The sequence below is a fragment of the Microtus pennsylvanicus genome, chromosome 9, assembly GCF_037038515.1.
Source record: "Microtus pennsylvanicus isolate mMicPen1 chromosome 9, mMicPen1.hap1, whole genome shotgun sequence".
NCBI classification, from domain to species: Eukaryota; Metazoa; Chordata; class Mammalia; order Rodentia; family Cricetidae; genus Microtus; species Microtus pennsylvanicus.
In genome coordinates, this window is record NC_134587.1 from 4,960,773 (window position 1) to 5,078,949 (window position 118,177).

General features: G+C 42.1%; 2 long non-coding RNA genes across 2 annotated transcripts; one reads left to right on the forward strand and one right to left on the reverse strand.

Annotated features, from left to right (window-relative positions):
- Positions 1–26,983: 26,983 nt before the first annotated feature.
- On the reverse strand, positions 26,984–81,965 carry LOC142857112 (uncharacterized). The gene is made up of 3 exons (XR_012911765.1): positions 81,877–81,965; positions 28,847–29,134; positions 26,984–27,447 (listed from the first exon to the last, which is right to left on the reverse strand). It is a non-coding gene; the product is annotated as an uncharacterized LOC142857112 (long non-coding RNA).
- LOC142857113 (uncharacterized) lies at positions 80,167–84,366 on the forward strand. Its single transcript, XR_012911766.1, has 3 exons — positions 80,167–80,354; positions 83,664–83,737; positions 84,242–84,366. It is a non-coding gene; the product is annotated as an uncharacterized LOC142857113 (long non-coding RNA).
- Positions 84,367–118,177: the final 33,811 nt, after the last annotated feature.

The following is a 118,177-nucleotide window of genomic DNA, read 5'->3' on the forward strand; positions in this document are numbered from 1 at the left end:
GGCAGGAGGAGACCCTAATCTCAGGCTTACACCCTGCACATCTATCTGCATTTTTCTCAACATTTTCTATAGACCTTTTTAATCCTTGCTTTGTAAACAGTAAAATAAAATCACTAGTGCTGTCTTTCAAGAATAATCCCAGAACACGCTGCTACCATCCATGCACTCAAAGACTGGATCCTGTCAGGTGTCTGTCATTGCCATTTCCCCCAAACGCCAGCTGGATTAGTGTCACCATAACCCTCCCCCGCCCCCAGTCAACACAGCAATATTAGCAAGACATTCCAGAAATGCCTAACTAGATTGATGTGAAAGGTATAAATGCCCCCATCCCAAAGTGAGTCTTATTTGTTCCCGTGACAGCAAACTACAGCAGCCAGGCCAATGCACTGGGCAGGGACTGCACATCCCAGGGGGAAGGGATGGCTATGCTGTATCCCCGTAATCACCTCTAAGGTCAGTATCTTATTATGCCATTTCAAAGACGTGAAAACTGAGACTGGGTGTGGACACACACCTCTTAGCCCCAGCACTCTGCCACACAGCAAGTCGGAGGCCAACCTGGGCAACATGAAACACTTGAAAATCTTGTCTCAGAAAATGAAAAGAGGAAGTGGGTGGGGAAGAATTGTTACACTCAAATTTAAATAATTTCCTCAAGCAGAGTCCTCAAATTTAAGTCATTTTTACCTTGTTAGGGACTGTTAGTCAGGTGGTCTTCTATTACTAATGTTTTAAGTGTAATTTTGAATTCATAACATGAAAATGCCATTAAAGAGCTGCTTATTACATTTGCTCGGGATAAACTCCTATTTACAAACATTTTTGTTTGTTTGTGAAGACACGGTATCAATCTGTAGCTCTCCCTCTGTCCACTGTGTGGCCAGGATGACCTTGAACTCATGGGAATCCTTTTGTCTTTGCTTCAGAATGCTGAGATTACAGGTGTGTGTCTCCACACTGGCTACAGATATTTTCAGAAAAAGAAAATACTATACACATCTTACCTCCGTTCTCATGAACAGATTACAAGACGTATTGGCCTCACCATTTTGCTGGAGAAGGACCAACATTTGGGAATATTCAATACCCTCATAAGTTAAGACATGGCCACCTCTCTGAGATGATACCCCGTACTGTGTTTATATCCTGCATTGCTTTCCCTCTGAAGACTGTCTGTGGCTCTGTCAGAGATTTTCTATGATCAGACCTGTCTGGAAACTACTATAAAACTGAAAACACACAGCTAAAAGCAAACGCTTGTCTCTTCAGATTAAACTGTTGATTATACAGGAATGCATGGGCACATGAAGAAACAGAATAATTGCGGCAAATCTCCCACAAGACTTCCTTGTACATCCTTCTATCTTTATTCACACCGTCTGTGTTTACTGAGCTGCGGTAAAGGATGCGTGGACTATTTTTATTCGAATCCAGGCAGAAACACCAGCCAAGCAGAAGGACCCATCCATGACCAGAATGCAATGGCCTTCATTATCCCACAGCTCACTCCTAAATGACTTGCAGAGGGCTGCCAGATGGTGTTTTCCCTCACCCCTTGCCTTACACTTATTTAATTATTTTAACATAGCTTTATTCTGCTGTCATGATACCTAATAGGCAGATAGATGTAAGAGCTGGTTTCTTCTGCTAACACTGACCAATGCGTCTGGAAAGTCTTTAGCTTTTAAGTTCTCCATCCAGCGAGGGCAGATCACAACGGTGACAAAAAACATCTGTCATTAATAACAACACATACCGGCTCCATACGATATTCCAGATAATGAGCAAATGAACTTACACAGATTCTTCATTTAATCATTCAACAAGTCACAAATGAGGGGGCAGATGATTGCAGCCATTAAGAGACCTACCCTGGGCTTTGAGAGATTTGAGAGGTGGAGGCAGAGAACCTGAGGGGAGTCACTACTGTCAATCACGATGCAGTGTTCATGTGGCAGAAGTTGTACGTTCAATAAGCAGAGGTAATAAAACACAGAGACACCTACAAACTGAAGGCCTAACCATTTGAAGAGGTAAATGTATAGGCATTAGGAGTGGTAAGACATCCGGTAGCTATGGGAAGCTCTGACTTCTCCCTCCGTCAGCCACAGGAAGCTCAGATACTTCCTGCAGCCTCTGGCTCAGCCACCTTGATCATGCCTCACCCTTCCTGGGGCAGTCTGCATCCCATACCTGGGTCGTGTGCAGGCATAAAGGCCAGCTCCATGTAGCGCAATGGTCTGATGGCCTATATTCTTGCTGGGTGGGCCAAGGCTTTTTAATTATTTAGCTCAATTTTATTCTTCCTCTGTCTGATACCGCTTCTGTCCTCTGTCTCCACCTGACATCCCACATCCAGAGACCTGAGGGCCCCTGGGCGGTAGCCACCCTTCCAGTTTCTTCAAACAGAAGAAACTCACCACTGACAGCTTAGGAACTTTTCGAGTGTTGAGAATCTGCACGCATAGATGCACCAAATAATACATTTTTGATACTAGTCTGGAGACAACCACCTACCAACTCTTCTTTGGATTAAACCAATCAAGTTATTTGGAAAAAATAATCTGCTTTCAGCATAAGACAGGGCAGTGATCAATAGGCCCACGGAGTCTCACAAACGAAGCCTTACAAGTCAGCACATAATGCGCTCTTCGCTCTCCAACTTGGTTTTACTTAAAACAGCAAAACCTAAATTGTGTTAAGATTATTTTCCTTGAACAATAGGATATTTGGAACCAAGCAAATTTTGCAGAGCGTAAGGGACAAAGTGGAATTAAAGAATGCATGTTCACATTTGGGGACATTAAAACGTATGGCCAGGCTTCTACAGGGAGCAAGCGTTAAGGGAGGAACAGAGCAGCCATGGCCCTTCCTCTCTCGGGGGACTCTTCTCTTCAGCAGAGGAAGGGGCATGCACTGTGAGTTCAACAGCTTTCGGGTGATCTTAATAAGTGATTGCAACCGAAAGAGACTACAAGTGTTCTTCATTTCTTATCAGTGGAAAACCCTTTACTCTGTATTAGAGCTTTAATCACTTTCAATCATAATATAAGCAAGGGATCCTGACTGATGGAGGTGAGAAAGATAGAGGAAGGCACAGAGAAAAGGAAGAAAATAAATGCTGTCTTAGAATCTCGATTACGTGGAATTGCGGAGACTGACCATCTATGAGTGATATAAGCAGTAGGGAATTTTAGAAAATGTGACCAAATATTAGCGCTAAGATGGAGAGATGGAGCAGTAGTTAGGGAGACTTACTGTTCTTGAAGAGAACCCTGGTTTGGTTTCCTGGACCCAGATGCATGCTCACCACCACCCATAGGCCTTGCATATGGTGTACATTCACATGTGCAGGCAAAGGGCACACATGCACACACACACACACATATATATATACACATGCACAGCAACACACATATAAATATATATATATGCACACACATATAATATAGTTAAACATTTTTTAATGTATTTAAATCATAGATGCACATAGTTTTTAAACAACCAGTCACAGTTGGGACTAGAGACATGGCTCAGGAGTTGAGAGCACTGGCTGCTCATGCAGAGGCCCTGGGTTCAGCTTTCAGCACCCACATCTAGCAGCTCACAACAGCCTGTAACTCCAGCTCCTAGATCTGATGTTTTCTTCTGGCCTCTGAGAGCCTGCAACTGTGTAGCATACATTCAAACGCATGCATATATATAAACACAGATAATAGAAAAAAATCTAAAAACTAGTTATAAATTGTAGATATCGATGCCCTTGAGGCATAGGGAGAGAATAAACACCTTTTTGAAACTGTCGTGATTTGTTTCCCTTTCAGCACAAATCTTACACACGTTTTAAAGTGTGCCAGTTCTCTTCCAGACACAGAGCTTCATTTGCCTTAGTCTTCCTCCCACTGCCAACTTCAGGTAATCTCAGAAAGCAACCCTTTAAGCGACTCCTACACAGCGCGGTTCCTTTAAAGGTGCGTACTATAACAAACTCATTACAAGCCGCCTGCTCAGAGTCAGTTGCTTTGTTCACAGGAATGTCGGCAAAGTCCTGTTTGGGATCTAGGCGCTCCGAGCAAAGAAGAGCTGAGTGGGGGCTTTCTGCCACGGGGCGGGTCGTGGTCAGAGTCGGGCACAGCTGTCAGGCTTCAGCCGCTCTCAACCCCTCCGTTTCTTCTGCCTCCCCTCTTCTGCAAGGGAGGGTGGCAGCCACTTTCCTGCTCTCTTCACGATGGGCCACCAAGACCAGCTTCAATAATGGGCGAGGACATAAGATAGGCTGCGTTGTCTCACTTCCTCTATTCTGAGGGCAGATAATGTTGCAAGTCTGAAACTCTCCAGACCCATACTTATTTTTCTAATTTTTTAAACATTTATTTGCTATTATGATCTTTAACTTTTATTTTATCATTTTAAGATTAGATCACAGTTCCCTTTATTCCCCTGAGTCTCCCCATATTTCATTTCTTATTCTATTAAGTTTGTGGCCTTTTTCATTATTACATATATATTTACATTATTATATTAACAATTAATGTATATATACATATTCCTAAACGCATAAATACAATTTGTTCAGTCTGTATAATGTTGCTTAAAAATATGCTTCCAGGACTGAGCATTTGGCACTGACCATTTGGCATTCTCCCTCTGAGGAAGACTCTCTCTCCTACCTGTGGCTCTTTGTGTAGCTGTATAGGGCTGAGCATTTCTGAACTCACGGGACTCCGCATCCACGTTAAAATGTCTATTGTTGTTGACCTTGTTCAGCTCATGTTTAGGCAACCATGCTGGTTAGAGACAGTCTCACAGTGAACTCCCTAGTCTTCTGACTCTTAAAACACATATAGGTTCTGTTTTGTTTTGTTTGAGACAGGGTTTCTCTGTGTAACAGCCCTGGCTGTCCTGGAACTCACTCTGTAGACTAGATTGTCCTGGATTTCATGGAGATCTCGCAGCCTCTGCCCCTTGAGTGGGTGCCGGGACTGAAGGCGTGTGGCACCTCTGCCCCCTGAGTGGGTGCTGGGACTGAAGGTGTGTGGCACCTCTGCCCCCTGAGTGGGTGCCGGGACTGAAGGTGTGTGGCACCTCTGCCCTCTGAGTGGGTGCGGGGACTGAAGCCGTGTGGCACCTCTGCCCCCTGAGTGGGTGCGGGGACTGAAGCCGTGTGGCACCTCTGCCCCCTGAGTGGGTGCCGGGACTGAAGGCGTGTGGCACCTCTGCCCCCTGAGTGGGTGCCGGGACTGAAGGCGTGTTCACCACTGCTCAGCTGGTTTCCTCATCTTGAATGGGTTTTCCGTCGAATTAGAGAGCTGTTGGTCACAGCCAGGGTATGCATGTCACTGCTGCTTAGATCTACTCTGTTAAGTATGAAAGCACTGACAGACACGGGTTCAATGTGCCCAGGAGAGAATGGGCAGCAGAACCTTTCATTTTCTACGCCATCCTGGTGCCATTCACCACTTCTGTCCTGAAACCATCAGAACCGCACACGGTCAGCTGCACTCGTAACCAGGTGGCTATGTAGCCTTGGTTGTACTTGGTTTGCATTCGCCGGAAAGCTTTCTTACTTTAATTTTTAAGTGAGAACTGATCTTGACACGAAACACAAAATTATGCCGACTTTCACTTACTCTCCCAAATGTTGACTTCAAAAAGCACAGTGAATGTCGCTCAGGATTAAAGGACAGCAATGTCAGGAATGAAACGCGGAGTGTTCTCCGTCTCACGGGTCACAGGGTGCTGGCTCTGGGCTCACACGAAAGAAGCCATCCAGACTGCTTGCCTAGCCATCCTGTTTTCTCTGCACAGTAAAGCAGCACCAAGAGGCACTTACTCCCCGTAGCAATAGGCATGTCCATCCTACAGAGGCAACTGGACTTTGGGGCACTTTTCCACTGAGCCATTCGAGTGATGTGATATCTTAATAGTTTCTCCGCACTTCGATTTTTCCTTAAGTGTGACCTGGAAGTGACACCTTCTTTTGGAGGGAGCAGTAGGAAGCAGTTAAAAAAAAAACTATATGTAAATTTCCAAGCTGGATGCCTTTGTTTTGATAGAGGAGGATGAACAAATAGCAGTTAGTAATAGTGGCTGCCAGTTATCTAAAGAATACCTTATCTGTGGCTATTCCGTGGAGAGGCCCCCTTGAAAAAACGCTATGATAACCAGTCTCCCTAGTGAGTTTTATCTCAAAGATCAGTGGCTGTGGGGCCCAGAGTGAAATGCCAGGTGTGAGAGAACACTTGCAAGGAAAGATGTTCTCTGCCCCACCTCACGTCGCAGATAAAAGCAGAAAATGAAGGCATTTCATTTAGAATTAAAGTTACCTATCGATCCCAACTTCCCTATCACTATTGACTCTAATCAGGGAAAATTAGAATTTGGTTCTTCAAATACGTGGCTTGCTTGCAATGTACTATGTTCTAGGTAGGGAGAGGAAAGCCAAGTGGTATTTAGTTTTCTCTTGAGAATCTAGAGTCTGATGGACAAACTGTTGGGAACAGGGGACAGACCAGGAAGAGAATACAGAGACAACAGCACTGAGCAACAAGGAGCATCCCAGTATAGGTGGATTGAGCCAAACAGTACTTCTACCATCTCACTACGTTTTTATTTATGCTTTACAAATCCTTGGTCACTCCTTTAAGTGTCTTCTAAAGCATCCTTTAAGAAGGGAAAAATATAGGACATTGGTTTACTGGTAATATAATGTATCACTAATATCATAATTTTAATAAATGGGCTATGCTGGCCATTGGGCGGGTGTCACATCTCATTCTTCACTTATGGGTAGGTTAGTAGTTGAGACATATCACAAATAACAGAGTAATAACAGGAAAGCACACAAAAGTGCTAATCTAAATCTTACATGGCATTCTGTGTCTTCTAAAGAAATTAAAGCCCAGAAAACACCTCTGTGTTCTAATGCTTTGCCTTACTGAAAAGTAAGTAGACAGTTGCTGAGAAGCATCATTGGGCAAATGGTGTGATCTGATGGTGATGGTGACAGTGACCTGGGAGGGCATTGCTTAGCATGTCCTCTGTGTTCAGGCTCTTCTTGGTGTCCATGTGTCTTCAGAGATAAGGACATCATTTCGTCTGAGCATAGGAATGGTTGGAACCCCCAAAGGTGGATACTCTCTTCTCAAATGCTTCAGTCTCGTATTGCAGGTATCATGTCCTGCACCCCATCATTACTGAAGTCCAATCTGAGAAGGTGACATCTCAATTTTCATTTCTCAGACTTTTTTTTTAGAACAGAGATAGAAATTTTAAGTGTTACCATCACACATTTTCTAAGTTTATTTGATGGTAATCACATTTATTAAATGACGCTATATATGCAAAACACAAGTTCTTTCTTAAGCACAAGTATGACGAGAAAGTTTGGGAAAGCCAATGGAGGGATGAGTAGAAATAAATCAAGTAAAAAAAAAAACCTCTTATCTAAATATCCTGACCATGCAGTAGCCATTACTATCCTTCTAGGGAACTTGTAGTCAGGAGGATGACCTCTTACAAGCGTCAACATGAACTGGTCTAACAGACCCTTCCACTACTCTTCTGTAGCCCTGGACTCCGTTAGTGTTACATATAACATATAAAGCCTCACCTCTGGTTATTCTGGGAGTTAGTACTACATTCATTCTCAAGCAATAAATTGACTCCACCACTGAGAATTAAACTGGTTTTAAAAAATATTTTTTCTCTGACATTGTATGATACAAAATTTAAAAAAAGGAGGAAAAAATCCCCTTTCATTCTACAGGCAGCGGATGATCTATCCAAAACCATATGTTTTAAGTATGTTAATAGTTTATGCCCATCTGTGATGACTTTATGTAATTTGGAGTTTGCCAGCTCACTGCTGAATCAGACGCTACCGTCCATCCATTTTAACTCCAAACAGCGTTGCCTCCCAACCAAACCTCTTAACTACTCGGGACATTAAAAACAGATAAAACATCCAGAGTTAGCATCTTCTTAACATTGTGCCTGTGACAAAATGCTCTGATGCTTGTAAGAGCTATGCCAGGGGACGAGGAGACCTTGGTCAAAGCAGATGACATCTGGATCACAGTGGGAAGGGTGTCAGGGGGACAAGACAATATGTTACTTTCACACACTCAGAACTGAAGAGTCCTACACCAGTCATGGTGGTCACCACACCCAGAACGGTGACATGTTCCCATGGTAACTGATCTGTTTCAAAGAAACAGGAATGTTAAGCGGGGGAAAAAATAAAATAGAAACTGGAAGTGATTACTCTGAAAATAGGCTGGCGGAGGGAAAAAAAAAAACCCTCAGGACACATCAAGAGGGAGTTTTGCCACACAGAAAATGAGATGTGGATCTTGTGTTTCCTTAGGATAGTTTTTAAAGTCTGAAACAAAACCAAGAATAGAGTATACAATAAAATAACTGAGGGAGAACAAGGGAGGAAGAAAAAGAGAAAGGGAAAGGCAGCAAGAAAGAGAGGAAGACATTGAAGAAGTAAAGGTCCCCTCCCCACAATCAGATCTACGTTTGGGGATGTAACAGAGAGAAGTATTAGTGATCCCTTTGTTGCCGGTTCTCAGATGCGATGACCAACTGTGAAAGCCAACGGGGAAATAAATCCCTGATGACAACTGTCCCCTGCAGGTGTTCACAAAGGTTCTCTAGAATCTAGCTGTTGTCTGTTTTAGGGTAAGGGTTCATCCTGAGGGTGAGTTATTGCAGCAGCTTGAGTTTAATTCATTCAGCCAGTTTTGAATTTTGAGAACAGAAACCATATGTCCCATTCCCCATTGATATTTTTCCCATTTGTTTATGTAAAAAGTAACTGCCCAGTAAACAAAAATCAAGGTTTTGAAGAGGAGCCCACATAAGCATCCATGAACATGGCTCTAGGCCTCTGTCTTATAGAACCTCTGATCTGTGTTTTAGCCATTGAAGTTCCCCATCTGAGTTATCCCCCCCGGGTTTACCATCGCACTTAAAATGTACTTTATCGTTTCATCAAAAGTGAGTTCATTACACATGACTGTTGTCAACCAGCCGTCAAGAAGAGAAGCCCAACTTACATTGCAGAATGGAATAAACTCATAATATGGGCTGTATCTGCAAAGCAGTTTGCCTCTGAACACATTAGTGCCTTGTAGACCATCCCCTAGTGACACATCTGGAATCACCATGCTGATCAAACAGTGAGGAGGCCCTACCCTGGGCTTCAAGCCCTCCCCTGGGCACACAGATTTTTGTTCAATGGTTCTAGAATATGGCCTAGCGGTCTGCATTTCAGAAGCCCATATTGAGGGTACTTTTGGTGGAATCACTGCATTTTAAGTAGAAACACTTTGAAGAATGACCATCTTTTGTTCAATGTTTTTCACTTTCTTTCTAATTTGTGAGCAATTCCTTTATACCGTTCACTTGGAGGCTAACAAAGGCCTCCAGCCCTTCATGCAACTTGATAGCTATAAAAGAGCTGCATAAATGGATTTTCCTTAGATATTTGTAAGAATTGCTTCTTCACAGAAACGTCTGTCTGCGTGCTTTCCCGTCTGCTTTTGGTAGAAGGACACAGTTTTCGTTATCTGGAGTTTAATTCTTATAACAAGATTTACTGCCATTATAAAACCACTGATATAAAAACATAAAAGTGTAGTCATAGATTCAAAACACAGACCTGGACAGCAGTGATGTTTTTGGCAACACATAGAGGAACAGGAAATTGTAATGAGTTTCTTTTAGTCCCCTACCAAAAAAAAACCCCACAAACTAGATTTCATATTCTTATTAGAACAACAGAATCAACATTGTCCATATGGGCCAGCTACACAGACACCGTTAAAATGTTATTAGAAGCCATGAATTACAAAACAGGGCAGGTGAATATCAGAATGATAGTAGCAGGACACAGCAGGAAGCCAGCAAACCTTCAGGGGATTGTCTATGATCACAAACACACACACGCAATGCAGAGATAGATGTGGTGGGAATTGTCTATGATCGCAAACACACACACACACAATGCAGAGATAGATGTGGTAGTGGTTTCTTCTGCTTTTAGTTCTAATTTTCCATTCATTACGTGCAAACCCGGGAAATCCTTATCAATGATTTCTGAAGCTCTCTCTGCAGTCCTTCGCTGTAATCTTGATGCATCAATGCATGCTTGTCCCTGCTGTGAGTTTGCTCCTGTGAAGAAAGTCAGAAAATGCTCCTATGTGTGGGGTTTGTTGGCTGTTTGCAAGAATCAGATAAACAGAAATGGAAATATCCAGGCTCTTTTCTCCTCCCTCTTCGTCCACAAGCTTTGAAGGCAATATAAATCCATTCTACTCACCCTGTTAATGTCTTATTTTTTCATGAGCTATAGATAATGAGCGGATAATTTTGTAGAGCAGAGAGTAGAATATCAGTGTGTTTTTTTTTTTTTCCCATACTAAACTATCATTTCTTTCGCTTACCTAGAGCTTGGGCGAGCATCCAGGTCTGACAGCAGGAGAAATTACAAGTAGCTTTTTATAATTAGATATTCATTCCCTTCCAGTGTAGACATGCTTGTATGAAAATCAATGAGGCCAAATTTTACCTTGCAAAACTAAAGAGAAGAAATAATGGCTACCAGGGGCTGAAGGAGTAGAGCAGAGATATTAGTCAGAAGTTAAGAAATTTCAGTTACACAGAACAATTTTTGGAGTTTATCTGTTTAAGAACAGTGACTATGTTAATACTAATATGCAATATGTATCAAAATTGTTTAGGAGGACCTTAGATATTTTCAATGTACACACAAATTAAATATGTAAGGTGATGTATTAGTCTATTTGATCTGATCACAAGGTATAAATAAATAAAAACATCACATTGTCAGCTGCACATATAGACAACCTAATAGTTAAGTTACAGAGATGTATTTAATCCTTCTCAAAATATCAGCTCAGGTACACTGAACCCAGCAAATGTTGCTACAAATTATTATAAACTGGAAGTGTAACTTGAATAATTTCAATACACTTCAAAATACTATGTACGTATCAATGAATAGATCACAGTTACTCAGAAACAGACTGGCGCTGTCCCATCCGAGCAGTGATTGTGTAGGTCTCAAGCATCACATCTCACCATGATGCTGAGAGGTAAATTAGTCTCTCTTATTTCCTCTGGAGCCAAAGATAAAACCGCATGTCTCTAATCTTCCATGTCACCCAACCTCTGCTTTAAAGAACCAACTCCACGGAAAACTGGGAGGGAGATGTTTGTTCTCTTCTATTCTCAGTGTTTTATGTGCTCATGCCCTTATGGGAAAATCACACCCTTGTTAGTAAGGCCTTCTGCAACATCCAGGATGGAACTGTAAACTTCAGCAGCTCAGAGAATAGCCCATGCAGCTTAATACTTTTGATTCTGTCTGACTCATTTGTGCTTACAGAATTCTGACAATATCAATGTACTGAATATATTCTCAACATTAACAGTGACCCACATTCCTTATCATGTAAATAACAATAAAATGTTTGCCAAGTGCATGAAATGAGTCCATATTTCAAAACTCACGAGACTTCACTACACTACACTATATATATATATATATAGAGAGAGAGAGAGAGAGAGAGAGAGCTATGAAATAGATACATATAGATATACATGGAGAGAGATTATATGTAATATTTATCAGCTATAAATATAGCAAGCCCAGTTCCTGATCTGCAGTGACATCTTGCTCTTCCCAGTCAGTGGGCACGATTGTTGCTTCACATCTCCATGGTTGCTTGACAGGTTCCTATTTCTCTAATCCAGAAGACTGCAGCCAAAGACCCCACTCAAAGGTGCACATGGCCTGAAGAGTGTGGTTTTGGTTTGGTTTTTTGGCTGTCAAGTGTTAGGAAGGCCGTTGTAATTTGGGTTTTTTTTTGGAATTTTGCAATTATTTTGTTATGTTCTAAGCTTGTCATTCACCCTACTGTTTATTTAGTCATTGTTTTACCATCGCAGCCCCTGTGCTCAATTCTCTTACCTATGTGTTCTTTGCTCTAAGCTCTACATGATGAGCAAACACACACACACACACACACACACACACACACACACACACGAGCATGCAAACATACAAACATCCAGTGTAGCATTCCCAAATGCCAGGAATCCTTCTCTTTCCCTTACACCTATATGTCTTTTCTACTTCACGGAGCAGTGAGCCACAATTCTCAGTCCTGGGGAATACTCAGCACAAACCAGTTTGGACAGCATCTCGGCAACTCTGGTGCCCCTGGGTATCCTGGACCACCGCCCCCTGATCTGTATGCTGTTCAGCTGTGGGTCTTAGCTGTTGGCAACATCATCTTATTCTGCTGCTCAGGAAGCTCAGGTCTTCTCATAGCCCTCTCCCATTCTCTGCAACTCTCAGACAATGGAATTCTATTAAACGAGTGAGCACAGCTCTTAGAGGGAGAAAATCGGGTATTTGTTCTCCTTCTTCTGTCCACTCTAATACAAAGCCGCGTGCCCCCTCTCGGGAGAACAGGAGGCTGGCTGGCAGTCAGTCTGACAGAAGGAGAGCAGTGCAGCGGAAAATTGAATAACAGGATAAAAATCTACGGGGCCACAGGAATCCCATCACAATTGGCTCCTCCTGTCAAAACCAAGACGGAAGACAAGGACGGACATAGAATGTTATTTCTATTTAAATATTTCTAATGATATCATAATTATTCCGCGGCCTCTGTTAGGCAGCCATTTTCCTGTGAGCCACAATTCTGCAAACCAAATGTTGTATGTTGAAGAAAATCTACATAAGAATCAGACAGCTTCAATCAGACATCTGGAAAACCCTATAAACTCCTTAAATAGCTATTTCTAATGGACAGGGCATAACGACTTTTTTTTTTCCAAAGACCTTTTCCTTAGAGCACAATAGTTAAGAAGTATAGGCCACTCCTGACTCCTCAGTATGAAAAGCCAACCTATCGAGCAGATAGCTAAAAGTTAATTTCACATATAATTAAATTTGGTATTTTGAAAAATACCCTTTTTTTCCTCAATACTGGGCTATACTGACTGATTGTTTATATGTATCAACTTTATACTTAATTCCTCAGACTGGCATTTTAATTGCCTGAAGATAGAAATTTTCTTATTTACAAGCTTGGACCAAAATTTTGATATAGATACTCTAAATCAATATGTGTTCTAATTAATTCTGCTATTAAAATCTGGCATTTCAGAGTTTGGGGTTTTTTGTTTTGTTTTGTTTTTTTGAGACTGGATTTTTCAGTGCAACAGCTCTGGCTGTCCAGGAACTATCTCCTGTAGTAAACCAGGCCTGACCTTGAACTCAGAGATCAGCCTGCCTCTGCCTCCCAAGTGCTGGGATTAAAGGCATGTGCTATCACAACCACCTGGCTATCAGAGCATTTTCTTTTTGTTTTTCGAGACAGAGTTTTTCTGGAGCCTGTCCTAGAACTAGCTCTGTAGACCAGGCTGGCCCACGAACTCACAGAGATCCACCTGCCTCTGCCTCCTGAATACTGGTATTAAAGGTATGCGCCACTACCACCTGGCTCAGAGCATTTTCTTAAGAGAACACATTGTAAGGGATGTCAGCATTTACAGTATAATGAAAGACAAAACTGGATGGACTTAGGATGTATAATGTTAATCAAAGTTATATCGGAGAGAAATAACAAGTCTTGTCAATAACTGATGTACATGTGTAAACAAACACATGTATAGATACTATATGATGTCAGAAAGATCAAGACAGACTGAATATTAGGGGCTGAGGGAGGACCAGAGGCAGGTGGTGGAGATGTGTCCTGAAAGAGGGCATTACAGCTAACTGTTCCTCCAGCTCTAAATCTTCTGGAAATCTGGGATCTGGGGGTGGATAACTGCATACTGATATTGGTGGTGGATAACTGCACACGATGTATTCAATAGCAAACCCCAGTGCAACCACACAACTTCCATTTCAAGGACCTATGCTAACTGTGTATGAGCTCATTGAGATTTATAGACTCTGGGTCTGGGTAATTTTGGTGTGTGACTTTTTTTTATTTGCAGGGATTTTGAAATAAAAAATTTATAATTTTTTAATTATAAAATGAAAAAAGATCTAATTCTAAAATATACTTCATGTTGCACTTCCATAGGGTTTTGATTCTAAAGTTCCTGGGGACTGACTGGATATTTTCTTTTCAGCAAATATTTGGTTTTTTTATAGAGGGGCAGCAATACACAAACATGTACAACAGAAAACAAGGTAGATCACTATCAGTAGAAGATTGATTTAAGATCATTAATTTCCAGGAGGGACATATAGCCATGGAGTATAGTATTCGAGACATAGTGACAGGTTCAGGTGAGATTCTAGCATAGATGGACCCTTTGCTCACCGCGATAGGGCACTCAGAACTTCTGGCTTCAGTGCAGACATAGGGAGCAAAGCAAATGAGGATTCTCCACTGTCAAAACACCTTTGGCTCACACGGCTTCCAGCCACCTGAACCTATTTTATGGGACAAATTTAATCTCCCCTTGATGCCAGCTTGCTCCTGCTACCGTGTTCAGAAGCCTCTGTTTGGCTCACACGGGCCTCTCTCATTTCTGCCTTCTCTCGCTCAAGCCCGTTTTTCTGCCTGAAATGCTTCTGGCCCCTCCCTCTTTTATCCAAAGTCTAGTCCTTGAATGCACAACTGATTCATAACCTCTTCTTGAAACTTTTGTTTTAATGTTTTATTTTCTTTAAAATAAAATCTGAGACGGGGTTTCATGTAGCCTCCTGTCTGTACCCCCCAGTGCTCAGAGTATAGGAGAGTGCCACCACCCCCAGCTCATGGAATTCATGGTTAATGAATAAAGAAACTGCCTTGGCCTAGTTGTAGGTGGGGAAGACAGAACTGAATGCAGGGAGGAAGAAAGGCCCAGCAGGAGAAGAATGCTATGGAGCGGCCAGAGACAAACAGGGTGAATCTTTCCAGTAAGCCACTGCCACGTGGTGATACTCAGATTAATAGAAATGGGTTAAATCAAGATGGCAGAGTTAGCCAGTAGGAGGCTAAAACTAATGGGCCAAGCAGTGATTTAATTAATACAATTTCTGTGTGGTTATTTCGGGGCTAAGCTAGCCAGGTGGCCGGGAAGAACAAGCAGGCCCTCTCTCTTTATAACAGTGGTGGAATAACAGACCCCTATGACCTCATCTGTCTTTTGATGGGTGCTGAAGATCTGAACTCAGGTCCTCATACTATGCAGAAAGCACATACAGCCTACTGAGCCATCTCCCCAGCTTGGCTTCCTTCCTTCCTTCCTTCCTTCCTTCCTTCCTTCCTTCCTTCCTTCCTTCCTTCCTTCCTTCTTCTCCTTTCTTTCCTTTTTTGTCCTACGGTGAGATCTTCTGAAAACTGGCAAATGGAAAAGTCTCTGGAGTGAGGTCACTGAGTTCACTGTCCTTTCTTTTGGAGGGAGCCAAAAGGATTTGAGTATAGTTAATTTAGATCAACTCTGAATGTCATTTTTATTTTGCCATTAATGTGAATATATAAATGCCCTCTCTTGTGTTTGTTTTCCTTACATGAATTTGGATACATTAGCCTCGGGTTAAGTAAATTAAATGAAAAATAGCTCCCATAGTTCTAGCATCAAAACAAAATGTGGTTCCTTGGTTCTGCGACTCATTTATTAGATCACAATCAGACATCAACTAAAGGCTTGTAATTTAAATTATGAGCAGAGGGGTTCAGAGCTGTAGCTAATTCATTACCCACACGGCTCTAGTTGAAGTGGCAATTTAGAGTCATGTGTGTCACATTAATTGTAATCTTGTTTCCAAATGACAAGATAAATATCTCAAGGAACATAATATATTATGGTCATAGGTCAGCTCGAATGGATGTCTAAAGCAGATTAGCACTAAGTATATGCAATATGTCATGTTTATAAAGTTATAGAGGGATAAATTGTATTAATGCTTAACAGATTATTCACTGTACATCATCAATGTTTAGCTTTAAGCAAATTAATACTCCAATTACTTATAGCATTCTCTGAAAATACCACACACAGAGAAATGCAAAATCTCTGACTCAAAACCTAATACATGAATTTAAGTCAATAATCATACATTTTATCTTTCCCCACAAAGAGTTTGCTGCTTTGATTCACACACATGTAAAATGCATATGTTTGGCTCCTAGTGACTCAACTAAAGGACCAACATACAATTAACAAAATATAATGGTCACAGTGCAGGCCCTACCAATGCATGGTAATAAGTCTCTGCTCATACATCTCTCCATCATCTGGGACTGTATCCAAACCTCATCTGTAGTCCTAGAACAGAAAACCAAGTTGTTCCCACACGGCAAAGTAAGTGCAAGATAAGAATGCAGGCTATCCTTATAACTGAAGCTGAGAATTACAGTTCAGATCTGAGCAAAAATTAAGCTAACATGGAATGTGCATGCATGCTGGTTCTGAGATTGTGGGGGAAGGATGTAACCACGTCTACCACGTCTCCATGTAATTGTGTGCTGCTTTTTCGTGAGCCCAGAATCCCTAATGGAAGAAGCTTCAGCAATTCTTTGCTTTTCCTGGATGAATTTTCTGTATTAGGTATGCATTAATATCTCTGACAAAAAGAAGTAAAAGTTTGTTCTGGCTCACAGTTAAGTGTAACCTTTTAGGGTGTGGCATTCATGGCCACAGAATCAGGAAACAGAATGTCAATTGCATCCACAGTCAGGAAGCAGAGAGCAATGCATGTCCCCTCTTTCTCCTTTTTATTTAGCCCAAGAATGCATCTCGTGATGGTTTCACTCACATTTAGGAAGAGTTTTCTCACCTTAATTAACCTAATCTATATCCCCCTTACAAAGATATCCAAAGGTTTATGTCCATGGTGATTGTAAATCGCATCAATTAGACGATCAAGACTAACCAACAATGTGTGGAGAAGTCTCTTTAGGCGCAGCGATGGACAGAGGAGGAAGATCAAGCCGTCCAATTCCAGCTTTCAGAAATGTGTGACTGAGCTCTCACAGGTGTCGCCCTTTGTGTTGCTGTTTACATTTTCATTGATTTTGCATGTCTTTAAAGCAAGGATAGCTACCTCTAGGTGATTAAGAGCTTGTTCTGTTCCACACTTAGTCACACCAGGTCCAATGTTTCACCAATAGTCCCTGTAGACACTGGGGTACCACCAGTGTTCTTGTAGACAGTGGAGAGTGTCATCGAGTACCACTTCTCCTCTGAAGACGGAGCCTATGTTTTGCTAAGTGAAGATGAAATGATCAAGGCAACCAAGGGGGTTTCTTGAGATCTTTGCAAGGAGAGACTTTTTTAAAGGTCTCTTTTCAGAATAAGAGAAGAGAAACTTTCCAGGTGAACAACAAAGTCTTTACTGGGAAGCCTCACTAAGTTTCTGCTGGGCTGTGTATGATGGAAAACCCATCCTCTATGCAATATTTTACTGGGACAAATGTACTGCAAAGCTGCCATGCTCTGGAACTGTGGGAATATTGGATGTCCCTGTAAGACAGGACCATTCTGGACCACATCTGAATGGCACCAGCACAAAGAAGGAAATCTTTGACTGAAGCTATTTTTCCCATTTAAGGTCTTCACTGGGAGTTGTGTCTGACACAGCTAAAGATGCTGACTGCGCTTGAGCGGTGGCTAGGAACTGGGCTCAGACAATCTGATGCTCAGTGAGGCTCCAGAGAGTGAGGAGAGGACACTGTGACACCACGGAGAGAAGAGGAGACCTCACACCTCAGCCTTTCAAACGCTCCAACATCTCCAGAGTGAAACCCGTCAACCTTTGAGGAATTCAGAATGGCTCTTTTAGTCACTCTGTTCTCATGACGACCAAAACAACTTTTGGGACCTCACTGAAAGCTCATTTGGAAGCTAGCCCAACAATTTCAGGGACAGGGCAAGAGTAGCTTTAGAACTTCCCTGTCAGGATCCGTGGGCTGTAACCTAAAAGATTCACACAGAGATTTTTGAATCCCAATTTTTTTTTCTCTGAAGCTGTGTAAAGTTAGCATTTCTCTGCCTTGATCTCTACATCCACAATCACAGATCTCAAAGACCAGGTGGAGGTAATTAGCATAATGAATACAGAGACAAACCAATAACCAAATCAACACGACTCCTGCCTCCCTATGGTGGTGTCTACAGTTCGTCACCCAAGGCTGTCACAGCAAGGTGCCACAGACTGAGTAGCCTAACAGAAATTTATTTTTCCATAATCCTAGAAGCCAAAGATCAAGTTTTGGCGCATCTGGCTTCTTTGGAAAGGTCTCTCCATGACTGGCAGATGGCTATCTTCTTGCCGTGTCCTATGACGTTTTTCCCCCTCAGTCAATACATCTTAGGCTCCTTTTCCTCTCCCCAGAGGGAAATTGGTCATATTGGATTAAGACCCAGATTTAATGATATTTTAACTTTACATGTATTTTAAAAGACCTGTCTTCAAATGTCGTCACACTGGGCTTAGGCCTTCAACACATGCATTTGGTGACACCAAAGCTGATAATAGATACTAACTGTGCTTACATCACAGGGTGGCTATGAGGATTAAATGATGTGGTGTTTCTAAAGGATTCAGAACAGTGGGTAACATGAAGTTCTGCTATGAAAGTGTTTGTTAGTGGGCTTTTAAAATAAATTTTATCAAATGTTCAAGGGCTGAGGAGATATCTCTGTGATTCGAGTCTAATGACTCAAGTTCTATGTCCAGAATTCGCTTAAAGGTAAAAAAAAAAGAACTGAGTTTGCAAAGATTGTCTTCACATGACTACATGTATGCTGTGGTGCACACACATGCACACACACTTATGCACCAAACAAATATATATATATATATATATATATATATATATATATATATATATATATATATACACACACACACACACACACACACTAATGAATAAAATAAATTTGAACAGGACAGGACTCACCATGCAACTCTCAATGTCATTAACGCACAATATTCTTGCCTCTACCACTAGAGAAATAGAATTAGTTGTTCACACTTAAAATTCTTCCTTTTACACCTGACTTAATTTATTCCTGACAAATCGAAAGGACCTCCTTCTTCCTGACAGGCAGGAACCAGGACTGAGTGTTTATTATTTCTGCACGACAATGTACCTTAAAATTTAGTGTGTACTTATTCGTGTCAACTTAAGTGGACTGAGAGATGCTCCGATGAGTGAAACACACTACCGGAAATTTCCAGAGACAATTAGCTCATGAGGACTTGGATCTACTCAACGGCGTCTACCATTGATAGACTGAAAATCTGAATGGATAGCCTACTGGGAAGGGTAGAAACTGCAAGGTGGGGTCTGGCTGAGGAAGTGGGTCCCTGGGAGTGCTTGTCTCAGGAGGGCATATCCTGGCCTGGCTCCTTCTCTCTTCCCAACTCGGCTTCCTCAATGCCATAAACCAACGGCTCTGCCTCACCACACCCTCCTCACCACAATGGATAGAAATCTATGAACCCATAAGCTGGGGTGGCTCTGTCCCCACTTCCGTTGTTCTGTCAGGTCATAGCAGGGACGGCCAACAAGCACTCTTAGCACTTAAAAAGATACAACCCTCTTATTTAATACAGTTCCTATGAGTAGATCAAGGCACAGCCTAGTCGGGATATTCTTGCTGAGTCCTCATGAGACTGCAAGACATCATTGGAAAGACTGACTGAGCTGCGCATACACTTGCAAGATGGACGAGTTATCAATATTCAGAGGCAGCCTCGGTTTCTCATTATGTGGACTTCCTCAACGAGATGCTTAAATGTCCTGAAAATCTGGCAGCTGAGCTAAGAGAAATCGAGGCAGAAATGATAATGTCTTTTATGAGCTGGACTCAGAAGTTAGCAGTCATGACTTACACTGCACTCTGTTGGTGGAGCAGCTCCCATGGCACAGAGGAGGGATGGAGAAAGGAGACTGCCACACAGCAAGCATCCTCGGCGCCCTCAACTGAACAGCTACCATATCTGATCAATCAAATGCTCCTGCCAGGACTGTGAAACATGAGGGGTAACATACTCACGTGGTAACAATCACATACCACAGCTCAGCACAAATGTTAAATTGGGACAGCACCAATGACCACACCTTGGATCAAGAAAGGCCTTCCTATGTTCCAAACTGTGTGTATCACTGCTTTCCAATTTTTAAAATTCTTTTCATTCTCTTTTATTTCCCAATCCCTCAGTTCTCGGACAATGCCCCTTATCTTTCACTAGTTTTATTTTTAATATATTTTCTGGTTAGTTCCTTAGCTTGTATTGTTTGAAACCAAGAACCTTAAACAATACAATCCTTAACTTTCCCCATCTTTCCTCTTCTACAGTTTGTTCCTCCTCTTGTCCTAACTTCCTGTCCCAGACGCCTCGGTCTAGATGTCACACTCCACACTTCAGTGACCCTTCTGAGTTCTCATTCTCCCCTCTGTTAACAAAGTATATACTACAATTACTTAGATAACTACCATTAAATGGTCAGCTTCCCTCCAGTAGAATTTTGCGTCCAGCAACAACAAAAAAAGTGCAGGTGCTTTGAGAATCTTGTTCATTTCATAAGTTCCCAAGACCCCATACAGTATATCTTCCCCAAGAGTCAATAAAAGTGAAACATTTTTTTTGTAGTTTTTCATATCTTTGTGCGAGAACTCACACCCCTTAAGTACCAATAGAGTAACAATAGAGTATGTGTCTCCGTTTTCTGTGTTTTACACATTCCAATGTATTGTTGCTGCGAATTTTAAATCAGCATTTTTCAAAGATGTTGGATGTTGTGACCTTTGTCACAATGGATTTCAGATAAACAGAGTCTCTTTTCAGTGACTTCTTTCCACTATGTAAAAGCCAAAACATAATTAGAAGTTTGCTTCATAAGCATCGCATTGGAAAAGGGAGTTATTGTTTGATTCGATAGCTCAGTGCCATCTGGTGAAGGAGGCGTGTCTGAGGACTGAGGAAGGGTCCTCAAGCCAGCGTTCCCCTGGAAATGCGACCAACTACCTCCCCTCCACCAACTGCCTCAGTTACATTTTTGATATTCGATCACTTCCCAAATCCACATGTGATGATCCAAATACAATGTGTTTTGAAGATTTATCACTGAAGATCAAAGAAACAAGAGAAAGGAAACAGAACTTTTTGGAAAGACTATAAAGTTTGAGTTATTAAAAACCAAATGCTTAAAAAAAAAGACTTCTGTCACCAACCTGAGATATTATGAACTTCACATTTATTTTAATATTTCAGTTAATTACTTAAGCCCCAAGATGAACACAAAAGAAATTCAGAGGCAACTTTTTTAGGGGCAACCTTTCTAACCGCATTCTTCCTTAGCCAAACAAAGAAAATGAATGGAAGTCACAGAGGACAGGGCGTGGCCTTGATGGCTTCTTTCACGGGAAGGATGACGGCAGGATGGGAAGAAAGCACTGGACCCTCCAGCTAGGAAGAGCTCCCCCACTCATGTCCAGTCTGCTGTCCCTGTCATCCACGCCCGCTGCACCTGACTGGTCCTTTTCAGAGCATCCCTGAGGCCTTTGTCCAGTCGTGCCTAGCGCCAGTTCTTGCACTGCTCTCCAGCAGGTCACGGTCCTTTAACTGTGTGTTACGGTAGGGAGACTTTCCAGTTAGACTAGGGCAAACACTCCTTCTTCATGATGTCCTATAACTCAGGAACCAACACCTGCCTCTCCTCAGGCTCCTTTAGGTAAAAATCATTGAAAACCATTTTAACCAATCTGATGTTCTGATAGATTTAGAATAAAATATAACAGTGGAGAGAGTCTCTTCTTTCCTAGAAACCCCTGACAAAGCACACTTACTTGTACAAATAGAAATTTTTACATGGGGAGAACAATCCCGTTACAAATACTCTGACATTTACTGTCCCTGAATCAGTAGGTCTGTCCCCCATTTACATAATTAAAGATGGTCATCAAGGCCCTTCTCTCTCTCTAAATGATGAAAATCTGGTTCAGACAGGATTCACCTAACTAGATAAACAACGTAGGGCTCCTTGGGAATTTTCCTTTCCCTCTGGTACTCTGCAAAGGTAATTCAAGTCTACCGCTATTGAAGATAATGTGTGAAAACGTGGAACACATCGAAAAGACACAGTACAGGAGATGACTGAACCAGTTCCCAGAGATTGAACCCCACTGGCCGAAGCAGTAATCCTCCTTAGACACAGCCTGATATATGGAAGGAACTCAGGCATTTGGAGGCATTTATCTCAGTCCTTACCCTAGCCCGTTCGTGCACAGAGCAATTGGCTCCGGATGAACCCATGGCTCAATGTCAGCTGCGAGAACTAAGGTTTTGCTCTGACATTGAAGGGCAGAATGTTTCTCTCCTGTTAGATGAGCTGTGCAGCCATTAAACAGCCTGCTTTAGAGTGGAATCAACAGAGAGGAAGTGAAACTAGCAATAAATCCCGGGCCTACGAGAGACAGAGTTCTCCACAAAACGCTGAGCTTCCCTTTGGGCTGTTGTTTTGGAGGGTGATTGTTGTTGCTCTCTGCCAGGTTTTTACAGTGCGGCTTGTTTACCACAAGGTTTAATCAGTGTGGTAGCGCTTAGAAGGGAAGTACACTTGGTCTAAACCCCTGCCTACTGTCACCACCCTAATAACAGGAAGTAGCGTTTAATTGGAAATAGGAGACATGGCTCTAAGAATAATCATCCAAGGCCAACCGCGCGAGTGGTTTTGATGTCAGATAAATTGGCTCTCTTGCTGTAAAGTGCATCTCTCCTGATTAGTACTTGATTAAACAACAACAACAAAAATAACCTCTTCAAGCTGAAATATCAACAGCCTTCTGGGTTCCACTTTCCTCAGCGAGATAATGAGCAAAGCACATTGCTTAGCAGGTTTTAATTGGATGAATATTTGATACACAATGGTTTTTCTATCACCTTCTGTGCTAAAAGTTCCATTACCACATGAAGAGTTTTCCTGTATTTTCTATACCTACATAGAAAGACAATTGCTGCACCTTGGCCATTTACATATTGAAGATTTCTTTTAATTTATTCGCGTTCATAAAACTCAGTGGTTGAAAGCTCTCTGCTTTTGACCGTAACTTCTTTCCAAAATAGACTTTGTAAGAGTTAACATTTAAGTGGATTTTTGTCACACCGTTAAGTTCTAAGCAGTTACTGTGTGCTCTTTGTTCTGTAAAGAAGAAAAAAATATGTATATAACAAGCAGTCAGAAGATGCAGTCGTGGCACCCCAAGATTTTGTAAGCTAGCTCAAGGTAACAAAACGAACAGGGTAAAAGTAATTGATAAAATGAATCATTTTAGCGTCAGTTATGGAGCAAACGATGAATCGGTGTAAAAAGAATCGTAAGTGGAAAAAATAATTTGTTGGAGAGACTCTTAGAACTTGTGATTTGACTCATCAGACAAAAATAGGGCAGTCAAGAAAAGGTGTGTCGACCTTACAAAGCCACACGGTAGTCTAAAAGGATCACTCTTTAGTTGTTGGTCTGTTGTAAGTCTTCGTAAACTTATTCCACTCTCGTGAGCCCCTATTGTCTGAGTCTTTTAGATGAGTCTGGGTATAAGCATGTAAGTAAATAATCAAACATTTACTGATACATAATAAGAAATATAGGAGAGAATAATTTTTGGTATAAATAAAATTTCATAATTTATTAGACAGATGTAAACTAACATACTAATGAATTGGATTTCTTATTTTTTACATAAAAGAATTAAAATATGGGCTGTATATTTGACATTGTGTGGCACAGAGTATTTTCAACGTGTTTCAGAGTTAATATTTTGATTTTATAATAATCAAACCGAGAGCATCACTTTGCAAAACCACATATTAAAATATGGCAGAAGTATGTTCATGGCCCTTTCATAAATTTAGGATGTGCATCTCCATGTATCTTCTGGTAATATATTTTCAGTTCTCCTCTTTTGGCTCCTTGATACGCTTGGTGTTGTAGCTACAGATAGATATAGACTGGCTAATACATGATTCCAGTCAAAGCTGATGAGATGCGGGTGATCACTGGAGAGTTCAGAGCTCTGGAAAACTCTTCTTCTTGATAGACTACAACAGCAACTTGATAGTGGACATTAAAGGAAACCTTAGCTCCCGACTCAACTTTGATGCCATAGGTCAGTTTGCATCAGCTCTCTCAATACCTTATGTCAACCCTGAAGCTCAGAGAATTCCAATTACGCCAAGAACACAAAATCAGGAAAGGAAAGGACTAATCAACCTAAGACCAAGTCTCCAGACTGGGTGGCGAGCAAGCTCATGGCCTGCATACCTGTTGGCTGATCATAACATAGAACCCTCAAGTCACATAGAAGCCACCCCTGCCGGTGACATCAGGATTATCTGTACGTCAGGTCCACAGAGAAGCACAGCCAATGGAAGGAGAATTAGAACACTCATTTAAAGTCGATGGACAGAAGACATTCTTGTGGAGCATTTGGCTGAACACTAGTGAAAGTTATTTTGTTTACTTCTTAAATTTCCAAATGTGGAAACAGAAAATAAGGTGACAAAATAAAAAAAATGTTTGTAGAGTATCAGATGGATCTCTGCAAACAATCAGAGAACATGGAGACATGGGGTCTTTATGAAAGTCAGTGAAAACAATAGCAAAATTACAAGGGTTTTAAAAGAATTTGATAGGTAAAAGGTTTACAAGAATTTCTATTTTTTTCAATGATTGTAAGATCTTTTCCCTCAGATGAAAGCAAGAAATTCAGCAGGTCTTTCTCTTTAAATGCATAAGAGATGTCAGAAATCTCTACTATGATGGTCTTTGTTTACAAACATGAATTCTAACACATTTTCTTCCTCAGTTTTGCAGTGTACTTGGCATAGAGGTTGTTAAAATGTGCCCTTTGACAGGAGACAAATGCAAACAAAGAAATACAGACCTCTAGTTGACAAAGTGCCAATCCGCACAGACACACCCAGAAATCTTCTCTTAAGCTCTATCGCCACACCAAGCGAAACTTTTCTACTCCCATTGTGATAAGTGGATTTAGGGAAGGCACAATTCCAATACTGCATAAACTGGAGGCTTCTTCTTTAAAAAAAAAAAAAAGGACCAAAAAAAGTATTGTGTGGACCATTACTTTAGTCCTATGTGTGTATAAAGAACATGTCTGAAGCTTATGGAGTTAGTCACCAACCACATCACCTTTTGTGTGTGTTGCCTACTCAACCTTCCCAGATGTCACAATCAACACACATGTTTATTAAATTGGAGAAACTCTTGGACCACAGCAAACAGATGCTACAACAGAAGGAAATTTTCTTCGGGGGCTGAGAGAAGGAAATTTCCAATTAAGAAATGCCTGGACACTTTCATCTCCCATCTAGTTGACTTAACTCTGAGATTTCCTTATGCCACACTTCAGAATAAAAAAAAAACTTTCTATTTCTCTCCAACTATTATTCATGTACACATGGATTAGTTTAAAATAAGCTCACTTTTGTATCCTTTTAAAATTGCTTTGGCACCTTAGAAAAATGGAAAAAAAATGTTTTCTTTCTTGTAGTAGTGGTTGGTTGTAGTTGCTCCTTTTATCTTTATCCATCTGGTGCCAACCTCACCTCTTGACTTCCTCTCCATTCAGTTGTCAAGTTATACAGCATCTATCGCATGCCTAACTCTTCCGTGTGCCTACCAGCCGTCTACTCAGACAGAGTTGCTACAAAATGCAAAGTAAACAGATCCTGTGAGCAAGTGCAGGGCAGACATCACGACTTCAGTGTCAACCGGCCGCCTGTGATCAGGTGCCACCGTATCAGCTAGGTTCCGTGGTATCTTTCCAGATCAAGACGAGACCATCCACCCAGCAGCTGCTTCTCTGACAGCTCTCCTCACTCTGTCCTGCGTGTTTCCAATATCCCTGACCACTCTACACTGTCCACAGACAGCAGACTTCATCAGAGGCCCAATTCCCTGGAGAGGGGTCCACGTGAACTCAAAAGCTAGCAGGTATCTATCTGAAGTCACTTTTGTTCCTTAAAGGTCCTTAGTCATGTTTCACATGGACGATTTTCTTAGATCAGTTTAGAGATTTCCCATCATTCCCCATCTTCATAGACACGTGACTTCCTCCACAATCACCCTCCTGCAGTGAAGTAGCAACTGATCCAACCTATGACTCAGCACAACCATCTGACTCACAGTTTACGTGCGAGTTGTCTTCATTCTATGAGTGTTGAACATCCGTGACATGGCTCCACGACTGTAGCATCTCGCAGTGTAGTTCCCTACCCTCCAATTCCTTGGTGTCCATAATTCGTAAGTTTTTATTCTCCGTCCTTGTAAGCATTAACCACTGGTGTTCTTATTGTCCTTGATTATGCATTTTCCAGATCGGTCCACAGCATCTGTGTGGCACTTCACAAAAACCAAAATCAGAGATGCTGCCCAGCACATCCACCAGTATCTTCCCATGAACCATGGTTTACTTATCCACTCACTTGCTAACTATCTTAATTGCTTCCAATTTGGGTCAATAATGGATGGTGCAGCTGTCAATTTTCACCTGCAGATTTCTGTGTGGACACAAATTATAACTCATTTGGATAAATATCAAGGAACATTATTATGGGATCTATAATGAGAGTACAGTTTTTTAAAAAAAAAGGCTGTCAAACTTCATTCCAAAACACTAGTCCACTCCTGTGGCTCACATATCCCCAGGACTTACCATTAGTGTTTGGGATGCTGACCATCCTAACGGCTGTGCCAGTACCATGTCACACCTGTTTTAATTGCCAGCCTCTTAACGGTAGTCAACGTCTTTTGTGGGAGACAAGCTGATCAGCCTACCTGGCACACTTCATTCTGAATTAGAGCCATGGCACACCATGCTCCTGAAGGTATAACACTGGATTCGGAAGGAGCATGGCTTGTAGACCAGTCTGCACTCTCCACACCTTTAAAGTGCCTCTCCCACACAGAGCCCCTGGTAGTACGCGCTAACCAATCACAGTCCATGTACTTCCATTATGTAAATAGTTTTTCACATTCTTTATTAAGCAGATGGCATTCCCTAAAACCAGAGTGGTTTCTCTCTAAGCCCTTTACAAACCCATGGGCACTGTGGTCTTGCCAGGGTACACCCTGGTAACAGTGGTAATCTTTTTATAAGCTCTCAAGTTATCTCTGTACGTTATCCCAGCAGGGTGTGTCTGTTCAAGTCTCTTCCATGATCTTAACCAGCTTTTTATTTTTCTTATCATACGATTTTCCTAGTTCTTATATATTGCAGATAATGGTTTGATCTGGTGCTGTCTGGAAGCTTTCTCTCCATCTGCCTTTATCCTCTCTCTCATCCTTCTATCACAAGTCCCAGAGATGTTCCTCATGTCCCTCCAGTCTACTTTAGCAATTCCTTCTTTCATTGCTGTCTTTGGTCCTGCGTCCAAAAGATAATCCCAACAGTCAAGATCTTTTAGATGATCTCCTACCCTGTTTCCTAGGACCCTCCTAGTTTCATGGCTTACATTCATACCAGTGATCCATTTTGAACCAATTCTTGTGAATGGTATAAGGTCAGTATTGAGATAGTTTCATTTTCTGTTTTAGTATTCATGGCTCTTTCCCCCCAGTAACTGAGACTCTAACACCCCTGGATTCTCATAGTTCCTCTTATAGTTTTAATTGTAAAATAGCTTTCCTATCTTCATCTTAAGAAGTCATCCCTCATTTTTCCAGAGGGCATCATTATTATAACCAAATTCACGGATCAAATCATACCTACATATTTTCAAAAGTGCCCAGCCATGTGTCCTCGGCTAGAGCATAACTGTGAACATCTCTGCAGAGGAGTGGTCTCATTGAATTTGCCTTTATTACAACTTCAAATAAAACATCCTGAATGCCACCGTGTATGAAAAATTAATAAATCATTGCACTTGACAGCTTGCAGGGTTTCATGCTGTGCTTTTCCAGTTTGAGTCTGTCTTACAGCTTTCTCTTTCTTCCCCAATGTTTTGTGAAATGTAATCACACCAAAAAAAGGAAAAAGGCTTACTGACTAAACAATGCCTGAAGGGAAGGGACTTGTTGTATTATTTATGGTCTGTAGGCTTTACATTTAAAGATCTATTTGTCAATACGTACAATATATCAGAATTCAAGTGTTTATTCTTTTGTCTTTCTGAACACTTCCCTAAGATTTGCAATAAGTCAATATACTACTGAAATAGATAAAACAGATCAGAAAAAAACTCTTCTTGATACCCATTTTCTAACTTAGAGAGGCATTGTAAAAAAATATTTAATTTTCAATATTACTAAAATTTATTGGATCAATTGTTGATATTTGTAAAGTGAAGCAATAGAGTGTTTTGTTTTAAAGGCTTAGTGTGTGTGTGTGTCCGTGTGTATCTGAGAACATGTGTGTGGTTGCATGAGGAAGCCAGATGAAGGCATCAAATCCTCTGGGGATGGAATTGCAGGTGATTCTGAGCTGCTGGAATGGATTCTGGTATCTGAACTCCAGTTCCCATGACTGACCCTAGAAAAAGTTCATAGAAAATTATGTATAACCCCTATTTTTGATGAAGACATAAAAATCATGAGGAAAGATAAACTATTAAGGGAAAGCAAGAAATGGCTGCTGGGATATAACTGGGCCCTGAGAAGTGTAAAGATAACACTAAAACAAAATGTGCACATAATTAAAGAACTCAGTATTGCACCATGAACTTCATTTCTTGAAATTTGAACATCAGAGCCCATTAGTTTTGAGTAAATGAAGTCCCACTAGTGTTCCACAGGGTTTGGAGCTTTACACTTCTAGAGAAATATACCTTAACTGATTTTGAAGATGTAGGGATACTTTGCAGACACTAACTTAAATGTAACAGGAGTGATCATCACCATCCGTTTGTGTCAGCATCAGCAGTGCAGGCTTCTCCAGCGGTTTTTATGAGCATGTATAAGGCACTTCCCTTGCTCCTGAGGATAAATAAACAGTTTCGAGCACGCAAAATCATGGGTCCTCAAATGGATTTTTGCAGAGAGCCGAAGATGCGATGACCATCAGTCTGAACTCTTTGCTGGAAACTCTCTTCATTGTCCAATCTTCTATCACATGACTGCTTTCCAACGGAGAAAAGAAGAAGAATAACTTACAAATGTCAGCACATTACTTCCTCTGACAATTCAAGAAGTAAGACTAATTTGATGCCAATATAAATGAGTAAACCATATGACCTCAGCGGCATTACAGAGTGGGGTTTGGTTATACTTTTTTCTCTTAGATTCCATTTAATTCCAAGTATACCACAAATATTTTGCTATTTCCCAGTAATGCCTTTCTTTGTTTTTCCCAGATAAAAGACACGATGACCCCATGGCTGTTGCCAAGTGAATGCTTTGCAGCAAAGCTGCCATTGCTCGCTGTTAAAACCAATAGGTCTGCAGGCTGACCGGTGCCATTGCAAGCCAACAAAATAAGACCATGTCTGAACCTTCTGCCCAGGCCTCCATCTGGGTCTGCTTTCCAAGGCTGAGATTACACTTCCACGCCACTGAAGCAATAGATTTCCCCTCCAAATGACTCGCATCCCTGTAGCTGCGTGGATGCTGCAGAGTTCGTGTGCAGAAACAACGGACACTGAGCTGGGGAGGGGACATCAGATTCAGCGCTCTGGCTGCTTTAACATGGAATGAGGTCTTTTTCACATCCTTTTTTTTTTTCTTTTGGCAAACAAAGAGCCCTGAGCTTTTTAATAGCGATGACAAGAAACAATTATCTGGGCAAGGTGCTTTCCAACTCGTCAGCAGAGCCAAGGAATGGGCTACCGAGAGCTGGATTGGAGACACAGTACAAGTGGTCAAAGAACGCCCATAAGAGCCTTATGGAATGACACGCCCTCCCCCCCTTCCCCAGACCCCAAGGGAACTACTGCAGCATGCTGGTCACACAGCTGGGGGTATTGGGAAGAAACCTGTAATGAACACAGGGCTGTAGTGCTGACCAATAGATCACCGTTGTTTGAGGCTGAGGTAAACTACAGGGAGTTTGCTCTCTTCTGCGCATATTGAGAAAATACATTTATAGATCTTCAGAAACTAATAAATGTGGATTTTTTAACCTGGCTTATAAAGCTGTAGGGATCTTATTATAGCCTTATTAAGCAGATTTTTGTTTGAATTATACCCCCCCCCAATGTAGGAAGTCTCTAAGTAGTTTTTAAAAGCCTCATGTGAATTATCAAGGAAAATTATAATTTATAAGGAACACTTTATTTTAGAATGATAGTTTGAGTAAAGAAGACTCCATTTCTCTCACACAACACACACACACACACACACACCTTACATATGTTGGTGAATTTTCCCAAAATTATTTTAATAGTATAGACGTAGGTTTAAAATATATTATTTATTAGTAAAACTCAATCATTATGTAAAACACAACAGTTTAAAGATAAATCCAAGCGTACACCATCATTTTAGAGTAGAGAAGCCTGTTTATTTCCTGCTTGAATTTCAAGTACGCAATATTTAGAAAATCAGTGTTAATAGCGCAGCCCAGAAGTAGCCGATGACTGTGGTTCTCCAACAAGCCAGCGCTTTGTCAACACCTGTTGTGCACAAGAGCTCAGACCTCCGGTCGTTCATTCCTGGGGCTGCATTTAAGAGCCCCTCTTTCGAGGGCCCTGATTTTACGGGCTTTGGAAAGGGGAGGCATGAGGATTGTGAATTCCACACCCGCCTAGACTGCATAGTGAGACCCTGTTTAAAAAACCCAACAGGTGCCAGACACTTCTCTGTTCTGGGACCACAAGATCCAGTGCCCACTTGAGAGAACGCGGACAGAGCCTGCGTGTTTCCACACATTTAAAAAGAAAAATGAACACTCTTCAAAAACTGAATCTGCGCCCTAGTTTAAAAATGTTCTTTCTATACGATGCAGAGCTAGGCAGCCATACGCCTGAGACTGGACAGCGGCCCCTCTGGTTTCCAAGGGCCCTGACAGCTTGTGAGTAGATTCACAGGACTGTGGCAAGAGCTTTGCAACAGCTCAGACAGACTGAGTTATGATATTATATCAGTGAGTACTACTGGTTTGATACATTTTAAATTATTTTTGTTTTTTTTTTTCATTTTTTTGTGTGCATGAGTGTCTTGCATGCGTGTCTATGGGCTCCTTCCATGTCTGGTGCTCACGAAGGCCGTAGAGGGCACTGGAGTCCCTGGCCATGGGCTTACAGACTGTTGTCAGCCATGCATGGGGCTGGGAATTGAATATGAATCTTCCGGAAGAGCAGTGAGTGCTCTTAACTGCTGAGCCAGCAGTCCAGCCCTGGGTTTTTAAATTTTAAATTTACTATTATCTACCTTCTTATAAATATATGGAAAATAAATATGAAGATACACAATGTGTCTAGAGAAGTTACACAGTCATTGTGTGTAACATGTAATATTTGGGTCAGGGGTGAAGATGTCAGTTGGTTCTTTAAAACTGGAACTTTTGTAATAAAAAATATAGAATATAATGATAATGAAATACCAGCATCAATTTTTCTTTCAAGAAACATTAATAGGGCTGGAGAAAAGAGCCAACGTAGGAGTGCATACTGTTCCTAGAAAGGATTAATGGTTCTGATATGTTGGGTGGTCACAACTACTTCATTACCGCAGGGTTTTGACACCTCTGGCCTCAGCAGGCACATTCACTCACTGCGAAAACCCCAACACAGACACAGGCATATACACATAATTTGAAATCACAAAGTAAACATTTTTAATATTTATATAACTGGGTGGTGGTGGCGCGCACATCCTAAATCCTAGAACTCTGTAGTTCAAGGCCAGCTTGGTCTACAAAGTCTAATTCCAGGGCAGGCTACAAAACCACAGAAAAACTCAGTGTCGATGAAACAACAAACAAACAAACAAAAAATTTATCTAGCAATTAAAAAGTAGTTAATATTTTGGTATCTCCAATTCTATAATAATGTATTCTTAATTCAAGATTTAGAATTATAAATAAAATTAATATTTGAAAACTACATGTATATTTCTAAGAATATAGATACACTAATCTTTTCATATATTTGTCTATAAGGTATTTAATTCACACATAACTACTCTGATGGACCTGGGGAGATGGCTTGGTTCGTAAAGTACTTTTTCCACAAGCATGATCCATGTTGAGATTTCCAGAACTCATGTAAAATGTCGAGGTGGGATGCACCTACAATCCTAGAGCAGGGGAGGCAGAGACAAGGGACTCCTTGAAGCTCACTGGCTAGTTTTGTTAAACAGGTAAATTCTAGGTTCTCTGAGAGACCATGTCTCAACACAGAAGGTGGTAAATGGTAGGAACAGATACCTGATGTCTTTCTCTGACCTCCAAGCACATGAGCGTGTGTGTCTGTGTGTGTGTACACACACACGCGCGCACACACACATACACATACACCCCACAAAGATAAAGGGAAGATGCTAATAAACTGACCACATTAAAATTAAGCCACAATGAAAGGAAAATAGAAAATGCCTCTCCAGCCTCAGCAGCCCTTTGCCAATAATTTGTCAAAATGACAAGCACATAGGGAAAGGGGGAGGAGCCTGATATATGTTCTCTCAGCCTTTTAGGGATGTTGAAGTTGTCCCTTTGGCCACAAGCATGTAAATATACACAAAATGTGATCTTGTAGACATCAAGGGAATGGGTATAGTTCAAAACAGGAAAGGCTCATGACTGTTACCACGGCAAAACTGGCAGAGTTCACAACATCACCCAGCATGCCACGGGCAACACTGTAAATAAACAACTTAAGGGGAAGAGTGTTAACCAGAGACCTAATGTGTGCATAGACACTCTTCAGAGCAGAGACAAAAACAATCAGGAAAAAATAGTTAAATAGAGCTGTAGCTCTGGCTAGCTGTGCCCCGGACGTTAGTAAGGACTAAAGGGGGGGACTGGGAGCTTCTCAGTCTTTTCCTAGTGATTTCATGGCTTAATGTACAAAAAGAAACTTAAAACAAGTAGAAGCGTTTTTCTTCAAAAAGAAAGAAAATAGCAAAGCCAACCACAAAAGCAATAAATACTTGTAACATAGTTCTTAAAAGTGTCAGTATGAAATAGATACATGTGTAAATTGTAAAGAGGAATCATTTTACTGGAAAGAAATATATTTGTCCAGTAAATAAATGAAATTGATCTGTCTCTTAAAAGTGGTGTTGTAGTCTGATTGGAATATCATCTTTAAATTACTGGAAATTAAAAAAAAATCTGGAAATACAAATGGATTCCTATTGCACGTGTATGAAATTGAATCCAGTTTTGAAGATAGCATCTTAAGTTTTGAGCCTGAAGGAGCCTCTTGCTTTCATATGCTGGGCCTGAGCAACCCCCTTCTATATGCACACAAGGTAAGCGTTTGCACAGACCAGGAACAGGCATGTCCCTTCAGCACAATTCCAAGTAGCTTGTTGAACGTTTCAAAGGCCCACTAACAGAAAGTCACCAAGTAAATGACAGTGTGTCTTCAATAAGTACTCATGAGAGAGAATAGAACAAAAACCACTATCAAATTTTAAAATATAAGTATATATTTACATTTGAAACAACCAGAGAGAATGTAAATGACAAAATTTTTTCTTGGGTTTGAAGGCGGGAACGCTCCTAAAATCCATAAATATTCTAGTTACTACTGTGGTGTTCTAGTGGACAATACAGGCGTCTCATGGTTTGTACACGGGTGGTCTGGAAACTGCACAGAGAACATAGAATTTAAAGTTATAGCAAACATCAGTGAAGCATCAAAGACAGACCGAGAAAAGCAAGACAGAAAGAAACTCAAATGCAAAGCACTTCTGAACAGGAAGAGCGACAGACTCCTTAAGGAAAAAAATAAATGTCTTGAGGAGTCTTATGCAGACTCGGTGTTTACTCAAATTGGTGATGTCAAGTCCAGCTGAGGTGCACATGTGCATTTGTTTCTTCACGTGACCATCCCTAGAGTCACACTTCATGACTCATCTGACTTTAGCTCTTTCCAGCTCAAGAGGAATGAGGAAGTGCAGTAATCAGAAAAAGGAAAAGCTATACACGCCGATTTTGTACTCGTTTAATAAATATTTATATCTCTCGTACAACATGTGTGTGCCTGGCGCTGGAGGGTGACGCTATGTAACTTTGACAAGACTCCTGCCTTAAGGCAGCTCAGTCTTAAGTGGACCGCACACCCATGGCCAGAGAACTGGATTCCTGGGTACCGCACATCCATGGCCAGAGAACTGGATTCCTGGGTACCGCACATCCATGGCCAGAGAACTGGATTCCTGGGTAGTGTATAGTGACAAGAGAGGCACAGAGTGCTGGAACACTTTCAGCATCTTCACATTAATGTAGGAATAAGTCCAGCCCCGTAGGGGGCATGTTTGCCTCGGGCGAATGTTTACTTATAAATCGGGAGAGCGGGAGCCCATGCGCCCCTTCTGCTTTCCTGGTCTCTGCAGGAATGGTGGTTCTGTAAGTGTATTTCCCCATTAAAGCTGTATATATTTTTACAATCTGTCTGCATTCATTTACGCCATTACACATTAAGAGTACACAAACAAGGCTATAGCTGTATTGACAAAGCTAAGAATGAGGACCTGAGCTTGGTCAAAAGCTACATCAAAATGATGACACAGTGCCGTGAGCTTGTAATATCAACCCCCGGGGAGGCAGCAGCAGGAATCCCTGGGGCTCACATGCCAGCCCTTCTAGCATAATTGGTGAGGTCCAGACCAATGACAGACCTTCTCTCAAAGAAGATAGATAATATTCCCTGATGGAGGTGGGTCATCTTTCTATCTGTTGTTTCATTGGTTAATTAATAAAGAAAACTGCTTGGCCCTGATAGGACACAAAATTAGGTGGGTGGAGTAAACAGAACAGAATGCTGGGAGAAAGAAGCTGAGTCAAGCAGTCGGCATATTCTCCCACTCCAGACAGATGCAGGTTAAGATCTTTCCTGGTAAGCCACCTCGTGGGCTACACAGATTATTAAAAATGGGTTAGATCAATATGTAAGAGCTAGCCAATAAGAGGCTGGAACTAATGGGCCAGGCAATGTTTAAAAGAATACAGTTTCCATGTAATTATTTCGAGGCATAAGCTAATCATGCGGGCGGCTGGGTGCCGGGGACACAGCCCGCCGTTCTTCAATTCCCGACAGCCACACTTTAGGTTGTCCGAAATTCACAAGCACAGACATGTATTTCAGAACTTGCTTATATACAAGAGCAGAATAAAGCACAGCACAGACAGTCAGTCAATATCTAACCACAAGACCATCCCTGTCCTTGAGTGTGCAGCCTCCTCTCCAACATGTGCTTGCTGCTCGGAAGCAGCCTCACTTCTATCTTGATGTTCTGTTCCTGAGGTTTGTCGTCAGCAGTGTACCGTCTACTAGAAAGAGAGTTCTTTTCTCACAGGCTAAATCAGAAGTCTCTCACAGCCCTCAAGGTTATAGGAGAAAGCAGAGCAGGCAAGCTTGAACTCAAATGACTTCTTTAAGTCAAATGACTCCAGATGGAAACTGAGTCATGCGTGGGCTCCCACAGTTGCTGGACTTGTGCCCTGCCCTGGTGGTCTGCTTCTAATAATCACTACTGATTGCTGACATGGAACTGCGGGTCTGACGTTATGAGCAGAACTTTGGGTTCTTTGAGGGAAGTCAACCCTTTAGAAATAGTGTGGACAGTCTCCCCATATTTAAACACTGGCTGATAATTCAAAGAAAACTGCTTCCACAGTTAGAATAAAACTAAACATTGGGCAAGCCAAAAAAGTCATCAGTTGGCTTAACTGCATTCAGAGCCTGACTGTCACTCCCTCTGTCTGTGACAATGATATGATCCAGTCATGTCTGTGGCAATGCCTTTCTGCTTCCCATGTGATAGCCCAATCACACCTGTCCTTTGTGATTTAAGTGTCTATGCACTGAATCACCTGAGTCCCCGATTTACCTAACATGTGATAAATCAGGTTACAAAGGTGAACTCGGTGAAATCTGGGCGATAAGACTTTCCAGCTCAGACCACTTTTACCTTCTCTCTGTTGAGACTCCACAATATGTACTGTATTAACAGCCCATTCTCCTTTAACGTTTGCACTACAGTGTATTCTTGAGCTTAATAAAAGCATGCCCGATGCTTTCACAGATGATCCTGACTTTCATTTATTTTCCCCAGTACTGGATTTCAGAAGGACTGATAAAATAAAGCCATCAACAGGAACTCTACCAGCGATAATGACTGGCCTGGCAAGACAGGCCCACTGGTGGAAGAGTGGGCATGCATGGTGCAGGAAGAACCAACCATTTAACAGTTGCATCTAAGACTCATTCTACAAGATGGAGGTTATATATGGTGCAACCCTCTGGGCTATATGCCCTAGGTGAGAACCTGTACTATTATTTCTGCTGAGTGGATAGAGCTTTAACTAGACTTCCGATGACTGCATGATTGGCGCAGCTCTCTCTCACAGCTCACCAGAGAAGCTCCTCTTGGGAGTAGATGGTAATTAACGGTACAGCACCCACAACTAGTCAAAATGCAGAGGATAAGAGACAGCAGATCGCCCTGCTCTAGAGGGACATCGCACGCCTCCTTCTTCGTTTCAGGGATCATCAGAGAAGAAAAGGAAGAAGGATTCTAAGTGCGTGAGACAGTAGATGACTATAAGGAGACCGTGTCTTTTGGATACACATGAAAGCGCAGTAGTTGAGAGGACATGAAAAGACTCACGTGCACTCAAGTCAGACAATATCCAAACACGGAGGAGGGGTTGGGCGCGAAGTCTCGCCCCTAACTGAAGAGTTACTGGTAATTTGTAGCTGCCAGAAGAGGGAGCACTGGTGTTTTACAGGGTGTGGCCCTGGGTGCTGGAGAGCTGGCTTAGAGGTTAGGAGCACTTATCCGTACGTGGATGTGGGTTTGATTCCCAGCACTACACGGTGGCTCTCAGTCATTTGTAAACTCCGGTTTCAGCGGATTTGTTGCCCTCTTCTGACCTCTGCAGGCACGAAGCATGCACGTGGTGCACACACACGTACGACATGGTGCACACACACGTACGACATGGTGCACACACACGTACGACATGGTGCACACACACGTACGACATGGTGCACACACACGTACGTGGTGCACACACACGCACGTGGTGCACATACAAGCATGCAGGCTAAACACCCAGACACAGAATAAAATAAATAAACTCCTCCCCTAAAAGAAATGCTGATGCTGGCAGGTTAAAAATGTTCCCAGGAATGGCTTCATATCTGTGAGTATTTGGGCAGCATGAATCAGATTTGATAATTTTTTTTAAAAAAGTGCCAGTTTTCTACAGTATCATCTCATTAGCATAAGGCTGGAGATCGTCTCCCAAGAACAGCACATCATTTTAAATTAACTAGCCAGGAAAATCACAGAGGAACCATTGAGGAGATCTGCATACACAGTCTCTTGTGGGCCCTTTCCCCCTGCCAGTTCCTCAGCAGAAGCAGCACCAACCTTGGTTGTGATGTTTACCAAAATTCCCTCATTGGAGCCAGAGATAATGTGGCAACCTCCCTTCAAAACACTGCAACCTCACAAATAAGGCCTGGTTTGCTTCTGCGGGTTGCTGGGATCCTTCACCACTTCCTCACCGAACTAGCTTCAGGAGTAAAAGATGTAAATACAAAAATAATTATTATCCAAAGATACAGCTAATGTTCTTGTTCAAGTAAATTCTGGTCATGTGAAAATCCTGCAAAGCAGTTGACATATGGGGAGAAAGATGCCTTACCAACAGCACCCTAGCTCTGTCATTTCAAATGTTCAGGATCTAAAATATTATTTTGAAATACTTGGCCTGAATTAGTTCAACTATGACATACATCCATAAGTTTAAGGGCCTCTTTGACCTCCACTACAAAAATGTGCACAATTCTCTAAGCTCCAAATTGACAATCATTCAATTTTAGACACAGAAGTCTGTTCTGCTGGCTGGCAGCAACTATGAACAAAGAAATATGTTCAAAACACAAACCACTTTATGGTCCTGGGATGGGCAAGGACCCTGTGAGATATGACAAGGCAGGTCAAATTGATTTTAGGCAGTTAGGATCTACCGCTAAGGGGTGTATTCAGAGTATTAAGACTTCACAAGGAGACATTATTTCTGACGAAGGTATGGCATGTACCTGTCACGTCTTCCAATATTTCTCTCTTGAATACAGTCTGAACAATAAAATTGGATAATCAGAATTATTCTTTGTGTCTTTGTCTGATCCCATGGTACATATCTGAATTTTTGGAGTAGCAATGGAAAATATTAATGTTATTAAATATTCCCTCTATAATCAGAGCTCTTCAAATTTAATATTCCTCTCAAGCAAAATCATTTGGAAGCCCCTTGCTTTCTCTTGCTCTTGTAGTTACTTCTATTCCTCACCTCACTCCACTAAGGTTCTGGATGACTTGTTTCTATTCTAGGCAGCATTTGTGTAAGAATGGTTTAATCATATTAATGACTGCTGGCCCATCCCTGTGGCCGTGTAACTTCCATGATGTCAGATCCCTTTCAAAGTGTGCTAACCTTGTGAAGGCATGTGCTATCCACACGGGAGTCTTTGACATGAACATGATTGCTTCTCTGCTGCTGTTATTATCTTCTTCTCGACAGAAACAAACAGTGTGTGCCTGCCATCTTTCTAAGAGAAGAAATCTCTAGAAAATATTTAATGATCCTAATGGAAAATCTTCTAGCAATGCAGTCTTTCCTGATTTTTCAATTTACTACAGGTGCAAAATCCCTGGAAAACCCAGGACAGCGAACAGATTGAATCACTTTTTAACAGTTTGAGTCTTGAATGAATTCCAAAATGCTTAGAGTCAAGCTGGTTTTCCTTTCCTTTAATATTGCAAGTTAAATCATTTTCTTTGAAAGTTGGCCCATAGTTTTAGTAAATTATGGGATTTGGAAAACCACATTCTTTATCAAATAAGTATTCAGGCACTGGAATTACACTGATAATTTTAATTGATATTGCCACAAATGTGAGAGCAGGAACTGTGGTCTTCCAATCTTTCTTTGTTACATATGCTGGCACTCTCTGAAAGAGACACAATTCCAAAATTTCAAAAATTAAAGCATGGTTGAGATGTTTCCATCTGTAGGTGTTCCAATGGAGCAAGAGCAGGAGGCTTTCAACACTGGCGACACTGAGGGTGTTTTTGGACTTGTCTCCCAGTAGGTATGCTATAACTGCATTTCACACTACACAGTGTGAAGCTAAAATTTCCAACAGTTAAAACAACAAGAAACTGCAGGGGACTTTAAGCGATGGTTCATAATCTACAAAGCCAAAATGTAAGCCAGCAATAGTGGCTTACACTCCCATAACACTGACACTTAGGTTGAGGGAGGAGGATTGTCATGAGTTCAAGGCCACGCGAGAGTGTATTGGTAACCTCTTGCCTCTAAAAGTATAAAGACAACCATAATGCTCACAACAAACAAAATAAAAACCTTGTCCTGCTGCAGACAAGCTGTACTGAAAATTGGTTTTAATATACCAAAAATGATTTCTCTCTGTTCGTTGACTTAGATGGGCAAAAGGCTCAGGAGAGAACTACGCTGCTGATTCTGGATGCAGAGGAAGTGGGAGCAACGATGCTGAGAAGACGTATCCCTGTATGAGGACAAGGTGCTCTTTGTGGCCATCTTGTGACAATGAAGCCCCTTCACTTGAGCCATTTCCACCATAGGTGCCAGAAACAACATCATAATCATCAAGGTCGCTGAACATTCTAGCAATGACCTTGTGAGGTGAAATGAGCCCAGACTTTGCTCTCACTATAGGGCTATTACGTCATCGATAAATCGACATTCACTCACAATGAATATGAGCTACTTGGGAGAGGAAGACATATATTATAAAGATCATTTATCTTAACACTTGCTGTGGAATCTGAACATTTAAAAACTCAAACTTGGCACCTGTGTTGTACAAAATGCATAGCCACCTAAGAAAGCCCCATTTTTTACAGGGTTGGGGGGGAACACTTCTGTTTTTCCGGTTGCGCTGTTTGGAAGGGAATCTGCATACCAGAAGGCTGCTCAGAATTATGAAACTTGATGCACTGTATCACAAGCAAACATAAGCACTCTCGAGGAAAGCGCAAAGCGGGAGACAGGAAGCCCATGTGTGTCTGGTGTTCTTGGCGTCACAACAGCACCAATCTCCAGAAAGGAGCTGCAGGTTGTGTTCCATTGTCTCACCAGCAAGCTCCCAAAAGTCACTGGGAAGAAAGTGCAGTGTAGTCCGTGTTCCACGGAATGGATAAAAATAGATTTCCCCAGACCAAACATATTACATTCATGAGCTATTTTACAGGCCATAATACTTTATAAGATTTCTGAGTTTTATTGCTCTTGGGTTGGTAGCAAAGGTGAAAATGAGATAAGAGAGAATAAAGGCTTAATTTTCTGGAAAATTTTTTCTTAACAAGCTGTGGAAACTCCCTTTTCTTAAACTGAAGTTTGGACTACACACACAAAGCAGGGTATTTCCCTTCCCAGGGGCTGAGATTTCTCTCTTCCTTCCTCTGGCAGGATTCTTTATCTCTTCATGGGCCCTCTCCTTCCACGTCTCTCTTTCTCTGTGACACAGAGCAGAACCAACTGAGAATGTCACCACAGAGCTCAGAGCAATCCTAAGTGGCCTTCTAGCTGAACCTGCCCCAGGCTCCCTCTCCGTCTGGGGCACATTGTGTGCAGATGGCTGCGTGCTGCACAGCCCCTGATTTGCTCAATGTAGAATCCTTCCCAGACTGCTCAGTCGGTGATGGCCTGAACTGACAACAAGAGAAGAGCAAGATGGAAGGATTCTCCAGTTTCTGGGGATTATTTAACCCTACCAGAATTTTCTTCTAAATCATTTTCTATTTCAATATATAATTTACTTCCTGTATTCTCATTCTCTCTCTCTCTCTCTCTCTCTCTCTCTCTGTGTGTGTGTGTGTGTGTGTGTGTGTGTGTGTGTTTCTCTCTAGACCTACCCACTATTCTATCTTCGATACACCCTTAGCTAAATAAATAATCTGGTCTTCTCAGCAACTAAATGAATATCCTAGCACAGAACAGGCTAAATAATTTTCAAATCTCACTGAAAAAGAAAATAGAGATCCATGGCCCAAATAGCAAGAAAAAAGTATCACTTCCAATAATCAAAAGATGCCTTTTAAAGTTTGACCTCAGTATACTGTGAAATGTCTCATTAACTGTATTATGAAGTTCACATTGATTAATACAAACTCTCATGTAGTCTTTTAGGGGGACCAGTATTTTAGAAGACAGGCCAAGGTCAAGCAAGGTATGAGGGCTGTCAGAACAACTAATGGAATTAATACTCAAACGTGAGGCTGCTACCTGGTAAACCAGAGTTTTCTTTTCTGAGTTCTCAGTCTTGTTAATAAAATAATTCCAAAACAGACACAGAAGAAAACTCAAGGGCAACTTTGGAGGTTGGGAGATATAAATTGTGGCATCTTCTGTGACTAAGGAGATAGAAAAAAGAAGAGAGAACGTCAGGGTCCAAGATGGCTATCATGTCCAGCAAGGGAGGTCAGTTAGCAGTTGCATGGCTTTACGACAGTATCTCCAAGAAGGAAGGAAGAAAGGAAAGGAGGGAAGGAGGAAGGAAGGGAAGGAAGGAGGGAGGAAGGAAGGGAGGGAGGGAAGAAGGAAGGAAGGAAAAAAGGAAGAAGATAGTGGGGGAAAGGAGGGAGAAAGGGAGGGAGAAGGAAGGACAAAGGGGTGGGGAGAGGTGAGGAGAGGAAGAGAGAGAGAGAGAGAGAGAGAGAGAGAGAGAGAGAGAGAGAGAGAGAGAGAGAGAGAGAGAGAGAAGGTCAGCTATGATTTTCTGAGCTAGAATTCAGAGGAAGAAGGATAGACTTCCTGCCAGGAAACTGGAAAGGCTGGTTGCATGAACTCTTGAAGGAAGACAATTGTTCATAACATTCTAGTCTTTTATGCAGATCAGTGTCACATTTCCCAATCGGGGCTAGAGGGATTGCAGATTTTGATCTAAAGTCTAAGGGGAAGCAGACATGGTGTTTTTCTTTCTAGTGTTACCTGAGAAATAAGAGGCAGAGCAAAAGATGATAATGAAGGACCGGTCCACCCTCAATGGTCTCCAAGAGCACAAACCCCATGTGTCTATGTAACATCCAGCCTCAAAAGTTGAGATGCTGGGGCTGGAGAGATGGCTCAGTGGTTAAGAGCATTGCCTGCTCTTCCAAAGGCCCTGAGTTCAATTCCCAGCAACCACATGGTGGCTCACAACCATCTGTAATGACGTCTGGTGCTCTCTTCTGGCCTGTAGACATACACACAATATTGTATACATAATAAATAAATATTTTTTAAAAAAAGTTGAGATGCTAAAATCACTTAGGAGTTGAAGTTGGAGAATAGATAGAACACACTTCTCCCACAGATATCTAGAAATTCGGCTCTAAAGCTGTTCGATGTCTAGACTTATGATCACACCCTCACAAGTAACTGAGGCGGGGATGTTCCTTCAGGAGGATGAGGATGACAAGAAACCAGATCTCCTGTCTGGCATTCCTGATCTCTGACCAGGATAAAACCAAGGTTATTTTTGGCCCTGGCCAAAGACAGGGTCAAAGCTGCTGCCTTTGAGGTTCTTGCAAGGTAAATTCCTATTTTCTGTTGTCAAAGTGTTAGGCTCATGTTCCAATAATTAGCAGGAAGATGTCAGTGTTTGTGTAGCCTTTTCACAGGAACACTACAGCGATGAGTTTCTAAAAACTTGGTCCATTGTCATCTCTATAAACAAGGATTTAAATCCATTCTTTCACAATATTAAAGTTACCATTCTGTTAAATTGCATACATATGCCTTCACATCTTCACAAATATTTATGACGTATCTTTGTGCTCATGTTAATTTTGTTATTCTTATTCAGGGACTGTTGGAAATTATAAACGTTTTTGTTTGTTTTGATTCCTTTAGATTCTGATTGTTCAGTTTTTCAAATGCTCATAGGAAGTGAAAGCTGAGTAAAACACTTGTCCCCAAACCTTAACCATAACTTAACAAAGGTTTCAATGGCAGTTTGTTTATCAGAGCCCTCATGTTAAGTTGTCTGCCAAAAGCTCTCTGAACAAGTCAACAGCATGAGAACCTGGAAACAAATGATCTTCAGGAAATGAAAACACAAACCACATGTCAGCCCTGAACTGCAGCTTTAAAGGCAGGGTGGGTCCTACAGTTAGCACATTGTTTACAAAATAAAGCAATGCAGAGAAGTTGAAGCAGAAGACTGGGGGGAACCTAGAGGGGCATGCTGAGAGGCCTCTGTGCACCCAGTGCTGGGCTGGATCCTCACAGAGGGTACCTGGGACCACACACACACACACACACATACACACACACACACACACACACACACACACACGTTTGAGGCAATCAGGAGTCACTTAGTTATGAGGGGAATAAAATAATTTGATAGGACAGAAAAAAAATCACCTCATTGCTATTGGATTATTTGTTTCTATCCTGTTTTTTCTCTCAATCTAATGAATGGTTTATCTTGCTACCAAATTACTAAAAGACATATCAGAAACAATAAACATGTAATTTAGTAGAAACTCCAACTTCTTGGCTACCGATTTCCTAACAAAGTAACCCATGTCGCAAATGATCATCTTTCCAATATGTGCTGCCAACAACCTTAAGCTGGCAAGTGAAGAACCACGCAGAATCTGCTTGGTTAACTCATCCCCAGCCGCGCACTGCAGGAGCTGCCCTTCACCTTCCAGAGCCACCACCGGCTCTGACCTGCTATTGGCCAACCAGTTTTGAGAACAGCTCAGAGAGGGGAAGGGGATTAATACAAACCACACTAAAGTCCGGGGATTCCTGCCAGACGACTTCTCCTCACCCAAGGTCCAGTGACGCCCAGAACCAAAACTGTGCTACATCCTGGGCTAGCTTGGAGACTCTGAGAAGCTTCTGTTGTTGACTTTGGCTGTGCAGGTCCCACGATGCCCAAACAAAAGTAACCTTTGTATTATTTTGCCTCATTTCTGATCATTTCATCTCCTTCCTTAGAGAATCTGGTTTCACTCGCCTTCTCTGGATCCATTTGCTTAAATAATCTTTTATGCAGGCATTTTATTTTCTAGACACTGCAAAATACACTTAATTGAAGACCAATATGAAGGCTGAAGTTTAGTTTTCTTGTATATAGTTCCCTTTACACTAAACTGTGACATTTTAAAAATTATTTAACATACTGCCTACATCAGCATGTTTGAGCTCCCTAGCTGTTTCTAGGTATATTTCCATTTTAGCTATGACAGCGGCAGATAGTCTCTTATATTTGGCAACAGGGTATAAGCTACACCTGTGTAGAGTCTGCAACACATTTAGCAAACCCTCCCAGCTCTACCATTCAAAAAGTCCATCTCATCTCACTAATGGATCCTTAGGACATGCAGTAGCAGACATAAGAACTGGTAGAGAGATAAATCTGATTTGGTGGTGATTACATGGACAGAATCAGGGGTGGGCCTTGGGTCTACTCATCAGTAGGCAGGGGAATAAGAATAGTCCCCTAGTGCCTCCTTCCTCTTAGTGTGTGTGCTGTCTCTCTCTCTCTCTCTCTCTCTCTCTCTCTCTCTCTCTCTCTCTCTCTCTCTCTCTCTCTCTCTTTCTCTCAGCTTATTTTGGGTGTGTTTTGTTGTTTCCAGACAGGGTCTCACTATGTAGACCAGGCTTCTCTTAAATGCTGGAATGAAATTCAGCTTGAGCTTCTGGGCCACGGGCTTGGCTTGAGTGACTACATATGTGTGTATGTATGGAGCGTACGTATGTGTGGGTGTGCATTCGTGTGGATGTGAACACGTGTATGTGGGTGTGCTTGCATGTGTGGGCATGTGCGTGTGGGATGTTAGAGCACTGAGGTTCTTGGTACATATAACCAGGTCCTGCAAACATTGTTCTGTTTGTCTTCTGAGACAGCTCTGACTCTGTAAGCCAGGCTATTGAGAAACTCCTCAAGGAACCAAGGCCAGTGTCAAGTCTCCTACCTCACCTCCCAAGAGCTAAGATTGCAAGACAGCCTAGAAATTTTGCTTATAATTTAAAATATTATAAATACTCCAAATAACAAGTAATTCATATTTATAATTAATATCAAATACAAAGTAATGATACAAATTCCTGTAATACTTCGGAAACTTTGCTTGGTAATCATAACATTTAAAGGGCATTTTATAATTGTATGATGAAAAGATGAAAAAGGCCAATGTCCTTTTGGTCTGTTATTGACTTATTAAGAGAAGGTCTTCCCATTCTGCAGCCCAGGCTGGCTTTCAAATGTCAGTCACCCTCCCAACTAGGCTTCCCAAGTGCTGGAATTACAGGCATGAGCCACTATGTCTGATTTTCAAGATACTTAATAAAGAACAGAAAGTCTCATTATAATTGAAAAAATGTAACAATATATACTAAATAACATCAACATACTATTCATTAAAAGCCACTTTAGTAATCCGTGAATCATTACTATTTCAGCATTGATTCAGGTCTTGTAGGGTCTACCAAACAATAATTAAGTTCAGTTGACCTACACACAGCATTGAATCAATAAGCATGGAGCAATAATATTTACATTTATGTGACACTCAGTGATGGGGCTGTGTTCTGAGAATCATCTTCATGTGATTTAATCATTATGAAGCTATTATGGAGTGTATTTATACCAACCTGCAATTAGAATCAGTCATTCAATGTGACCTTGTTATAATTAAGAGAAATTGTAAAGACAAGATGTCTGGACTCCAGGATCTATAATATGTGAATATTTTCTGCAGTGAGCATGCTTTTATAAATAGAAAAAGCAAAGCTATACCATATACATTTATATGCTATTACGGATCATTTGTTATCACCCAAATTTGCAGGCTGTACTGTATGTAATTTCATGAGCTAGTCACATGTTCATGACTTGTAGTATAGTAGGGTTTTGTTTTGTTTTGCGTTGTTTTTTGTTGTCTTTCTTCTACAGGAGCATCACCTCAAATATTTTAATAATGTATTACACCACAGTGATACAATGACTGTGATGTCACTACACAGCAGGGATTTTTCAGATACACTTCCTTTTTTTGTAGAACCTTTTTATGGAGAGTTGTATGTTGGTGAGGCCTGGTGATACTTGTGGAGTGTAAAGCACGTACGATATATGACACTTGAAGATACACGTCAATTGGAAATTTATATACTGACATCTACAAGAGCCACACAAGAAACATATTTCTTAATGTTCCAGGTAGGACAGTGGAACTACCTGCAAAATTGATTTCTTCTAATCAAGCATAAGTCTTGCTGTAGGATCAGTATCCAATGAAAAGCAGAAAGCAATCCAATGCTAAGACAGTCCTCCCACCCCATCCTTGTTCATATTTCTCCTCTTTTGCCCCACAATATTTAAGGTAAAATCCTGCATCATTATGACTCCATATGGCCCTTCATTGTAACTAAGATTATCATTCTGCCTTCATCTCTCATTGTCCTTCATTTACAATCTAAAACCCAGATAAAAAGTGTGCTGGGATACATATTTCCCACTAGTGTAGGTGTGATAGTGATAAAAATTAAATTATAATTAACTTTTCTGCAACAATTAGAAACCATATTTCTCCAAAAAAAAAAAAAAAAAGATGAAACAATGTGACAGTAAATACCTCCCTTCCCCTCCCCCAACTCCTTCCTACCCTCCCTCCACTCCAGAGACAATAAGGCCTTCCTTGGGGAGTTAACAAAGCCTGGAATCTCAAGCTGAGGCATGACCAAGCTCCTCCTCCCTGCATCAAGGCTAAGCAAGGCATCCCACCATAGGGAATGGGTTTCAAAAAGCCAGCTCATGTGCCCCGGACAGATCCCAGTCTCACTGCTAGGATCCCCACAAACAACTCAAGCTATACAACTGCCATCACATGCAGAGGGCCTAGGCTGGTCCCATGCAGGCTCCCCAGCTGCCAGTGCAGAGTCCATGAGCTCCCATAAGCTCAGGTCAGCTGCCTCTGGGGGTTCCCCTGGCATAATCTTTACCGGCTCTTCCTTCTCTTTGACTGGACTCCTGAGTTTGGCCCAGCGCTTGGCTGTGCTTCTCTGGATCTGGTAAAGCACACGTCTGCCTGTGTCTGTGAGGGGCCCAAAGAGAAGACTGATGTGTGGCACAGCAACTGAGGAAGAGACGCCCACCCTGAATCTTTGCAACACCATCCAACTGACTGCATGGTATGGATGGAATAAAAGGAAGTAAGCCAATGCATAAAAGCTCCTTTCTTTCTAAGCAAGCTTTGTATAGCTGTAGCTATCATCCTTGCCGAGGGGCACCAAATTCCAGTTTCTTAGGCTTCTTGGTGCAGAATCATCCAGGGATTTTTCTGGGCCTTCAGCTTCCCATTGGGGATTCATCATTGGTTGCCTTTGTTCTGAGGCCTCCAGCTTCTGGTACTTAAACAGTTGCCATGTTTCTAGGTCTTTAGGATGCAGAGGATCATGTGATCTCCGGCCATCAGACAATGTAATATTTGATGAGTCCACATACACAATTATATATTTACATACCTATTTACAGATCTCTCTGTCTGTCTGTCTGTCTGTCTCTCTCTCTCTCTCTCACACACACACACACACACACATACACACACAAACACACAGGGTGCGTGCATGAATGTGCATGCATTTTCTTGGTTCCATTCCCCTAAAGAACCCTGACACAGCTGTGTTTGTGAACAGAACTGATAATGTCTTCATCATCAGATGTAGTCCCAGTCCCAGGATCCCATTCACTTTGTCCCTATAGACCCTCTTCATCTGGTCCAAACAGATGGGCCTTAAGGGCAGTCACCATCTGAAGAGTGCAATTTCCGTGCAAAAAATACACTGGGATCACATTGTTATTAATCTATAAAAAAAATAATTCCCAACATTTTTCTCTTTAATGCCTAATAATCTTACCAACTCCTGTTCTATATTTTCCCAAATGTATAATCCAAGTGCAATAAATAAAAGACAACATCTGTGAACACATTTAACTTTGTGGATAGCTTATCACTGTTGGCTGAGTCTTGAACACCCATATTGTCAGGAGATCATAAACTATTCCTTGGCATATTGCAAACGTGTTTGTCCAAATCACAAAGATTCACATTTCCACAGTGGCAGCAGTTTTTCCTGGATTCTAGCCTACGTCAAGGCCCAAAGCAAGATTTTGAAGTGTCCTCTTTGCTCACCCTCTTTCTTCCCACAACAACATCATTTCCTACCATCATTTCTTCAAAAATCACTTGGAGCCTGTAGTTGCACTGGAAGAGAAAAATCCCAAGGCATAACTATTTACTGCCTGAGCTAGAAAACTTAAATTATGCTAGAAATCTAGCCCTTAGGATATGGAGTCAGTAACACAGAAAACCATGGAGGCAGCAATTTGGTCAAGCTCATATGTCATTGTGACTGATATACTCAACTCAGGACACTTGCTTTTGTTGGCATGTACAAGTGGTCCCTCCTGACAAGTGGTCCCTCCTGACAAGTGGTCCCTCCACTCTGTAACTACGTTTGTAGACCCACTAGCTCAATGATTGTTATGTGGATGGAGTTTCCAACTTCCTGGGTCCTCCAAAGTGAAGCCTGAAGTATCTCGAGGTTAGACTACAGCAGCCCTCTGCTGCAGCATAGACCATCCCTGTAGGACTCAGAATGCTGGTGTAGCAAATGCTTTCTCATCTCACATCCCACACACAACCTCCACCAAAGAACTCAAGAACACGAAGAAACTAAGAGCATCATAGACTCAGGTGGACTTTGAGAAATCACTAGTTTCTTGCTTTAAAGTCATATTACATGTAACCCACATCAGAAACTGTCCTATATTCTGTGACTATCACAGAAATATTTTCCAGTCGTCTTGAATATCCTATTACAAACTATATTATGAACCTTTTGCACACAAAAAGGCATTTCTTCCCTCAAATTTCCTATTAAGCCTGCATCCTAAGCAGTTTTTTTTTCTACTCTAATCGTTTTGTTAGTTTATTAGCTCTCCTGTAAATGTGCCTTGCTTTACTGAGGTCGCCAAAACCACTTTTCCAGTTACCAGAGTTCTTACTTATGAGCATCTCCCCCCCCCCATAACTATTAATCCTTGATGAAATGAAAATGCTACGTTTAATGCCCAATTTCTGTTTCAGGTACTCGATAAGCATCCTTAAATTCGGCTTTCAATGTTTGGCTGTGACCCAAGAACGCCAACTGACTTCCGTGTTTAGGATCACAGTGAGCAGCGTGTCTTCCTACTGTTGTCCAGAGAGTCTCTACCATAGAGGCACATGGAGAATCCTGTCCTGACTAATGAGGTCTTGGGCATAGCTTGAGGAGCTTTGGCTTTCTGGCATGGTTTACACACCCATCCCTTTGGTTACATTGTTAGTCTCAAGCCTGGGGTGAACCCTTGAAGACTAAAGAGTAATTTTAACTGAGTGTTCTCCCGCCACACAGAGTAGTCACTAAGAACCATGCAATCACAAACATACTAAAACTGATGTGTCCACACCTCCCCTCTCCCAGGAGAGCATTTATGTTCTCTGAAGTCTCACCACCATGACTTAGTGGAAAACAATCACCAAAGCAATGCTTGATTATAAAACTCAGACTTTTTTCTTAGAATTTTAAAAATCCATAGTTTGTTTTGGAAACTCATGATTTTTCTAGAGTATTCTAGAATTGGGATGATGCCGGGGACTCTTTCCACTCTCGTAGTGTACTTCCTGCCGCTGTTCATTGCCCCCACTCTCCTCCTCCTCCGACAGAGTCGACAGTCGGTGCCAGGCACCCCAATAGGTGTTGTGTGTGCAGTCTTTCATTTCACTCTCGAAACATTCCGAGAGTATGTTCTTTTCCCTCCATGGTAAGGCCAAGATGACTGAGACGTCTGGGCATTAAGGAAAATGCACTCTGAAATGCCGCACAATGCTTCCCTGTTTCCACGTTTATAAAGTATGGTAACATGTTGTATTTAATCAATGACACAGAAGGTAAGCCTTCACTAAAGCTAGAGGGTGAGTTTTTACCTTTATAATGGCAGGAAAGTGATGCACATTCGGTAGACATCATCAAGAATTTCATCCCAATCTTTGGTGAACATTTCATACACAAGCCATACCAGTAACATAATTGAGTACATTATATATGCAATATATACACAATATACTTGTATTCTGAATAATATACACATTTGTGATGACTGGAGATTCCAACTGATTTTTTTTTTTTTTGATTTTCGAGACAGGGTTTCTTCGTAGCTTTTTGGTTCCTGTCCTGGAACTAGCTCTTGTAGACCAGGTTGGCCTTGAACTCACAGAGATCCAACTGCCTCTGCCTCCCTAGTGCTGGGATTAAAGGCGTGCGCCACCACCGCCCGGCTCCAACTGATTTTTATGAGTATAAATGTAGCTGATAATTACAGGTCAATGTACTTTAATCTTATATTCAAAACGTCCTTGGCAACAAAGCCATAGGGTATCTGCAATAACAAATGTACTGACCACACCTATTCTAATGCTTCTCTCTCCACAGTCAGACAAACGGTGACCTGGACTGTAATGCTGTCTTATGAGAATTATGACTGCTCACTTCAAGCAACAGTAAGAGTGAAAATACTTTGTTAAACCAGCTTGTTTTGTTTATACAGAATACCCTAAAAAGATATTTACAAATTAGTCCTTTATTGTAAGTAATGTAGCAATGCTTCAATTGCAGGAAAGCACAATGGTAAAACAAACATATTGCCACTTTTCTGTGCTGACAAAGGGTTACTGGCATCGTAGATAGCACAACGGGAAGTCGCTTGTGATGTGGGAGTGTCATATCAATCTGTTGATTTCATTGGCTAAGCAATAAAAAAACTGCTAGGCCCATTGGATAGGCCCACCCTTAGGTGGGTGGAGTAAACAGAACAGAACGCTGGGAGGAAGAGGAAGTGAGGTCAGACTCGACAGCTCTGCTCTCCGGAGCAGACGCAGGAGAGACGCCATGCTACCTGCTCCAGGGAAGACGCACGCTATGAAGCTCTGACCCAGGATGGACTTAGGCTAGAATCTTCCCGGTAAGACCGGTGCTCACAGATTGTTAGAGATGGGTTGATTGGGATATCAGAATTAGCCAGTAAGGGCTAGAGCTAAGGGCCAAGCAGTTTATAAAAGAATACAGTGTCCGTGTAATTATTTCGGGGCATAAGCTAGCCGGGCAGGGCAGGCGGCTTGGGGTTTTGGGGACGTAGCCCCGCCGCTGCTCCATATTATTACACGCTTGTGTCTCTGGTGACTGGTTGCTGCCTGTGCTACATTAGGTATTCAATATTTTATACTAACCCGAGTTACATAAATGCATATGGCTTGATTTATCCTATTAAAGCAGAGACTACAAACCTTTAATAAGTAACCTTCACACTCCTAATTTTATGTATTATCAACATTTGGCCTATAGATAGAAGCGTATAGTTTCTTCATGGACCATTTAATTTGTTTTCAGAGCAAATGAGCTTAACTTAATACTTTGCCTGGATAAGCTTGCTTCTGATGAATTAACGCAGAGAGTGGAAATGTTGAGAATGTAGCTCATGGCTAGAGCACTTGCCTGACAGGCACAAGGCACTGGGCTCAATGTCCAGCATCACAGACATACAAAACATATAAAGATTAAAATATGGAAATAAACCAATAAACAATGTTCTCTAAAGAGCTAGGGAGATGACTTTGCGGATAATGGTTTGTTACCTAGGCATGAGGCCCTGAGTTCAGATCCCCAGTTACACACATTTGTAAACATAGGATTGGAGGATGGGGGGGGGGGGTGGCAGGTAGATTCTTGGAGTTAGCTGGTGAGTTACATTAGTCAGATAAATGTGTTCTGTAGGATAGCCTATGTTGAAAAAAAGAATAAGGTAGATATATGCCCAAGAGTGATATATCATAATCTTGAGGTAGATCAATTTCTAACTTTCTGAGACACTGTCATATTGATTTCGATAGTGGTTGTACATGTTTGCCCTCACATCAGCAATGGATGAGTGTTTTCTTTACTCTACTCCCGGGCTTATATCCAAAGGATGCTACCACAAGAACACTTGTTCAACCATGTTCCTTGCTGTCCTATTCATAATAGCCAGAAACTGGAAACAAACCTAGATGTCCCTCAACAGAAAAATGGATTTTTGTTTTAAAACATGATGCCTGTACATGATGAAGTTGTTACTCGGGCCTTTAAAAAATGACATCATGAAATTTTCAGGCAAATGGATAGGACTAGAGAAAATCATCCTGAGTGAGGAAACCCAGACCCAGAATTGCACGTTAGTCATTGCTACTGCTTTGAAAAGATGTCATGTGGAAACTCCTAGAAAAAAAAAAGTATTTATTTGAGGCTAGTTTACAGTGTCAGAGGTTTAGTGGATTGCCAGCATGGCAGAAATCAGAGCATCACACAGGCAGACATGGTGCTGGAGGATCCGAGAGTTCTACATCTAGATCTGAAGGCAGAAGGAAGAAGAGGGAGAGTCACTGGGCCTGGCTTGGGCTTCTGAAACCCTAAAGCACGCCCCGCCCCCAAGAACATATTTCCTCCAACAAGGCCATGCCTACTCCAGCAAGGCTACATCTCTTAATCCCTGTCAAGTAGCTCCACTCCCTAACGACCAAGCATTTAAATATGAGTCTGCAAGGGTCATTCCTATTCAAGCCACCAAAGTATATACTCACATATCTGTGGATATTAAGCATTAAATAAATAACAACCAGCCTATGATCTGTAGACCCACAGAGACTAGGTATAGCGGAAGGGACTAGTCGTGACACATGGTTCTCTCCTAGGAAGGAGGAGAAAATAAAATAAATGTCATGGGTGGACAGAGGGTTGGGGGTTGGGAACAGAAGGATCAAGTGTGGAGGGAGAGGGAAAATAGGGTCAAGGAAGGGAACTCTGGGAGAAACAATTGGAATTGAGGGGCATTTGAGGGATGGTATGGAAACCTAGTGTGGTGGAAATTTTCTAGAAATGCATGAAGAGCATCATAACGAAGTCTACTAATATCGGGGGAGACAAAGTACCAACTGGTCGTCTCTTTATATCAAATGAGGCTTCCAGACTGGGCTGCATTCAATTGAGTTGTTGGCCAAGGGGTTCCATAGAAATCCCCACACAAACCAGGCTGTTGTCAAGACGATTGGCTGCTCTCTGCAAACTGGGAGCAAGGCCCACTGCTGAGGACAACCTCTGAACAACAACTCATTGAACATGGAGAAGTTGAGCCGGTGCGTACATGAAGCCTTCACTCCTACATTCTAGTGTCTGGTATGGAAAGATACTATGCAGGCTACCAAAAGAAACATAAATATCAACCCAGCCGCAAAACCTTGACCTACCATCTGTTCTGCCTGCAGGATACATTATGGGTAATGGAGGCGCAGAACTTGTGGGGGCAGCCAACCAATGTCTGATTTGAATTAAAGTCCACTCCACTAGATGAAACACATGCCCAATATTTCTTGGGTGACTCAGAACCAGAGACTAGATAACCCAGAAACCAAGCATCAGTGGCCTTAAAGAAAAGAAACAAGTAGCAATAAAATTCCACCTAATGATATGCTATATTCATAGATGAGTGTCTTATCCAGTCACCATCAGAGACTCCTGCTGTATATGGGAACAGATGGGAACAGATGTTTAGACCCAGCCGGACATTACACACACACACACACAAAGAGAGAAAAAGAGAGAGAGAGAGAGAGAGAGAGAGAGAGAGAGACAGAGACAGAGACACAGAGACAGAGAGAGAGACAGAGAGAGAGAGAGACAGAGAGAGAGAGAGAGAGACAGAGACAGAGACAGAGACAGAGACAGAGACAGAGAGAGAGAGAGAGAGCGTTCTCAGGACACATAACTTTAAATGGGATATCCCCATCAAATGTTTTCCCTCAGAGCTCAGGAAACACCTCAGATGAAGTGGAAACAGTGTAAGAGCCAGAGAGAATGGAGGATACTTAGAGATCAAGTTCCTCCAAATGAACCGAGGAAGCCTCAGATGAGCTCACAGAGACTGAAGCAGCAAGCACGGGGCCGACACAGGTCTACACCAGGTCCTCTGTGTATATATTAGTTTTCAGCTTAGTAATTTTTACGGAACTTCTGCATGTGTTAACGAGTGGTTCTGATGCTTTGCCTGCTCTAGCTCTTTTCCCTTCTGCTGGGTTGCCTTGTCCAACCTTGGTGTGATGGTTCTTGTGTTACCTTATTTTATTTTATTTTGTCATGTTTGGTTGTTATCTCTCAGAAGCCTGTTCTTTTCTAATGAGAGACAGAAAGGGAGTGGATTCAGAGGAGAGGGGAGGTGGGAAGAAACTAGGAGAAGTAGACAGAGGGGAAACTGTAGTCAAAATATATTGTATGAGAAAATAATCTACTTTCAGTAAAAGAAAAAACAAGACTGATAAGAAAACCGCTTAGCACTGATCTCTGGCCTCCACGTGCACCCTCAAATACACATAAACGTACTCATGAACTTGCCACAATACACACATACATACACACACACACAGTGTGAAATGTTATATTGAAATAAGGAAGACTGGAAGAACTTGTTAAGAGAAACATTTTGCTATCAGCATAAATCTATAATCCCACCACCCAGGGGCTCAGGAAAAGGATCACCGTGAATTTCAGACTAGCCTGGGCTATGCAGCAAGTCCTTCACATGGGGGAGAGAGAGAGAGAGAGAGAGAGAGAGAGAGAGAGAGAGAGAGAGAGAGAGAGAGAGAGAGAAGGGAGAGGGAGGGAAGGAAGGAAAGAAAGAAGGAAGGAAGAAGACAAATATTTTAAAGATTAAAATAATGTTTAAGAGTTGAATGAGGCATGCACCAGCACATATGTGTTTGATAAATCTGTCTTTATTTTCTACAACAAATTAAAAAAGATACAGAATTGACAGCTTGAAATGGCCACTGCACAAGCTGCTGCGTAGATACTTCTCTTTAAGCTGAGAATGAACACAACATTCCAGAAATGAACCCTACTTTTCTTATCTGCATCATTCCTCTATAGTCTGGTATGTCTAGCAGCGATTTCAAACAGAGACGTCATTGTTTTCTGCTTGGCTTTTGGCAGAGCGGCAGTTTCACTGGGCCAACCAACAAGTGACACAGGGCGAAGAGGCTAGGAAAAGAAAACTAAAGAGCTCAGGCAGATGCAAACTCAATTTTGAAACCAACTTAACAGTGGGTGACAAAAAAATATGTATAAAGCTTCGGGGTAGGCATGGGAAAATATGCAGGTTGCTAATAGGTGTGAATATAACATAAATGCCTGAAGAAAAAGGTGTAAAGTAAGGTGAAAGATAAATTAGTCACATGTTCACAGCTGCGGCTCCTGAAAGAACTTGGTGAGAGTCTCACCAAGAAGACTAAGTACAAAAACAGCATACCCCCAAACAGAAAAGTTTCCACATAACTAAAAGTAATGAAAGTCTCTAGGATGGGAAGACCTACAGGTCCCTGTTGGATTATGGCAGAGGACAACTCAGGATTCAGGTTGAGCAGTTACAGTCACTCAGAATTCTGCTGTGTTTCACTAAGAGTTGAGCCAAGAAGAAGGACAGTGTGCCTTTCTTTCCCGAGAGCTCACTTAGACATCCTGTCTAGCTCTCAGCTCTGAGAGGCACAGTCATGACAGTATGTCTAAGAGGGATGGGTGACAGGGCATAATTTGACCTCTGAGAGGAATGTGGTTTACAGGGGGGAAAGGTGATGGTGAATACTTCAAATGTTTGAGGATTTTCTTTTCCCTGCTTTAGAAGTGCCCTGCAATTTTCATTATTAACCAAGTTCTGTTTAAGTTGCTTATTGTTTTAGCTGAAGGATAGCTTGCTATCGTTTATTAGACTCTTCCGTCTTTCATTCCCCCATCTGTATATTTATCCTCTCTACTTCTTCACGGTAGCTATTGTAAAAGTAATAATCTGATCATCAAGCTAAGTGTTTGCCAACTTCTTTCCCTCAACCACAAATGTCCCTATCTCTTTCTCTTGAAATTAAGGTACAGGGACAAATAACACACTCAATGTGAGAACCTTTTGAGTGTTTATAAAGTACCTCACTAAATGCCACTTGCTCTAGTTACAGGATTGACGCGAAAGATGATTGTCTGTAGGGTAGATGTAAATATCTCAGGGTATGGCCCTTCACTCGCCAAAGGCTCAAGGCAAAGACCATGTATAAAGTACACTTTAAGGCAAAAACAGCGCACCAATCAAGTGGAAGAAAGCATTGAGGCAAATAATATAATCATGTGACATCTCTGTAGTGGGAGTGTGTGTGTATTTGTGGGAGTGGGGGGGGAGTGTGTGAGTGTGGGGGAGTGTGTGAGTGTAGGGGAGTGTGTGAGTGTGGGGGAGTGTGTGAGTGTGGGGGAGTGTGTGAGTGTGGGGGAGTGTGTGAGTGTAGGGGAGTGTGTGAGTGTGGGGGGAGTGTGTGAGTGTGGGGGAGTGTGTGAGTGTGGGGGAGTGTGTGAGTGTGGGGGAGTGTGTGAGTGTGGGGGAGTGTGTGAGTGTGGGGGAGTGTGTGAGTGTGGGGGAGTGTGTGAGTGTAGGGGAGTGTGTGAGTGTGGGGGAGTGTGTGAGTGTGGGGGAGTGTGTGAGTCGGGGGGAGTGTGTGAGTGTGGGGGAGTGTGTGAATGTGGGGGGATTGTGTGAGTGTGGGGGAGTGTGTGAGTGTGGGGGAGTGTGTGAATGTGGGGAGTGTGTGAGTGTGGGGGAGTGTGTGAGTGTGGGGGAGTGTGTGAGTGTGGGGGATTGTGTGAGTGTGGGGGAGTGTGTGAGTGTGGGGGAGTGTGTGAGTGTGGGGGAGTGTGTGAGTGTGGGGGAGTGTGTGAGTGTGGGGGAGTGTGTGAGTGTGGGGGGGAGTGTGTGAATGTGGGGGGATTGTGTGAGTGTGGGGGAGTGTGTGAGTGTGGGGGGAGTGTGTGAGTGTGGGGGAGTGTGTGAGTGTGGGGGAGTGTGTGAGTGTGGGGGGGGAGTGTGTGAGTGTGGGGGAGTGTGTGAGTGTGGGGGAGTGTGTGAGTGTGGGGGAGTGTGTGAGTCGGGGGGAGTGTGTGAGTGTGGGGGGAGTGTGTGAGTGGGGGGAGTGTGTGAGTGTAGGGGAGTGTGTGAGTGTGGGGGAGTGTGTGAGTGTGGGGGAGTGTGTGAGTGTGGGGGGGGAGTGTGTGAGTGTGGGGGAGTGTGTGAGTGTGGGGGGAGTGTGTGAGTGTGGGGGGGGAGTGTGTGAATGTGGGGGAGTGTGTGAGTGTGGGGGAGTGTGTGAGTCGGGGGGAGTGTGTGAGTGTGGGGGAGTGTGTGAGTGTGGGGGAGTGTGTGAGTGTGGGGGAGTGTGTGAGTGTGGGGGAGTGTGTGAGTCGGGGGGAGTGTGTGAGTGTGGGGGAGTGTGTGAGTGTGGGGGAGTGTGTGAGTGTGGGGGATTGTGTGAGTGTAGGGGAGTGTGTGAATGTGGGGGGAGTGTGTGAGTGTGGGGGAGTGTGTGAGTGTGGGGGAGTGTGTGAGTGTGGGGGAGTGTGTGAGTGTGGGGGAGTGTGTGAGTGTGGGGGAGTGTGTGAGTGTGGGGGAGTGTGTGAGTGTGGGGGAGTGTGTGAGTGTGGGGGAGTGTGGGGGAGTGTGTGAGTGTGGGGGAGTGTGTGAGTGTGGGGGAGTGTGTGAGTGTGGGGGGAGTGTGTGAGTGTGGGGGAGTGTGTGAGTGTGGGGGAGTGTGTGAGTCAGGGGGAGTGTGTGAGTGTGGGGGGAGTGTGTGAGTGTGGGGGAGTGTGTGAGTGTGGGGGATTGTGTGAGTGTGGGGGAGTGTGTGAGTGTGGGGGGAGTGTGTGAGTGTGGGGTAGTGTGTGAGTGTGGGGGAGTGTGTGAGTGTGGGGGAGTGTGTGAGTCGGGGGGAGTGTGTGAGTGTGGGGGAGTGTGTGAGTGTGGGGGGAGTGTGTGAGTGTGGGGGAGTGTGTGAGTGTGGGGGAGTGTGTGAGTGTGGGGGAGTGTGTGAGTCGGGGGGAGTGTGTGAGTGTGGGGGAGTGTGTGAGTCGGGGGGAGTGTGTGAGTGTGGGGGAGTGTGTGAGTGTGGGGGAGTGTGTGAGTGTGGGGGAGTGTGTGAGTGTGGGGGAGTGTGTGAGTGTGGGGGAGTGTGTGAGTGTGGGGGAGTGTGTGAGTGTGGGGGAGTGTGTGAGTGTGGGGGAGTGTGTGAGTCGGGGGGAGTGTGTGAGTCGGGGGGAGTGTGTGAGTGTGGGGGAGTGTGTGAGTGTGGGGGAGTGTGTGAGTATTTGTGGCAGTGGGGGAGAGTGTGAGAAGGGGAAGTATGATGGAGAGTGTGTGCGGAAGGAGAGACTGTGTGTGAGTAGGTGTGAGCGTGATACCTTTTCTCTCTGTGTGTATGCGTTACATCTTTGTGTGTGTGTGCATGTGAGAGAGAGAGAGAGCTTGCAAATGGACTTTCTAGAAGTCCTCTTATCCTAAGCCAACAAAGGGAGCAGTTTGCCTTGAGTTTCCCCAGACTCTGCTGAAAACAGATGTTCATTTGCTCTCTTATGACATTCATTAAATTTAAAAAACGGTTTTGTAAATTTTTTAATTATGTATGACTGAATTTGAATTTGATCACTTATTCATTCAAGAGTATATTCCCCTGTTCTACTTGATGGATACCAAATGAATATAAATGATTCTTTTATAATCAGTTGGGGTGTGTGTGTGTGCGTAAGGTTTTGCTGTGACTCCCAGACTGGCCTTGAACTCACTACTTTGCCCAGACTGACCTTGAATTCCCTGCCTTCCTCCCTCCTACTTTGGCACCTTCAGTGCTGGGATGATAGGTGTAAGCTACGTGTGCACGGGTAAATGATAATTCTGATCACATTTAAACATGGTACAGTCATAAATAAGTAGCACACACCCAACACACCTGGATTGGACTGCAAGTAGAAAGTCCCGTGAGCACAGCCTCTCTTCCACCTCCTCGCAGAGCACAGTGACCCTCTCTCTTCCACCTCCTCGCAGAGCACAGTGACTCTCTTACTCAATGCTGTCCGTCACTCTGTCCGGATAACCCCGAGTCTCTCTGCTCCAGTCATACATCCCTTTGTCTGTATGGCTTTACACAGAGATACAGTGTAATTGCCCAGACGGAGTTCAAACATTTTACCTTTAGATATTCTCTGTTTTGTTCTCTCTATTTAAACCCTTGCAAATTTAGACACTATAGAAAACTATTATTTGCCTCATAATGGCCTCTTCAGTGTGTTTCACAGTCTTTTGTAGAAAATAATGACATAATGATAGTGTACTCAGACCTATATTTTCTACTTGATAAACTAGCAATTATATGATTAAAGCATTTTTTAGAAGCCCACATTAAGTATATGATACTCTAGAAATCAGTCCATCATGTAATTACACAGTCAGGAGAGAAATAATTTACATGACTGAAAATCAGCTGAAACAGTGTCTGTGACCAGTGTGTGACTTTTTAAATGCGCAAAGAATTAAGAAATAGCAAATGGTTCTATATATAATGTGCTTTTAATGTTAGGACTATAACTTCCGTATTTTTTAAATTAGGTTTCAAATTTTATTTTCTGTCATTAGTAACAGGAAGCTATATCAAACTCTGCTGGAAACATGTTGGGTACATTAGGACATAAATTAGCACATCAATCTGATGATTTCTCCCCAAAACAAGCATTTACAAAGAACAGAGATAAGCAGATGAGGCCTGACCTTAAGTTTCTGTGACACCTACCAGTTTTTCAGTAACTTTTCTTTGATATATCATAAAGTCTAGCTACTTGGTTTAATGAATGGAGCTTCACAATTTTCTTGAAAGGCAAGTCATAAATCAGAGCACCAACACTGTGGTCGGTTGGGAGAGATATAAATATACCCACACACACCATTTTTAGAAAACAAAACGGACGTTAGCAGGATTGCAATGGGTTCTTTCAGGAAATCGACTGAGGACCCATCTTCAAGACAGAAACATACTGCTACAGACCCTTAGTCAACTTGTTCAACTCTTTAAAACCAATTACCTTGCTTCCCACATTGTTCTTTGAGGAAGACTCTAGAAAAGTTCAGAAATCTTGATTTTAGAATTTATCCTTCGAAGGAATAATCCCACAAAGTCCTATGGACTAGTATTGCCCGAAAAGGAAGCTTAGCTATGTTAAGAAGCGCTATTCAGTGCACCAATCCATGCTTGCTATTTTACCATTTCTGGGGGTTCTGAAGAATAAAACACGGATACACTTAGACTGGGGTGCAGTTATAAAATAGAAATCTCTTTAAGCAGTCAGGGAGAGGCTGGCCATGTGTCTCCATGTAAAAGGACATACACTGTTCTTTCAGAGGACCCAACTTTGGTTCCCAACGCCCCATTGGGCCACATATAGCCACCTAGAACTGTGGTTTTAGAGGGTCAGATGTCCTCTCCTGGCCTCTGCAGGGGCCACAAACATCTGTGCACACTCTCTCACAGGCACACACACGTAAGCATCAATAGTTTGTTTTTTGCTTTTTAAGAACACATAGGAAACCTATAAGAAGGGTCCCTCCTTGGCCAGGATTGGACAGGATGTATGCGAATTGGACACCGGGCCAGGGCAGTAAAGGAGACTTTTATAGAGTTCTATATACTTTTCCGGTTATTGAGTCATTTGCATGCTCTACTGAAATACTATGTCATCTTTAAATGCAAGAAAAAGTAAGACAGAGTCAGTGTTCTTAATCCCGAAGAGCTTTAAGGGTGAAAAATCACCCCTGGGTTCAAACCTCCAGGACCACAAAGCAATAGGAAGAGTAAAAGCTACCAATCATCTACGCCTCCCGTTACAGGCTCGCTCCATTCCTGCCACCGCCTCTCCAGTGCCATTGGCTTCTGTGCTTTCTATCTCAAAATACATTAAAAGGCACAACACATCTTCTATTACAGTAATGAGATCACAACAGAATGAAGCCAGCATGGGACACGCAGGTGGCGGTGCCCAGCGATAAGAAGGATAGTAAACACACCCCACTCTTCCTGAGAGATTGTGAGAGAAAGCCAGTCACCCCTATACTCAAAGTAAACCTTATCTTAGTCTCAGCAATGTCCCTTCAGGACACGCTTCCTCCAAAGTCCTGGATTCAATCACTAGAAAGGAAGAGAGAGCACACCCACCCACACCAGAACAACCAAGCTGATATGAACAAAGACATCTGTTGTCATCCGATCCTTCCCCATTGTCACTGCCTGGATCCTTCATATTGGACTAAAGAATCACTCAATTCGTCATAAAGAAAACAATACAGGAACTGGCTGACCTATCAATCCCTATATAAAGAATAAAGATGATGGAGGTCCTGGGACCCCTGCTAAGCTCACAGACCGCCATCCCACACGGGACAACAACGAGAGGCAGGTGGGCAGAATAATCCATATCTTTTCATCATTCAAGAGGGAAAGGCTTTCTTGGAGGTGATCAGCACTTCATCTCAGGTCTTGTGGGCTTGTGTCATCTGTTATAGACCAGAGTTTGGTTTTCTCCTCACACACACAGTAGAGGCTTCTCCAACTGTGCTGCCGACTCCACACCAGAAGACAGCATAAACTACTTTTGTAGAAAATAGTTTTATCTGCACTGAGGAAGTACAGGCAAGTAGCAAGTACGCTTGTAAGTTTTTGTATGGAAGTGTGTGTATTATTTGCTTCATTATTCTTGTCTTTGATGAAAATTTAAAGGTCAAGATCGTTAAAAGAAAGAACAACCACACTTTACAAAACGATAAACATTTATTGCAACTTTTGAGTATCCATCCTAGCGAGCATGAACATTATCTTCTGGAATTTGAGTCTTAGCCAACTGAAATTCCCAACATGACCCGGGCTGATCTCATCAGTTTACATTTGGAATAACAGAATTAAAAGTACCGATTTTACCCCTATACTGCTTTACCCAACCATATAATTCCTATCCTCCTAACTTTGATGGAGACGATATGTTTGCATTTCAATAAAACACACTGTAGAAAATAAATGAAAAGCTGACAGGGACTACAAAGCACACGGTACCTTTGCCTCCTCAAGTGGGGGAACAAGGGAGTCTTCTCTGACTTTATTCTTGCTGCATGGTATGTCGGGCAAATTCCAACACAGGCCAGCACTAGGGCCTTCAGAGTGAAAATGGATTGTCTTGAAGTCACTTATTTCCCGTGTAATAAAACTCCATCATCATTTCTGCCATACACACCATAATGATGCTATTTTAATTATTTTGCCATGTATATAAATGTTCTGCATTTATTGTTGCTCCCAACAGCTAAATTCTGAACACTGCAGCATTAAACTCTGTCTGAGATCCTATTTCTTTTTGTTTTTTAACCAGGCAATGTGCTCTGAAGAAAACATTTTTAGTTAGCCTTAAAGTAATGAGCATTGCTGGCATAAAACTATAAATTGATATACATACATGTGTGTATATCTTGGTGTGTGAATTACCTTAAATAACCATCATTTAATTGTTATATTTTTATTTTTGAGATTACAATATACTCATAACATTTCTGCCTTCCCTTTTCTCCCTTGAAAGCCTCCCATATACCCATGCCTTCCTTCCGTCAAATTTATGACCTCTTTTTATACTGTTATTACATATATATAGATATGGACATACAAATATATTCTTAAACATAATCTTGTCAATCTATCTAGTGTTATTTGTATGAATGTTTTCTGGGCTGACTGTTCGGCACTGGACAAGCAATTGGTTGTTCCTTGGGGAAGACCACCTCTCCTGCTCCTGGCATTCCTTGGTTGTCTACAGCCCTTTGTGTAAGAGATTGAGGCCCCATGGGCTAATCTCTGGACACCTTGGCATCCCATTGGCATCATCACTTTCCAGCCTGGGTTTAGATAGTCACATTGGTCAGATTTTGTTGGCATCATTTCTTACATTACTAGGAGAGACTGCCTGTTCGCTGAATTTTCCTAAAATGTCATAGTAAAGTTTGCTGAATCAGGGCACACTGCAACAAACTGCTTCAATGTATAGTGAACAGAGCTCAGATTCTGCTCACAAGTGTGCAACAAGACCCTCCTTACTTTAGTGAATGCGGCTCAGACTCTGCTCACAAACGTGTAACCAGCCCCTCCTTACTTTAGTGAATGCAGCTCAGACTCCAATTACAAGTGTGCAACCAGACCCTCCTTACAGTAGTGAATGCAGCTCAGACTCCAATTACAAGTGTGCAACCAGACCCTCCTTACAGTAGTGAATGCAGCTCAGACTCCAATTACAAGTGTGCAACCAGACCCTCCTTACAGTAGTGAATGCAGCTCAGACTCCAATTACAAGTGTGCAACCAGACCCTCCTTACAGTAGTGAATGCAGCTCAGACTCCAATTACAAGTGTGCAACCAGACCCTCCTTACAGTAGTGAATGCAGCTCAGACTCCAATTACAAGTGTGCAACCAGACCCTCCTTACAGTAGTGAATGCAGCTCAGACTCCAATTACAAGTGTGCAACCAGACCCTCCTTACAGTAGTGAATGCAGCTCAGACTCCAATTACAAGTGTGCAACCAGACCCTCCTTACAGTAGTGAATGCAGCTCAGACTCCAATTACAAGTGTGCAACCAGACCCTCCTTACAGTAGTGAATGCAGCTCAGACTCCAATTACAAGTGTGCAACCAGACCCTCCTTACAGTAGTGAATGCAGCTCAGACTCTGCTCACAAGCGTGCAACCAGACCCTCCTTACAGTAGTGAATGCAGCTCAGACTCTGCTCACAAGCGTGCAACCAGACCCTCCTTACAGTAGTGAATGCAGCTCAGACTCCAATTACAAGTGTGCAACCAGACCCTCCTTACAGTAGTGAATGCAGCTCAGACTCTGCTCACAAGCGTGTAACCAGACCCTCCTTACAGTAGTGAGTGCAGCTCAGACTTTGCTCACAAGTGTGCAACCAGACCCTCCTTACTTTAGTGAATGCAGCTCAGATGCTGCTCACAAGCGTGCAACCAGACCCTCCTTACAGTAGTGAATGCAGCTCAGACTCCAATTACAAGTGTGCAACCAGACCCTCCTTACAGTAGTGAATGCAGCTCAGACTCCAATTACAAGTGTGCAACTAGACCTTCCTTACAGTAGTGAATGCAGCTCAGACTCTGCTCACAAGCGTGTAACCAGACCCTCCTTACAGTAGTGAATGCAGCTCAGACTCCAATTACAAGTGTGCAACCAGACCCTCCTTACAGTTGTGCACCCTAGAGCAGACTGCCCCACCGTTGTAAGTGAACGAGAGGCACTAAAATGACAGGGACAGCACACAGCCAGAGAAGCTGGTGTCTGTTCCTGGCTTAGCAATCTGCTCTTGGCAGAGAGCGCTATTGCCACCTTCACAATTTTAGCATGGAAACCACGATTCCTGCCTTACAAGGCATTCAGGAGAGTTAAATTCTGCATGCAAGCAAAAGCACCCAAGGATGCTATGTAAATATAAGGAGCCCATTCTATAATTAAATTACTAGTGTTGAAACCATAGTGACAAGTGCAGAAATCAGTTCCTAGTCTACCATACCAGACACCATGGCATGTCTGTGGTGAAAATCATGGGGAAACTCCAGCAAGGGAATCACCAAGTCAAGTCCAATCTTGGCGATAGAGTAAGACCATGACTCGGGTGGAAGGAAGAACAGGAGGGTGTGGTAGAGAGAAAGGAGGTGGGGAAAGGAAAGGGAGAATCAAAGGACCAAAACTTTAAAGGCAATAAACGAACAAGATATTATATCATTATATTGTTACAAGTGTTCATCTTCAGCTCCTGCTTGCTAGACAGAATACAAAGATGTCAATGACTTTCTTTAAAAAGAGAGAGAGAGAGAGAGAGAGAGAGAGAATAGAGTTTTTTTTTTAATTCTATGAATATCTTGACCAACCAGCTCTGTAACCCCAAACAAGTTGTCCAATCTCTCTCCCAGTTTCTTTACTAGAAATAGGGATGGGACAACTGCCAACCTCTCAGAAGACAGGTAGGAATGATTCATGGGTTAGTATAAGCTTAGCATTAATGCAATGTCTAACGCAAGCGACCACAGACATGCCGGCCAATTCCCTGACTTGTAAAGTCCAAATGATCAGAGTACATCTCAGATTCGCCTTCTTTCATAAACCTTGATTTGTATTTTCTTTTGAGATGAGCTCTGAGTGACCCCGTATTCAAGTCCACTTTGGTCACCAAAACATCTGATCCTAGCTAGCTGGCCTTATCACAATTATAATAATAGTGATTTCATCCTAAATTCTTGTCAGGTGTCAAGATTGCTTCATTCGTCTTAAGAAGAAATGGTATTTTTAACCTCTATCACATACTAAGCATTGCGTTAAGCTGTAAAGTGGAAGATATCATCCTTGCCTATCCATGGGAAAGAAAGATAAAGCTTATCCAAAGTTAATACAGAAAAAAAGTTAAAATATACCTGAAAAGTGATGCCAAGGAGGAAAAAAAACGGAGCTGTGTATTAAGGAGGCCACTTGTTGGTTCCTGGCTGCTTAGCCCCAAAATAATCATACAGAAACTGTATTAATTAAATCATTGCTTGGCTCATTAGCTCTAGCTTTTTATTGGCTACCTCTTACATATTAATTTAACCCATGTCTATTCATCTGTATATCGCCACGTGGCTGTGGCTTACCAGCCAAAGTTCAGTCTGGCTCTGGCTGGGCTACTTGGCTTCTCTCAGCTCTATCTTCTTTCTCTCAGCATTCTGTTTAGTTTTCCACACCTAGCTCTGTTCCCCTATAGCTCTGCTATAGTCCCAAAGTAGTTCCTTTATTAACCGATGATATTCACAGCATACAGAGGGAAATCCCACATCAGAGCTGTGGGTCTGTAACTGTAAGAAGGAAAAACATCAAATAATGATGCTGAGGGAAAGCTTGAGGGATTGATGACCACACTGAAGGTACCAATTCCTAAACACAAACATGAAGATGGGAGGAGAGAACATGAAGCCTCGATGGGAGTGAAAGTTTGCAAGGGAGACTGACGCCCAGAAAGAGATCATGGACCAAGTGACAGGAGGCTGGAGAGGAAGCGAGAGAGATTCTAACCCGAAGAGCCTAAGTAGTGGAACCATGAGCGCCTGCTAAGTTCCGAGAACAAGAAGGGCCCCTATAATAAACGGCCTGGGAAACACAGCTTGGAGGGGGTAAGAGTGATGGTTCCCAAGCTGGTCAGGAGGAACCCTGGCTTCCATACGCGTAGGACTGCACCGTGGAGCAGGGCAGCTGAGCCAGAGGTTTGGCTGGTGCTGGAGAAACAGCTTGGATCTCATAAAACACACCCTTTCCCCTTTTGTCGCCCAGCACATCATTCGCATACAGGCATTTTCCTTTTGGAAGGTTCTAAAGAGCCCCAGTAAAGGTTAATGGGGGGTAAAATGGTGGATTCCACACACATTTAAATTCATGAGGGAACAGTCAAAATGCCAATTCCTAAAATAATTGGTATTATTCTCCTCTGGGTGAAAGTCCTTGTTTGGTACTGCTATAACACGACTGGGGAAAAAAAAAACTCTACTGAAACACATTTTTACTAGGAAAATGGTACAGATAAACACCATTTATAAGAAGTTATATAAAAAGTGGCAAAATCGTAGAACTCAAGCTAAAAGAAAAGAAAATACACAATGCGCTTCAGAGGGTGATAGTCAACACACCCAATAATAAGTCTAAAATCAGTAAAGGCCTTGCCTTTAAATTCTGCCAGACAGGAGTCACTGTCTTGGGGACACTGACTACCATGCAACTGTGGGTTTATGTCTGATGGCCAAGGCACTGCCCCATAATTTCCTAGCAACTGAACAATTGTATGTGGATGCACACACAGGCACAGATACGAACAGCCCCCAAGACAGACCACACATCTACGGAACTAGGCAGAAAAACAAAAGGAATGCCTCCCTGTCACAAACAGGCACACAAGACATCCCTTAAAATTTTCTCTAAGATAAATCTTCCTCTCCTAAAAGGAAAAAAAAAATTAAATCATTGGCGGCCTGACTCTCCCTCAGTAGAAGTGAGACATTAATTTCAATCACACACGTTGAGAAGTTATTGCACGGCAGGGATTTCCAATTACATCACGCAGAACCAGAACTCTGCCGTGTCACTTGGCTGCCAGCATCCATGGGTGAGCTGTGTAACACTCCTCTGTCATGTGGCTCATGTGAGAAGAGAATTCTGCTGTTCCAAGAAATGGCACTCATTTTGGAGACCTTCCCAGTTACACAAAAGAGCATAATTTCCACATTATCCCCGGGCGCACGGTCTGATATGATGAGTGTGCGATAGAATTATGTGTAAATTGTAGATGCCATGCTCCCCAGGAAAGGCACACCAACCGACTGCTCTTGGGTGGTGGCGGTGCAAAGAAACAAAATGGATGTGTTCTTTGATTTTTAGGAAACGATAGCTAAGCCCTCCTATGGTAATCAACAGACACTTGAGGGTTAGATGGTAGATAAGGTAATTGCATGGTGATTATCTACAGAGCAAGACAAGAGCTGGTAGGCTGTGTGGAGCTGATGCAGGCTTAGTAACTAACTTGACACAGACTAGCTCATTATTGAATCTTAAGTCCTTCACAGTTTAAACCTAGCATTGATCTGTTTTCCCTCGTGGACTATATGTACTATTTGCAAATAGTACACACGCGTGCACGCGCGCACACACACACGTTTACACTTTTGAATGAGAGAGGGAGTAAAGGATATATCTTCCCCATTTGATGGCAAAATTCCATATATAATGTGTACCAGACATGGAGTTAAGCTTTGAGAAAATCTTGTGTGCTTCCCCTGAAAGCTCATAAGTCTTTTTGTAAGAGTCAAAACCGTGTCTCTCTCACACTGGCTTCAGTATCATTTGGGGGATTTCTCCTTAGTTGGTTAAGTTCAATCATACTTTAAGCAACAACAACAACAAAAAAATGGAAAATAGAAACAAAGGCAGGTAGAATGATTTTTGTTTCTCAAGTGTTTACTTTATCCAGGTATTACTCATATTCAACCCCTATGATAATTTAGTCTCTATATTTCAATCTTCACTGTAAATCAAAGATACCTGGAGCTCCTGGGACAGACCCTACATAAGGAAAGGATTCTCTTCTTGCCTCCCTCCCTACCTCCAAGCATATTTGGTGTCCATAAGGCAATGATGAGACAGTGTAGACTGATTCAGAGTACTGGGAAGGTAGAGCCCAGACCAAGTAGAGATGGGGTGTTGTCTGGAGAGAATGGTGAGGGTTGCCAGTCTGGAACCCTGTCTGAGTCTAAGTGAGATTTGAGCTACTCCGGCCCTCCAGCCCATAGTCTACAAACATCTTCTGAGTTACAAATTTTACGTTTAGAATTATCTACTTTACAGTGGGTCTGGCATGACACACATGTAGTAGAAACCATGCTTCAGATTCTGAAAGTCAATCTCTTCGGGCTGCATGAGATACGATATAATAAACACACACGCACATATAGGCATATTTTAAAGGTGATCCTTTAAAATCTGTCACATAACCACACTTAAAACTGTCAAACACACTTGTGTTAAGTAGTTTTGTGTCAACTTGACACAAGGTAGAGCCGTTTTGGACAAAGGAAGCTCAGTTGAGAAGATGACCCCCACCGGAATGCCTGTGGGAAAGTCTGTGGTGCTTTTCCTTGATTAACAGTTGATATGGGAGGGCAGAGCTCACTGTGAGCAGTGCCACCCCTGGGCTGGTGGTCCTGGGTGTTAAAGAAGACAGGCTGAGCAAGCCATGAGGATCAAGTCAGTAAGCAACACTCCTCCATGGGCCTCTCTGCATTAACTCCTGCCTCTGGATTCCTGCCCTGCTTGAGTTCCTTCCATGACTCCCTTCTGCAATGAACTGTGTTATGGAACTGCATACTGAAATAAATCCTTTCCTTCCTAAATTGAGGCAGTCATGTGGTTTTTTCAATAGAAACCCTACTGAGACAACAACTTAGGTCAAAGAGCAAAAGCCCGAGTATGCACAATGCTGTAAAACCCTGCACCACAACGTCAACCGGTGTTTTCATCTTTAACTTCTGAATGTACATCCGTGAACACATCACTTATCATGTTTAGCTCACTACTCCATCCCCATCACAAGGTTAGCACCCGGTGTTTGTGGCTGCAGAAAATTCCATGGGAAAGCAGTAAACTGAGGTAGCACCAGCAGGAGCCAGAACCCGATGGACAGTGCGGTAGAGAAGAGAAAAAGGAAGCCGCACTGTACGCTGTGAAGTTGCCCTGCCAATCAGTTTCTCAATACAGGTCATCTGATTCAAGATGGCTGCTTAAAGCTACCACAGGCGAAGGTAATAAAGACTAGTCCCTAGTTACCTAGGGCAATCCCGTCTACTGAAAGAAGGGGCCAAGAACTTAGATCATAAACTCTGGCAAGCATAGATATTTAAACACCAAATTTTGTCCAGCATGTTTTGTGTAATAGTTTTAGGAGAGTTAATATCTAAATCTAGATCTCAAAGCAGGTGACCATGGAGCAGGAACCAAAGAGTCAGCACAAAGGGCTCAGATTAACTTAATATTTGTGCTTTTATCAACTTTAAATATTACATAAGAACGGAATGATATTGTTTACTCAATGTTTGGCAAGTCCCAGAATTTTAAATTTCATATATGAAAATAGCATTTTTGTCTTTTAATTAATATTTGCAAATATCTATAGGATGCAGTATGATAATTTATTACATGTATAATGATCAAGAGAAGTGTCTTGGGAGTTCCTTCCTACTATCTGTCCACTACCCACCCCTCCCAGCTTCTATTAATGACTACTAAACATGTTGGATAAATTTTTCAACATCCACGTTGGAGAAAGAACATTTTGTAGCTGTCTTTCTGTGTCTATTTGTTTCATGTACCATAATGTCTGCTAACCGCCCATTTTGCTGCAAATGATAGCATGACATTTTGTTCTCCACCTCTCACTCTTCCTACTTCTTCTTTCTTTGAGACAGAGCCTTACTGATGCAGCCTAGACTGGCCACAGGGCGTCAGTCTCCCTGCACATGCCTCCGGAGTGACAGGTATACACTACTGTGTATTTTTTAGCGTCCACTTTACTATTTCATTGTCTTCTTTTTCATTCATTTTATGTTCTCTCCATCCATCTTTAGATTCCATATCTTAAACATCGTTGCTAGCACAGCCATAGCCAAGAGCATGCAGGTGTTTCTCTAATGCGCTGATGTCATTTCCTTTGGATGTGTGCCCAGAGTAGAGTGCCAGGATCATGTGACAGATATTACAGTCTCCTCACATTGTTCTCCAAGTTTCTAGCTCATATGTCCCATCAACATGTGTACAGAGTTCTTTTATCTACAGTGTTACCAATATTTCTTGTTTTCAAATCATTTTAATGACAATTATTTAAGATACCACTTTGCTATCGTTTTGATTTTAATTTCTTTTAAAAAAGATTGGATCATATAGGGGTTTATAACTGGCTTTTTAAAGTTCCTGGGTATAATATTAGCTGATATTAGATATTAGTTGCCTGAACAGCTTGTGGATTTTTTTCCATTGTGAAAAATTCTCTTTTTGCTGTTTCTTTCCCTGAAGTGATGCATCATAGTTTGAAATTATTTTTGTTAATTTCTACTTTTGTTTCCAGTACCTTCGGAGGGGGTGTCTTAAAAAAAGCTGTTGCCCATAGTGGCATCTTGAATTATTGTGCACTTTTTAATTTTACTGATTTCATAGTTTAAGTTATTTAGATATATTTATTTTGCTTTGCTTTCAGATGTGAGCGATGGAAACAAATATCGATTATCTGCAGGTGAATATGAATAAAGTTTGCTTAGCACTACTTATTGAAGAGACTGCACTCTCACGCTGTCTCCAGTGTGGGCTCTTTTGAGGGAGACACTTTTTTCAAGAGTGGGTCAGCAGTAAACACACAGGGATATTTCTGGACACTCTGTCCTGTACAGTGGTTTCTGTGTGTGTCTGTTTTTACGCTAATATTGCTAAGTTTTGACAACTTTGCTCTCGTAGTCTATTTTGAAACTTCCTCAAAAATGAAAGAAAAAAATTCTAAGTTTTCTCCAGGTAATACCTCTTAAAACAAATAGATTTATTCTCTAATCATGGAGGTTTTGTATTTATAAGAAAGTAACTATGGAAGTTTTCCAGTCCTAGAAAATCATACCAAATGTAATTTTATTTTAATCTTTATTACATTTGTGTGTGCATGTGTATGCATACCACTATATGCACATAGAAGCCAAGTTGTAGAGTTGGTTCGTTGATTTCCTACTTCCCCCACATATGATGCAGGTCATGAAGTTTGGTGGCAAGCATTCTTGGAGCCACCTCACTGAGCCCAGAAGTGATTTTAACTCAAACATATCCTTCTTTTGTGTGGTAGAGCATTGAATATCCGTATGAGGCAGGAGTCTCAAATGCTAGGTAGTAGTGAGTAAAAACCGTAGAGATTAAGAAGCCCATGCTGGGTTGCAGCTCAGATGGTGAAGTAGCTGTCTAGGATTCACCATGTCTCAGGTTCTATCCCCCGGACCACGTAAAGCAGGCACCGGAGAACACTTGGGGAGTATAAGCTACTTGGGAAGTAGCTCAGGGTTATCGTTGGCTATAGAATGAGTCCCAGGCCAGCTTGGGATTCATCAGAACATGTTTTAGAAAGTATGATGGAATGGTGTTGGGGAATTGTGGGCCCATGGACCCTCACGGGCCAGTGTGAAGATTCGGTCTTCAGGACCCACGTAGAAGCTGGGCAGATGCAGAAGCTACCTACAGCCACAGCCTTCAGGAGGCAGAATCCTCAGGGGACTCGTGGGGAAGCTGGCTAACCAGTCTAGTCAATCAGTAGGCGCAGGGGTCAGTTAGGGGACTCTGCCTCAACTAAGGGAGCGAACTGAGGACAGCACCCAGTGTCAACTTCCGGTCTCTGCATATGTGCATGGGCTAGTACACATGTATGTAAACATGCATAGACACATACAGGCATAAATAAAAGAAAACAATGTGGCTGTACATCACAGGAAGACAAAGAAAGGAGAAGAATGTGTGGGAGTCACATTGAGTCAACAGAAGTCTGAAGAAAGCCCTGCTTTACTGCTGAGATTGCACCGATCATCACACGCACCTCAGGGGAAAAAATCTGGAGAAATTAGAGAGAATCGTTCTTGAAAACCACACGGGATGGAGACTGTCCTACTTGCTACAGCTAGACAGCAAGACCTCCATTATCCAGAACTCTGAGCAAGGATTCTCAAGAACCTTACGTTAGTACTAGGAACTGTCCTGGGCTGACAGGACGGTGAGGCAACCTGAAATTTGGAAACAGGATCTGAAGGGATCACATGCTACCTCCTAGAACGAGGCTCCTGAAGTGGCCATATGAATAAAAATCTACTCAGTAGAGCAAAATTCACATCCTCGGCCATCTAGTCAAAACTATCAGACATATGAAGAATAGGGAAACATGACTCAAACAAGGAGAAAATAAAATAAATCAACTGACGGCAATCAAGAGATGAGAGCAGTGTTGGAGCTGGGAAACACGGGTAACCCCACATTCTGAAACCCTGAGACAGGAGAAATGCAAAACCCACAGCACAGAACTTTCATGGCTGCGAGCATCAAGTACAAGTTAGGCGAGTAATACATTGGGTATTTTTCTAAAAACAAAGATTCAACGGACTAGAAAACACAGCACAAGAACTATCAAAGTGAAAACCTGAAGGGAGGATCATTGAAATGTAAATAGTTCTTCACTGAGATCACTTAAACCTTGACATGGAAAGGATGCAAAGATTAAAAGTAATCGAAACAGCTTATTAAAATTGAAGATGGGCACTACCTCATTTTAAAATAAATATCGCCAAGGAGATGGACTTGGGCATTAAAAACCGGTGACTGGAGCAGAACACAGGGAGGGCATAAACATCCACCTATCCGTGTACAGACAACTGTCCTTCCCATCACTGTGAACATTCAGTTCAACTGAGAACGCTGTCAAAAAAATAATCATATTTTAAAATTTTAATATAAGGGACAAAATGACCCATCTCAAAAGTGACAGAATATTTGAAGAAACACTTCCCTTAAAATGAATACAAGCAAAATTTACATCATTTGTTACTGGCATATTCAAGTCAAAACCACTGCATATAACAATACACACAGATTTTTATAATTAAAATACTGATAAAGGTGAGAATTTGCAGGATGGGGAACAAAGAGCTTTCCTATAGAACTGGCAGGAATGAAAAATGGCACGGTTACACTAGAAAAAAGTGTTTGGAAAAGTCCTAAATATTAAAACCTAAGGAGTTGTGGCTACTATTGGAGGTGGCCTTCCCATCCCCTAGGTATTTGCCTAGGACAGATCAGATCATATAACCACAGAAGAGTTCTACAACAGTGACCAAAACAGCTCCGAAAGAGAAACAGCACAAATGTCACCCAGCTGGTGAGTAGATCCTTGAGGTGTAATGGAGTCCCACCATTCAACCATCACCGCGATGAGTTGCTGAGGGATTCACAAAGACGCAAAATAGGTATGCTGGTTTTAAAAAAAAAGCCAGAGAAAAATGTGCTGCTCATGAAGAAGAGGGAGGAAGCTGGAAAAGACAGAGTATGAGGAGACGTTCACTGCCCATTATACCCGCTGTTCTTCTTGGGGTGATGGTCTCACTCGTGAGCATGTATTTCAAAGCATACGAAAGTGCACATTTTAAATATGCACAGTACGTGATGTGTCTATTATCCTTGACTCAGCTTGTTAGAAATCAAACCAAGAGTAGAATAAGGAGAATGAAACAAAACACATGGTTTTGTTTCAACTTTTCATTGATTCTTTGTGTGATGTGAATTTCACATCAGGCATCCCAATTCCACTCATCAGCCGGATCCCTTGCTTCTGCCTACTGCCCTTGCAATCTCCCCCCAAAACATTTTAAAGTAAAAACAACAACAACAACAAAAATCTCAGCAAGGAAGCTGTAGTGTGGCCCAGTGAGTCCACAGTTTACCCCTGGGTCCATATCTTTACTTCTAAGTGTAAAGTCATTGCAATGAGTCGTTGGGATAGCTCATGGCCTCTGGCTTCTGCTGTGCTATTGATACTGGCCCCTCACTGGGACTCCTCCTGGATGCCCTTCTGTTGCCTTGTGTCATGAGATCTTACAGCTTTGGAGCTTCACGTCCAGCCCTTTCACATGCTCTAGCAGTTCATAGATGAGGAGGGTGAGTGGAATTGGGGGTTGGGAACCTCCTAGCCCGGGATCTGGGCCTGGGTGGCATCTGGGTTGGTCAGCCACCAGCTTTCCCTCATTGCCCCTTCCGTGGCGAGCTCTCCAGCACTGCCCCGGCTAGCTCATTCAGTGTAGCAGACAGCGAGGGGCAGGGCCAGCTCTCCTGTTCTGACACCCTTGAGTCTGGCTCATGTGCATTCACACCACCAGGGCCAGCAGTACTGTTTTGCTCCCGTAAGGGGCAGGGCCTAATCTCTGAATTGCTGTACTTGGTGAGGGGCGGGGCCAGTTCTCCCTAGTGCTGCAGCCAATGAGGAGTGGAGCCAACTCTAGGCAGCCCTATCCTTGCTGCTTTCCACGTGGGCAACAGGAGCCACAGACATCAACACAGACGGATGCTGCAGCAGGGCAATGGACCTAGATATGGCCCCTGGCAGCCGCCCAGGCCCTGAGGACACCATGGGTCTCGGTAGCAGCTCAGGCTACTACGATCTGCATGGTCCCCGCAGTCTCAACCCTCGGACATTAACCTGGCCCTAGGTGGCCGTCTAGGCTCCAGATATCCACGCGACCCTTATTGATGCTATAAACCTGACCATCATCCTCATAAAGAGGGTACTTTGATCTTCGAAAGTGGATGAAGTTAACTGGAGAAAGGTTAGCATAAAGGGATGAACATCTGGAGAGGACCTAAATTCACATCAAAACGAGCCTTAAAATGAAGTCAGTTGCACAGAACAGTATGGTTTCTACATGTGCCTTAAATTTAATATCAAATCCAAAGCACTTGATGACGAGTATGCAAATTATTCAAGATCATTTTGTAACTGATTCTCATATTTGTTTCTAGCGGTATGTACATTGTTGCTGATTCTAACTTACAAATGCTGTCATCTTTCCATGTTAATATTTATGAAAATCCCATTCAAACTGGTCTGTCACAGTGAAAAGATGCCTTCTGTGTTCTGAAGCTAAAATACGTGCCAACTCACCTGACAGGAAACTGCCTACATTGTGCATGCTGTGTGTCATGAGTTGAGCACGGAATACAAAATCAGCCACAGAAAAGAGAATGCAAAACCTTCCATTTGAACAGGTGTTTATGAGAGCTACACCAGCCTATATCCTAGGTTAAACAAATTAAAGCTCAAAATCAAAATTTTGCCTTCAAGCTTAAGGTAAATTATTTCAAGTGACTGCATTAATTCTGTGAGTATTTCAGATAATTTTCTCTGTTTATTTGTTGTTTGCCTATGTAAAACCATAGCCAAGAAACCTTGTAAATATTACAGAATCATTTCAGGTAAAATCTTGGTGTATGCAAAACATTATTTTACTAGAATGGTAGGATGTGTCTCTTCTCTTACTCAAATTACCCACTCTACCCCCAGCCAAATGCTCGCACAAGGGTGGTTAGTATTCCCTCCTCCTCTTCCAACCGCGTTGCTTTCTGAGAAGGCCCCCCTAAAGTCCACTGTGAAATCCCAGTGCTCCCACTTTCTGTGACCAGTTTGTTCAACACTTGGGGCTGCCTAGGGTTTGATTTTTTCCAAAACCCCTCCCATGTGTTTCTCTCTTTTCTTCCTTTTTTTTTTTTTGGTCTTTTTCTTTGTTTCTCTTGGCTAGTATAGAAATGCTAGATAAGACCCTATCTCCTCTTGTTTGCTGACCACATGTCTTCTGGTGCAGTTATGAATTTGCATGTTTCTTTTTGCCACTTCCTTCTTTCTCAAATCACTTCCTGGACTTCAAATCACTTCGCCACCCATGTTTTCAGCCCAAACTTCCTTAACTAACTGTATTTATATGAAATAAAAGACACCTCTGGGAGTGAACCACACCTTCTACATGCCTAGCTCCATTCATTTGCTCGTTTCTGTGCGACCTGGAGAGCGAGGGTCACCTCTGAAACCTAGAAGGCATATTTGTTCAACAAAAAAATTCATGGACTAGGTATACACCGTCCAGAGAGTCTTGACACGATCATCCTGCACCAATTTGTAACAGATTTATTTGAGGGACACTTCTCATAAGAAACGTATATCAGCTTGTGGTTGTCAGTCATGGGCCAGTGTAGAAAAGCTGGGGGCAATGAAATTTGAGAATGGAATCTCAGCAAGGATGAATTCACTTGGTCTGAAGCCAGGGCTTCAACGTTCATGCCATATTAACTTCCTGCACAGCTTAAAGTGAACATAATTAAAATGAAATGTACGACCAACATCACAGACATGTGCTGAAGTCTAGAGAAACTCTGTCTGTGGTACTTTTCTAATGCAGAGGAAACCAGCGTCAAATTCCGACCTTTATATTATATACTTCCTGGGCAAAAGCAAAGGTTCAGCTACAGTTAGGTTCATTTTAGTGCCTGAGAACTAGAAATGCTTTGTCCATGTAGATGCGGCTTATGGAAGAATAGGGTTTTTTTTTTCAGAGCACCAAAATTATTCACTCATCAAGTTCTTTATCTAGATCAAAATTTGTAACTAATAAGCATGCGTTACCTATAGCCATGCATTACATAAGTTTATAACTAATAAACATGTATCATCTGTAGCCATGCATAAGTTTATAACTGATAGACATGTATCATCTGTAGCCATGCATAAGTTTATAACTGATAACCATATATCATCTGTAGCCATCCATTGCATGTTTAGCCTTCACAGGGACAACTGAAGAAAAGCTTTCTTTGCACTTTCTACTCAACATATTAGCACATGTAGCTGTAGGGTTCTGAAACTGTATGTGAACCTCGATTTTTAACTTTCTTCTGAGATATTCCATGCTTGCATTTAGCAAAGAAGAGGGTAGGTTTGAATGTTTGGCAGAGATAGAAAAAGGCAGACAAAACTGGGATTAAGTGATGATACAGAATCGTTTTCCAAACTATACGGGTCACACCGTAAAACAGCAAAAGGTTTCCTACACATAGATTTCAAGAGATGCATTTTTAAAAGTTTGGCTTTAAAAGATTTCTCCACTCAGTTGTAAAGAACGTTTCCAGTAACATGCATGTTTGTCTTAACTTTTGAGTTTGGTGATGCTTTTCATAACTGAACTCACTTGGCGGGCGTCTCAGTGAAACTGCCCTCCAGGCCCTCTTGTTCTAACACTCTTGGCACCTGTTCCTAGTTATCAACCAGCAGATACCATCAGTACAGCGGCACAGTTTACAGAGAAACTCGTTCTCTTCCATCTTCGATAAAGCCTGCCTAAACGGAATCTACATTCGCGGAGTTCTATCACACGAACAGAAAATGATAAATCCCAGGGAAGTGACTGCAAGGTTGGAAGGTCAGCAGCATCTGTAAGGAGCATTGTCTTAGCCTGCTGTCCGTCAGTGAGCTCTGAGCGCACTGTGTGGCGGGAACGCTTACACAGGACAAGAAAGGGCCCTTACAGTCTTTATCTCGATTACTGAAAGTCTCTAGCTGTGACCTGAGGCATACATGATGAAAGTTCATTGTCATTGCTCAGATTTTTCTAACACCGACTTTCTCTGCTAATAAGATTGAAGCACATGATTTGTGTTTAAAGTTTGAAGAGATTGCAAGAGAGTAAACATATTAGAATTTGCGATTAAGCAAAACACTAGGGTGTTGAAGCAAAACCCTAGACTCTAAAATTTTTAATTAACTTTTAAAAAAGAAGTCTCTTCAAAAGTTAGAGTTGAGATCTAATATCTGTACTGCCTTCTTCGGAACACACTCAAATTACAATTGCAAATTCATAACGAAAGCAAGTTTCACCTTTGCTCAACAGGCGCGAACTTTCCCCTTGAGTCTAATCTGTAGGTTTGCAGCATGCTGACATAATTTCAGGAGTCTAAGTTTGGAACGATACTGCTACTACAAGCATACAGCACAACCATTCTGCCTCCGAAGGCAGAGGGCACAGGGCAAAGCCTCAGCCTGTGGAAGGGCCGCCATGATCGGATGCTGCCTGAGCCTTTCAATCCAACTGAAAACAAATTAAAGGATAACGAAGGATTCTTCTGTTCATATTTCTTGAGCTACCCCAGTTCACATAATCAAGAGACAACACCCTAAACAAATGATTGTCAAAGCCCAGCATTTACCATGAAAGGAAACAATTACTGTTTGCTGCTGCTTAACAGTTAGAACACATGTGTGTCACAAGCACAAAATCCTTTTGTTATTTTAATTTGTAACTCCCACAAGAAAAGCACTTTTCTTGTGCATATTATGTGTATTCTTGAGAAAATGATAAAATTTGGACTTGTAGTTGTTTTGATAGGGGAAATTATTTTTTTTAAAGAATAAATATCAGGAAATGAACTCCAAATTTATTCTGAACAATTTCAGGACTCAAACAACCTTTTTTCTCTTCTAGAAAAAATAACACTAAACTAATTTTATTATGTCCCAAACGAGTCAGGACACAAACGTCTCTGTTTTACTGTTCTTTTATAGTCATGTCATGTATATTCCCACTTTTAAATAGCAGTAGCTGGAAATCCTATCATGTCTGCATCATGACAAAACCAGTGCATTTTCCCAAATCAAAATCACTAGGAAATGTGATTTTCAGGAAACTTAAAGGTAGAAGTAGCTTTCTGAATTATTCTATTTAAAGTGTAGATGTCCGCCAAAGCATCATCATCGGTGTCAGTGAAGAGCTGGCACACAATGCAACCATGACTGCGGAATGTGAAAATTCAGGTGGTCGGAAGCGATGATAAAAGGGGTGCTCTCATACCATGAAATATGGGGTTTCTGCCTACAAGTTATATTCTTAATTGCTCAAAGCATTTATTTTGCCTCATTCTCTTCACGTGTTTAAGACCGTGCCGTTTTGGTTTCAGAAGTTTGTGGAGCCCAGTACCATTGACTCAGCAGCGCTATCTTCCTCTCAGAACACTTCCCGAGCTCCAGATTGCCTTGTGTAGAATGACTCTGCCGGTCTCAAATGCCCCCGGAAGAGCAGGTGACATCAGAGTAAGGATACAGCACATCAGTAAACAACAAGGGTCCCCCATCCTCCCTAGAGAGTTCAGAAAGAGTCCAAATGATTAACAGACAACACTGAACACGCCATCGGGAACCATGATTCAGCAAAGCAGAGATTCTCATGGAATCCCAGAGACGCATTAATAGTGAGCCGAAGCTCAGTAGGTCAGAGCTGAAGATACCAGTCACAGTAACAGTGGGGATGGAGGAATGAATGTCAGCCTGAAATTGCTCTAAAGCTCTGCATTGGCCAGACCTATTATATCCACTTCTGCATCCCTGCTTCTCCTCACTAAGCTTTGGAGATGCCAAGTTAATAAGGGGTCATCACATCCTTCTCAACTGCATAGGCTCATGTCGTTGGTAGACAGACTTCACCTAAGTATCCTTGTATAGCTAATAAGGTTCTCTCTCTCTCTCTCTCTCTCTCTCTCTCTCTCTCTCTCTCTCTCTCGCTCACTCTCTCGCTCACTCTTGCTCTCTTGGTCTCTCTCCCTCCCTCTTTCCTCTCCCTCCCCTCTCCTTCTCTCCCTTCCCTCCTCTCTCTCTCTCTCTCTCTCTCTCTCTCTCTCTCTCTCTCTCTCTCTCTCTCTCGTCTCTCTCCTCTTCCTCTCTCTCCCCTTCCTTCTCCTCTCTTTTGCTTTTATTCTTCTTTCCTTTCTCCTTTCCTTATTTCTTCTTCCTTTGTTTTATTCAGCTTTGTTTTTTGCTGCTGCTGCTGCTGTTCATTTGCTACTGAAAACGATGCCTATGTTTAATGTTCTTTTCTTGCATGTTTAGCTCCCGGTCAGCACAAAGTCCCTACACTCTTTAGATCCTCGTGGATGGGACAGGTACCATTTTAATAAGCAACAGGATGATAAATTTTTATGAAGCTCAAGGAAAGGATGGTAAGTTACAAGAAAGTTGTTACAATAGACGGTGTGATAAAGAAAGTTGTGTTTGATAAAATACGAGATCAGAAGCCTGAAAAAGTTGAGAAGTAAAAGCCACAAGAAGTTCTACAGGGTTGACAAAATGGTTTGAAAAGCGGGCATATACGGGGTGATAATAATGAGGGGGACGCCATTGTGAGTGATGTGCCCTGAGACAGAGGCCGAGGTGTCAGTCAGACTTTAGCCAGGGATGCAGCTTGGTAAATGCTTCAGGAATTGCTGCAGCAACATTTGCAGGTATTGCTAGGTCAGTCTCTCACAGGGGCGCTCACTCACCAACCTTCAGTCCATGAAAACAGGCTGAGTGGCTATGCCCAGTTGGGTTGAGCATCTACAAAGCTGTCTGCCAGCCATTTGAGTTTGTTTTTGAACATCTATTCATACCTTGGATACCATTATAAAAGCTGTATGAATGCAAATATTTCCTAGAATCTGCTCAGTATATCTGGATATTAGATCCACCACCAGGAAACAGGACAGTTTCACAAGCCGAGAAATTCTAGTATGATCTCAAATCCAGTAACCCCTGGAATAATAATTGCCAAGGCTAAAACAGGCACTTCAGATTAGCTTGGCCAACAAAAAGCTACTGGACAGAATACATTGCTGAAAGTTCCACTGTAAATCGGTAAGACAAAATTTTCTAGGTTTATGGTAGATGGAAATGGTCTTGCAAATAACTTATGGTCCTCAGTTTCCAATGGAGTTACTTCCTCATGGACCATGTTCAAAAAAATGAATTATTTATGGGAATGCTTGGAGGAAGGAAAGGGAGTAGTGAATAATATAATATAAAAAAACTAAAAATATTGACTATATTTGACATAGTTACTTTTATATACAATGCATATAATATATAGGAAGCCTCTTAGCTTATTGCATGCATATTGAAAATGTATTTAGTTTATGCGCCTGCCCCTCCAAGCACCTCAGCTTAACAACACAGTGCTTTGTTTGCACCAATGCATGGCTCATCCTCTTCATCTGATGGCTATTTCCGGGAGCTCCAGCCACTCCCAGCGCCATGAGCATCCTGCCACAGGTCACTAGGCTGAGAAATGCAAAACGGTCACAATCTCAAGCACACTTCTACTCAATGAGTGCTGCTTTTGTAAGACTTCCTGACGAATTGTTGAACTTCAACTATAATCATTATAAAGCAATTTAATTCAGCAAATACACCCACAACAAGAAAAAGGAGGAGTTTGTGTTCGTTGTGGCCATGAAACTTGCTTCAAACCCAGAGAACTTCCTCCAGTCTAGTCAAGAGAGCCTGCTCCCATCTCGCATGGGATACTTCAGAACCCCAGGATCTGCCTCACGTCACGCACACCCTATGGGATGCCGCATAAGCCAGACTGGCATGTCCCTAGCACACCCCACAGAGGGCCCCTGCAAGGCTCTTCCTATGCGTGAGCCAATGCCTTCACCAGATCCCATTTGAAGATACCTTCTGCCCTGCTTCCTTTTCACTTACCCTTGTGAGGTCTCATCATCCCCGTGACCCTGGCAGTGGCTTTGGGTGTTGGCTGAAGAGAGAGCAGCAGCAGTTAGGAGGTGATTTCCTGTAAAGCAAGCAATTAAACACAGCTCGGTTCAGGTCACCGTATACTCAAACTGAGAAGTCATCGGGGGGACAAGTCAGGCTGATGAACTTTTTTGCACCTGCAGTGGAACCTCTGACTGGGTCCCTTCCTAGTCACTTCTCAAACCCTATTTTCCAATTACAAATCTTTTTGAGAGCCTGCTTTCTGTCCTTTACACCCAGGAATCGCTACTTGTGCCGCTCGCAACAGAACGGACATTTAGTGAAAGGATGGTTTTAACTATGAAAGATAACTGATATTTTTTGGCCGGGAGACTTCAAACATACCCTGGGCTAGGAAAAGGTGGGGACATTTTTTGGCTCTTACTTGTGCTTGCTAATTAGATGAAGGAGAAGGGAGGGTATCATTTATCTTACTCAGATGAGGAAAATACGCTGAGCTTAGCGAGTTAGAAAATGCCGTTTCGTTTCAAATTTCTAAGTGCCAATCTTATTGACCGTCAGGATTTGGGGCACTTAGTTTAGGTTTTCAGTCCTTTGTAGAATCACACTAAAATCTAAACAAACCATCTTAGGCTTCAGCAACCTGCCTATTGAGAATGGTAGTCCAGAGAAAAGAGGAATAGATGAGTCTAACGTATGGGTTTGGATTTGTCAGGACAGGAAAGCTAAAGCAGGTCTATTGCAGGGGATTCAATGGATAAGGAAAACGTGGTGCATTTACATAGTGGAGTACTACACAGCAGAAAAAATAATGACATCTTGAATTTTGCAGGCAAATGGATGGAGCTAGAAAAACATCATTTTGAGTGAGGTAACCCAGACCCAGAAAGACAATTATCTCACGTACTCACTCATAAGTGGTTTTTTTAAACATAAAGCAAAGAAAAACAGCCGACAAATCACAATCCCAGAGGACCTAGACAACAATGAGGATCCTAAAATCTAATCTACATAGATCTAATCTACATGGGAAGTAGAAAAACACAAGATCTCCTAAGTAAATCGAGAGCATGAGGACCTTGGGAGAGGGTTGAAGGGAAGGGGAGAGGCAGGGAGGGGAGCAGAGAAAAATGTAGACCTCAATAAAAGTCAATAAAAATTTTTTTAAAAATCCAGAAAATTGTCCGTGCCACGTGTTAAAAAGTTCTATCTAGTCAGACTGGATGAAGACATGCCCACTCCCACCTTCACAGCTTTATATATGGTACATTTGTACATAGGATTCCAGAAGACCAGTTACAAACAAGCATTTGAAACAAAACCTGATTTGCTAGAGATGGCTTGCAGCCACTGTATCTAGCAAGTTCAATGCTTTTTGACTTGTTTGTACTTGTGGGTACATTTTCAAATGTAGATTTTGAATGTATCTCTAGCCTTATTTTCATGAGTCCCACAAGAAATAACAGAATTTGACTAGTATCAGTTCAAAACTTCTCTAGGAGTTGTCTTTTATTCTCGTAGGAAAAAATAAATTGAAGTAGGTCTAAGCCTATCTTATGCCTGACACAAATCCCACACCGAGAGGTGAGACTTCCAGATCTTTGAGTATTCTTTGCAATGTCAGCCTTATTTATGTTCATTTCTGAATTGATGTTAAAAACTCCCCACTTAGTTCACCGTGAACTGAACCACCGCATCTGGAAACAGTCCTGCAAGTTTTTAACGTTTAGTACTTTATTCTTAGCTATAATTATCTGTTTTCTGAACTTCCCCAGGCACGAAGCAAACAGATCCCTACTCACGACAGACAAGGGCACTGAGGACCGACCAAGTCCAGCGAGGCAAACCAGTGAGCTTATAAGACTTACTTATGGAAGAGGGCATGTCGGTTTGCTTACAGGAGCATGGGTAACCCTGAAGCACCCCAACTACACTAAAAGGCTCCACCTTTTGGCCCAGAAACTGGGCACAAGGCTCAAATGCTCCCTCCACTCTTTATTTGTAGCACACCCTCTCTGTATGCAGGTACTAAAATTGTTATTCAAACCCATAGAATGAAAATCTGTACATCGTTTCTGTTTCTGTTTAGATGGTATGTTGGCAAACAGAATCATATATTAAACACACAAAACAAAGAAGAAAAGGGTTGTGGTTCAGTCTGACCATAATAAAATGTTAACCCAAAGTAGTCTTCTAATTTCTTTGTTTCAAACAAAGAAAGATTTAATTTTCAAACAGTAAATCAAGTCCTTTTCCCAGGGTGGTGGCTAAAGACAACGGCTAATTAAAAACTATAATAACAATAACAATGAAAGTAGAACCAGATAAACACACTGACTTATTTCTATCCCAGATCACAGCTACTCCATCTTAGTGTGGGAAGATAATATGAGCATACATCCCCCTGAATTTCTCCTCATCACTGGCCGAGTGAATGGGAACAGAAGCCCTCTTGCCTGCTCTTCCCGCTGGCCTGCTCAGGCACAATTCATGTAGAATACCAGGTAAAGCAGAGAGTGGGTGGCTTGCCAATCACGTTTTACTATGGAAACAGTAGATGTTGCCACATTTTTTGGCCACTCCTGACAGTGCTGTGAGGAATTAAACAATGACATTAACGGACCACAGTTAGAGTAGAGAGACCTGGTCATCATCCTCCAGAAGGCGGCAGCTAGAGATGCCCTAGGCACTGCTAAAGGCCTGAGAGAGCTGGAGGCTCTGGCCTGTAGACCAGCATTTACAGGGCTTTTGTTTTTTTCTTTAATTCACCAGGCCATATGCTGCCAGGCTTTTATGCAAATAGATAAAATTATAAATAATAAAAAAGAACCAACTGTTTTAGTGGTCAGCTGTTTTCCGTCCTCACTGCCATCCATGTGAGAGGCCAGTTAATGAACGAGGGATCTTGGACTTCCAGGACACCAACCTAAAGGCATAAATGCTTCAAAAGCCAAGCTTCATTCACAGCATGTTAAACCTCTGCCCCGGAGTCCAACCATGCCAAGTGTCTATTTGGCTGGGAAGCAAAGATCCCGGCCCTCCAGCTGGCCTAGACAGGAGGCTCAAACGCTCCCTGCAGCTGAGGCCCATTGTCCACTGATGTGGGAAGAGAGAAGAGGTTAAGTTTCATTTAGGCAGGGTTAAGTTGAGGCTCATGGGTTTATCAGATGCATGCATTTCGAATAATCGTCTTTAGAAACCAAAAGGATTAGCCAATGCCAATCCAGTTCTAAAACTACAAGAAAATTAGCAATTATGGACTTTTTAGAAATCTCTAACTTTTCAGTAGCAAAGTCTGCAAGAAAATCTCTCCAACCAGACTCTAAACCCTTTCCTGGAACACTTGCATTTAAAACTAAAATGTTGTTAAACTTTTGAATAATTTCTGCTATCTCTCTCCTTATTACCACGTCTCCCAGTCTGTACAAATGGAGAGTTTCACACCCTTGATAGAATTCACACATTTGTTTCCCATTTTAAAGCAGTAAACCTCCAACCGAAGGGGGAAAAAAAAAGCAGACCAACTGAATTCCTATCTATGTGTGTTTATTTAAAATAGAGCCATTCTAGAGATGTTATGCTAACGTTCATTTACACCTCTATCGGGTCACTTTGAGACAATAATTTACACCTTTTAAAAGATGCTCCAAAGCCAGTTGGAGTCAATTAGTATGCAACATGTTGCAGTTTGAGAATTGTCAAAATAAAGGGATCACAGAAGTACATTCAGATGCACGTGTGTCTCCTGAAGCAAAGAGCGGGTATGCCTAGGAGAACCCCGGCCTGCAGAAGCCAAGACAGACAAATGTCTTGCAGGCCTGCACTAGCCATGTGTTCTCTACACTGTCCACTGCGCCATGCCGCCAGACCTTGATGTCTTCTCAGGTTTGACTTGCTCTACTGGCTGACTGTCATCTAGCCAGGAAGTTCAACTGAGCTTTGCTGTTGCCAAGAATGGTGACTAAGTCTGCCAGGCACATACCATCACATACCCCACCAAAATGATTTCAATCAGGGAAATCTGTTAGTACATAGAGGAAACTAACATTCGCAAGGAAAACTAATCCACACTGGAGATAAAGGAGGAGCAGAATAAATTTCTAAGAAACGGTCTTAGAGATCCCACAACTGGAAGTAGTGTCTTCCACTGTTGCTGACACTCAGGATCCTGTTTTCCTCATCGACTGAAAACTTCTCCCAATGTCCAAGGGTTTGCTGGGCTGGGAAAGGGGCTCCTCCATGACGCCTGCTGCATATGATCTTACAACAGAATGGCCTGACTCTCTAGTTCAGAGTTGAGAAAAACAGAACCCAAATTGACTCCAACTCGAGTGGGTGTGAAAGTCAGAAGTACTACTATCATAGTTCCCAAGGATAAGAGAAAAATTTCAAACATTTTTATGTTATGGGAAACCAAGCAAGCCAGGCGTGGGAGACCAGACAGCCAGTGATCTCCTGTGTCACGGGGGCACTTCAAAGTCTAGTACTTTTGACACGCGGAACTTACAATTTGCTTTTAAAAAAGATAAAAATCCTTCTGTTACAGGGCAATCCATGTCAGTAATAGGCAAGTTTATTTACATGGTGTAAACTAGATACTACTGTCTACTCAAGTACAACAGTACTCACACATGGACACATGAGTGTTGTGTGATGTTTTCCCCTTTTGACATTTGAGGGGGCCACCACCCAGCTCCCAAATAAAATCACACACAGAGGCTTATTCTTAGTTATGAATGTCTGGCCTTAGCTTGCTTGTTTCTTGCCAGCTATTCTTAAATTATCCCGACTACCTGTTGACTCTGGGCTTTTATCTTTCTGTATACCTTTTTTACTTCTTTCTCTGTGGCCTGCTGTGTAGCTGGGTGGCTGGCCCCTGACACCCTCCTCTCCTTGTTCACACCTTTTCTTCCTCATTTCTCCTTCTAGTTATCCTCTCTGCCTGTCAGACCTGCCTAGCCTTGCTCCTGCCTTGCTATTAGACATTCAACTCTTTATTAGACCATCAGGTGTTTTAGACAGGCAAAGAATCACAGCTGCAGTTAAACACATGCGGCGTAAACAAAAGCAACACACCTGAAAATAATATTCCCCAACACGTGCGTAACCATGCACACACACGCGCACAAAGAACAACTGCTTGAAAAGTCAGGAATTGTCTCAGATATGTGAAGCTGATACCATTCTTGTGAAAAGCACAGACTCATTGACTTATGAAACACTCCTAGATTCAGTCTTCACCCAGCCAAACTGAGCCCTTAGAAACCATTCGACAACACTCAGGATAGTGTTTTCTATTTCCATCCATTTGCATGCAAAATTCGAGAAGTCATTGTTTTTTACCGCAGCGTAGTACTCTAGTGTGTATATATTCCACACTTTCTTCATCCATTCTTCCATTGAAGGACATCTAGGTTGTTTCCAGGATCTGGCTATTACAAATAATACCGCTATGAACATAGTTGAACAAATGCTTTTGTCATATGATCGGGCATCTCTTGGGTATATTCCCAAAAGTGGTATGGCTGGGTTCAGGGGTAGGTTGATCCTGAATTTCCTGAGGAACTGAAACACTGATTTCCACAGTGGTTGCACAAGATTGCATTCCCACCAGCAATGGATGAGGGTACCCCTTCCTCCACAGCCTCTCCAGCAAAGGCTATTATTGGTGTTTTTGATTTTAGCCATTCTGACAGGTGTAAGATGATATCTCAAAGTTGTTTTGATTTGCATTTCCCTGATTGCTAAGGAGGTTGAGCATGACCTTAAGTGTCTTTTGGCCATTTGAACTTCTTCTGTTGAGAATTCTCTGTTCAGTTCAGTGGAGATAGAAAACACTATCCTGAGTGAGGTAACCCAGACCCAAAAAGATGAACATGGGATGTACTCACTCATAATTGGTTTCTAGCCATAAATAAGGGTCACGGAGTCTACAATTGGTGAACCTAAAGAAGCTAAATAAGAAGGTGAATCCAAGGAAAAACATATAGTTATCCTCTTGCCTATGGGAAGTAGACAAAATTGCCGGGGAGAAAAGTGGGATCTTGGGGGTGGGGTGGGTTGGGGGTAAGGGAAGATGGGGAGAGAAAAGTGAGAAGGGGAGGATGGGGGGAACTTGGGGAAAAAGGATGATTGGGATAAAGGAAGGCTGGATAGGGGAGCACGGAAGCACAATTCTTAGTTAAGGGAGCCACCTTAGGGCTGGCAGGAGACTTGAACCTAGAGTGGCTCCCAGGAGCCCAAGGCGATGTCCCCAGTTAGTTCCTTGGGCAGATGAGGATAGGGAACCTGAAACGACCCTATCCTATAGCAATACTGACGAATATCTTGCATATCACCATAGAACCTTCATCTGGTGATGGATGGAGATAGAGACAGAGACCCACACTGGAGCACTGGACTGAGCTCCCAAGGTCCCAATGAGGAGCAGAAGAAGGGAGAACATGAGCAAGGAAGTCAGGACCACGAGCGGTGCACCCACCCACTGAGACAGTGGGGCTGATCTATTGGGAGCTCACCAAGGCCAGCTGGACTATGACTGAAAAAGCATGGGATAAAACCGGACTCTCTGACCATGAGAACAATGAGGGCTGATCAGTAGCCAAGGACAATGGCACTGGGTTTTGATCCTACTTCATGTTCTGGCTTTGTGGGAGCCTAGCCAGTTTGGATGTTCACCTTCATAGACATGGACGGAGGGGGGAGGACCTTGGACTTTCCACAGGGCAGGGAACCCTGACTACTCTTCTGACTGGAGAGGGAGGGGGAGAGGAGTGGGGGGGAGGGGGAGAAGGGTGGGAGGAGGGGGAGGGAAATGGGAGGCTGGGAGGAGTGGGAAACTTTTTTTTCCTTTTCTCAATAAAAAAAAAAAAAACAAAAAAAATAACCATTCGACATTATTGCTTCTTTCGTGTGTGTGATGGAACTGAAGTCTGAGTGGATCACGTGGCTTATCTGATCTACCACAGCTCAGTAGGCAAACAGTTGTCACCACTGAGAGGCAGCAAATATTGAGTCCATCAATCTGCTTTCTAACTCATGGTAGTGGAACTCGTATCTAAATGCCACAAGGAAGTCTTTCAGTCCACTTCAGAAGGGAAGTAAATGTAAATAATGGCCTATTTAATGAGACAGCTCAAAATGCTACATGATATACTCACGGAATCCCTGCCTTCAAGTTCCCACTCTCAAAATATAGTTTTTCCTTTCCAGAGTCAAGAAAATTCTATTCCCGGGGTACTATATGTATATGCACATGTGTAGAAAAATTGGTAACCATGCTTTGGACATTACAAGATGGATCACCGTGACAGCATAAATCTATACGACTAGGCCATATATTTAATTAGCCACACTAGATTAAAAACCACATAAATACCTGTAAAGCACTGTGACTGTTTCCATAATCCAATGTGTTCTTCAGATAAATTAGCATGGTAGGAGTAGAAAAGCTATTATAACTCTTTTAGAAAATGTGAGCGGCCTTGTCTAAGGTGACAAAGACAGCGCCAACGGCAAATGAAATCCTTGCTTCTCATCTCAGCCTGTGTGTTTTCTCATGAACGTCTGACCCTCCACACAGAGTCAGAGTCATCGGGTACTTAAGCTACTGACGCGATCAGGGAAGCCATGAAGAAAAATCCTCATTCATTGTGCTTTAGAATTCATCATATAACTGTAAACATGACCGTGTTCACACACACACACACACACACGAGATGGTTAATTTACACAAGGAATGAAAGAAGCGTGTCCCTCTGTCCCCCTGTAGCTGGTCGTTCTGCACAGTGTCTCCCTTTCAAAATGTTACCTCAGTATATTCCCAGCCCCTTCAGCTTCCGGTGTTGGACACTGGCTGGCTGGCTTAGCTGGTGTGGGATATTACTATAACTATGGAAAGGTGTGTTACATTTGTTTATAATGTGGAATATTACTATAACTATGGGAAGGTGTGTTACATTTGTTTACGTTGTGGAATATTACTGTAACTATGGGAAGGGGTGTTACATTTGTTTACGTTGTGGAATATTACTGTAACTATGGGAAGGGGTGTTACATTTGTTTACGTTGTGGAATATTACTGTAACTGTGGAAAGGTGTGTTACATTTGTTTACATTGTGGAATATTACTGTAACTGTGGAAAGGTGTGTTACATTTGTTTATGCTGTGGAATATTACTGTAACTGTGGAAAGGTGTGTTACATTTGTTTATGCTGTGGAATATTACTGTAACTGTGGAAAGGTGTGTTACATTTGTTTATGCAGTGGAATATTTAACTTTGTAAAGGAGTGTTACATTTGTCCCTGCTGCATTTGTTTAACTAGGCAAAGATGTGTTGCTGCTTTACCTTGCCTGCCTATTAGACACCTGATTGGTCTAATAAGAAACCGAATGACCAGTGCCCAGGCAGTACAGCAGTAGGCAGGGCTGGAAGGCAGGGAGGATAAGTAGTAGAGGGATGCTAGACTTGGGGAGGAAGAGAGGAGTAGAGAGAATGAGCGAGAAAGAGAGGAAGACGCCCAGGGCCAACCTGGCAGGTGGCAGCCAGGCAGACACAGAGTAGGACATGCGGAATGAAAGGTAATAGCCCCGAAGCAAGACACAGATGAGGAGAAACTAATAGAAGTCATAAGAGCTAGCAAGAAATGAGCCGAAACTAAGGCCGAGTGTTCATAACAAACAATCCATCTCCGTGTCATGATTTGAAAACCGGTTAGTGGCCCCAAGTGTGACGAAAGCCTGCCACACTTCTTTTCTTGATTCCTACGGATACTCCAAAGAGCCCATGTGCATAGTTCCAACAGAACAATTTGCTTCAGGTGGAAATCTAAGTGTAATGTATTTAAAGTATTACAGATAACCAGAGGCAATAGGAGATAGGCAGATGCCCTGGGCATCCAAACTGTTTCATTAACCAGAAAATTTGCACTACTGTGGAAAAGAAGTTCATGACTTGTAGCTAACATCACTAATAGGTGAGGTCGGCTCAGCTCAAGTCCTGAGCACAAAGGACTTTACCCTGGGGTTGCCCATGACTTCTCATAGACTTGAATACAAGCTCCACTCTACTCTGTTAAGCCAGATGGTTCAGAAGCCTTCATAACCCTGACTTCTAGACAAAGCATGGATAAATAATTAGGCTGACAGACCCCATTATTTTTATCCTCAACAGTATCATACTAAGTTAACAGGCAGAGACCATGTGTGGTACCACACAGTTCCCACTGAGAAGCATTCATGCAACATTACTCCCACTCCCACGTCCTTGCCTTCCATGGGCTGGACTCCAGTGACCACTCACTGGCCCGCCATTCCATCAGCCCTCGGGTTCTTGTTTGTTTTTCCCTAACTGGGAAAGTTATTTCTAGCCATTCTCCCTGGTGTGTTCTGATGTGCTGGGAAAGAAGCTGGAAGGAAAAGGAAATATTAGCAGGAAGGAGACAAGACACAGAACTGACACCCCGCATGCCCAAGGATGCTCAGTGTGTGTAGGAGGAAGGACCATGTTGGCGGAAGGTGGAATAGGAATTTTCACTCTACCCTGTGTTTTCAGAAGGGCTGTTGTAGGTTATAACACACCGATGGTAAGGCAGGTACCCTTTAGGGAAGAACCAAGAACATTCTTCCTTGGTCTCTGCATTCTAATTCGTTGATTTCTGCATTCTCACATTGATACACTGAAAAATAATCAAGCTTAGAACTTCCCTTGTCAGTAGTGTTTAGTGCTGACACGTACAGTGCAACTTGCACGACTGAAATCACAACAGAAAGCAGCTGTTTACACTAAGCAACTGGGAAACAAAGCCTCCAGAACAATGCCCCGCATTGGGACACACTCCCGGGAGATCAGGTTTCCAGATGTCTGATGCTATCAGTTTTGGGAAGAAATCATAAAGACATAAACGGCTGTGGCCATTTGCAACCTAAATACAGAATTTGGCAGTTTGGCTAATTTGGATATTTGTAAGGCAAAATTTTTTCCTACAAAACTAGAAATAGCAATAAAAGAAAATCTTGTCTTTATAATACTTGATAATGATTGATTTCTAGGACAGCTACTAACCCATTGTATAAGAGGCCATTTTCTGTCGCTGTGTAGAAAAAATTCATCCCAAATTGTGCTCTATCTAAATTATACCAAAATAGTTTTTTTTTTTTAAAAAAATGGCATTTTGAAAATGCCATTCTACTGATTAGATAACTCAGCTTGCATTTGTGTGGACCCTGCTCCAGATACCAAGTGTTTCTTGCAAATCTCTGTGTGGCCCCACCTCTTTCTCCGGTTTCCTGTGATGCTGATTTACAAATAGATCAATTCTGGGTCTGTCAACAAACGCTCCACACCTAGACCAGCACCAGCTTTGTGTGCCCAGTGTGGGCCAGGGCTGCTGAAATCATCCGAGGGTTCCCTCCGATCCGTTTTAGGCCACTGCCCAAGACACCGCTCTAGGCTCTGTCTTGCTGATTAACTCTGTCGTTTACTGGAAAGCCACAGGCTTCTCCCTGTCAACTCGGGTTTGTATACAGATAAGTCATGTGTTGAAAGCACACGGAATGCCACCCTAGCAGATGTCCAGAACATGGAAAATATAGAGGTCAGTTTTTAAAAGCATCTGGGGAATGAAGTCATTTACTGAGACTGTCTTAGGGGCCTACTGAGGAACTGCCTTTGTTTGCAGAGCTGACTGAGTTTGTCAGAACTGCACTCCCAAATTATTTCAAATGTATCACTAGAAGAATCCCCATGTGGAGGGCTGACCTCATAAGACAGCAGAAACGACTTGACATAGTGACATAAAAAGATTCATTTGAGGTCGCCAGTCGCTCAAGATTGCCTTTTACTGACTTAGAGAATAATGGTGCATTCAGCAAATCCTTATCATGCGGCAAGGATGGGGGCCACAGGCAAGCTTCATTTTACATATTTGGGCTGGCCTCTGGTTATAAAGAGGAAACTGTGTAAATTAAGATGTAAACATTTCCCCCACATTAACACTCCTGAAGCAAGATTACTGGTCCAGATCATCTATAATGCTCATTTTCTCCTCTCCCATTTAAGTTCTCATAAACTACATGTTCCTGGGAAAAATCAGTCTACATAAGAATATTATACTTTGATTTGCATCTTCCTACGGACTTTCATTATTATTGTAAAATTAAAAAAAAAAGACTCTGTTTCTCCATTTAAAGATCACCTGGAAAATGCTAACGTTGGCCTTCTCCTGCCTGAGATAAGAAATTCCAGTTTCGGCTGGGGTAGCAGCACTGCTGCCAATTGCTGCTTCTCTCTTTACCCTGTACCGCTTCCTGGATTCCCAGCTTTGACTTTCAGCCTGCCGGGGTCTACCAGCTCCCTCTCTGCCTGCACCGCACCAGCCCACTTTCTTCTTCCCCTGCTGCTGTTTTGTACAAATATTCCCGGTTAGATCCCCAAACCTTGTTGCTGAGTCAGATTTTAGGTTCTTTAACTTACCTAGATCTACCTTTGTTCCCCTTTTAATGAAATTTGGCGATTCCCATTTGTGTGTGCGTGTGTGCGTGCGTGCGTGCGTGCGTGCATGCGCATGCGTGCGTGTTGTCCACCAAGCACTCCGTGTTCCTCCAGTACTTTGAGTCACTTGAATACCTTGTTACCATACAGCTGCTGACCAGTGAAGCTGGATGGGTCGGAAGCCGTGTATAGTCATTAAGCTTCTCAGTGGTGCTCCAGGTCTTCAGATAGGTCCAATAGGGCCATGGTGTCCACTCGCTCTAAATTCCTCTAGGTCAGGCACCATGCACGGTTTTCCCAATTTTCTATCTCCAATGACGCTCAGACTGCTGAGCATATCACAACACTCGATAAATGCTTCTTAAGTGATTGGCTGGATGAATCAATAGGTTACCGGTGTGCCCCGGCATTTAGAGATGTCTACTTCAAGAGACTATTTTTAGGCCTCCACACTCAGTTTTTGTTCTTAACTGAAACTGAGTTGAAGACAGATATCACATTATATTTTATCTCCCCAAAGAATCATATGGGCCCTGTGTCCACAGGAAATGGACACTGAATATAAATAGTAAATAAAAACTAGTAAATAAACGAGTTGATTTAAATAAGTCACTAGAAAAAGAGATGTATCGGGGATAGTTTGTATGTGGGATATCAAGAAAACCGGCCTTGTTTTTGGGTGGAAAACCTCAAGTCCAGTGAAGGAAGATGGAAAGGATGGGAATATTCAAATGAGCAACCAGGAAAAATGGCCTTTTGTAGACACAGACACTGTCTAATGAGAAAAGTGCTTCAGTTAGTTGAAATGCCAAGCCAGTGGTTGATATGCTTGGGAATAAAACCAAGCATTATCACAGGGGTAGGCAGATGGCACATTTTCCCTTAATTCAAAGCTTCACTTTTGTAAATAACAATGGAAATTGAACAACTGGCACATTCTGAGCTTTGCAGACTCCATTAAGAGTTCTCAGGAAACAAACCTTCTCAGCCATTTCTGCCTTTGGAAGATGTAATTCCGTGCTAGCCTGCAGGGCTCTTGAGCCAGCGTTTTCAACTACGTGGCTAGATCTGTTCCCATGCAGGCTGTAGCCAGGGGCAGAGACCTTAGCTATGTATGTGCTAAGTGTACAGGGATGCCTGTTAAGTAAGGAGCAGAACTTGGGCAGCAAACAACCCTGGGCCTGATATGGCTCTGGAATCGAGGAGAGAAGAGCAGGGATGGGCCGGCAAACAGAAGTCGGGGCATGGCACATGAATGGATTCTCAGAGTAGAGATGGGAAGCCATAGACAACAGCTATCGATTTCTTTCTTTCTGGCGTTTTCTTTGTTTTGTCCCACTATATTTATAGAAGGAGAATCAGCTTTCAGTTCCGTCACGGCTAGCTCTTTAGAAGACTATCTTGGGAAGAGGTGGAAACGGCGGTTTCTGAAGCTTTCATAGCCATTTCACCAAGTATTGTCTATCACCAGATTATTATAAGTAAGCTAGATGAAAATAATTTATCAATAGGGGCGATAAGCTTTTGCCTTTTAACTATATTATATTTGGCAGGAAAGTAACAAAGGCATACCTCGTCTATTTACATATAGTCATACACATATGAATGATAGAGTAACTATACAGTTTGAAAAAGATGGTCGATATGATATTAGGCTCGCGTTTTAATCTATTAACTACCTACCTATTATATAATTACTGAAAGGATTATGTTTTGATTTTTTTCTGAAGCATGAATTCTTGCAGGAACATAAGAACTTCTTATATGTAGAGTATTTAAAACAGAATGAAATTAGCAGTCTGTAACTTAAAATTATACATAACATTTAGCTTCATTTAAAATTAAAGCAGTAGAAGGAACAGATTTTCATGGCATTTCCATTATGCAGAGAGGTAAACAACAAATAAATATGCCACACATGAATATGAAATTCACAGCGCGGTAATTGCTATACTCGGTTGGCGTGTACAATATTAAATTCTCAAATAAACACTTACTTAACCTCATTCTCACACACGCCTATTGCATTTGTCAGAGGCAGAACCACCTGAAACATTCACACTAACACAACATCCCCCAATGAGGTACAAAGTCGACAGGAATCACTGCGGTTCCCCAGAAATTTCAGAAGTGTGTCTCCGCCAGCTTTAATATGGCCAGGACTTCTAAGAGCCAGGGACAGGAGGAGTGGAAGTCAGTTTGAAAAACGCAGCTCTCCTGTGATTGTTTTGCCTGTCCCACCATCCTTAACTCTTTTGCTGAGGTTCAAAAGCCGTACGCAAATCATCAGCCTTACCGCCATACCAGGAACCTCAGCCTTCCTGCGGAGACCACACCCCAGCTCTCTCTTTCTCTGGCATGCATTTTATCACATTTGTGCTGAAAACTGTTAAGCTCCATTTTCTGCAGAGAGCAGAAACTCTTTTATATGCTTTCAATAATAGCTAACGTCTATCCTGTACTCTGGCCCCAAACTTGCCCTAAATTTAACCCTAAGCGATGGTTCTCTGTTTTACTCACAGCCTCAAACTGACTCATTTATGAAGAGGCCTCTGCTAACCCTGGAGTTTTTCAGCAGGCAAGGGTTAAAAGGTCAACCATGGTGTCATTTCTGTCTTTATGAGTAGACAACTGGCCAAATTCAGTTATGTGGAGGTAGCATGCTAAAGATGTCATCATTTTCCGCAGTGTGACCAACGGCAAGGGTTAGAAGAGTGCACAGTTTGTGGATGCATCTCTCAGCAGGGGACATGAGTGACTTCTTTAGAGGCTAGGAACCAAAACACAAATTAATTAAACTCAATTTTAAAATAGAAGCCAAAGAAGTATGAAACCCAAAGAAAGGAACTGTGTTGTTCCCCATAAATACCTTTAGAATCCATCAATTTTCATTGTCCTGGTGATGAAATTAATACATCTTTGTTGATCGAAACTTAAATTTGACGCGATGGGTAAATTCAAGCCTGAGGCTTTTATGCCATTATCGGAGGCTCTGTCAGTGAGTGCTTTAACCTAATTGCATTGGATGCAGCAAATCAAGAAAACCACTGCTGGTTATGACCTCTGCCAAGAGCACTCACGAGCTAGACAAATGGAGCTTAAGATGTTATTAGTTGTTCGTTGCAGAGTTCCAGATACAGCCCGACAGGAGGCTGCTGCCTGATGTGGGCATGCACCCTCCAGATGGTACTCTGCACTGGCTTGTGGCAAGGCTCTCGGGGATGCTGGCACATTTTCTCTGTCAAAATGAAAGTTTTCCAATTACAAGGAGATAATGTGAGGAGATGCAAACTTAATCTCTTGAACAAAAGGTTGCAAGCTGTGTAGCAGCCATTTCGGGGGGGGGGGATTTCACTAGAGTTCAATTGATTTAAACATTGCAGATCACAACACGGGCTGTCTTTCCTAAGAAAACCAAGACCCAGCGACAGTGGACCCTACTTCGTGGGGCAGGGTGCTAGTGGGCTCATCATCTTAGGGACTGCTTCTCTTAACTCAGTGTTCTACTCCTGAATGCTAGTCAGTGATTACCTTTGTCTTCTCTTATGTGTGAAGGAGTAACAGGAAGCCATTTCCTTTTACTTAAATAGCAAAAGTCTTCCAGGTGTAACAGTGTAATACTGCTACAAGATAGCAGGTCATAGAGTTTCATCAAGACATATTAAGTGGTAAGAAAGGATCGTTTTTATCAAAACCCTTCAGACAATTAAAATGACGGTCTTTTTTTTTCTAAGTCAGGCAACCCTGATACAAGTGGGGTGATAAGCCTCAACACTTGCTCCCGAATAACTGACTCATTGAAGAAATAAGCCCAAACTTGAGTGTAAGGATACCTCTCAGGAAGACGTGCACTTGACAATTGACAGGAACAAGGGGTCACAAAACAAGAAGGCATCATATACCTGTCCCCACAGCCAAACAGGGACACTGTCAAATAGGAGAATGGATGTGCCCCCTCTGCACAGAACATTCACGGTGTGTGTTGCGGATATGTGCCGAAAGCCCGGGCCTGTGCTGAATGCATTGAGCTGATTTCCAAGAGTTAAAATGCTTATTTTACCATGTAGTTCTAATATAAGCAGGACCCCTCAACACCGTTAGATTCCTTTCTTCTGTGATTTAAAAAGAATTTACCAATACAAACTTTCACACCACACATTTCATATGTTCTCATAGAGAAAACACATGTCCCTAAAATTAAGGCAATTTGCATGCAGAAAAATATTCCTGTAATAAATTCCAAAATATTAAAAGCTACATTTTAGACATTGAGATGATGGATTAAACATATTTGTACAAATCTCTGAACTGCAGCTGATCAGGCAAACATAGCAAGTAGCTGCCTTCTGTCATTTTAGGGAATAGCTACAGAACGGCCACTTCTTCACTGAAATTCAATCAACTAAATAAAGCAGGATTGTAAATTCTAAGTAGTCTCAGCTGCAACATTACAGAACCTGTAAATCAGTAAAGAATGTAAGCAAGCCCTCCAACTCACTCAGGAAATTTAACAGCTTCCCACTGAAGAGTTAATATATGCAGGCAATGAGCGTTTTCAAAAAGTCTCCCCATCAGCATCAACTGGTCCACAGCAGCTGCCGTGGAACTCAACATCCGTGTTATGTTGGCTCAACTACTAAGCAGCGATCACAATGATGTCCCTTAGGAGGCATTTAAGGGCCCAAGTGTACAGCAATTTAAAAACTAAGCAGGAAATCAAAACTAATACCTAGTCTGTTTACCAAATATTTCTCCCTGTGTGCTCGTACCACCATCTAGTGGCTGCATGGGTCTCAGTCTGATTGTTAATAGGAAAGAGATCCAGAGGAAGAGGAAGAGAGAGATAAATGAAAAAGAAAACCGGGAGAGAAAAGAAGAAAGCAAAAACCCCAAAATGCAGTTGTATATAATTTCCAGATCTTAAAGTCTAACTCATAAAAGACACAGGGCCTTGCCAATTAAAACTAAGACATTATGTAAAACCGTTTGCTTTGTGTATTTATCTAGATATGAAAATTGCATAGTTGATATAACAGATGCCTTATATTTAAAAATACAGCTGAATTTCTAAGGACTTGTCCCACAACATAAAACCTGCGGGAATGTTTGCCTGTGCATCTACCGATATGAATACAAGATCATGTGACTGTTAGGAGACTCTCTGCATAAAGTATGGTACTTTATATCCTTAAAGGAAAGCATGAAGTCAATCTTTATGGTTACAATAGAACCACCTCTGTTGTATTTAGTTAGGAGAGAAAGAAACTATATGGAATGGTGTTTTCCTATTTTACCACTTATGTAAAGCATATGTATTTTTTACATGTGTGCAGTGGCAGAAAAAAACTCCTTACACAGGAGAGAACTAAATGATTTGGAAGTCAAAGATGAAAGGAGATATGCTGTAGCTTCAATTATATTCATGCATTGTATATTCCAAACTACATGAATCTTAAATTTAGAAGGTTTCACGTAATTAGAGCTAGTTCCAGGACAGCTAAGGTTGTTACACAGGGAAACCCTGTCTCAAGCGCCCCCCACCCCAGCAATGCAAAAATGAAAGAGAGAAAGAAAGAAAGAAAGAAAGAAAGAAAGAAAGAAAGAAAGAAAGAAAGAAAGAAACTCCACCTGTGTGGGTTTTAAATTAATAAAACCATCCCTGACATTTTCACATAAAAAGCATTTCACATATGGAGTATTTTATATACGTGTACATTTATCAAAAATGGCAAAGATTGAAGCTTCACTTTTTCTATATATTAAGAAAGGAAGGGTCTGGAGAGAGGGCTGGACAGTTAAGAATGCTTGCTGTTCTGGCAGAGCACCTGGATTCACTTCCCAGCACCCACACAGAAAGCAGCCAACAACCAGTAACTCCAGTTCCTGGAGAACCGACGCCCTCTTCTGGTCTCTGCAAGTACCAGACATGCATGCGGCACACAAACATACATGAAGGCAAACCCTCATATACATAAAACAAATAACATTAACAAAAATACATTCAGTAGTTCGAAGGGGAAAGATTATTCGTAAATGCAATAAAAAATCAAGTGATGGAAATTTGAAACTCTTTTACCATCAGTTCTGATGTGTAGACCAGAGGCAGGCAGAGGTACATTCTTATGTGGAGATTCCAGATGTTCACGGCCTCTAGTTCCTGTCTGAAATGTATGGAACTGGGAAGGAAAGGACACGGGGACAGCTTGAGTTGGCAAGCAAGTGACCAACAGCAGAACTGGACTCAGCGAGTTAAAAAGAAGCCATGGAGTGGAGACCTGTTTGGGCGTCGAAAGGTACAGGGGAGTTGGAGCAGGGTGTGGGGTGGAAACGATTAAAATGCTTTGTAAACAGGCACTGGAAGGCTGGCACCATGGTTAAGAGCAGTGGCCACACTCTCGGAACTTGGGTTCAGTTCCCGGCACCCACATGGCAGCTCACAACCATGGGTCATGTCAGTTCCAGGGGATCCAACATTCTTTTCTGACCTCAAGGGTACAAGGTACACATGAAGTACACATACCTACAGGCAAAACACTCACCCACAAAAAACAAAGAAATATAAAATAGCAATGTTAATAAGCAGAAAGGGCAGGATCTGTTTTGAGGCAGAAGAAGCAGAGAGAGTATACAAGGAAACGTGTTCAATGGTGCAGGAAGGGGACCAAGACAATGCAGTTTGTCTTTCATGAAAGACTTCAGCCCAGATCTTCCAGAGGCCTCTTCCACAGCCACAGTGAACTGCTGACACCCATGGCAAGGTGGCGGCCATCCAAGACCTGTGTGTGGTTTTCATCCACAAAATAGAAATGCGTAATTATATAAACTATTTTTACTTATGATTTAGGCATGCATTGTCATCATCATGGAAGCTTCAGGACATAACCCTTCTGAAAAGTCCTAGAGGAGACCTTGAGGGCATGGAAAGCTAGCAAGTAGGTGTGGAGAGAAGAAAAAGCACAGTTCGCCTGCTTTAGCACACGGGGCTGTGGGACCAGAGAGAGTTCATGAGAACCCTGGGCAGCTACACCTGTTCATCAACATTCTGATTTTATCATTTCTAGAGCGTTGCCTAGATGGGGTCATTTCATGTGCAGTCAGCTCTGGAGTCAGTCTCTTCACTCAGCACATAGTTCTCTGGAGAGTCAGGCAGCTCCAACCAGGGGGCTGGCTGCCGGACACTGCTTCTCAACTCCTGAAGAGAGGAGAAATGCAGGGTGCACCTGCTTTTTGTTATTGGTGTTTGTTTGTTTTTCTAATCTGATTAAGAAGAATGTTCTACGGTCTATAGACCTATTCCTCCTTTTATTTCTATAGCTTGCTACATCTTCAAGATCCTTATGTACGACACAATTGTCCAGGTGTTAAGTTCTGTAAAATATTTCTCAAGTAAATATGTAAAATACTTCATCTCAGAACCTAAAAAAGGAGAGCTGCCGGAGACTTGGCATCAAAGGTAAAAGTATCCTTTTCAGTACAGGCTACGAACTTAATATTTGGAATATTGAAAACTAACCCCAGGTCATCAAAGACTTTAGTATATATCAGAGTGAGCAGGTTCTCTCCGGTCAAAGCTGAAAGGAAGAGAACGCAAGCAGCGAGCACAGGAGGCCTTTCCTGGAGGAGGCTGGCCCAGCTCCATAGCTTTGCACAGCACTGCACAGACTCTAGCAAAGGAGCCGACACATTTCTGCATCACATTCATATGTGATGTTCAGCAGGATATTGTTTCAATCAAACCTTTCACTTTCCAGAGCTTGTCATAAATTTGCATACATTTATAGGAAATTAGAGTCTGTAAGTACCGCACACACTTTCTTTCAAAAACAGCATCTTCCAGAACTAGAGTGCAACACCACCATGAGGGGATAGGCAGAGGACATTCAGCGTTCTAGCAAACCGCTTTGAAGTGTATTAACAATAAAAACATAGAAAACTAAGGTCAAAATGAGTGAATTTTAGAAAGAAAAAGTTGAAAAGGAAAGGAAATGCAATTAGTATTTTATATTGCTTTGCTTTAGATTTTTAAATTGTCATAACAAGGCAACATGGCATGTATTTTTATTTCACCAAACGTGACATGATTGGAGAGGAACTTGATGAGGGAAGATGGGAGAAGGTATGGCCAGGGGCACGACAGAGGAGTGGGCAGTGTCTCACAAGGTGGGCAGTTCTGCTGTACTGAGAAGAAACATTGCTGTTAATCTGTTTACTTAATTTGAAAAATAATGGCATTCACAATTCTTTTTGAAGACATTTGGCCAAGAAAGTGCAATACTACTCAAAATGCAAGTGCCTCCTGCTGCTACCTTTCTTCCCTTACAAAGGAGACCTCTTCAGTAAAGAGTCTAATGTGTACACTTGCATGTATTTGTACACACAGATGGATGTCTAAGTAATGCAAGCAGCTCTACAGTAAGTAGCTATGGTGGTTAAATGTATGCAGCCATAATGTTAGATTACGCTTTCCAGAACTTCGATCAAATACAATTTTGATGCTCTCTGAAGCTAATTTTGTGATAGGATTAACATTTAAATCAGTAGATTCTGAGTGAGGCAGATTACCCTGTATCATGAGAGAATCCTCTCTCATCAGTTCAACACATTCAGAAACAACGGAAAAAAGTGTCACCAAGAAAGGTGGAATTATGCTTCCAAAGTGTCCTCAAACTCAAGCCACACCTGTCCTCTGGGTACCCAGCCTGCAGGATGTGCTGCAGCTTGAACTTGCCAGCCCCGTAATCACATAAGACAAAGCCTTGTAATTAAATTATAATTCATGATCACACGGGTGTTGAAGGGAGAAGAGAAAAGAGAGGGCATGGGGCTCAATTTCTCTTCCATAGTATGTAAGGACACACAGAAAATAGATTCGGACTTTATAATGGATGAATCTGAGTTTTCAATAAGTAAACTAGGGCATGCTGGTACAAAAGGCCTTAGAAATGGAAAAATCAGCTGGCAAAGGTGCTTTCCATGAGCACAAATGCATACGGGTTAATTACCAAGGCCTGCTTGTTGAACGTCTTAAATTTCAATGGTACCATGAGAGATGCTATATGGGTAAACCTCACAATAATCTAGTTGTAAAAAAACAAACGAACAAAAAAACCCTTGAAACGCGTAAGTTGTATAAAATAGGAAGGATCACACTAACCTACTTTCAAACTTCGGAAAACAGCTCAAATCCCCACTGTCCTGAATTTGCTCTTATCTTGGATCCTTTATTTCATTCTTCTAATCCCGCGTTCCTCCATCTCTCACAGTGGGGACAATCACACCTCTCCTAGGGCTACGGGGATAATTAAATAGGAGGATGTATGCGAATATAAACCCACATTACGCTGGACAAGAAGCCATTAAAGAGTAATGAGTATTAGTTGCTTCCAGGGAGCAGTTTAAAGGACATCAGGCTTTAAAGTGACGCTTCCTGACAGAGTGAGTTTAATCTATCCCCATCTCGGAGGAGAGGGGAGGGAGAAAAGAGGAAGAAAGACAAGGTACTGATCTCTGAGAAATAAAACAACTACCATGGGGGTGAGGATGTAGCTGGAGCGTTCTCTTCAGTGCAAACTCCAGCCACAGGAGCAAGACAGGGGAAACTGGAAAAATAGATTTGTTTCTCATCGACTGTGCAATGGGGTTAGATGTTTAATATTTCAATACTTGGCACCAGAATTCCTCTTAGGAAGGAATTGTCTTCATTTAGGAGCAAACTTCGGTCACTTTCCCCATCCTGGTGCAGGGCATAGAGGCTCGTGACAAGCACGGCATCATAAGGACAGAATGCTCCTTTGTACAAGGGAGGGATTTCTATTTCTTGTCTGTTTTTGCTTTGTTCCGTAGTTGCTGGATAAAAGAGGCAGACATGAGTAAAAATTGAAGAAAAAGAGGAAAGATGAGAAAGAAAACAGAAAACAAAGTTGCCTGGAAGGAGATCAGATGAAGAACCAGGCGAGCCCTCTTGTCTCAAGGCGTTGACAAAACATGGTGTTGCTATTCTGTAACCTCATCCTGGCTCACCACGCTATGGTGTTGATATTCTGTAACCTCATCCTGGCTCACCACGCTGGACACGCCCTGAGGCTCTCCTATGTGTGAGGTACTTTCTTTCTTAAAGAACATATTTTCTAATATGTTCCCCTAGGACAGAGGAGTCATCTACAAGTCCAAGGAATCTACAGGTTTTCGATGCATTTACTCTCTAATCTTATTTCTTCTCAAATCATGCTCCCTTGTCACCATCTTAAGCAGAGCTGCCAAACACTGTATCTTTATCATCAGAGGCGCTGCCACCATCTCCTCACCTCCTGCTCCTGGGTTCAATCTCATATACTGAGACAGTGGAGCTGATCTACTGGGAGCTCACCAAGGCCAGCTGGACTGTTACTGAAATAGCATGGGATAAAACTGGACTCTCTGAACATGGCGAACAATGAGGGCTGATGAGACGCCAAGGACAATGGCACGGGGTTTTGATCCTACTTCATGTGCTGGCTTGGTGGGAGCCTAGCCAGTTTGGATGTTCACCTTCCTTGATATGGACGGAGGGGGGAGAACCTAGGACTTACCACTGGGCAGGGAACCCTGACTGCTCTTTGGACTGGAGAGGGAGGGGGAGAGGAGTGAGGGGAGGGGGAGAAGGGTGGGAGGAGGGGGAGAAGAGTGGGAGGAGGGGGAGGGAAATGGGAGGCTCGGAGGAAGTGGAAATTTTTTTTTTATTCTCCTTTAATCAAAAAAAAAAAAGATTTGGCTCAGGATCCTTCTTCTAGGAAGCCATCTTTGATTACTCCAGCTCAAAGCTACTCCCCAGCCCCAACTTTAAATGTTAGAATATGCATATATCATAAAGCTGACGATTCTTCTTTTTTTCCGATTGAAGCAAGCTTTATTTATGGGGTGTGCCTGGGACTGGACGTTCTGGCTCCCTCTCCCTAGGTCAGGATGTCAGATAGCAGCCCCTTCCAGCCGCTTGAGGTCCGTTTATAGGAAGGATAGTGTTCACAGGGGCGAGAGAGTTGACTGTCATCCATTGATAGGATGATACAATGAAAGGGAAGGGACAGGGTAAGGATATACATCAGCGGAAAGGGTCACAAGTGCAGTGTAGGTTCAAAAACATGCTTTGCAGTTTCCCTCAGGCCTAAGAAACAAGAACTTATTCTTAGTTACAAATAGAAACCTTAACTAGGAAGAACTCGGCACAGGAAAGCAGCAACTTATTCTTTGGCTACAAACAGAAACTTTAATCTGCACAGGACAGAGCTCGGGGGATAGTCAGAGCTATGCAGATAAATCCTGTCTTAAAAAAAAAAGCATGGTGGAGAATGACTGATGAGAACATGTGACATGTGTGTGTGTGTGCGCGCGTACATGATGGGAACACCTGACATCAGCTCTTGACCTCCATATGCATTTGAGGGCATGTGCACACAACACACATACACATGCACACACACACACATACACATGCACACACACACATACACCCATGCACACACACATACACATGCACACACACCTACACATGCACACACACATACACACATGCACACACACACCTACACATGCACACACACACATACACATGCACACACACACATACACATGCACACACACATATAAATGCACACACACATACACACATGCACACACACACACCTACACATGCACACACACATACACATGCACACACACACACATGATAGGAACACCTGACATCAGCTCCTGACCTCCATATGCATTTGAGGGCATGTGCACACACACACATACACATGCACACACACACACACATACACATGCACACACACACATACACATGCACACATATATACACATGCACACACACACATACATGCATGCACACACACATACACATGCACACACACACACACACATGATAGGAACACCTGACATCAGCTCCTGACCTCCATATGCATTTGAGGGCATGCACATGCATGCACTCACGTGGACACACGCATACACACACGACCAGGTACACAGACACATAAGATTCATTTTAGAAGAGTTTGACAATGAAAAAGTAATATAATTAGTATAATAGTATTATAATAAATATTGAAACTACTGAAAAATTCAGAGAGGAATAAAACATTACAAATGTTTAATATTAAGAAACAATATACTTTGCAGGTTAAGGTTTGTGTTTGCAATTAAGACAGTGAAGAACTTGATGACATTTTAATCTTTTCATATGACTCTGTTTTAATGATCGTGTGATGTGACAGTTTACACATGTAAGTGATATGTTCTGGTGGTTCTCTTCCCGGCACCCTCTTGTCTCTGTCCCATCCCTGTCAATCCACACCCACCCTAACCCCTACCAATCCCTTTCTGGGATTCATGACTCCTGGCTTTGTGATCCACTTAATGTAACCAGGGCCGTGTGAGTGACAATTGGTGAAAACTATCTCCTGGAGACCAATGGAGTCATACAACTGAGGACAACGAGTCCCCCCTCCTGTAAACTATGAGTAACGAACAGTTCATCAGAGGAATGGTCCCTCTCTCTGAGTTCCTCTTCCCTGCCTGCCTGATTATCCTAGAGCAGACCCAGTGCAGGCATCCACATTAGAAAAGATGTGACATACTATATGTGACCTTTGACCTCTAAAAAGAGTCTAAGGTTCTTTGGAGGAAGGGACTAGTTAATTCAATAATTCACTAGTTAATTCAATAATTCACTAGTTAATGAAAAAGGTGTTTGATGTGGCTGAGGTAAATAGCAAGGGATGTGTCTATGGCTTTCGCCTTTCTATATTTAAATCAGAGGAATTTTTGCTGAAAATCATAAAACATGGTTACTTCTTTGAAATTATATACTAATTATGAACCACAGTGGATATAAATACTAATTCAATTTCATTATAAATTACAAATAATTTAACATTAGAGCCATAAGGTAGTCTCTGCCAGTGAGTAAAACTAGCTATTGTGATTATTTATTAAAGACTGTGACTAGTTCTTCCTAAATATTTTCTGCTTGCACAGTTTCCTGAAAACAACATATTTCTGAATGGGTTCTCCAAGCAATGACAGCTCACCCTTTAACTACATGAAATGAATCAATTATTACATTGATTTCTACAAATAGTAAGGGCACTGGAAAATCCCTATAAATAATTCACTCTACTTCTTATTGTTTCCAATGACACCGGTCAAGAGAGCGGAGTGTCCAGTGCACATGTTTTCCTACAAGACACTCTCCTGTTTTCATTGACCAAATATTGCATTGGGACACTAGCTAGCAGCTGAACAGTACATGGCTTGGGAGAAAAATGCTGTTGGCTGACTCTATCAGAAATTACTGCACTTTACCACTACAAACATTCAGAAAGCATAAACCACGAAAATTTGAACCCTTGTTTTTTTATGAAATAATTCTTACTGACTTATAACCCCCAGGAGAAATCAGTTCATAAGGTTATCACTATAATATGGTGTGCTAACTGCTGCTGGATTCTTAGTAAGTAAAAATGATGATTTTCTTCTAGTATCCTGATCTCAAGATACACTGAATAAAAATAAATCACCAAGGATGATTCTTTTTTTGTTTGTTTGTTTGTTTTGTTTTGTTTTGTTTTTCGAGACAGGGTTTCTCTGTGGTTTTTGGAGTCTGTCCTGGAACTAGCTCTTGTAGACCAGGCTGGTCTCGAACTCACAGAGATCCGCCTGCCTCTGCCTCCCGAGTGCTGGGATTAAAGGCGTGCACCACCACTGCCCGGCTCACCAAGGATGATTCTTGTCTGTAACCCTGTAAGAAAAACCTCTGTATTTTTTTGCACTGTGTTACAAAAATAACTTGTCAGTATGTCAACCAATTGTTTAAATATTAGTGTGTGTGGAAATCATATTGGGTGTTTATTAAAAGTAGACTCTTGGGGTAGGAGAGAAGGCTTCGGCTTAAAAATACTTTGCCAAACAAAGGGTTTGAATGTGGATCCCCAGAACTCATACAAGTAAGACATGTAGTCTGGGCATATGTAATCTCAGAACTCCTATGGGAGATGGGAGGTAGAGGCAGGAGAATCCCCGGAAACTCATGGGCCAGCTGGACAAGAGATTGCCTCAGAAACGGTGGAAAACTAGGCAAACACCCAATGTTACCCTTTGACCTCCCTGTGCACGCCACAAATGTGTGTATATGCAGGCATAACCACACACACAACTAGATTCCTGAATTATTTTATAATGCTGTTACAATACATTTTTGAGTGGGGCCCAAACATTTCTATATTAGCTAGCAACTTAAAAGATGAGTGGTTGAATCATGTTCTAAGCAACACTGCTTTGATCTTCCATGACGCAGGTTTCGTTGTCTCTGTAGTGGTGGGAGGAAGGAAAGATGCTGATGAGCTTCCCCCACAGGACCAGAGCCAACCTGGGCTCCAGGGCAGCCAATCACATTCCGAACAGCTAGGTCAAAAGGGACATATAATTTTAAAATTCCAAGGATGTGGGTTATGCCTGGCATCTACCACAGCATTAGGGAAGGTTGATATTCGGCTTCTATGTGATCAAATTTAAAATGAACAAGACAACAAATCAAGGCTGTAATTTCAGTACAGAGTAGGTGAAATGCCTAAGTTCCTCTTTAAATATTCAGAATTTGGCTGAATGTGTCTGGGTAGGCTGCCGTAGACATGGCATCCTTACCGTAACAGTCAGGTTTTGGTGCAGCTGATCTAGGAGATTCTGTCTGGTCTCATCTCAGGGCACAGCACTGACAGCGTAGACCGTGTCCTTACCTAGAGAGTGTTTATGAGTCTGGTCACCAGAATGTTGTAACAAAAGGCTGCTGATTTTGTAGTTACGGCCCAGGTCTTAAATTCCAGTTTTGTTACTTTAGTTTTATAACCTACAGTGTCAAAACCGTTTATAGTGGGACTTTGGAAGGACTAGCAAGAACCCCACACATAGACGGCCAGACACAGTGGTAGCAAGTTCTCTCTCTGCCTCTGGCTCTTACTCGCTTCCCAGTGATGATTCCTCCATGGACTCATTACTCAGAATAACTTTGAGCCTCATCCCCATCTTCAAGGCCCTGCTTCAGTAAATCCCAAGCAGACACACTCCGCGCCCACAAGCCTCCCTAGGTGCCACCTACCTCATCAGGCCTGTACCTTCATGCAGTTCTGGATTAGAATGCCCTCTCCTGATCCTCCACATCCCTGAAAGGGTCTCCTGCCTTAGAATGTCACGAAGCCTTTGGCTATGCGGCGCTGCACACTTCCTCACGGGAACAAGCTAGTCGCTGACGTATGGGAGAATCCAGGAAACGACCATGTTCCTTTATGTCCCTTGCGGTCTAGTATGGGCATCAAAAACCCTTTGCCCACTAAGACCACAGATATACTTAAAAGGAAAAAGGAAAAAGAAAGTCCATTACTGATTACTCCCCAAAGATCACAATTATCTCTTTTATAGGCAGCAGACATTAGATGGAATCACTGTTTAAATGTATTTCAGCATGTTTAGAACTGAAACCCAGACAGAAAGAGGAACTACATATGTTAGAAATGTGCCCAGGGAGGGGGCTCATTCAGTAGAATCCTTGCCAAGCATTCATGAGAATAAGTGTGATCCCCAGAAACTATGGAAAGAGCCAGGCACGGTGGTATGTGCTTCCAGCTCCAGTCCCAGGAGGCAGACAGCAGATCCCTGTTGCTCGTTAGCCACCCACTCTATTCCATTGGGGAATGTCAGGCAAGGGAGAGACCATCTCAAAATCCTAGCACCCAGATGACCGAGGATGGCCGATGTCTCATGATTTGAGGCCAGCCTGGCCTACCTAGAGCAGTGGTTCTCAACCTTCCTAATATTGTGACCCTTTAATACAGTTCCTCAGGTTGTGGTGAGCCCCTACCGTAACATTACTTTATTGCTATTTCATAATTGTAATTTTGCTACTGTTATGAAATGTAATACAAATATCTGACATACTGCATAGCTCATATGTATCCCAGAGCATCACGACCGATAGGTTGAGAACCACCTACTTAAGAGACTTCGAGGCCAATCAAGGTTAGAAAGTGAAACATTGTTTCAATCAAGTGAAACATTGTTTCAATCAAGTGAAACACTGTTTCGATCTAGTGAAACACTGTTTCTATCAAGTGAAACACTGTTTCAACCGAGTGAAACATTGTTTCAAAAGAAAGATGCAAACAGGAAGGATGGCAGTTGAGAAATGATACCCAAAGTTGACCTCTGGCCTAGAAAAAAAATAAGATTTTTACACAAAAAAAGTTTCTCAAAAAGAAGATAAAAACCTGAATTATGTATTTAAGAATGTGTGTTTCAAATAATATGCCTTTAAGAACAGCCACCTTGGGGCTAGAGAGATGGCTGTGATTAAGAACACTTGTTATTGTAACAGAAGACTGGAATTTGATTCCCATGTGGGGCTTCACAACCATCTACTCCCTATAACTACAGCTCCTGAGAATCTGATGCCCCTTTTAACACCAGGCACACAGAAGCACACAAACACACATGCAGGCAGACACTCGTACACAAAACAATAAAAATAATTTAAAAAAGAAACAGCCACTTTTTCTTACACCGAGTCAACTAAATTATTTTTGAAAGCTAAGCACAATTATGTGTTAGGAATAATACTTATTAAATGATTTTCATAAATCACATGATCTCCTATAAATGGTAGAGTTAAAAACTAGAGCAAAATTATGTAAACTATAAAAGAATTGTCATAAATATGAATTTCATTCTTGTTTTTCTGTTGCTACTTCCAAGAACAAAGTTTGAAGGTTTGGTCCATATTACTATGGGTACAGCACAAACTAGGAGTGGTAAACTTAAAGCTGCTGGCCAAGGAATGGCTTGAGGCCCCCAAACAGGTCCTCTGTACATGGCCTAGAAGCCTATTCTCAAAAGAGTAATTGGGGAAGTGATGTTCAATATGTACATATATGAAAATATCTCCATGTAACATAGTTACCAAGCACAATAAATACATACAATCAAAATTTAAAAAAGAAATCTATAAAAAAAAGGTCAAGTATGTTTAGGAATTAATAATGATTTGACTTATTAGATATGATCTCTGAGAAGCAGACAGGCCTAGTTGAAGAGCAGCAAGAATTGGCTTTTCACGATAGATGTGAGACTCCATTGGCTTTTACCTTGAACTTCCCACAGCACGTCTTCACAAGTCCAGCAGGGTTGGAAATCCATTGGCCCAACAAAAGGCACTAGGTATTGATTCAGCTAAGCAAGAGGTTGGAGCTATGGAACAAACTTGATGAGTTAGACAGCCAAAGAAGTAGGGCATTTTTCTGAAAATAAAGACTACAAGGAACTATTGCAATCTTTTATGTTTAGTACAACCAATATCTCATTCTGTCCTCACGGTAACTGCTATTGAGGTTTGCATCTTACAAAGGGAAATTTAAAGTACAGAGTTGAGCAGTTTAGCCAGGGCTAAACAGCTGGCGTGGCTTTCAAGCCCGTGGTGGCAATTAGAATACTGCACAGCAATCTTCCTATCAGAAATCCCACCTCAGCAAATATGGTCTGTTTGTGAGAAACCAAAGAGAACTTCTTGGAGGCGTAAAGGTATCTATAAGCCATTCTTCCTCTCTGTTGAGCACTAAAGTGAACTACAAGTCCAGTTGGGTTTTTTTTTAAGCACTACAAAATACTAGGTTCTTATTGTCTCATAACAGGATATTATGCTCAAAACAAAAAAAAATATATTGTACAAATGATTCAAGATGGTATGAGTGTCAAACGTGATTAACACATCTTTTTGTGTTAAAGTCACTAAAACATGATATTTTACAACTACAACCCCAAAGAATAACAATATGAAATGTAGGAATAAGTTTGATGGAAAACATTTGCTTCCCTATATTCCCTTGATGCCCCATTTGAAGAAATAAATTAATGCTTTCATGGGAACCTATGTCAAGGAGTGCACAGAACCAAGAGCACATGAAGAGGACAGAGTCCTAACCCTGCAAGGTTTGGGTGGAGAGCAGAAAGAAAGACCTCAGAGGCAGTAAGTAGCTCCTCGATGATCCTTGGGTTAACAAGAGAAAAAAACACAGCTGGAACTCTCAAAATCTTGGCAGGTGGGTGGTCCTTGGACTTCCCATAGGGCAGGGAACCCTGATTGCTCTTTGGGCTGACGAGGGAGGGGGAGGGAAATGGGAGGTGATGGCGGGGAAGAGACAGAAATCTTTAATAAATAAATAAATTAAAAAAAAATCTTGGCACCAAAACAAAGCATCCTTCAAACACGTTAGACAGAATTTATAAAGGATGAGAACCAGTCATGAGGTTGGACACATGAAAATGGCAATCTTATTTTTGGCTTGATATATAAGGTAGACAAACAGGAGGGTCTACAGCAATCCCAAGAGAACAGTGGCTCCTGGGCTTATTGGGAAATGGAGGCAGAAGTGTTTCTGGACAGAGAAGTTGCACGCTAACCTTCAGCTGCCGCCACCTCCATAGCCTGGCAGGCAGTCCTGTGTTCAAAAAGGAAAGTATGGTGTGGAGCTGGGAGGCAGCTCTCGAGGCTCCCTGGAAAGCCAGTGAGAGGCAGTCAAAACAGCAACAATGCAACAGAAGACGGCAGTTGGGAGATTTCAAAGCAATCACTCGCTTCTTTGCTAAAGTAAGAAAGGGAAATTTGAGGGACAAAAGCAGAAGAAAATGATTGGAGCATTTTCTGGTTGGCCCTTAGGCTGTTGGTATAGGACAGTGCTGCTGTTGTAAAGAAATACAGAGAAACCCTTCATACCAAATGCCTACCAAGCTTTTACGGAGCTCCCAAGACCTCTGGGCTCCTGTGGTCATATACTTCAGAAGGTAGCCAGGAAGACAATTTAAATGGTCATCCCAGTTACAGGAGGACCCTGGCTATCATTTAACTAAGGAAATTTTCCTAAGTGGGTGGGGTGATGTAAGTGGTTTCCCAGGGACAGATCCTTGCTGGTGGTGACAGAGCAGCTTGGCCCATCATTGAACTACTGCGCTTAAACGGAGCTAGGGAACCCTCCACTGCAGTAAGAGATTTCTGCTGGGAGAGGAGCTGCTCAGGACAGTACTGACAAGCACACCAGGTCGCAGAGATGAATGTTTGGTAAATTACAGTGCAGTTTTCTTTTCTGTTTTCAACTTGTAAGACCAAACAGGTTTAGCCCTTTTGGATACAGGCTTATTAACATTTGTAGAAAATATTGGTTATTATGCTTTAAAGGAATAAACTTTTTATTTTTTAATTTTTCATGTTTTGGTTATGTTTTCCCCTCCCCTAACCCATTTAAATCCTCCCTACCTCCCTATCCACAGAACCTCATGTTCTTCCTCTCCCCTTCCACAAAACACATAAAACAAAAAATCAAAACAGACAAATTAGAAACAGCCTATCTGTTGATCAACTGAGGGATCATGAAATGTGGCACACTTACACAATGGCGTACTATTCAGCTGTTAAGAAAATTTCTCCTCATTGGCTCTGGAAGCTTCTCCAGTGCATTTTCAAGTTCTTAAGGTATCTCAAAGCAAGCCTTGAGAAGATTTTATAAAGAAAAGCCTGCAATATTTAGTACTGATGCTGTCTTTTGTCGAACAGCCATAAATGTGAAATGTCTAACAATACATCCTACTACGGAAAGGAATCGAATATCCAAGTAATTTTGAGACCCTGTGCCTACTAATATTTTTAATCCTCTTGACAGCATTACAAGCAACCAACACAGGGCTTCTAAACTTGCAAAGATGAGAAGATACCTTGAGAGGTTGAAAGAGAAGCTTCTCCAGCTAACATTTTTGGCAAAAATGGAAATGCTGGCTTATCTTTGCAGCCTGCCAATAGCTCTGAATTCAAAATACAGGTCTCTGCTACCTACTATGGCCTTGTCAGGACTGCAGCTGCCTAGGCTGTGCTGTTCCCCACTTGGAGCCGAGAATCAGGTTAGGAATACAGATTTGCAAGCCTTTCCAACTTTGCTGAACTCTGCCTATTTTAACAAGCCAGTCTAAGTCATGTTCCAGAATTTCTCAAGATCCTAGGTGAGGAGGACAGGACTTGCCATTGAAACAGATGTCTGTCCCTAAGCACCAGAATTATGGACTCCATGGAAGCTTATTGGACAAGCAGACTTTGCCCTCCAAGCCACACAGATCAATGTGTACATTTTACCGAGCTCCCCAGGGGATTCCCTCAGAAGTTCAAGTTGGAGGCTGAAAGGGGCTGACATGCCCTATTCTCCTAGAGGACTTTCCCATGAGCAGTCAGTTCCTTGGGGGCCTGTTGTATCAGGCAGAAGCTGGAATACTTTGAGCACCTTTTCACATCCTCAGTCAAAATCCCTACTGCTTGCTTCAAAGCAGACAAGGGCAGTGAGAGTTTTATGAGCGAATGAGCTGTAGAGTCACTAATAAAACTCAACTGTGACCAATTTCCGTTACAACCACATTAAAAAGACATTGGGCAATGACTGGATTTTAAGCTATAGAATCTCTAATGACGAAATTCTAGGAACAATGAAAGGGGCAAAAAAAGGCCTGTGAGGTTTGGGGCTGTAAACAGATCAGAATCAGAAACGCCACTGACTGGCTTTGTTTAGTCTTCACTGAATCCTTTTCCTCCAGATTTAACAAGAATTGACTGGATAAAAAATCTGCCTAGAATGACTTGTCACTTAGATTTGCTTCAACCACGTACCTGCAGACTAGCCTGAATTTAGACGTCTGTAAAGAAGCCAGTACTACTTCACTGGCTTGATCAGTCTAAGAATGAACCTCATCTGGGTATATATCTGGTGGGTCAGAGTCAGGAGTTGATGTCAGTGTCATAGGGCAGGGAACCCTGATTGCTCTTCGGGCTGGGGGGGGGGACTTAATTGGGGGAGGGGGAAGGAAATGGGAGGCGGTGGCGGGGAAGAGACAGAAATCTTTAATAAATAAATAAATTTAAAAAATACACCTTACAGCCCCTAACCACTCCCCGTGTACCATTCTAACTCCAATGCCCACCCCTACAAGTCCGGAAACACAGGATTACAAACATCACAGGACAGAGAGGATGGTTAAAGATCACAGAAATATTGCTTTTAAATTTTCTAACCAATTCGGATTCACATACCCAACTTCCTGAACTGACAGTCACTAACCAGCGGACTTTACACCTAATCCTATGGTTGCTACAGTATCAGTACTTGAATGAGACACACCTTCACAGTTTTCTTTCATACGTACATACATATACGTTATTATGTGCCTTAATTTGATGAATGCAGTATTTGCTACATACAACTTCTGAATCAAAATATATCTTTACGTGAAAGTCAATAGTAATCTCAACTTTGCTAACTTTTCCACTTTTTTAGCCATACACCATCTTCCTCTTTAAACACACCCTTGCCAATACTTACATAATCCCAAGGCACTGAACATTACTGCAACATTTTCTTGGATCCAAATAAACACTATTCGAAATTGACATTGTTTGAAAACCTGACCCTGAACTTCTGCCTGTGTAACCCTGATTACAATTATTTAAAATAGACAAACTACATTAATCCCATCTCCTTGGCACAATCCTATTCAATACAACTGACTAAAATGAATAAGACCTTTCATGGGTGAGGCTGTGCCACATTTCTGTAACATGCACAAAAGACGTTTCTGTCTGTTTATACATTATAAAACACTTAATACATAGACAAATTCTCTAATCACTTTATCAATCAATCAACCAATCATTTTTATGTGTAATGTTATTTACAAGCAAACTACATAGCTGCAAGTTATGTTATACAGTGAGGGGGAAATTAGTGTTCAAGTTGTAATATTAGAATTAAAGATGAATTCTTTTAACAAACTATTATAAACATACAATATATAATATGCACAACAATTAATCAAATACCCACCAGTTTGAGCCTTCATCCCAAGTTACAATTTCCTTTTCCATTTCTCTTAAGTAAATGAATTAAGAGGATACTCTTGATGGTCTGCGTTCACTATCTATAAAAATACTATAGATTTTTCATAGTTGTTTTGCATTCTATGTGGTCATGGTTAAAATTTAAGTTTGGGGTATAAGTATTCCCATGCTGTCCGAATCTGACTGATATTCTTATGCCAATCTTATTGTTTAGTCCAAAGGACTAGGCATGGCTGTAATGCAGACACCAAGAGATACAGAAGTCTTAGGGGACCAGCCTGGTTCTGCTGTATGGCAACTTCACCACCTCAGGCCAGACACAGTGCATCCAAGCAACCTGTTATATACTGTGAAGTGAATGTTTAGTTTCTTTGGTTCTATTATATAAAAAAAAAAATAAGTATATGCAAGCATCTGAAGTTTTCAAATAAAAGGTAGAAGATCCCTTATTTGAAAACAGAATAAGAACCATTAGAAAAACAGCACTTCGTATTAATCCAGCATCAGTAAAATGTTTTTGTATCATTCTGAATGAGTTCACCCTTACAGGTTTCGCCAACAATTCTGGAAGGCTGGCCTGGATTCCTTTGGTCACACACTGACATCTAGTGGAGATTTATAGTGAGCCTTGGGCCACCTTACACCCTAAAAAGCAGTTCTCAACCTTCCTAATGCTAAGACCCTTCAACACAGTTCCTCATGTTGTGGTGACTCTTGACCATAAAAATATTTTTGCTGCTACTTCATAACTGTAATTTTGCTGTTAGGAATTGTAATGTAAATGCCTGTTAGGTAGCATATCTGATGTGCAACCCTTGAGGAAGGGTTGTTCAACACCCAAAGGTGAAATGGCCCACAGGCTGAGAACCACTGTCCTGAAAGAACTCATTCTGATAGGAGCAGACGGAAGCAAAACCACCAATTTTTATTCAAAGCATCAAGAACAAACACAAAAAGATTAAGTAAAGGTATATCTTCTTCAAGTCTTGCTTTTGATATTGGCCAGAACATAGGCAGAAAAGGAGTGAGGAGGGTGGAGGTGTGGGTGCTGAAGACCTATTTGGTATGGGATGTTGGAGAGTTCCACCAACCGTCTGTTTAATTTACAACTCGAAAGGACACATAACTCTACTCAGCTGCTCTTTTCAAGAGTGGAAACCAGCAAGCAAATTTGCTTAACAACACAGGTAAAGGAAAATGGAGAGAAGGTGAGAAGCATCCCCAGGCTTCCTACCACATCCCATGAGTTAAAATTCCCCATGGTTAGATTTTATTAATTCCACACAAGCACATGTTATGTGTATGCTTACACTATATCACTAAGTATTTATCTAAACCTATTTACTCACCACACTCTGAAATAAAACAGATACAACATTTATTCTACTTTCCCAAGCTTTCAAAGTATACAGCACTATCAATAAAAGCATGGCATTATCCCTAAGAGATAAAACTGAGGGTCCAGGAGGAAGTCGATAAAACACCTTCATACTTTATTTAATATACAAGTATCCAAATCAAGTAAAATTAATATTTAAAGATTGTTATAATCACACTTGTATCTGCTACACACTGAATTTAAACCATGTCCCCTCCACCGCCTTGGTGAAGCTGGAAAGGACCGAGTAGATGGTCTGATCCACATCAGGCTACCTCCTTGTTCTCCGTTAGCTTCAACCACAGGATGGGCTTCCTGGTTCCAATGGACAGGAGAAGTTGAAGAGGAGGCCTTCTGGAAGCTGGAATAAAGAATATATATATACATCGCTGTGTGCTTAGTGTCTGTCTGCTCGTGACAGACTTTCCATCACATCATTTCTGGGGGTAAAAAAGAAAAAACAAGAAACATAGAACCAGGAAAGTGAAAACCTCCCACTCTTGTTCTGGAAGACAAATCCTCAGAAACTATGCATGGCACAGATTTCCTCCTGAGAAGAATGTAGATGAGCTTGCTGCTGCTGCTGCATCCAAAATAATTCTAATTCCTAAAACGTTTCCCCTCTCTCATTGCTTCTGTGACTCTGAATTATCTAGAGACGATTGGCAAGACCAGCGCTAGAGTGTAAAAATCCTACGTGAGCCTCAAGGCAGCCACGTTACATATATAAACGATCCATCCTTAAACAGACATAATTGTTGGCACTCTTTAAGTGTGAAAGGAATAACAAGGCAGAAAGAAGTTCGGGGAGAGTGGCCTTGTGGGTAGTGAAGAGCTGTTTGGTGCTGGGCTGTTGGAGAGCTCCCCCAAACATCCCTTTAACTCACAATTCTAAAGGACACATGGCCATGCTCAGTGGCTCTGAGAACAACATCCCAAACTGATATGCAGTTCTTCAGCAGTTAACAGAGAATTCCAATGTTGAAAGCTGAAACAAAAACCAAGCAAGCAAGCAAGCAAACAAGCAAACAAAACAAAGAAAAAACAGGACACAGCCAGAGACCAAGCAAAAACCATGCTCTACAGGGAGGTGTCAATACTGCATAGAACTTAATGGTATTTTCTTAACATTTGTTCTCCAAGTAACTCACAATGCACATTGTTTTGCCACTAAATATTCTCTGACACTACATTTTGCAGTGTTGTTCACTGGAATTAGTCCAATTATGTAACTGAAAAAAGAATTCAGATTCTAAAAAGTAGGGGAAAAAAATCCCAGTTACAGAACAAGATACCAAATAAAACCGGTGGTGATATTGCTTGGCTGTGAAGTTCAGCTTACGAAAGACCCAGAAATCTGAACTTAGGTATCAGTTATCATTAGAATATTTTATTCACTAGCTATTAAGATAATTACTTAGCTGATTTACTGAGAACACACTGAAATTTTTAAGTTGTGATTCCCATATTTGTTCTTT